At 38.7% G+C, this 129011-nt stretch overlaps 7 protein-coding genes, 2 long non-coding RNA genes and 5 pseudogenes across 21 annotated transcripts in view; 10 read left to right on the forward strand and 4 right to left on the reverse strand.

The window, feature by feature from the left end:
- Positions 1–2764, forward strand: part of LOC111344343 (uncharacterized) — a 22551-nt pseudogene extending 19787 nt beyond the window's left edge. The window contains exon 9 of the transcript XR_015993352.1: positions 1–2764. This exon is cut by the window's left edge and continues 1565 nt beyond it. The product of XR_015993352.1 is annotated as an uncharacterized LOC111344343 (transcript).
- Positions 2765–6015: 3251 nt separating this feature from the next.
- LOC111344347 (uncharacterized) lies at positions 6016–39942 on the forward strand. 3 transcript variants are annotated; one of them, XM_088739179.1, is made up of 5 exons: positions 6016–6369; positions 7282–7374; positions 7954–8069; positions 32731–38121; positions 38614–39942. In XM_088739179.1, exons 4-5 carry the CDS (start codon positions 32765–32767, stop codon positions 38669–38671), a joined length of 5415 nt encoding a protein of 1804 aa, XP_088595305.1. In that variant the 5' UTR covers positions 6016–6369; positions 7282–7374; positions 7954–8069; positions 32731–32764; the 3' UTR covers positions 38672–39942. The 3 variants fall into 3 exon arrangements, with proteins under 3 accessions (XP_088595305.1, XP_088595307.1, XP_088595306.1); XM_088739180.1 differs by lacking the exons at positions 6016–6369; positions 7282–7374; positions 7954–8069 and adding exons at positions 28730–28865; positions 30607–32005; XM_088739181.1 differs by lacking the exons at positions 6016–6369; positions 38614–39942 and having other exon boundaries at positions 7264–7374; positions 32731–38125.
- On the forward strand, positions 15509–20921 carry LOC148720141 (uncharacterized; annotated as a pseudogene).
- Positions 21923–23488, forward strand: LOC148720142 (uncharacterized; annotated as a pseudogene).
- LOC148720143 (uncharacterized) lies at positions 27196–30144 on the reverse strand. The gene is made up of 2 exons (XM_088737574.1): positions 29866–30144; positions 27196–28982 (listed from the first exon to the last, which is right to left on the reverse strand). Exons 1-2 carry the CDS (start codon positions 30142–30144, stop codon positions 27612–27614), a joined length of 1650 nt encoding a protein of 549 aa, XP_088593700.1. The 3' UTR covers positions 27196–27611.
- Positions 39943–45235: 5293 nt separating the features above from the next.
- Positions 45236–46903, forward strand: LOC111340438 (uncharacterized). The gene is made up of 2 exons (XM_022947286.2): positions 45236–45864; positions 45970–46903. The coding sequence occupies exons 1-2, from the start codon at positions 45236–45238 to the stop codon at positions 46901–46903; spliced, it is 1563 nt and encodes a 520-aa protein (XP_022803021.2).
- A 26-nt stretch (positions 46904–46929) lies between these two features.
- LOC111340437 (uncharacterized) lies at positions 46930–48195 on the forward strand. Its single transcript, XM_022947285.2, has 2 exons — positions 46930–47184; positions 47362–48195. The coding sequence occupies exons 1-2, from the start codon at positions 46930–46932 to the stop codon at positions 48193–48195; spliced, it is 1089 nt and encodes a 362-aa protein (XP_022803020.2).
- A 6658-nt stretch (positions 48196–54853) lies between these two features.
- Positions 54854–79461, reverse strand: LOC111340430 (dystrophin). 9 transcript variants are annotated; one of them, XR_015993350.1, is made up of 25 exons: positions 79306–79461; positions 79078–79138; positions 77836–77897; positions 77354–77428; positions 76396–76603; positions 75874–75959; positions 74266–74345; positions 73923–74000; positions 72024–72135; positions 70768–70822; positions 70175–70214; positions 69663–69734; positions 69102–69247; positions 68357–68431; positions 66543–66617; positions 66304–66345; positions 64734–64758; positions 64272–64363; positions 63499–63700; positions 58200–58680; positions 57806–57940; positions 57338–57483; positions 56619–56692; positions 55616–55677; positions 54854–55391 (listed from the first exon to the last, which is right to left on the reverse strand). XR_015993350.1 is itself a non-coding variant. In XM_088739185.1 (25 exons), exons 1-25 carry the CDS (start codon positions 79319–79321, stop codon positions 55373–55375), a joined length of 2463 nt encoding a protein of 820 aa, XP_088595311.1. In that variant the 5' UTR covers positions 79322–79461; the 3' UTR covers positions 54854–55372. The 9 variants fall into 9 exon arrangements, 8 of the variants coding, with proteins under 8 accessions (XP_088595311.1, XP_088595309.1, XP_088595310.1 ...); XM_088739185.1 differs by having other exon boundaries at positions 57388–57483; positions 66304–66342; positions 66543–66614; XM_088739183.1 differs by having other exon boundaries at positions 57388–57483; positions 66543–66614.
- A 39-nt stretch (positions 79462–79500) lies between these two features.
- Positions 79501–99164, forward strand: LOC111340432 (mitochondrial ribosome-associated GTPase 1). The gene is made up of 12 exons (XM_088739189.1): positions 79501–79657; positions 91328–91391; positions 92008–92113; positions 92868–92951; positions 93489–93551; positions 94681–94777; positions 95367–95428; positions 96571–96610; positions 96729–96785; positions 97434–97515; positions 98355–98446; positions 98659–99164. The coding sequence occupies exons 1-12, from the start codon at positions 79525–79527 to the stop codon at positions 98793–98795; spliced, it is 1017 nt and encodes a 338-aa protein (XP_088595315.1). The 5' UTR covers positions 79501–79524; the 3' UTR covers positions 98796–99164.
- On the reverse strand, positions 87539–89477 carry LOC148720144 (uncharacterized; annotated as a pseudogene).
- A 734-nt stretch (positions 99165–99898) lies between the features above and the next one.
- LOC111340433 (uncharacterized) lies at positions 99899–101567 on the reverse strand. The gene has a single exon (XM_022947280.2). It carries the CDS (start codon positions 101215–101217, stop codon positions 100642–100644), a length of 576 nt encoding a protein of 191 aa, XP_022803015.1. The 5' UTR covers positions 101218–101567; the 3' UTR covers positions 99899–100641.
- Positions 101568–101619: 52 nt separating this feature from the next.
- Positions 101620–103520, forward strand: LOC148720145 (uncharacterized). Its single transcript, XR_015993353.1, has 2 exons — positions 101620–102048; positions 102363–103520. It is a non-coding gene; the product is annotated as an uncharacterized LOC148720145 (long non-coding RNA).
- A 13002-nt stretch (positions 103521–116522) lies between these two features.
- LOC148720146 (uncharacterized) lies at positions 116523–118716 on the forward strand (annotated as a pseudogene).
- A 950-nt stretch (positions 118717–119666) lies between these two features.
- LOC111340442 (uncharacterized) lies at positions 119667–121221 on the forward strand. Of its 2 annotated transcripts, none has more exons than XR_015993420.1 (2): positions 119667–119870; positions 120511–121221. It is a non-coding gene; the product is annotated as an uncharacterized LOC111340442 (long non-coding RNA). The 2 variants fall into 2 exon arrangements; XR_002695756.2 differs by having other exon boundaries at positions 120833–121221.
- The last annotated feature ends 7790 nt before the right edge of the window (positions 121222–129011 follow it).

Here is a 129011-nt window from a genome sequence, read left to right on the forward strand (position 1 = left end):
ATGAAGACAAACTCTGTTCATATTAACAATATGTGAATAAAACAGCTTTGTAATCATAGGGTTTAGGATTTTACCACGGCTTTTCCGGGTGAGAAAACTGTTCGGGACCTTCGAGAAACGGGCCCGTGACCCGAGCCCCTACATGCTAGGAAGCCTAGTTTTTGTAAAAATCTACCCCGTGAACTACCATTTCTTTTCGTCGTCTAGCCGTGATCACACTAAAGGGAAGCTGGCTTTTTCCCCTGTAAGCAGTCAATTGACACCGTGGACTGACAGACAATTTCTAAAGACCCTTGCAGAGCCGTTGATTGGTCGATGATAAAGAACCGTTTTTGATTTCTCTATTAGAATTCGGTTGGGAGAAGACGTCTGCATATTGCTATTTTTTAGCCTAATATTCCTAATGAGCATTTCGCAACGGTGGGACAAAAATTAGCTAATCAATTAGCTCCAACTCCAAAATGTTTAACTGATTTCTTGGGGAAATGTAAATCGCCTGTCTCATCCTTATTTTTTTCAACCTATCACTCCGGCTGAAATTGGACTGGAAATATTATCTATGCCCAACAATAAGTCACACGGCCTCTACTCCTGCCCTAATCGGATATTAAAGTGTGCAAGTGACGTTCTACGTCATGTCGTAGCAGAAATCTTTAGTTTGTCTATATCACTTGCAACATATCCAGCCAAAATTGAGATGTCAAAAATCGCCCATATTTAAGGAAGATAATGAAACTGAACCAAACAATTACAGGCCAATATCTTTACTGCCTAATTTTAACAGAATGTTTGAAAAATTGATGTAGAAAAGGATGAAAGTTTTCATAAATGAAGAACTACTTTTTTATCGCTCTCAATAGGGATTCCGCGAAGAGCATTCAACCCAACATGCAATTATTGACATAGTCTTACCATTCAGAGCAATATAGACAAACGTCTATTTTCGAGTGGTCTCTTTATAGTAGATCATGTCATCTTACTTGACAACCTTAACCATTATGGTTTTCGCGGAATAATAAACAATTGATTTTCATCTTATTTGCAAGACCGGACACAAACAACACTACAGTGGAACCTCGATTTAACGAACCTCTGTATAACGAAGTCCTCGGTAGAACAAACGATACTTCTCAGCCCACCTAGAGTTATAGTAAAATGTATGAGACAGAACCTCGATATAACGAAATCCTCGTTATAGCGAACACAATCCAGAAGCCTGCACCTAGAGAAATACCTAAGTATAACGAACAAATGCCAACACGTGACAAAAGACACATGCAAACCGACCGAGAACAATCAAAATCCCTAATTCTGCAACAATGCAGCAACTTCACAGTTAACAGCTCGTTATGAAATCAATGCCGACACTGTCTGACACTATTGGCACATCTACAGATCTCCCTTATCCTCATTGATTCTCATTAGTTCTATTATTAACTTCTTTCTTTTTGACGACTTCGTGTGGTGAAAGGTGTAAGTGGCAGGAATTTCCGGTCCAGTGCCTTTGAAAACAAGTGAAACACACTTGAAAGTGTTGGTGGCACATGACCCACGACCGTTTGCTTCCCTTTCTGGCGCTGAACCCGTTTACGGCAATAGCACGAGTGTCGCCTGTGTTATCCGGCTCGTGCCGTGGAAATAGATTTAAAATAATTCGTTTTGATCCTAGGCAGAGTACTGTAAACACATCTTTAAAATCTAAGGTCTTACTCACTTCATAATCCATAACTTCACCAACAACTGCATCCCAGATATCCTGATACGCGTGGTAGCCTCAAATATAGCCTCTATGTTGTGCTCATTGCTCTCCAACACGATCCCTTTGCAGTAATCGACATTAATGCCGGACAAAAAGTGACATTAGTGGAAACCAGCCCCAGCCCCCCGGGGAGGGGAATTCCATATGAAACAGATGGGGATGCTCGTCATCTCGCTTAGAGGTGTAAAATTTAAATTTTGGTATCGCTAAAAGCTAATATTTTAAGCCGCCAAGGTCTCCCTTAGGGTTCCGCGGAGAAATACAGAAGTCAAATTTTGGTCCCATTTAGGCATCACAAAAAGCTTGAGCCACGCCCAGATGGTCTCCTTAAGAGGTTAAATTGGACATTTTCGACGAGCATCCCCGTCTGTTCCATATGGGAGTCCCCCCCTCCCAATCGGGAAACCAGCAGACCACAAGGCTTCAATCCATTGCAGTACCATACCATGTCGTTTAATGCTATACACAGTTTATGTTTATTAAGACATTTGACAAGTCATGTACAAAAGAAGGGAATTAACTTTAACCCTAACCTAACCAGATCATTTTCACATAAAAGTCTCAAGACTTGAAATACCGAAAAAAACGCCTTTTCAAGGATTAGTGCTAAACTATGGAATGAGAAACCTAGCTCTCCGATAGGGCTACCAAAGAAATCATTCAAACTCAGAATTAAAAAGAAAGTACTTGAAGATGAAGACTCTTTCATTGAGGTTCCCAGAATCATCTCTGAGCTAAATTAGAATTTCAGTAGCAGTAGAGGGGGGCAGCAAAGAGAGGGAAACAAACAAACAAACAAACAAAGAAAATCTTATCTATTAAATCACAACTTTTCCCACTTTTCTTTATATTTTATTAATAATAATAGTAATAAGCTATTTATGGACTGTAAGTATTGACGGACTAGCCCGCCTAGACTAGCATAGCTATATGCGTGCCTGTTCGACTTTAAAATGTATGTTTTTATTTAATAATGATAATAAAATGATGAAATGATGATGATGATTTTTTCACACCATACTTTACGGGGAAGGCCACCTTTTTTGCAGCAGTAGTTTACGGTGCAAACTCCCAAGTCAAGTGTCCGTGTTTAACCCGGAATTAGCTATCATCTGGAGTTATCTGGTTGGCTGTAATTAACCTTACTCGGAGCCTAGAGCATTTTGCTAAACTGTGCATTTTAGACCCAGACACGCCAAAATAGAGTGATTTCGCAGAATCTGGAAATTCTTCTCAATTTGGATTGTCTTGAGATATTGCGGAGTTCGGGATGAATGAATGGAGACTAAAGAAGCCAATAATGGGTTGATTTCACAGAATGTTGATTTGGGTATTCTTTAAACGGAGTGTGGAAAACCTTATCAATATCGGTTTTCTTAAGGCTACATATCATGGACTTAGAGATGTTTGAATCATGATAGAGACTAAAGAAGCCAAAAATGGGATGATTTCACAGAATTTTGAAATCCTTTTTGATGTGGGTTTTCTTTAGATGGCATGAATTCGCAGAATGTGGGAAACCTTATCAATCTGGGTTGTCTTAAGATATCACGGAAAAATGGAGATCAAAGAAGCCCAAAATAGGATGATTTCGCAGAATGTTGCAGTTTTTGTTATATGGCTTGCCTTTAGAGATGTTTTCCCAGAATTTAGAAAACACTCGGCTGCCGCTCGTGTTTTCTGCATTTTCCTAGTGTTTTCAAATGCCCGTCGTGTTGTATCACAGTGTATCAAAAGGCTTAGGCTTCTTTATTTGATAAATATAAGGCCACAGTTTTATATCGAAAATTGGCCATTGTCATCACACCAGACTAATGAATATATTCCTCGGTGCCGGGTTAGCCTATTTCAAGATTAGCGTGAATTTTGATGGACTTTCTTCGACTTTTCATTAAGGTTCTCAGCTTTTATTTTCATTTCTCCGTTTCTGCCTTCGGGTAATCTCAACTCATCAAAACATGACCAATTTAAACATTGCCATACATAAACACTTATCCGTTGATCACCTTTTTAAACGTGGGTTAAGGTTGATCGCCTTTCGAACAACCAGGTTAGGTAGGTGGCCTTTGTTTGTACACGATATTTATGCACGTAATGCCTTGTCTAGTTTTATCCAGAGACTTTTTGTTTAATAAAATAGAACAAAACATTTTAAACAATACGATAAATATTTCCAACCTTGGAAAATGTCCTTCTTCTAAACTAATGCTCGCATCTTGAACTAGCGAAAAGATAGAAAATATGTACTACTGCAGAAATAAAAAAAGAGTGAACAAAAAATAAATGAGTGAACAAAAAAGCCATAAAACCGAGGTCTTTTAGGGTTTGTGTGCTAGTTGGAATTCGTATTCCAAGGATGTAAACAATTACACAATACTCCACAATCTTGAAACGCTTACAAATTCAAGCTTTAGTGTTGGTCTTTACGGCTAACATTATTTTGAATTTTCATATTGGCGTAAAACCACTTTGTCGCCTGCAATATATTTTTAACATTTGAACGAGTTACCAATAGGCAAGGAAAAGTATATTCCTTTCTGAAGGCAGCTATTTTCCTCGGGATCTTCCAAAATTACGGGTGCAGGCACGAATTTGTTTTTAACGTACGTTACTAGGACACAGACGAATCCTCTCTCAATCTTGTGGCCACGAAGTACGGAACGGTTTACGTCTACAATCCCAACGGACAGAATCTCGTCATTCAGGACATAAGCCACTACATCTCTCTGCTTCTCCACTGCTGGCACACTCCCGCTGCTCCCGCGCCCTGCACCACCAACAACTGGCACCTGCCCACACCCTGCACCACCAACAACTGGCACCGGTCCACCCCCTGCACAACCAACAACTGACACCTGCCCCCGCCCTGCACCACCAACAAATGACACCTGCCCACACCCTGCACCACCAACTGACACCGGCCCACGGCCTACACAACTACCAACTGGCACCTGCCCCCGCCCTGCACAACCAACAACTGACATCTGCCCACGCCCTGCACCACCAACAACCGGCACCTACCCACGCTCTGCACAACCAACAAATGACACCTGCCCACGCCCTGCAACGCTACCAACTGGCACCTGTCCACTTGCCCCTGGCTTAGAGTCTTAGGACTGGAATCTGAAAGGTGGTATATTTAAATAAATACAATGGGTTAGGCTTTGTAAACTACAGTACTATTTGTGTATAAAAAAATTATGCAAAAGAGTTTACAAGAGCTCACAGTCTTAATGATAGAGCATTCAGTCATATAAAAACAAAAAAATAAATCAGGTAAAACTTTTGGAATGTGCATTTCAGACTGTATATCATCTCCTAGAAACAAATAACTAAACATGGTTTGCTGGGATGGATATATAGGAGTTTTGGTAAAGGGATTCAAGATACTTCCAGTAAATTCTTAAAATTGAGGTATTCATAAATTGGATTTCTGGCATTCTGAGGTCAAGTGTCAGCGTGTTATAATGTCACCCTTGATCTCCACCAAGGCTCTGTCATTAAATTAGAAATGATTGAATACGTCAACCAACAATATTGCTCGTTGAAAACAAATAAAGCAACTGATAACCAATGAACTTTATGAAATAATGATGAGGTGACAATGATAATGATGATGATGAGGAGGATGAGGATGCAAAAAGGAAAAGGAGAAGTTAAAGGAGAATCTTCAATATTATAACTTAATTGTATCACCTCTGGCAGATAATGTGAGACTAAATCACTTCTCGGCCAAATATTCATTTTTCGGACAATCTCTCAGCCGTGGACATTATCAGCCGACATACCAGTCGCCCGAAGGGGTTTATTTACTAAATATATTTCAACGCACGGGGAAAATGTTTACGATTAGAGTATACGCGGGCGGACTCATCTGCGAAGTCCTTGTAGTCAAGCGATGTTAAGAACAAGATTTTACCAGACATGTTAAGGGTTTGCAAACAATACCCACGCTGAAAATCCGGCGCTATCCTTGGTAATAACTTATGCGGGAAACACTCTCGCTATCTTGCGAGATGGCGTCTGCCAGCAAAGAGGGTCACTAAATTTCACTGAGGGTGTACGTTTGATGTTTCCTATCGATCAATAGGCGTTCATAAAGATGAAGCTTATTATATTCTTTAAAATATTGTAAACAGAGCATCATGGCTTGTACTGACATCATAATTGATTACCCCCCAGCGAGAATCTCTCTTGGTATAAAGTGGTTTGGTTCAAAATAATTCTAGACAGACATTTTCTTCCTCATTTAAAATACTAAATAACGTGACGCGCTCCCTCCATTCAGTAACGCAACCTCGTGGCTGTCTATTAGAACAAATTAATGATGTATTGTTAATATAAATAAGCTGAAGGCTTCAAGAAGCTGATTGTACACTCCAAACAGATTGAAGACCGAGTTCTCCCTCCAGGGCTTTCTGTCAGTTGAGTCAGGTAAAGGAACAGCGTAACTAGACCACGTTGTTAGAGGGGGGAACGCTCTACATCTGCGCCTCAGGGGTTGGCTTAGACTTACCACTAGTAATGTACCTTAATTAAACATATGCTGCTGACTCTATGTTGGTTGCTTCACTTTACAAAGCGACAAAGTGTTCAAAGTTGGAGTCGTGGTAAGTAATTTGATACACAAATAGTGCTGATGTTTAATATGAGATACCATCAAATTTGCGATACATATTTCAACGCCTTTATGAATAACGACCATTACTATATCGATTGATATACCGACACACCATGAATTGCGAAGAATGTAGGACATGTACTTGAAGATAAATTAAATTCTATGTTTTAAGATTTTTCAAAGGAGAAAACTTGAATCGCCTAACTTGAATCAAACGACATTGAGCTTGGTTCTTCTTTCGTGTTTGGTCAAATTCGCTTCATTCTGACATCCATGTAGCTTTAGGATAATAAAAACACTTGAGTCAATTGAAACCCGAGGACATTCCTAATCTGTGTTTTAAAACCGCCCTGAGAAGTTTAAAACTGTTAAATGTACACTCTGCGTTTTATGTGCGGAACCAGTTATCCTCGACAAAACAATGTTCAGATTTAGAAAGACGGAAACCGTTGTCTGCGTTTTCAATGCAAGAAATGGGTGAAATATGGCCATTCGAAATTGAAAATGTCATCCCAAGAAAATGTTCAGCACATGGGCAGCCATTCATTTCTCATGAAAGATCCATTTTGTCACGTCTAATGCTTTTGACTTGGCCGTTCTGCGTAGCTAAAGGCTTCTCAGTGTTGGCGGTAATATTGAAAGAAAGTATAGACCAATCGCACAGTATGGCTAAATTTCATATGAATTCAAGGCGGGCAAACCCGTTGGTTTGATTTATAGGGAAGATGGAGAGCGATCGACCCTGGCTATCCTCGACAGTTTCCTTATTTTCCATTTAAAAATCGGACTTAATATTCGTTCAGGGCATTCGTTGTTCCACTTTAGTTTGTTAATTTTTTGCACCCAACAAGTTGTCATTCTTTTCTAACAATAGCTATTTGCATTTACCTTTGTTTTGCAGAGACTGAGCTTTATTTCAGTTTCTTACTTTTGGTTTCCAAGTTAGTCCTACCACTAGAATACCGAACAAGCCTGACACGTTTACTTTTCAAAGGTAAGTAGTATATAAATAATTCAAGGATTAATCTTTTCCCGCTTCACAAAGCTTTAAATGTTTTGGACTAAACATTTAATGGCGGAGGATTTCAACTTCGAAATGATCTTAGATTTTTGCAGCGAAAACAGTCTGCAAAATAAACGAAAAACTCAAAAGCTAAAGTAGGACTTGGGTAGATCCAATGACTAGGTATCCTCTCTAATTGTGATAAATGGCATTGTAAATGTTTTTAGAGAATGAGGTTTTTTCATCGTAAAAATATATCATCGTCCATCGTCCACGTCTAAAACTAGTGGCTTCATAATCTATCAATACTGTAGGGAGAAGCTTCAAGCTAAACAACTCATGAGTGTCAGGGTCTGTTAATTAGTGAAAGTGTTAAAGTAGACACACGATGCGTGAACGGGGAATTCTGATATAAAAAGAACAAAGATGCAATGTTATTCTATATAAGATTGTAAAGCTTGAAAGCGACATAGCTCTGTTTTAGGTTTCCTGAACGATCTTTTGTTTGACTTATTCGTCTGTTACCTTTTCTCATAACACTAGTTATTTTCATTCATCTCTGTTTTTCAGGGAAAGCATTTTTTCAGTTTCTTACTTGTGGCTTCCCCAGTCATACCATCAGAATACTAAACAAGACAGACAAGACACGCTTCCTTTTCCAAGAGTCAGCAGAAATATAAAGAAAAGTAAGTAAGTTTATTTCCCTTTGAAAAAAAATTCCTCGCCTCCTCAAATTAAGCACAAAAGAAATCAAATTCAAGAACAGCAAATTTCGTTCTAAAACGGAAACTGCCCCAAAGTTTTTAAATGCACCGTATGGGCGAAACTGTAGAGTCATGAAGACCGACATCTCAGACATTTTAAATGATATTTTCAACCAATCAAACTTCACACTTTCTTCCGACACGAGCCGCTGAATACCGTGGATCGAATGTTTATTCGGCTACTGTTGGTCAGAGACTTTTATTTAATTGATGGCTCCTAAACGAGCTGTTTTGTTCAGTGATAACTTCAAGAATGAAGTGTTTATTCGTCGTCTTCTTACTGAGTTGTTGAGGGTTGATATGTACTGTACTCACTCAAGAGATCACAAACTGTTTGTTTTCTTGAATCACTCAAATAAAAGTCTGCATGCGGGCGGAAAGAGCGAGAGCAAGATGAGTAAGGAAGAAGAACCTCCTTTATAGACTCAACTTGTTCTGCGCTCCCACCCGCAATGTAAATGGAGACAGCTTACGCTTTCATCTACTCTCTTGAAAGAAACTACAGCAGTTACATTCCTCAGGAAAATAAGAATATTTCTGCATAGGTGAAACATACAAATAAAATATATGCAAGATATTCGAGTGGTCTTCGCAGTGGTGAACATTACTTAAGAAGTAGTGAAAATAAAGCCTGAAAAAATTCAGGCCTGTACAGGACTTGATCCCATGACCGCTTTCACCGGTAGGAAATTTCCCCCCAGTGTGCGCCAAAATTGGTGCAATACGAGAATTAAACATACGTTTTTTTAGTTATTTCGCTATGTATCTGACAACAAGTGTACTACTTTAGTAACAGACCCTCATCAGTTGAATTGCTTTTTACAATGCGCGGGCGTATTCATACAAGTACTATTACCATTAAACAAATAAATTCAAGAACCAAAGAGATAAAATAAGATGAATACTTAAACAGTCTCGCAAAGATTCAGGACTGTGCGATGTTTTATGCGGGAGATATTCGAAGAAAGGTCTCACTCAAATTTGTAAGGCTTTGTATGAATTAGTCGTCAACTGTTCTATTAACTTACAAAACTAAAATCTTATAAGGATTGATATTCCTAATTTTTTTATTTTGATGACATGACATGAAAACCAAGAATAGGGCGTACTGAATACTTCTTTCGAGCGTATGAGTAATCTGATACAGGACGTACTCAGGACGGTAGTGTTCACTAATGCGAAGATCACTTACATATTCATTTATCAATTCGAATTTTCATATACTCACAGTCCAAAATAAATTATGTTTGAGTACTTATTGATTTAGTGGGTGGGCCGAACGGGAAAATATTTGGCTCGAGATCATAACGTACGAACATTGCTGCGCTAGGTTCGGCACAGGCAGCCCAAGCTCACCACTAGAAAAGCGGACGTGACTCTTACCGTGTTGCGTAACGTTTTATATTTATAAAGGTTTGTATGGGATGTTATCGGTTTGCCTTAAAAGAGAGAAAAAAATTTCTTGTTTTGAAATAAAATGGGCTTACCTTATTGCCTTGTTGTTTTCTTCGTTGATTCAGTAGTATAGGACTTGGGGCTTACGGAGCAAAACGCCAAAAATGGTAAAAAATCAAGCTTTACCAAAGCAATTTATATCATTCTTCAACCGATTCGCAGCGATTCATTTTCGATAGGCTCAGGACGACTTCATTTTCACCCTCTATAAAACCAAAAATAGTGAAAAATGAAGCTCTATCAAACTGTTTTGTATTACCATCAACCCTCATTATTCACAAGTTTGGTAAAAATACACTTAAAGAAAATTCACGTTCACAAAATATGGAATGTAATAAAGAAATTCATGATGCTTTAATAAAAGTGGAAACATATTGCTGTCCTTTCTGTGATAAAGTTATCTGGAAAAATAACGAACCCATTGAAGAAAAATGTTGTGTGAATCAAAGTATTCGTTTAGATAATGGTTTCTTCGTTTGTATTAATTGTGGACAAGTTCATAGCCAATATTTCAAAGATCCTACCAAATTCATTGATTTCTATAAAAATTGGTTCAAATTTAGCAGAAAATCAGTCTATAACAGAAAATACTGTGTAGAAAATATCATTTATGATATTTGTGATAAAACCCGCATTCAAATAAATAAAAACCACATAGACAAAATTTTAAAAGTCTTTGATCTCATTGAACAAGTTCAACCACAAATAAACAGTTCAAGAAAAAGAATGATATCATTAAAGTTTATCATTGGTAAACTAATTCATATGATGAATTTAACATCAAATGAAATAAAAACTTTAAAATCAAAAAAGACTATTAAACAATGTGAACAGTATTGGGCTCAAATATTAAATCTCATCGGAGACGAAATCGTTTCAATCCTCAATCAACAAATTTTGAATCATAACTCAATAATAATTTATCTGCATCAGGGGCTAGATCAGTAACTACACCATCGATGTAGCTCATCATTTGTCGTAATGAAACGATGTCAAATTCACCACTTCTCAATGTATTTTTGATACTTATTAACAAATGTTGATAACTTTGGTAAGCATAGGTGCAATTCTGAATATTTAAATCTAGGTTTTTATGAGCCATAAATCCTTGGATAAGAACAGAGATTGTTGATATTGCAACTATTGAAATACCTCCTGTCGCTACAGCAGAAGCAATACTTCCTGTTGCAAATATGACAGATAGAGAGTTACCAATTAGTTTGATTTTCTTGAATCTTTTCATTAACTTTTTATAAGCCCAACATTTACGATGGTAAACCTTATAATAAGTTTTTAACTCTACAATTTGGTCTTCAGTCAGTTTGCTTGATATGTGATTCCAATTGAATATTTCCTTTTTCTTCACAGTCATATAAATATTAGATATATTAATCTTGTTTTGCTAACATGATGTAACTGTTGTTTGTTCCATCGAAAAGTGTATTACTATTATCAGCCTGTATTTTTAGTGATGTATTTGCTTGGAAATATAACATTACTGTGTTGGCTATTGTCAGCCAAGAACCTTTAGTGTTTTGGAGTTGAATATTAATGTCACCGCTAGTAGTCATGAATGGTTTATCTAGAATGAACTTGAGATGTGACAAATGTGCACTTTTCACACCATCGATGAATGTGACAAGATACAAACCAGCATTATTGACAATTAGTTTTGAGGTATCGCTTCAATTCACTGTGAAATCAGCATTACTGCTTTGAGACACGTTGGTGCTATGATCTGATGTTCCATTCACATAAAAATATACTCTCGAATTATTATCATGTGATAGTTTGCCTCTATACCAATTTTTTTTGTTGCATTTGCTAATGCTGTTTTACTTGCTTTAGTGTCAATGTTTGTTTGCAAAGATGTTTGAACATTGTCAACATATTTCTTGGTTGTTGGGTTCCTAGCCGTCGTTGGTTCTTTATTCAAAACTGGTTCTGGATAAATGTACAGTTTGCTATCAAACAACGCATACCACTTATCATAAACTTCAACTGGTATGTCGTTATGATATCCCTTCGAACCATAGATTACAACCCATATATCTAATTTTTGGTCATATGCCTGGCCTTGTTTAAATTTAACTACAATATCCCACATCAAATAATTTGGTGTTGTATTGCTCCATTTAGTCATATGAACAAGGCTTTTAATATGATTTGAAAATCGATTTGATCGTTGTCTTGTAATTGTCTCAACAGAACTTACAGCGGCCAGAGTTACTGAATTATATTCAATTTTACTGGATTCCCACCATATTTCACAAACAGCTGTGTATTCCGATTTTGCTGCACCGTACATATTGACTCCAAATCTGCTTGAATAATAACCTTTTGACGAATCGAGTTTTAGTTCAAATGGTTTTACCTTTTTATTGAAGTGATGAAAGTCTTTGTTAATCATTAATTTCCCAGTGATATCGTCTTCATCACTAAATTCATTGCTTATAATACCATTCATGATACAATCCAGATCATTTTTTAAATTGTTACTAATACTATGAGATAATTGGTTGTTCACAGATGTGTCTACATATGTTTTATTGCAAAGATCACTTCCAGTTGTTGGTGATGCTGAATTAATTGCTTTATTGTTTCCAAGGTTAAGATTACCAGTCATAGATTGAGAACCATTTCTTAACATAACAGCATTTGAATCTGGCTTTTTTACTATATTTGTGTTAAATGTTGTTGTATCAAGCTTTGCACTCAACCCATTCGTCACAACATCCACATCAGCCTTTTTATTGAGTTCGGTGTTGAGCTTATTTAAATTAATAACACTGGTTCCATTAGCTGGTTGATCTGAAATGCCTGTTATTTGTCTGTCGAAACCACTAACACTTGTGAAATTCAAAGCTTTTTCAATATTACCACCTTTGGTTTTATCAAGATAATTACTTAAATCAACGCTTCCAATATCATGTTTCTTGGCTAATTCAGTGTCAACATACGTTTCATTACATAAATCAGTTCCAGCTGTTGGTGCTGCTGAATTAATTACTTTTTTATTTCCAACATTAAGGTTACCAGTCATTGTTTGAGAACCATTTAATAGCATGACAGTAGACGAATCAGGTTTTTTCACTATCTCATTGTTGAATGTTGTAGTGTCTAACTTTTTATTAAGTTCAGATGTGACATAATATTGATTCACAGCTGATGAAGTTTGAGATGGTGTATTACTTAGACCATTTATTTGTCTGTCAGTACCACTAACACTTGTGAAATTTAAAGCCTTTTCAATATTACCACCTTTCGTTTTATCAAGATAATTACTTAAATCAACACTTCCAATATCATGTTTCTTGGCTAATTCAGTGTCAACATACGTTTTATTACATAAATCAGTTCCAGCTGTTGGTGCTGCTGAATTAATTACTTTTTTATTTCCAACATTAAGGTTACCAGTCATTGTTTGAGAACCATTTAATAGCATGACAGTAGACGAATCAGGTTTTTTCACTATCTCATTGTTGAATGTTGCAGTGTCTAACTTTTTATTAAGTTCAGATGTGACATAATATTGATTCACAGCTGATGAAGTTTGAGATGGTGTATTGCTTAGACCATTTATTTGCCTGTCAGTACCACTAACACTTGTGAAATTTAAAGCCTTTTCAATATTACCACCTTTCGTTTTATCAAGATAATTACTTAAATCAACACTTCCAATATCATGTTTCTTGGCTAATTCTGTGTCAACGTACAATTTATTACATAGATCAGTTCTACCTGTTGGTGCTGCTGAATTAATTACTTTTTTATTTCCAACGTTAAGGTTACCAGTCATTGCTTGAGAACCATCTAAAAGTAATACATCAGTTTTATTAGCTTTATTTACAACAACAGAATTGAGTTTTTGTAAATTGACTACATCTTTGTTATTTGTTGGATCAGCCACATTAATAATCTTGTTGTTTTGCATATCAAGATTACCTGACATGGGTCGTGTTCCATCAGTATGAAGATGATCGTCGGTATAAGCTTTTGTACAAGCATCTTGATTATCGGTTGGATTTTTCAAGTTCTTAAGTTGTTTGTTTTCCATGTCATAATCACCAGAAGCAGTCAATTTAAACCCTACACCTGGTAATCCTCGTTGACCTATTGAAGTACCACTACCAGATGATTTATAATTTAATAATCCATTTGAATAACTCATTATATATATTAATTACATTATACTTTTTCATCAAAGTTCTTTGAAGTAAATTTTCTTATCTTATCAAGATATACGAATGAATAAGGCTCTTGTGTTGCTTTTTGATAACTATCTTTTGGAATTCCAGTTTCTCTACATATCATATTTCTTTCATTTTTGCTTGGAAAATCATAAATACAAAAATGACTGCAGTTCAGTCTTATATCCTTTGGTGTCTTATAGAAACTCTGACTTAAGTAAATAACTGAACAGTTCTTATGTCTTCCTCTGATGAAATATTCAATCAGTGGATTTTGGTTCTTTTCACACACAAAGTCATCAAATATAACAATTTTCTGTGATTCATTATCCATTTCAGTGACAGGAATAATTTCATCATTGCTTACTTCAAGAATTGGGTAACCCACCTCTTCTGAAATAGGCTCAAATGTTTGCATCATATGTTGATATTTTGTTTGTTCAAGGTTTTTAGCATAAAGATATATTTTATCGAAATACAAAAGTCTATAGATCATATCAAGAAGCAAATTAGTTTTACCAGAACCGCTTGGACCACAAATAAGCATTCGAAAACATCTATCTGGCATTAATTTATGTGCCTGCTTGAAGTTAACATTATTGTTATCTTCAACATTGTAATTAGGTATTCTCATTATAATATATACTTATATTATATATGAGTCTTAAAAAATGGCAAAAGTTAGCGAAAAGTAAAACTAATCTTGGAAACCAAATCAATAGAGTTCATGATGCTATTAAGAAAACTAACATCAACCAACAAACAAACCAGACATTATTTAAACAAATGTTTGAACCAGTGACTGGTAAATTAGATGAAGTTATTCAAAGTAATTTGAATACACCTCCAATTAGAAAAAAATCAAAGAAAAAAGGTAAAACTCCACACATTGATTATTACCCAGAAGTGGATCCATTTGAAGGTATGGATGTAGAGGGTCTTTTAGATGATGATCGTGGATATGAACCATATGATGAAAAACAAATTCCAATATCACCACCACCTTATGCTTATAAGGAACCACCAGCAGTGGTGCGAAAAGTTAAGCCTTATGATGGTGATCAATCATTCGGTGAAATGTTGGATTCATTTGAAGAACCACCAGAGTATGACTATGAAGAAGACATTGATTATGGCCTACAAGATTCAGATGCCGCAAACATGATTTTAGATGATCTCAATGTAATTAATTATGATGATCTTGATAAAAGTTTATCAGAAATAACTAGTGAAAGAGGTAAAAGAACAAAATTAACCCGAATCATTAAATACGCTGAATCTCGAAGGAATCAATTAAAAGGATATAAAAGTGATGTTACCAAAAGATATAATAAAGGTGAAATAAATGATGCAGAAAAGCAATTAGAAAATAGAAAAATTGATATAAGACGCTCTGTGTTAAACAAATATATCTCAGATAATAAGAAAAAGTTAAAGACTATTCAAGGTTCAGGTGTTCATTTTTACAATGATCCCAAACAGCTTGTGAAACAACTCGAACTCATCATTGGTGAAATGATAGCCGGCAATAATAGTATTAAAATGAGAAACACAGGTCAAGCCATTCTTGATACTCTCTTGAAGACATCAATCATAAACAAGAAACAATACACAAAAATGTTCAATAATTATTTCAAAATATAATGTAACCATATCATATAATGGAAAGAGAAATTGTTTTGACAAGTTACGCCAGTACCGGTCAGCGGTATCTGGGTTGAGCATGCGCTTGGAAGGGCTTCTCCTCGTGGCGTCGGCCATATTGTTTGTTACTCGTTCGGAGTCTAGTTTTCCTGTTGTGATTAAAGCCTTTCACTATCTGGACGTGCCTTGGTTCATTGTGTTAACTCTCCTACTGGCGTGGTGGCAGTGTTCGGTTCTACCCAGGCCATATTTTCGCCGAAGAAGGCTATTTTTCGCCTCGTCCACGTGAGCCAAAACAGTGTATCCTTCGCCGTGTCAACACGTTCCAGAGCCCTAAACGTGAAATATGGCTGCAACACACCGTGCACCGAAGCAGTGGTGCCTCTCCAAAGTGGAATCTATCAATTCCTTTGAAAACTGGAAGCAAAACCTCATTTACACTCTTTCTTTGGACAGCAACTTCGCCCCCTTCCTCGCAGATGGATTCACATGGTTAAAAAAGACCAGGGGCCAGCCGCTTCGAGGTCTTCAAAACGATGGCGAATCAGTGCCATTAGCTCGTGATGTTAGGACAGATCGCCAACTATTGTCCAATTATCTCTCGAAATACTCTGGTGAAAAACTCTACATCCCTCGAGTTCATCTGGCAAACCATCAGGCAGCACTTTGGTTTCCAAGTCACCGGGGCTCAGTTCATTGACTTTTCCGAAATACACCTGGCTGCTGATGAGCGCCCCGAAGATCTGTACCAGCGCCTCACAGCATTCGTAGAAGATTCATTGCTACGTGCCAACGGCTTAACCCACAATGGCCAAGCAGTGCAGGAGGATGAGGAGTTAACTCCTACACTCGAAAACTTTGTGGTCCTCACGTGGTTACGCCTCATTCACCCCAGTCTCCCACGACTGGTTAAGCAGCGTTATGGTACAGAGTTGAGATCCCGTACTCTTGCCTCGATCAAACCTGAGATCTCGCAGGCCCTCAATTCCTTACTCGAGGAAATCCGCACGTCGGATGATGCCAGAATCCTGCGTGCTGCTGTTGCAGATGATTTTCGTCGCCCTCGTCAGAGTAACAGGGGTGTTCCTAGAGCCCGTCCCAGACAACCCCACCAAGACAAGGTCTGTCCTCTATGTAAACAGGCTGGCCGTTCTATGACAAACCACTTCCTCAGTCAGTGTACCTTCCTCCCCGACAGTGACAGGCGTTTCATGGTGAAAGCACGACAGATCGCCGGCATCCTTGACAATGACCAAGAAACTGAGACCAGTCCTGATTCTGATTCACCAGACCCTGACACAACATTGCCAGGCCCGGACATGGTGGCCTACCGTGTGCAGACCCGCCAGTCCCCTTACATGGATGTCTTTCATGATCATCGAGTCGTGCGCGTCACCCTCGACAGCGGTGCAACTGGAAATATGATACGCCATTCAACCGCGAAACACCTCGGCTGTCCGATAATCTCAAGTGCCCAGTCCGTCCAACAGGCTGATGGCTCGTCTCAGCTCCAGGTGATAGGAGAAATTCGTACCACCTTCACCCGGGACCACACAAACTTCGCGTTTGAAGGTCTCGTAGTTGAGAATCTTGATGTTGAGGTACTTGCCGGTACCCCCTTTATGGAGACGAATGACATCGCTGTCCGACCCGCTAAGAGAGAGGTACTACTAGGCAATGGCTCCGTCTACACGTATGGGTCCAAATCTCCACCCAGCCCTCATGCAACCGCACGTAGAGCATTTGTCCTACGTGCCCCTGCTCCATCCCAGACAGTGTGGCCTGGAGAGTTCATGGAAGTACGTCTACCAGACGATGCACCTTCTGACTCGGAGTACGCACTAGAGCCTCGCATCGACGCACCCAGTGCACACAATCTGAAGCCATCCCAGTTGTGGCCACAACCTGGTGTCGTTTCCAGCGTTGCCCGAGCCATACGGATTCCTAACCTATCAAGCGTACCCCGCACTCTCAAGCGGCACGAACACTTCTGCCAAGTCATCCCTGTTTTCGAGCCTCCCGAAGTCCCATCATCACCCCCACCTACTGCTCAGCGTCCGTTGCCGTCCTCCAGTACAAGTTACTCTGCACCCGTTCAGGTTGATCCAGACAACACCCTCCCCCAAACCGTTCGTGCAGACTTCCAATCACTACTTACAGAGTACGACACTGTATTTGACCCGCAATTCCCTGGGTACAATGGAGCCGCTGGCGCATACAAGGCCAAAGTCAACATGGGTCCTGTCGAACCTCCTCAGCGGAAGGGTCGCCTCCCCCAATACGCACGGGATAAGCTCATCGAGCTCCAGGAAAAGTTTGACGACCTAGAGAATCTTGGAGTCTTCCGCCGCCCCGAAGATGTGGGTATCACCATTGAATACCTCAATCCATCTTTCCTTGTAAAGAAGCCTAATGGTGGTTCCCGTCTCGTCACCGCCTTTTCTGATGTGGGCAGATACAGCAAACACAACCATCCCTGCTACCCGATGTTGACTCCACATTACAGCTCATCGCCCAATGGTCACACATAATTGTCACTGACCTTACAAGTGCTTTCTACCAGATCCCTTTAGCCAAAGAGTCCATGAAGTACTGCGGTGTCGCCACCCCCTTTAAAGGTGTACGGGTGTATGCCCGCTCCGCTATGGGAATGCCTGGCTCAGAGACTGCTCTAGAGGAGGTTATGTGCCGTGTTCTAGGCCCCTTACTTCAAGATGGAGCCGTGGCCAAGATCGCCGATGATTTATACTGCGGGGGCAACACCCCTCAAGAGTTACTCCACAACTGGAAGAGGGTCCTGCAAGCTCTTCACAAATGCAACCTGCGTTTGTCAGCCCACAAGACCATAATCAACCCCAAGTCAACCACTATCCTTGGTTGGATTTGGTCTGCCGGTACCCTGTCTGCCAGTGCCCACCGCCTCAACACCCTCGCCACGTACCCTGTGCCAAACACCGTTGGTCGTTTGAGATCGTTCATTGGTGCGTACAAAGTCCTGTCTCGTGTTATCCCACGGTGCTCTAGTTATCTAACCCCGCTGGATGCCGTCACGGCTGGACGTACTTCACAAGAATCCATCACCTGGTCTGATAGTCTCAGGGCTGCATTCCATAATGCTCAGAAGGCCCTATCCTCAGCCCTCTCTATCACCTTACCTAGACCTGAGGACCAACTATGGGTCGTCACTAATGGCGCAGTCAAGGACCCAGGAATAGGCGCCACCCTCTATGTGACGCGCAACAACAAGCTACACATCGCCGGTTTTTTCAGCGCTAAGCTGCGGGGCACTCAGACAACGTGGCTTCCATGCGAAGTAGAAGCCCTCTCCATCGCTGCGGCTACAAAGCACTTCAGTCCATACCTCATCCAGTCATCCAATAAAGCCTGTATCCTAACGGACAGTAAGCCATGCGTCCAGGCTTATGAGAAGCTATGCCGCGGCGAGTTCTCCGCAAGTCCTCGCGTATCTACTTTCCTGTCAGTTGTCAGCCGCTACCAAGCCTCAGTGCGACACGTCTCCGGCGCCTCTATCCTCCAGTCAGACTTCGCGAGTCGAAATGCTGCCCCTTGTGAGAATGAAACCTGTCAGATTTGCCTGTTTATCGCCTCAACCAGAGATTCTGTTGTCCGAGCCGCGACTGTCCAGGACATCCTCCAAGGCAATGCCCGCCTCCCTTTCACCAGCCGACCGGCCTGGTTGGCCATACAGTCTGAATGCCCAGACCTACGCCGCACGCACGCACACCTTGTCCAAGGCACAAGGCCTTCCAAGAAGCTCACAAACATCAAGGACGTCAAACGCTATTTACAGGTCGCCTCAATCGCAAGTGATGGCCTGCTCGTCGTCCAACGTCATGATCCCTTGTCACCGACCAGAGAGTGTATTATTGTCCCTCGCCAGGCCTTGGATGGCCTCTTGACAGCCCTTCACATTCAGCTCAGCCACCCTTCTTGTCACCAGTTAAAAATGGTTGCCAAACGTTATCTGTTTTCCCTCGACCTGGACAAGGCAGTCTCCCGTGTTTCTGATGGATGCCACTCCTGTGCAGCAATTCAGAGATCACCAACAGCACGAATTGACCAGTCCACTTCGCCTCCACCTGAAGCTATTGGGCAGTCCTTTGCGGCAGACGTCATAAAACGTTCTCGCCAACTTATCTTTGTACTCCGTGAAACAGTGACCTCTTACACGTCCAGTCTTTTCTTGAGAACGAACGCCACCAAACTTTGCGTGATGCCATTATAAAGCTTTGCGTGGAAATGCGCCCCATGGATGGTCCACCTGCTGTGATCCGCACCGACCCTGCACCCGGATTCAAAGCCCTTGTCAATGATTCACTCTTAAAGAAACACAGAATCACAATTGAGCTCGGCCATGCCAAAAATCCCAACAAGAACCCCGTTGCAGAGAGAGCAGTCCAGGAATTGGAGAATGAGCTGTTACGTCAGGAGCCTCTCGGTAGTTCTGTCTCTCCCCTCACCCTTGCCGTAGCCACTTCAGCCTTAAACTCACGTATCCGTTCAAGAGGGCTTTCCTCTCGAGAAATGTGGACCCAGCGGGATCAGTTCTCAAACAAGCAGTTACCCCTCGCAGATGACCACATAATTTCCCTCCAGCATGAGCAGCGTCTCTCCAACCATCCTCACAGTGAACGTTCCAAAGCTCCTGTGCAGTCAAGGCGTCCTACCCCCCTGATCGATATTGGTGATCTTGTGTACCTTCATTCTGACCTCAACAAGTCTCGTGCTCGTGACCGCTATCTCGTTGTAGCCATTGATCCTCCATTCTGCAACATCAAAAAGTTCATTGGATCCCAGTTGCGAAGTTCATCGTACCATGTCAAGCTATCTGAGTGCTTCAAGGTCCCATCTGACTTGGGTGATCCCTTCCGTGCCTCTCCGACCCTGCGCAAACACGACTCTGATTCTGACGACGAAGATGGTCCTACTACAACGACTCACCCTCCACCCTCTTTGCCTGCCATCCCTGAGGCCATCGCAGCTTCCACACACCCTCCAGTTGTCAACCCTCAGTCTTACAGTCCAGCCCCTGCCTCTCCCGTTGACCATACCATGGATGATTTCGCTACACAGTCGCCCTGCCCTGATCCTTCCCCAGTGGAGTATGCAGCCACCTCAGCGGTGCCTTCTCCGCCTGCCCTACGGAGATCATCGCGCACCCGCCGTCCTCCTTCTCGTTTTGCAGATTATGACACTGAACTTTGAACACCGAACTTTGAACACTGAACTTTGACTCGCCCGCGCGTGTCAATTTGTTAGTTAGTCTTAAGTGTATGTTAAATTGTTTTTAGTTCTTGTTTCTCCTTAAAAAAAAAAAAAAAAAGAAGTCACGCCAGTACCGGTCAGCGGTATCTGGGTTGAGCATGCGCTTGGAAGGGCTTCTCCTCGTGGCGTCGGCCATATTGTTTGTTACTCGTTCGGAGTCTAGTTTTCCTGTTGTGATTAAAGCCTTTCACTATCTGGACGTGCCTTGGTTCATTGTGTTAACTCTCCTACTGGCGTTATAACAATAAATCTGGAAAAAACAAACCATCAGATTTTACAACTCGTTTTGTTCAGCCTATAACTCTTGACAAAAATCGTCAGTATGTTATTGGTCTTAACAAAATTATAAACATGAGTTTCACATGGTTCAATGTCAACAATTTACTCAATAACCAGAAGCTTAAATATAGTAAAGATAACGGTACATCTTTCACTGAAATCGATCTACCAGCCGGTGTATGGAGTTATGAAGATTTCAACAATTACATTAAATCTCTAACAAAAGACAATAACACTTATCCCATAACATTAGAATTTGATAAAACAATTTTTAGAGTTGAAATAACACTGGCTAATAATTATCAACTTGATCTTCGAGAGAGTAACTTTAATGAGCTTATTGGATTCAATAAAGCATTACTTACATCTGGAACCCATGTTGGTGCAAAAGTTCCCAATATATCACAAGATACTGATCTTCTAAACATTCATTGTGATCTCATTAATGAAAGCATGGTTGATGGTCAAGAAACAGACATAATCTACAGCTTCAGTACAAGTGTAATCCAACCATCATATAGTTTCACTCTTGAACCACAGAGAGTCACTTTTAGTCCAGTAAACAAAAGCAGAATATCAACCATTCGTATTTATATCACTGATGGAAAACGAAGAATTATTGATTTGAATGGACAAGACACAGCTTTTTCACTATTGTTAAAACCACTCAATTAATATAACTAATTAATATAATGAGATTGATTGAGTACAAAAAAATTTATCATCCAAAATTGGGTCGTTTTGTCTATAAACACAAGGGTTCTGGTATCATTATTGATAATTTATTTAAACCAATAAAAGCCATATTCAAATCAGTTGTTAAACTCTTGATGCAGGTGTTTCACATGCTGGAGAACGTCTTGGAAAAGCTGTTTCTCAAAAATCTGGTGATTATATAATGAAAAAATTACATTCAATACGAAACACAAAACCAACAGAACCAAAACAAAAGAGTTCTGTTACAAAACCAAAACCAAAACAAGAAGAATCAACAGACATGATTCTAAATCGACTGATAAGTGGTGATGGAATAAGACGTAAAAAATAAAATAATCTAACATATAAATATAATGTTTAGAACAAGTGAATATTTACAACGAAACGAATTAACTCGAATACAACTCGATAATGTTATTAGCAGCCCAGCTAATAATAATGCGCAATCTAAAGCTGATTAAAAATTCACCGTCAACGATCGAAGTAGTTTTTTCGATTGGTATAATGCTTACTTTGAGGTCCAGTTTCAAGTTCAAAAGCTAGCTGATGGTGCTGCTTTCGGAGCAGATCGAGTGTCAGTAATCAACGGTGCTCATTCACTTATTCAACATATGACTATTAAAAGTGGAGGTAAAATCGTTTACGATACGGATAATCTTCATAAAGTAGTCAACTTGAAAAATTTGATTGAATACAGTGATGATTTCTCAAGAAGCATTGCCAAAAACAGTCTGTGGTACCTTGATACAGATTACAGAATTGCTAATGCAAATCAAAACAGCGGATTTGAAGCTCGACGATTGTTAACAACTGGAAACAATGAATGTGGCCTATGCAAGAGCCTACAACTCAGATCATCAGTCTCAGCTTCTATTACATGCATCTGCTATGATGGCTGAATCAAGGTACTGATTGGTAAATACAGTGTAAATTAAGTCATGGAATACAACAAGCTTTAGATACAATTACTGAAAAATTGTAAACGTAATCATTCCTCTCAACCGTTATTCATTTTTCGAAGAGCTTGAAGATCGTATGTTACCACCAATGCAATTACAATTTACTTTAACATTGTTAAGTGACGCAAATCTCGTCCAAAAACTGGCCGCTGTTGATGATGGTCGTGTGGTTATTGATCGATTTTATTTATGGGTTCCAAGATTGATTCCAAAAGATAGTCTTTATCAACAGTTTCTATCAAACTATATGAAAGTTAATAAGTGGACTTATAATCAAGAAATGTTCCAACAATCAGCTGGTACTAGATCATCAGGCTTTTTCCAAATCAGTCCGTCCTTCGATAATGTAAAACATGTATTTGTCTATTTACAGAGAGATAAAGACAATAATGATGAATTGAATCCATATGAATATGACACTTTCAACATTAACGCTGATCGTGGAAATGGTTCTTACCTTACAACTTGCCGTTTAGAATATGGCAATGGTGTATTTTATCCTGAAGTGGAATACGATAGCGAATCCAAAGTAAGAATATTCAATGATTTGATGAGTTATGCAATGCGTAAGAACGATTATAATTCAGGTACACAACTCAATCTAAGCAATTTCAATTCTCTTTTTGGAGTCATTTATTTCGATCTCACTTTTCAAACTGAAAAGGTTACAAGAGATCCCAAACAGCTTGTTTTCAGATACAAACTGAATGCACAAGCAGCTGCTGATAGTGTTTTTACAGTTAATGCTGTTGTACTCTATGAACAAGAAGTTATAATAAACAAAGTTGGAAATGAACTGTTGATTGTCTAAGACCACAATTGAATAGACAGACCCCCAGCTAAATGACCTGACACCATTAATTAAATATGTTTCATAATATGAATTGTATAACATATAATTATAATGGTACAGTTATTTGAAATCGATGTAAAACTATCACCAAATCAAAAAAAGAATTTAGGTAAAGCATATCATAACAAACATTCAATAACATTGAGATTATCCTCAAACTCATTAAGTGGAGATGATAAACTCTTAGTTCCAAAAACAGTTGTGAACAGATTACAAAAAAGTAAACAAATGAAAAAAGGTATGGATATAAAATTATCAAAAACAAACATTAGAAACCAAATTGGAGGCAGCCTTTTAACATCAATACTCGCTATGGGAAAAAGTCTTTTGCCAACTATTGGAAAAACATTAGGTCTTTCTGCTTTGGCTGGATTGGCTTCAGAAGGTGCTTCTCAAGTTGTTAAATCAATTTCTGGATCAGGTTTTCTCATACCACAGAATAAAATAGATCAACTCATTAAATACAAACATTTATTAAGTGAAAAACAGAAAAAGGACATTCTCGATGCTTTACAAAGTGGACAAGGTGTTTATATCATACCAACAGAGACTCAACATGGAGGAGCTATTGGGACTATCCTTGCTTCAATTGGTATTCCATTAGCTATTGACTTTGTTAAGAATTTATTTTCTGGTGGATCAGCTCCTAGATTAGGCCCACCACCTCCATTTATTGGTAATTGGCCAAATGGTAGAACTTATGGCAGAGGTGAAAAAAAAAAAAATTCCATACGATAATCCCTTTAACAAACTTTGATCTACTTGAATGGTGTAAATATCTGAAAATTCCAATCAACAATGTTCTAAGCAGAGATGAAAAGGTTCCTCACAATCACAAACAAGCACTTTTCATTTACAATCTCGAACCATCTTACATGTCAGGATCACATTGGGTAACAACTTTTGTTAAGGATAATGTCATCAATTACTTCGATTCATTTGGAATGCCACCGTTTCAAGAAATGGTTAATCATGCTAAAAAGAAGAATATCACTTTATCACATCAAAACAATCAAATTCAAAACATTAAAACATCAACTTGTGGATACTTTTGTTTGTATTTCTTAAATGAGATGAACAAAGGTAAATCATATTTCGATCTTCTACAAGTGTTTGATATACATGACACTATGAAAAATGAAAGATTCATTGCAAAGTATTTTAATTTAATATAAGTTATTTATATATGAAGTCTGATTGCGTAAAACAGAAAAAAGTTACTGGATGTGTCCCAGGAAGTGAGAGATATGAACCAACAAAAAATGGTAGAATCATGTTGAAATGTATTTGTTCAGACTGTGGTAAAACTAAAACAAAGTTTGTGGGTGGATCATTGTTTGATGTAGGAAACAGCCATTCAATAGGTGAAATGGCTTTCAAAGGATTGGCCAACAGTGGTGCTTATCTTGCTCGAAAAGGTGCTGCAAAAGCTATCAAATCAGATTATGCCAAGAGTAAAATCAAACAAACAGCCAACAAATATCTCGATCAAGCTCTTGACAGTTTCACTAATGATTTGAGTAAAAAGATAAGTGGAGGAAACATTGATTATTCACAATGGGTTCCAATGGAAATGTATTCACCTCAAGGTGTTCATGATCCAACTAATCCACTTTACAAAGGAGGCGCTGTTGATATTCATAAACTCATAGGTAAATTACCTAAACCAAAAAGTGGTTGGACTCTTCCAGGTCATAAATACACAGGACCTTATAACGATCTTAACAAACAAGTCAAATATAATCCCACAACCGGTGAAATATTAGAAATATATGATAAACCCACTGGAAAGACTGATACAATTGCTATGCAGCATGATGTTGATTATAGTGTTTGTAAAGGTGATAAAAAATGCAAAAATATAGCTGATCGTAAAATGGTTAAAGCATTAGACGCAGTACCATGAAATGAGCGTCAATGGGGTCATTGGCTAGCTAGAAATGTCATCAATACAAAACAGAAATTAGGTCTTGGTGTGAAACAAAAAAACGTGAAAAGCCGTCGAGTGAAATAAATTGGCAAGTCAAATTAGCAAATGAATTACACAAACCCATCAAACGTAAATTCACTCGGCGGCGTATAATTGTAAACCACATCGATGAAATATGGACAGCAGATTTGGTTGAAATGCAGAAATTCAGTAAATGGAACAAAGGGTATCGATATCTTCTCATGGTTATTGATGTATTCAGTAAATACGGTTGGATTGAACCTTTGAAAGACAAGAAGGGTGAATCAATCACTGAAGCGTTTAAAAGAATATTCAAAGAAAGAAGAAAGCCAAAGTTCCTATGGACTGACAAGGGCAAAGAATTTTATAATAAACATGTTGAAGAATTGTTGGATAAAAATAAAAACCGAAAATGAAGAGAAATCGTCTGTTGCCGAACGATGGAATAGAACGATTTAAAACAAGATGTGGAAACAGTTTACTATCCAAGGCAATACTCAATATCTCGACATTTTACCGAAAATTCTAAGTCAGTACAATAACACCAAACATAAATCAATAAAAATGACACCAACAGAAGCGTCTAATAAAAAGAACGAAGGAATAGTTTATTTTAATCTCTATGGTGATGACAATATCTTAACATCAAAACAACGTATACCGAAATATGAAATCGGTGATAAGGTTCGAATATCAAAGTATAAAAGACAAGTATTCGATAAAGGCTACACTCCAAATTGGACAGAAGAGATATTTATTATCGACAAGATACAGTACACGAATCCAATCACTTATCGATTGCGAGATTTGAACAACGAAGAAATCAAAGGAAGCTTCTATGAACCCGAATTATTGAAAGCCAAACAAGAAATATTTCGAATCGATAAAGTAATAAAGAGAGATTATAAAAATAAACGAGCTTTGGTTAAATGGAAGGGATATAATAATGATTTCAACAGTTGGGTTTCTTTCAAGGATTTACAAGCTATCTAGGTTGCGTGCAATTTTCAGACTATGTGGCACACATATCATGAATGACAATGAACCTGAAGACATGCGCAGACACTTTTTGTCATTCTGTCCCACATGGATGAGTCTACCATTACGGTTTCATATATATACTTAAACCAACTTTTATGGAAATAACCACGTTAAGACATCTATGGTCGTGGTCTGCACTTGCAGTAATAGTCCTTTTTACAGTTTTGTGCTTGGTTGCCAAGCCTTTGAACGGGAGAGAGGCTAGGGGTGACCTTGTTATGATACAAACCTCGCTGCCTTTCAAATGTAAATCACTTTGTTGTCATGCTAACTAGATACAGGTCTCTATCATAACAAGGTCACCTTCAGCCTCACTCCAAATCAAAGGCTTGGCAACTAAGTACACAACTGTAAAATGGCCTATTGTACGTAGGCCGGCACAGCTGTGCCGTGACGTCATATGTTGATTGGTTGAGTTAATTGTATACGTCACGGCACAGCTGTGCCGTAACGTCATATGTTGATTGGTTGAGTGAATTGTACATAGGCCGGCACAGCTGTGCCGTGACGTCATATGTTGATTGGTTGAGTGAATTGTATGTAGGCTGGCACAGCTGTGCCGCAAACGTCGCATGTTGATTGGTTGAGTGAATTATGAATTGTGTTACACAGCGTTGCCTTGGACACATGAAATAGACTTAAAGATTATTTAATATAACATATACACAGTGGAAATGATTTCTCGTACTTTTAATAAAACATTAGAGATCCATAGAAGAATCATACATCGGATTGAAATTTAAGATAATTATGTTTAATTATTTATTTAATTAGTTAAATTTAAGATAATTATGTATAATTATCATTGCTTACAATGTAATTATCTTTGTCCTCAACTCTCTTTCTGAATTGTACCTGTTCAGGTCTCATTTCAATCTTTTTACCCGGTCTCTTTAATTCACAATAAATGGCCTTTTCATTATGAATAATGATGATAAGATCAGTGATTCCTTTATGATACACCTTTTGCATCTTTTTATTACGACTTAGAAACTCCCCGAAAGTATGAACAATGAGAACATGTGGGTTATTCTCATAATGTTTAAAAACAGACATCATAAGATCGTATTCAGACATTATACTATATCATTATACTAAATTGTAATGCCCGTATGCGTAACTATTGATACCATCCTTGAGAATATATCGTTTATCATCAAAGCAACTTAATGATACTTTATTTAATTCATAACTACAGATTTCATGTTCGTTACTACGGATGGTTTTCATCTTGTGATGCATTTGTTTTGAATTGAATAAAACATCTTTGTAATTTTCATGTTTGATATCTTTTTTAATCACGTTCTTCTTAACACCTTTCGCTGTACGACTACCTTGATTATTATTCTTAATGTAACTATACATCTTCGATCTGAGACCAATAAATTCAACTACTGGAACTCCGGCAGCTTCATCTTTCATTTTACCAATCACTTTCTTGTTCTTTTTGTAAAAGTATGGAGAGTTTTCAGGATAATCACTGTTATCAAACATATGTCTATCCTTCTGGAAGTCTTTGTATACATCGTCCGCTTCAATTTCATAAGTCAGTGAATCAGTGTCTGTAAATAATAACTTTGCTTTATTTCCATATTTTTGTTTGATGTAAACATAATGGAAATTATACATCAAAGTCTTTGAAAGATCAAGAATACACATACCAATATAAGCTGGTCTGTTTAAAGTTAATGTTTCTTTGATTTTGTGTACAGCAACCAGATTCTCATTGAATATTTTACTTGACACAAATGTTGGTCTAGATGCTAATTTCAACAACTTATTCTTGTCAGTGATGAGTCTTACATCAACACGCTTTCTAAGATTTACCGTCGTCTTTCCAAATACAGAATTATTCATTAATTTGAAAAAGTCTTTCTCGAAAGCATTCTTAGCTTGAGTTCTCTTTTGTGTATTAAAGTCGATGTATTGTTTTAACCAGGGCGACTGATTAAATTCAAGTGCTCTATGGATAGTTTTTAATTTCATTCCAAGATCGAGATATAACTGAAGATTTCGGTAATGCAGAACGTATTTCTCTTTGTTTGACAATGTTGGAATCAATTTTGATACAAGACCTGTTGATATGTTAAATTTCTCAGCGATTTGTTTACTGTATGGTGACAACATGTCTGGCGTGACTTTAACCTTTTCTGGTGCTAATGGATAATCATTATGCAAATCATGTAACTCTTTTGGGTATTCAAGATCAACTTCTAGTATCAATCCCTTTTTACTATTTTCTTTATATGAATCAAGTTTGAGTTTATCAATCTTCTTCCATTTGAATCCACCAGTCGGAAGGTATTGTGACATAGCCCAACCGTACAGATTATTTGCGTCAAGGTACATAATATACTTTGATGGTTCATTTTCATTGTAATCGTTCATGTATTGGTTGTTTGCTTTTCCATATCGATTCGCAATATAACTTGTACCACCTCTCATTCCTTTTTCAATAAACTGAAACATATCAATATCAGTCATTAATTCAAGTTTTATATTAGTCATTTTCAACATAGCGTCCCAAGATAGTCCAGGGCTTGTGAAATAGTGACAAGGGTCGAGTTTATAATATTGTTGACAAGTTTGCCTGAAGTTTTCAAACACATCAGCCAACAACAATATGTCAGATTTGAGGTATAAATCGTGATAATCACCCATTGTTTTTAACTTGAATTTTTTCCATACATTTTGAGCGTGTATCATCATCTGAGATATGTTCATTATTCAGTATGCTGTAAAATTCATCTTTTATTGGTAATTCTGTCTCATCGAATTTATCAAAGCTATCCATGTAATCATAAGGGTAAACACCTTTTCTAGTCATGAGCTCGAATTTGTTTTTCTTAAATTGTTCTGAGGTATATTTGAAAGCTTCTTTAGGTAGATTGTTGACTAGTTTATCAAGACTAGAACTCATGAACTGAAAACTGTCGATGAAAGTGAGATTATTTCCAAGCATGAAAGCCATAAACTTTTCCATGTTATTTGGAATTACGTTAATGTTCATTTCACATTCTTCTCCTTTCTTGTTTGTATATCTGTTGTTCTTAACAATCTCTCCAATTTCTTGCATAATGAAATGTGAATCGTAACCTCTCAGATTATGAAATATCACAGGTATTTTATCACTGATCCGAAAATTCAAATTACAGTCTTGATGAGCTGAGCCTCTGAATTTTCCAGTGATGTGACAATGATCTCTCACTCTAATATCTTCATTGGTATACTTCTGTTCACAAATATGACATGTATCAGCGTTTTGAAATTGTTTTTCATCTTCTTCAGTCATTTTAAGCGGTTTGTTAAATTTGGATTTGATAATCTTTTTACAATATCTCACCTCTTCAAGCATGTGTTCCATGAATTTATAAACAGCTTTCTCACCACGATATATTTGAATAGGTTTCGTATACTTGTCATCGTAAGTGCAAACAACTTTGTAGCCATATCCACAGTCAGTATGTTTTTGATAAGCTTCAGTGAAAGATTTTACATCAGTTTGCTGACAACCTTGAACTTTTTCCGTTATTGCTTCAAAGTCAGCGTAGATTACAAATGGAAGTGGTAGTTGCTTATGATGATGATTGAATTTTAATATGTTGTGGTCTTTAGTCGGCATCTTAACAGCTTGAACTCCATTGATTAGGAGACAATTAGCTTTGTGGTCAGTTAAGACTCTTTCAGAACTAAAACACTGTAAACAATACATACAGAAGTGCTTTCTCTCTTTATGTTTAGTTTGGCTATACATAAACCTATTAAAATCTTTAATTAGTATGTAATGTGAATTATTATTTTCTTCTGTTATTAATAAAAGATTGATATGATTTTTATTCATTTCTTTACTGATGTATATTGGGTATTTTTCTTTATTCTCATAGCCAAATACGTTGACGTTGATTTTATTTTGTTTTTCAATCTTGTTGATTTGGTTAATAGTCACCGGAAATTCAATTCCTGTGTAATCTAATTTCTCAACAAAAGCTCTGTCAACTTTTTTGATCCTCTGAGGATACTTCTCTTGTGGATTTAAGTGCCTTATATGACACCAACGGAAACATTCATTATCTGTATTTTTCAGATTGATCAAACCTTTCATAGGATTTCTAAGTTCTGATGGAAGTTCAATGTAAGATGAACCTTTTGTTGGATTATATTTCACAATATTTATGTAGTGATTATCAACTGATTGAATACGCCAACCAGATCATTCAGAAATCCATTGTGCGATTTGTAATGTTATATGTTCTTCTGTTAATTTTAAAGAGTCTGCTATTTCTGTTCCATTTATTATTGTTTGAGGTTTGCTATTAAAGTATGCCGTTTTTGTTTGAACTTCATCACCAATATGTTTCTCAAAGGTAATTTTCATCGTTTCTGTGAATTTGAAACCTTTCATTTTGCCCAATAACTTTTTAAGATATTTACCAACAGCTAATCTTGTGCTTTGCATTTGAAGTAATGGATCTTTATCATTTTTTATGTTTATTTCATCTGATTTAGTATATCCTTTCAAAGCCTTATTTGTCTCATTGATTTTTGTTCTTGGTAGAGGAACAGGCTTTTTTGTTCTTGGTAGAGGAATAGGTGGTTTGATAATGTTTTCTTCATAATCTTGAGCCATCTGTTTCACATTTTTGAACTGTGGAGCGAATTTAAATTTACGCTTCAATGTTTTAGGTTGATATTTTGGAACAGGTCTTAAATTCATGACTATATCAACCAGTTGATCTTTTGTCAGATTCTGTAATTCGTTTCTATTCATGTCTATATATGGGTTAGATAATTTTTGTTTCATTTGATTTTGTGTATTCAATATTTCCAAAGTTTCCTTCATATTTTGTAAACGTGAATTTTCTTTAAGTGTATTTTGATTTTCTGTATTCAATATTTCCAAAGTTTCCTTCATATTTTGTGAACGTGAATTTTCTTTAAGTGTATTTTGATTTTCTATTTTGTTTAGAATTTCCATAATTTCCTTCATATTTTGTGAACGTGATTTTTCTTTAAGTGTTTTTTGATTTTCTATTTTGTTTAGAGTTTCCATAATTTCCTTCATATTTTGTGAACGTGAATTTTCTTTAAGTGTATTTTTACCAAACTTGTGAATAATGAGGGTTGATGGTAATACAAAACAGTTTGATAGAGCTTCATTTTTCACTATTTTTGGTTTTATAGAGGGTGAAAATGAAGTCGTCCTGAGCCTATCGAAAATGAATCGCTGCGAATCGGTTGAAGAATGATATAAATTGCTTTGGTAAAGCTTGATTTTTTACCATTTTTGGCGTTTTGCTCCGTAAGCCCCAAGTCCTATACTACTTGATTGCTAGTGTCTCAGGCCATTTTGAAGCGTTTTCGGCGAGTTAGCGCGCCATGTTGGTGTTCAACTGCTAAACACCAACATAGCGCTAACTCGCCGAAAACGCTTCAAAATGGCCTGAGACCTTAGGAATCAACGAAGAAAACAACAAGGCAATAAGGTAAGCCCATTTTATTTCAAAACAATAATTTTTTTCTCTCTTTTAAGGCAAACCGATAACCCATACAAACCTTTATAAATATAAAACGTTGCGCAACACGGTAAGAGTTACGTCCGCTTTTCTAGTGGTGAGCTTGGGCTCTAGTAGAGAGCTTGGGCTGCCTGTGGGTTCGGGCGTCATGAACGTCCAGCCTGACCTAACTCAGTAAATAAGAATTTTATCATATGACCTCTGAACAATCCCAAAGAGTTTGTTTCAACTCAAATAGGACACGATATAATTTCGATATATCAACAAAGTTGAAATGGTAAATTGGCCACCGTAACGATAGACTGGCGCGCGCGCGCGCGCGAAAAAATAAAAAAAACCAGATTTTACAATAAAAACTTTTTATTTCTTTTTTAGAGTCAAAACAAGAAATTTTCGATTCATAGCAAAACGTGACTCAATAAGTCTAATGCAAACAAAATTAACCGCTGATCTCTTGGCGATATTTCTTGATAGCGTTAAGTGAATCTGCTCAGAAACTGTTTGAATTCAACTTTGCTGATGCACTAGGGATTGGTTTGAATAAAATAATGATAAAGGAATGTCGCACTCAGACATTTGTGAAGAGGAAGAAAACGACGACCTCCCCCGAATCAGCTTGAGGACACAGAAATTTGTCAGCTTTCTGTTTTTACTTCATTTTAAGTTCCTTTTTGTTGATTCTTTTCCCACGTCAGGGGCAGTTCTTTTAAAAAAGAGGAGAAGGCTGCAATGAATGAAGCAGCAGAAATTTTAGGGACAGTCCAGACAGGTTTAGATATCGCCATATTTCTTCTCAAGACTGATCGTGGCATACAAGCGACTGTGTTATGTAATGAATGCGTAACTCTAGTCCAAAATCTTCATTCTGGTATCGACCTTGATATCTCGGATACAATATTCAATGCATACTACGCCATCTTTGGTTACACAAATGCAGCAAGATATGCCACTAAACTTCTTGACACGTTTCTTAACGCTGGAGTACTAACCATACAACTGGGAGACGAATATCGAGCACAAAGTCGGTTTGTGGAAGCAAAGCAACTTTATGAAAACACACTCACCATCATGCAAACGACTGGCAGCAAAAGAGAAGAAGCACTGGTTCATGGAAGACTTGGATTGGTATGTCATATCCTACGTGAAATGCAGATGGCTATGGAATACTTTGAGAAAGCACTTGCCATCACAATAGAAATTGGCGACAGAAAAGGGGAAGAAATAAGTTATAGAAACCTTGGAGCTTTGTTTCAAACCCTTGGCGAATATGAGAGGGCTAAAGAATATCACGAGAAAGCACTTCCCATTGCCACAGAACTTGGGGACAGAGAAGGAGAAGAAAGTAGTTACGGAAACCTAGGAACTTTGCTTCAAACCATAGGCGAGTTTCAAAAGGCTAAAGAATATCACGAGAAAGCACTTGCTATCGCGATCAAAATTGGCGACCGACAAGGAGAGGAAAGAAGTTACGGAAACCTCGGAGCTCTGTTTAAAAGCCTTGGCGATTATGAGAAAGCTAAAGAATATCAAGAAAAAGCACTTGTCATCGCGATACAAATGGGCGACAGACAAGGAGAAGGAAGAAGATACGGAAGCCTTGGAGTTCTGTTTCAAATCCTTGGCGAATATCAGAAAGCTAAAGAATTTCACAAGAATGCACTTGCCATCGAAATAGAAATTGGCGATAGAGAAGGAGAAGGAATAAGCTATGGAAACTTGGGAGTTGTGTTTCAAACCCTTGGAGAATTTCAGAAGGCTAAAGAATATCACGAGAAAGCACTTGCCATCGCTATCAAAATTGGAGACAGACATGGAGAAGAAAGAAGTTACGGAAACCTCGGGGCTCTGTTTCAAACCCTTGGCGAATATCAGAAAGCTAAAGAATATCACGAAGAAGCTCTTGCCATCGCGATCAAAACTGGCGAAAAACAAGAAGAAGGAAAAAGACACGGAATCCTCGGAGTTCTGTTTCAAACCCTTGGCGAATATCAGAAGGCTAAAGAATTTCACAAGAAAGCACTTGCCATCGGGATAGAAATAGGCGACGGAGAAGGAAAAGAAAGAAGTTACGGAAACCTCGGGACTCTGTTTTGCACCCTTGGCGAATATGAGAAGGCTAAAGAAAACTACGAGAAAGCACTTGCCATCGCGAAAGAAATTGGCGACAGAAGAGGAGAAGAGAGAATTTACGGAGACCTCGGAGCTCTGTTTCAAAACCTTGGCGAACATCAGAAGGCGAAAGAACATCACGAGAAAGCACTTGCCATCGCGTTAGAAATTGGTGACAGACGAGAAGAAGGAACAAGATACAGTAACCTCGGAACTTTGTTTTATTTCCTTGGAGAATATCCAAAGGCTAAAGAATATCACGACAAAGCACTTGCTATCGCGATCAAAATTGGCGACCGACAAGGAGAGGAAAGAGGTTATGGAAACCTCGGAGCTCTGTTTAAAAGCCTTGGCGATTATGAGAAAGCTAAAGAATATCAAGAAAAAGCACTTATCATCGCGATACAAATTGGCGACAGACAAGGAGAAGGAAGAAGATACGGAAGCCTCGGAGTTCTCTTTCAAACCCTTGGCGAATATCAGAAAGCTAAAGAATTTCACAAGAATGCACTTGCCATCGAAATAGAAATTGGCGACAGAGAAGGAGAAGAAATAAGCTATGGAAACTTGGGAGTTGTGTTTGAAACCCTTGGAGAATTTCAGAAGGCTAAAGAATATCACGAGAAAGCACTTGCCATCGCGATTAAAATTGGTGACAGACATGGAGAGGAAAGAAGTTACGGAAACCTCGGAACTCTGTTTCAAAGCCTTGGCGAATACGCGAAAGCTAAAGAGTATCACGAGAGAGCAATTGCTATCGCATTAGAAACTGGCGACAGACAAGGGGAAGGAAGAAGTTATGGAAACCTCGGAGCTCTCTTTCAAAGCCTTGGCGAATACGCGAAAGCTAAAGAGTGTCACGAGAGAGCACTTGCCATCGCATTAGAAACTGGCGAAAGACAAGGAGAAGGAAGAAGTTATGGAAATCTCGGAGCTCTGTTTCAAACCCTTGGCGAATATCAGAAAGCTAAAGAATATCACGAAGAAGCTCTTGCCATCGCGATCAAAACTGGCGAAAAACAAGAAGAAGGAAAAAGACACGGAATCCTCGGAGTTCTGTTTCAAACCCTTGGCGAATATCAGAAGGCTAAAGAATTTCACAAGAAAGCACTTGCCATCGGGATAGAAATAGGCGACAGAGAAGGAAAAGAAAGAAGTTACGGAAACCTCGGGACTCTGTTTTGCACCCTTGGCGAATATGAGAAGGCTAAAGAAAACTACGAGAAAGCACTTGCCATCGCGAAAGAAATTGGCGACAGAAGAGGAGAAGAGAGAATTCACGGAAACCTCGGAGCTCTGTTTCAAAACCTTGGCGAACATCAGAAGGCGAAAGAACATCACGAGAAAGCACTTGCCATCGCGTTAGAAATTGGTGACAGACGAGAAGAAGGAACAAGATACAGTAACCTCGGAACTTTGTTTTATTTCCTTGGAGAATATCCAAAGGCTAAAGAATATCACGACAAAGCACTTGCTATCGCGATCAAAATTGGCGACCGACAAGGAGAGGAAAGAGGTTATGGAAACCTCGGAGCTCTGTTTAAAAGCCTTGGCGATTATGAGAAAGCTAAAGAATATCAAGAAAAAGCACTTATCATCGCGATACAAATTGGCGACAGACAAGGAGAAGGAAGAAGATACGGAAGCCTCGGAGTTCTCTTTCAAACCCTTGGCGAATATCAGAAAGCTAAAGAATTTCACAAGAATGCACTTGCCATCGAAATAGAAATTGGCGACAGAGAAGGAGAAGAAATAAGCTATGGAAACTTGGGAGTTGTGTTTGAAACCCTTGGAGAATTTCAGAAGGCTAAAGAATATCACGAGAAAGCACTTGCCATCGCGATTAAAATTGGTGACAGACATGGAGAGGAAAGAAGTTACGGAAACCTCGGAACTCTGTTTCAAAGCCTTGGCGAATACGCGAAAGCTAAAGAGTGTCACGAGAGAGCACTTGCCATCGCATTAGAAACTGGCGAAAGACAAGGAGAAGGAAGAAGTTATGGAAACCTCGGAGCTCTGTTTCAAACCCTTGGCGAATATCAGAAGGCAAAAGAATATCACGAGAAAGCACTTGCTATCGCATTAGAAATTGGCGACAGAGAAACGGAAAGATCGGGATACTTAAGTCTTGGAAATATCTATTATCAGCTTCGAAAATATCGGCAAGCTAAAGGGTATTTCGAGAAAGCACACAGCGTCAGTGTTGCCACTGGTCACAGAGAAGCAGAAGCCCAGGCCTCCGCAAGTTTGGCAGCTGTCTTTGCTTCTGTGAATGACAATCAGAACGCAAAAGAACATTATGAAAAGGCGCTTGCCGCCGTCAAGGAGTGTGGAAATAGAGAAATCGAAGCACGAATGTACTTAAGCCTTGGAGGCCTATCTCGATCGCTCGGAGAATGCGACAAGGCAGAAGATTATTCAGCGAAAGCTCGCTCTATAAGCAACCAAGTTGGAGACAGAATGACTGAGTTTCAAAGCCTTCTCAATATCGCGCTGTTAAAGGTATCGCATTCAAACATCTTAGAAGCAAAGCAATATCTTCTTCAATGCATTGAAACATACGAACAATTGAGATACTCTCTGAAGGGAAACGAAGAATTGAACATTTCTCTGTTAGAGAAGCATGGTGGTTTTCCTTACAAGTTGCTTACAAGGTTGCTTTGCGTCAGTGGAAGTATTCGAGATGCTCTTTATGTCGAGGAGCTGGGACGAGCAAGAGTCCTCGCAGAATTCATGGCAGACAACTTCTCCGTCAAAAGCCACATCTCAGCTGATCCACAATCATGGTTCGGGATTGAAGACATCGTGAAAAAAGAAAGTAACAGTGCTTTATTGTACATTTCGTATTATGAGCGGCAAGTTCTTCTCTGGGTTTTGAAAGCAAATGGAGACATCATCTTTCGCGTAACAGGCGAAGTGAACCACAAGACTCCTATCGCCGAGGAAGTTTGCGAGGTGGAGAAAATTTTCAAGAAGAGCGCCACCCGATTCGGCGTTTTACCCACAGAGAATTGTGAAGGTCGATCTTTGGATGACAACGTGACGACACCTCTTCATGAAGAGAGCCGAGCAACTTTGAGTGGTAACGAAACCGAAGATACCGAGAGAATTAATCATTTGTGTTACAAGTGGATCATCGCTCCTGTGGCAGATTTTCTTACAGAGCCCGAAATCATCATTGTGCCGGATCGTTTCTCGTACCGAGTCCCATTTGCCGCCTTGCGTGATCAACCAGCTGGAAAGTATTTATCAGAGAAGTACAGAATACGCATCGCCCCTTCTCTAACGACTCTCGGGCTCATTCAGGAATGTCCGGCGCGCTACCACTATCAAACTGGTGCACTGGTAGTGGGTGACCCTACGGTTGGGAAAGTGCATTGCAATGGACGTCTCACTAACGTTACATCATCATTCTGGGCAAGTAAGGAAGCAGAGATGGTTGGTCAAGTGCTGAACGTTCAGCCTTTGTTAGGAGAGCGCGCAACAAAGCAGTCGGTACTTCAGCTCCTATCCTCAGTGAGTCTGATACATCTTGCCGCAGAAGGAAAAGCCGAAAGAGGAGAGGTTGCCCTCTCCCCTCAATGTACTACTAACAGTACTAGTATTCCACAAGAGGAAGACTACCTCCTGTCAGTGTCCGATATTTTAGGAGTGCAAGTGCGAGCTAAACTGGTAGTGCTTAGCTGTTCTCACAGTGGGCGTGGAACGATTAAAAAGGAAGGAGTTCTTGGAATTGCTCGAGCCTTCTTGGCATCCGGTGCACGTTCGGTGTTGGCAGCATCGTGGGCCCTCGAAGACGAAGCAACAGCGAAGTTCATGAAACATTTCTACAAACACCTCGTTCGTGGTGAAAGTGCCAGTGAATCTCTTGACCAGGCCATAAAATGGTTGAGGAGCAACGGATTTCCGAAACCTTCCCAATGGGCTCCATTCGTGCTAATGGGGGATAACGTGTCATTTGATTTTACAAAAATAGGGTAAGTCTAGTAGTTCAGATACGCGATTTTCTATAAGTGACATTAGTTACCTTAGCTTGTTCAGGTGATCAACTTGTGTTTTTGTTTGTTTGTTCGTTTGTTTTACGCTGTTTTTGTCTTTTTTTTTTTTTCATCCATAAATGTCAAGAACTAGAAGATGGTTTGTTTGGTGCACGGAGCCAGAAAATTTTGTGAATTTGTTTCTTAAAATAGCCTTGAATTAGATTTGCTTTTGTACGAAAGATATTCTGAAATTATTGCTCAAGTATTGATACGACGCTAGACGCTATGACATTGAAGACAATCTGAGAAACATAACCAAACTTTAAACAACTAAACTTGATTTGTAAAAAATTAATAACTAGCACACTTGTGACTGTTGTTAATTTGGAAAGTTTGGAGGTCACACATGATTATGTAAGTTGCTTCTTTTAGTAAATCTGATATGTGTGCTTTAAAGTCAAAAAGGTGACAAACGTACGTTTGTTTTAGGAAAGAAGAACTTGAAGAGGACAACAATGAAGCAGAGAAGAACAAGAGTCGTGACTGATCAAAGATTATCCTTTCTGCATCCTTCCTTAACTGAACACTAGTATAACTCTACGCAGACATTTTGTATAAGTTTGGTAATATTGCTTTGGCACGTTTTTGTGAACATGGCTGATTCGAAAGTGGGCGACACTGAAAGTTGCAATTCAACCGTTTTTTTTTTCTATCAGGTTTATCACTAGGAGACTAAAAGGAATAGGGATGGGGGAATTGAACACAGGAACTTAGCTGTATGTTTAATGTGAGAATATTGGAAAAGATTTGTTAGAAAAAAATGAGTCCTCAATTTAAATAGACTGCTTTGCAGCCATTTCTGGAGTCGTCACGCCAGGCGAGTAACTTCGCCTGGCGTGACGACTCCGGAAATGGCTGCAAAGCAGCCATGATCTAATCTTCAATTCTCCCTTAGGAAAATAATGGACAGATTGAAAAAATGTAACACTTAGAGAAAAACATTGCGAAAGATTCTAAAGCAGCAATCAATCAGAGAGACATTTAGGACGAACGATGCACGAGAGATAGGCGTAGTAAGGAAACAGAGAAGAGAAAAAAAAGGGCGTGCGATACCAAGGCAAAAATCAAAAAGATAATATAATAATAACAGTAACAGTAATAACAGTAATAGTAACAGATAATATAATAATTGTAAAGTAACTAACTAACTAACTAACTAACTACCTAACTAAGTAACTAACTAACTAACTAACTAATAATTGTAAAGTAACTAAGTAAGCTATCTGGATAAATAAGAATTACTGAAAAACAAGCTAGGGTTGCAAAATATATAGTCTTACAGAATAGTATTGCAATCAAATTTAATCCTAACAGAACCTATCGATTATTAGTACATTGATTAAAGGATACAGAATTTGCCATTTTTTGTAGAAGAATGGGCACTTCAACATAATCGTCCTCTGCTTCCATTATCGAGAGCAAAAAGTTATGAAGATTTTTCTTAAAAGCTCCTTTGGAGAGTTGACGAAATTCGTTAGGAATTGCGTTCCAAAGTTTAACTCCAAACCTGGAAAAAGAATCTTGATTTAGATTCAGTCTTGAAGTTTTAACATAATAATTTCGAGACGAAGAAAACCTCGTCTCACGCTTGTGCTTTGAATTAGTTTTAGTAAAGAAGTCACAGATGTTAGACGGAGCATTCATGCAGGACACGTCAAACATTATAGAAGATACTTTTTCAGCATATAACATTTGTAAAGGTAAAATTTTTGAGGAAATAAATAAAGGCACAGTATGGGCTCCAGGTTCAGAAAAGTATATCAAACGAAGAACTCGTTTTTGAAGCACGAGAATTTTTTGTAAATGGGTTTTGGCAGCTTGACCCAAAGCCGCCAAACCATATGTGAGATGAGGCAAGATCAATGATTGATAAATATTTAAAAGGGTTTTGCATGGGACGAAGTGCCTAAGAACCCAAATGACTTAGGGCTACAATCACGAGTTTAATTACGGGAAAATCCTCCTTGAACTTAACAATTTGATAGCGATTAGTTATAAAGAAAACAAACTTTATTCAAATTAAAGAGAAAGCTTTCGCCGAAACATTTTTATTTGTAAGGCTTCCGAACAAATTTTGAAACAGTTTTTTGAAAAGTAACTGTCACGATGTGACACCTGTCAATTGAAGAGTAAAAAGCATACGCTTTTGAAGAAACAGCAGTACTGGTGTGACAAACACACATGAGTTAATTGATCATGCGACGATTTTCTCGTAAAGAGAAAAACAGAGATCTTACGGAAAGTATTTTTTATTTCCAACGACGATTAATTTTCGAAGATTTACCTCTGTTCCGTTTTAAAATGTCACGGAAAGTCAAATTGTAAGTGAATGCGAATATGTGTTTTGGAGTTGTCAATCTGCTTGTTTGTTTTCTGTAATGGCGTGTATAAATCGGTTATTCTTCCACCGAAAAGCTGAAGCCAGTGAGACTCTTTCTACCTAGACACAAGGAGATCTAATGCGTCTTTTATTCATCGAATTCCTGCGTTTCTGCCGTGAAATTTACGATGAAAGTGTATTTTAGGATTTTGAACTGGTGCTGAATAAAATTCTTTCTTAGCCTAAATTTATAAACTCGTTTGTACCTGGTACATGTCAAACCCATGTGTAGCTTAAAGGTCAAACAGGGATTGTCACTCACTAAATTGGCTCGCCATTAAGTCTTGTGATCGCCTTCGTATGAAATTGTTTTTTGTTGTTGTTGTTGTTGTTGTTAAGTCTGCGTTTTACTAGTCCGCGTTTTACTAGTCCGCGTTTTACTAGTCCACGTTTACTAGTCCGCGTTTTACTAGTCCACATTTTACTAGTTCTCGTTTTACTAGTCAGCGTTTTACTAATCCGCGTTTTACTAGTCCGCGTTTTACTAGTCCGCGTTTGAATAGTCCACGTTTTACTAGTCCTCGTTTTACTAGTCCGTGTTTTACTAGTCCGCGTTTTACTAGTCCTCGTTTTACTAGTCCGCGCTTTACTAGTCCGCCCTTTACTAGTCCGCGTTTTACTAGTCCAGTCCAGTCCAGTCGACGAAATACCATATGCCTATCATTTTTACCAAGGTAGTAGGATTTCAGGTGGTGGTACATTAATTTTTCAAATATCCGATTGAAAATAGACAGTAATGATATTGGACGATAATTACTAGGGTCAGTCTCTTCATCATTTTTGTACACAGGAACAATTTTCGCTTTTTTCAGTTTGGATGGAAAGATGCCCTTTTGCACAGATATATTTATGATGATGGAGAAAGGGTTCGAGATAACGCTTGTTGCGTTAGTTAAAATTCGAATCGGACAAGAGTAGAGACCGTAAGTTTTATTTTTAGGGATCAGAAGTATCTCACGCTCAATTTCCTCTGGCGTAACTGGATCAAAGAAGAAAGAGCTTGGATTATAATTGGGAGACAAGTATTCGGTAAAATAAGGAGATGAACGAGGTACAGTTGAAGCTAGGTTTTTACCGATCGAAGAAAAGTAGTTATTGAAGATGTTAGAAATCTCAAGAGGATCATTAGTTAAGGTGTTATCCTCAGGACGTTTAAGAGAAGAAATGACTTGTTTTCTATTCTTTTTATCTTTTGTTTTCTATTCTTTTTATCTTTTGACGTAAAAGACGGGAAAAAATACAAATAGCGCGCGGATTACTAACTTTAAATCCAAGAAAAGAAAACAAACACTAGGGGAGAAGCAGATGCAAAAATCAAACAAAGAGAATAGATAGTTTTTGAGATGAAAAATTAAGAAAAACAAACGAACAAAAAAAGAATAGATACGAGACAATGAATACGAGGGATGCTGACGCATTTATCACCCGGAAAGATTTATCGGCGGAAGTTAACTTATTGTCAACTAGGCTTGAATCAGGACGGAGTTAGTGTTACTAAAGAATCAGAACGGAGTTAGTGTTACTAAAGAATCAGAACGGAGTTAGTGTTACTAAATCATAGTGTAGAGTGCGATACCTAGAAGAAATCTGCTCTTGTTCTTACTGGCCCCTTACTGATTCATCTTATCCATTGTCGTCATTGCCTCTAAACTTTACAATATTTTTTATTTCTGTATTACCGAGGCTGAATTATACACTGATTTTGATTGGTTCTTACAAATGATCTATTAGAAGACAGACAAATAGATGACGTCACGTTTTGCTACTTATCATAAAAAACAAAAACAAATAGATTCTTTGTCGCTGTGCGTCTGTTCATTATCAGATCACGGAAAATCTTAATATGTATTAAGAACATCATTGATGCGTCAAGCTGCACTTTGTGTGCGACTTATTTGTTCTTACTTCGTTTTGACGTCATCTGTGATTTCTTTACGGAATAGACGAACCCCAAAAGGGAATACGTAACGAGAGGTGTCAAATACAAACAACAAAACAAACTAGAAAATAAGGTAAAGTAGACAACGATACAAGAGAGCCTTCTCTGATGCTGTTATAATATTGACACATATTAACAAATCATGAATCAGAACCAATCAAAATGTAGTAAAGTTATGCCAAATTTATACAATAAATTAATTTGAACTATGCAAGGTTGGCGTTTTGAGGAATTTTGAACCCCCTTAATGATTTTTACATTACAAAAGTTCAATTCATTCAAATAAAACTTACTTGCTACTACAGAACTTCTCTCTCTCACCTCCCATAACCATACTTTGTTAACATATTAATTTGAATATATCAACAAAGTTTAAATGGTCAATTGGCCGCCGTTACGATTATAAAAGCTGACGTTTCAAGCGTTAGCCCTTCGTCGGAGCGAATAGAGGAATTGTGGGTTGTGTGTGCTTTTAAAGGCAGAAAATGGAGCTACGTTATTGGTGGGAACATGGCAACGAGAAAAATACGAATAAATTAGTGGAATGAAAAGCGTTCGTTGATACCTGTGGGATCTAGACTGCCGGTTTAAAAGATGAGCTTTTGTTCAAGAGTTTTACGGCTTTCCGTGCTACCTAAGTCTAAGGAAAGACCGCAGATTGCCGTATGTTGCTTAGAATAATTACATAAATTAAAATGTCTAGCGACTGGTTTCGATGTGTCATTGTCATTGCAGTACTCAATTGATAAAAAGGGGAAATGGTCTAATGAAACTTTTTCACTCAAAGTAATGGCAATCTACAAACTACTATATCAAAAAATTGACACAGGACACAATACTGTCACTGAAAAGTAGTTGGTAACTTTCCCTTAACTTTCATCAAAATGGGGTCATCTGTTAGATGTGACTTTGTCAGAGAGAGGAAATTTCAAGAAAGAAACCTCTAATAACCCTGAATAAGCCTTAGAATCTCCTATGGGTAAAAATAAACATTGATGTGCGTATACAAACATGCTGTTGAAACCATCAACTCTGTCCATGCGCAACTTCACTAACCCTTTTCACTTCCAAGAGTGACCAACGGGTAATTTCTGCATACAATATCAATACATTCTGACCAAGACAGGGGACTAGAAGATGGTAAATTATCATTAAGGGTATATTGTTTGATCCAGTACCAAATTCTGAGGATGTTAATTGCAGCAAAGGTATTGAAGACAGAGGAGAAATGATATTGAGATCTTAGGAGTGTTAAAGAATCTATCTACAGAAATAAATTCCATAAATAAGATTTAATTATTGTCCAAACTACAGATTCACCACGATAAAAAAATCAAAAGCTAGCTGCGAGATCCGATCTTTAAACTATTAGCTTCAGAATATTTTATCATCCATAAACATACTCCAATTATGAGTCTAATGTGACTGCAAAAAGAAAAAATTGAATGGAAAAAAAATACTTTTGCCAGTCCCTCTTGAAGCAAACCACTCTTCAAATTTTTATGATTCATTAATAGAGATAATCCCTTTAAAAAGAAAAGACAGAGTATGCAATTGTAAGAGCTGATGTACTATTCTACAAATAATATTTTGTAAAAAGACAAAGAGGCTAAGAGTAACCCATGCTCATGAAATTGTAACATTGATCATATTCTGTAACAGAAGAAAAGGATTGATGGACTAATTGATTCAATGAGACTTTTTCTGGAGGTAAGGAGACAACTACAACTTCATATGGTATTTACATTTCCTTTGGTACTGACAAGGAGACCACTTAACATTCAAAGATTCTCAAGCTGGTGATCATTTCCTTACTCTTGTGATGTTAATAAATGATTAAACATTATGACTGTAATGCTACGTGTTTATCAATTTGAGGCTTCAACAACCATTCTCCCCTCTCGCCAGACAACACCTTGGGCATTTGAACTTTGGAAGATGGGCTCATTCAAATCTCTCCCTTCCATGGCCTTAATTAAATTGAACTCTTTATCTTTAAGCACCTCCATATAAAGATGAATATATATCATTCACCAGCTAGGAGGTCCGTATTGGGAAAAACTGTGCCCGAGGTCTTAGTTAGCGTCAGAGGCTGTAGGCCAAGGGGCTACTCAAGACAGAGGGCACAACTTTTCCCAATATGTACCGACCTAGAATGGCCTGCCCTGGAAGGACACTCATCCACTCCTACCTGACAACTACGAGACAAGCTTCAGACGGTTAAAGAATCTGTTAAAACGGCATAAAGAAGATCCAAACGTGCTGCTTGATTATGATGCTGTTATCAAGAGCAGATTAAGAGCGGGATTGTAGAAGTCAGTAAGCCAGAATGTGGAGAAGTTGGAAGAGTACATTACCCACCACACCACGTTGTTATTAGGAGGGATAAAGAAACAACAAAGTTCAGAATTGTTTATGACGCATCCTGTAAGTCAAATGGCTGCTCCTTAAATGACTGTCTGTACACTGAGCCAGTACTCTCCTAGAAAATTATGGACATCATCCTCAGGTTCTGAACAACCAAAACAACAAACAGAAAGGCATTTATTGGGGATATCGAAAAGGCATTCCTTAATGTATCAGTTGCAGAAAATGATAGAGATGTTTTGAGATTTCTCTGGGTCGACGACGTCAAGAAGAAAAGACATGAAGTTGTTGTGTTGAGGTTCGCCAGAGTTATATTTGGTGTGTCATCCAGTCTCTTCCTGCTCGATGCAACGGTCAAACATCATATGGAGAGATATGAAGATGACGACCCGGAATTCGTCAAGACTTTCCTAACGTCAATCTATGTTGATGATTTGAGTATGGGAGGAGACGCAGATGAGGAAGCGTACCAGATGAACATCAAGTCCAAACTAAGACTAGCAGAGGGTGGGTTCAACTTGAGAAAATTTGTGACAAATTCGGCTGACTTAAGGAACCGCATAGAAGAAAATGAAAACAGATTACACTACGGTCATTCTACCCCGCCTATCAACAAGAGGAGCACAGCCGATGAAGAGAACCTCGAGGTAACTGCAGTTAATGACGACACTCGGAAGTTGGTTTTTGAGAATGAACAGTCCTACACCAAGGGTACACTTGGAGGCATACAAGATGATGATAAGTCTGTACAGAAGATTCTCGGAGTTCAGTGGAACTTTGTTGAAGACCAGTTGAAATTTGACATCAATTCTATTGCCAAGGAAGCCTTGGAGAGCATTCCCACTAAAAGGAACATTGCCTCAATTGCTGCAAAATTCTATGATCCCATTGGTTTTTTGTCCCCAGTTGTTGTACATTTGAAACTCTTGTTTCAAGAACTTTGTGAAAGCAAAACCGACTGGGATTACACATTGGAAGGGGAGCTGCTCACCAAGTGGAACAAACTAGTCTCAAACCTTCAAGATGTCCAACCATTCTGATTAGAGAGATGTTATTTTAAAGAGCCACGGGATACAGTTGTTCGTTGCGACCTTCATAGATTCTGTGATGCTTCGCTAAACGCATACAGTGCAGTTGCCTACCTTGAAATCAAAACAACCTCTCAAACCTACACTATATTTGTAGCTTCGAAGACAAGAGTAGCCCCACTGAGCAAGGAAACAATTCCCAGATTGGAACTTCTCGGAGCAGTCGTACTAGCTAGACTTATCTCTGCTGTTAAAGCAGCTCTAGAATGCGAAGCACTTATTAAGAAGATTACCTGTTGCAGTGACTCCGAGATTGTGCTCTGCTGGATCAAGAACACTGGTAAAGAATGGAAACAGTTCGTGCAACACCGCGTCGCCGAGATTAGAAGGCTTCTCCCTGTTGACTGCTGGAGACATTTTCCTACTGATAGCAACCCTGCGGACATCCCATCAAGAGGAATGAATCCTTCTCAGTTAGCTTCAAGCGCTCTTTGGCACAATGGTCCAGAGTGGTTAGGCTATTACAAGGACAATTCAATTGAGGGTAGCCATGCCGAACACATACCTGACGAGTGCTTAGCAGAAATGTCTGTGAAGAATCGAGAACAACTCAAAACCTCGACCTTCGTTATCAGTTCTGAAAGCCATAGCATCAGTAGTCTTATTGATCCAGACCGCTTCAACAATCTCCATCGCCTGTTACGTGTTACAGCTTATTTGTTGCGATTTGTTAAGAACCTTAAGGAAAGACTGGGAGGTGGTGAACAAGTGTCTGAATCAGACATAAGCGCTACTGACATGAAGGATGCAGAACAGTGTTGGATTTTAGATGTGCAGAAAACTCTGCGACTTAATAAGAAGTTCGAAAGCTGGAACCGCGAGTTCCATCTCTTTACTGATCCTGATGGCCTTCTAAGGTGCAGAGGAAGGCTGTCTCATGCTGAACTTCCATACAAACCAAGCATCCCATCCTACTTGATAGTGTCCACAGGTTTACCGCCCTAGTTATTAAGGATTGCCACAAGAGAGTAATGCACAATGGGGTTAAGGATACACTGACGGAGTTTCGCTCCAAGTTCTGGTTAGTGAAGGGGAGACAGACAGTAAACAAACTTCTGTGTGACTGTGTGACGTGTCGGAAATACGAGGGAAAGGCGTTCAAACCACCGCCACCACCCCCTTTGCCTGATTTTAGGGTGACAACAGCACCAGCCTTTACGTATATTGAATTGGATTACGCAGGTCCATTGTATGTCAAGGAAACTAAGGGGAAAACCGAGAAGAAGGTACGTCTGGATTTGTCTATACACATGTTGTGTGACAAGAGCGCTTCACCTTGAAAAGGTACCGGACTTGACCCCAGAAGCATTCCTTAGAAGTTTCTGAAGATTCTCTGCAAGACGAGGCTTACCTTCCAATATTGTTTCAGATAATGGGACGACCTTAAATCTGCATCCAAACAGATAACAGAGCTGATGAGAAATCCAGAAGTAAAGTGGTACCCTGCAGAGAAAAGAGTCAAATGGATCTTTAATCTTGAGAGAGCCCCTTGGTGGGGAGGCCTATTTGAGAGAATGGTAAGGTCCGTGAAACGGTGCCTGAAGAAAACGATTGGTGGTGCAAGGCTCGCATGTGAAGAATTGATGACCGTCATTGCTGAAGTGGAAATGATTCTCAATTCAAGACCACTTTCTTATGTATCTTCCTCCGAAGAAGATGAGCCATTTACACCATCGCACCTGCTTCACAGAAGACGGTTATTGAGCCTGCCTGATCACAGGTTCACTGCAGACTTGTCAGATCTTGATGTTGAACTTTCACCCACTGACCTAAGTAAGAGAGCGAACCATCTTAGCAATCTGATGAATCATTTCTGGCATAGGTGGAAGAATGAATACTTGATAGAGCTCTGTGATTCACATCGGCACCCTGGCAAGAGTTCTAATTCAACATCAATAGAAGTTGATGTTGTTGTTGTGCACGATGAAGAGCGACCTCGTGGATTCTGGAGACTGGCAAGAGTTGAAGGTCTGATAACTGGAGCAGATGGTTTTGTCAGAGGCGCAACTTACAAAACCCGCAGATCCTCTACCTTGAGACGTCCGATTCAATTGATGTATCCGCTGGAGATAAGAAACGAAGGTAAATCTGTTGCCTCGGACGATCAGGGAAGTCCTGCACTGAACCATTATAGTGAGGGCTTTCAACAACCACTTCAATCAAGGAGAAACCCCAGGAGAGCAGCCGCAGCAGAGGCAGAGAGAGGGAGAAGAACGTGGGTTGAAGAACTTGTTTGATTTGTTTGATCAAAGGAACACAGAACATTTTCTAGTTTATGTTTTCCATGTTGCTTGAGCTTTGCGTTTAGGGTTTGTGTTGACCAGTTTTGAGCTCAGGTTTAGTACTTCCTTCACTGGTCAACAGTGGGGGAGGATGTTAGGAATGTCATGATGCCTGTAAGCACGCGTAACGTGCCTGTCCTGTTCTCGGGAATCATGGGATTGTAAGACATGTGCTCGCAAGTATATAGTTTTTGGCTGGACAGATGTGGATTAAAGTATTTGTTGAGTTTTATCGAATTGTGATCCTTGTAGCGACCTAAACCATTCAACCTTTTCCCAACAATTTTCATATAAGCATCTGTCACAATCTGACGTCTCAATTAGTAAGCGCATAAGGAAAAAATGAAGCCCACTCACACTTTTGAAAAAGAGAAAGTACTTGTTTTAGCAAGTAAACTTGAGGTAAATGACTATGACTGTGACTTTTTCATCTTCACGGATTTTAAGGAAAGAATTGTTCTCTTCCAATGATGATTAATTTATGAATTACCCCTGTTCAGTTTTAAATGTCAAGGAAAGTCAGATTGTAAGTAAATTCATATGATTGTATGTTTTGAGGTTGTGAGAGTCTGCTTGCTGTAATAGCATCTGTAAAATTTGTCTTCCACCAAAAATTGAAGACAAATGACATTATTACTTTTTCTAGCTAGACACAAGGGGATGTAATGTAACTTTTAGTCATCGAATTTCTTGTTCCTGTTGTGAAATGTAAGGTAGAAATAGATAGATAGGTTATTAAAACTGCATCACAGCCAAAGGCTGAATTATGCAATTATTTACAAAAACTTTACAATACTTGAAAATTACAAATGAATCCTAGATAATAAATCGAAAACTGATTTTTAAGATAATATTAAAAATTATCTATAACGTATTCATATTTACATGTTAGAATATAAAGCATGAGTATAAGTGGGATAAAACTACAGCCCGGACTGTTTTAACATCGCATATATAAACGTATCACTTGTTCTGTTCGTGCAAAGCTTTGGCATATTAAAAAAGGCCCTGTCTTCTTAGGTTATAGCATTGACATGGTCTGGTGGAAGGAGCGCCTTCAATTTATGGTTTGGATCACTGACAATGTTATCAAAAAGCCTGCTACATAGTACGTAATAATGCTCCAAAATGTTAACCCCACCTCTATTGCCGAGTTGCACTTTTCTGAGGTTATTTTTGATATTGCTCTTTTCTCGAGCTGTACCACCTCTTTCTTTAAGTACTGGGGGAGACCGTTAAAAAAGACAGGTGCTGCATAATCAATAACAGATTTCACATGATACGTAGAACAGTGCTAGATCTTTTTTCGGAACTCCCGCTCTCTTAACTGAGTTAGGAAGTAGAGCCTCTTGCTCGCCTTTTTGGTTATCTCAGTTACATGGTCGTTCCATGTTAGATCGCTCGCTATTGTAAGGCTTAGTAGCTTTGTACTAGTGACTCACTCTACCTCCTTTCCTTCTATGATGACGGGATCAAAGACTCTTTGCTCTTTAGCAAAGGAGATCCTGAGTTCTTTGCACTTATGGGCGTTTGGTTGGACCCTGAAATTTCTGGAGCTTGCAAAGAATTACTTAAGTTTATCTATAGTAAATTTCTGGAGCTTGCACAGAATTACCAAAAGTTTATCTATAGTAAAACTCAAACATTCATTCAACATCTTACAGCCAACAAATTGTTTTGTAGAATTCTGATATCAAATGTATGAAAGTTGTGTCCATGAAACTAATTATTAACTGCAAATGCCTCTCATTTTAACTTTCTTAGTTACATTGTAAGAAGGATTATTGAATTATAAACGTTTTGTAGGCCGCATGTCAAAAAACACATTTGGTACCAAATCAGTTTTTTTTTCTTATTTGAGAGAGAAAGAGGAGAGAATTAATAAGTTATTTATTAGCTAAAGATGGTGACTAAAATCTCTGCTTACAATGCTGACCAGCAGGTAAAACTAAATATATTTATAAAGTTTGCAACAAAGCTAAAGATGTACTAGGAAACTCTACATGCAACGGATAGGATGCCGCCTGCTGTGAGTTGGCCAAATGGGAGAATACTGCACACTCCCAGAACCAATCAGATTGCATGATTTGTAGATTACTGCCCGCTCATGAACTAAGAAAAAATAAAACACTTGTATTCCACTGGAAAGGTTTGGCAGTTGTGGTTCAAATTCCACACCCCACCCAGGCAAGGTTAAAATTCTCCACCCCTGAGCTCAGATGACAGTCAATGACTAGACTGTGGGTTGCCTGTGGGAGGAGGGATCACTGCATGGAGAGAAATTAAATGCTGGTCACTCTTAGGGTTAAGAGGGGTTAATCTTCAGAGGCCTGTTTTAATTATTGTGGAAAGGGCATGTTAAATTACCAATTTGCATTTGAGGAGGATTAAGTAAATATTTTCCCCTCCATGGTTCACAATATTGTTGTACATAATAACATGACTTTGATTACTAATAAGTTTAAATTACAGCACTGTTGCTTCAACTCTTGTTTTACGGGAAGTGGGCCTGCATCCTTTTCTCATTGGTTTTAACCAACTGCATTTTCTCCTAAAGACTATCATCTCCTAAGAATATAAGCTTTCCAACAACAGCTGCCTATAAACAAGACCATTTGGTTACAATTCAATAAAACATCACAAACTCCTCAAACAACTGGCTGTAGGATTATTTGACAAAATAATTGAGAGTTGCAAAACCGATGTACACTTGTACATTTCCTTAACAGTTACTGATTCTAATGGGAAAAAAAGAAGCTTCTCAAAATCAAGAACCATAAGCCTTAAGTTTTTTCATTATTTTACTTGGTAAAAGGCTTAAACATGCACCTTCAAACCAAAGTAAAGAAATTATAACAAATGGGATATGAAATTAAAAAGGAGAAAAAAATAAGAAAAAGAAAAAAAAAGTACCAACAACAACAACAACAACAACAAAAACTAAACAAAACATTAAAAAAAGAATGTAGCAAAAGTAAATGAAAGGAAGAATAGAAAGATAAGAAAAGTTCGGGGACAAAGTTATACCTTATACCATTTTACGAAGCCCTCCATGCCATTTGGCTATCAAAGATTTGATATTTGGTAAAATTGAAGAACAGCTCCCCAAAATATCTGTCGGCCGACTGTCGGTGGGAAATAAAGTCATTAATCTAGTTCCAATGATGGAGCATAATGAGTTACTTGCCTTACTTCAAAGTTTTCATTCGATTTTTTCATTCTTCATAGATTTTGGCTTAATAGCAGCTGAGCGCACAAGTGACTGTGGTAATATGATGCTGTTGAAAGAAAGGCAAAATGTTTGTGATGGCTTAATCTTGGAATGTCCACTACATAGCTGTAGGAAGAGGCGATCCATAAGAGCTGGATCGTTCTTTTAAAATTCGAAGATTCGAAGAACGCAAAAGTCGAATAAAAACTTTGAAGTAAGGCAAGTAACTCATTATGCTCCATCATTGGAACTAGACTTTATTTCCCACCGACAGTCGGCCGACATATATTTTGGGGAGCTGTTCTTCAATTTTACCTTATATTTTTACCTCTTACTGACCAATTTGGAGGTCTGTACTGTTAGTTATGGAACATCATTTTTTGTGCTCACATTTAAGGTACATATGCGAAGTGCATGGGCCATAAACCTGAGTAGAAAGGTGAGGTTGTCTCACTTACAAAAAAGGACCTTGAACTTGAGTTTAGTAATGTAATGATCCCAAGAGCAATAAAGTATCCAAACAAACAGATTTAACTCAACTAGTTTCATTGCAAACGTAACATGGCCGCCGCTATCAAAAGCACATGGTATTCTCCTATCCCAGCATACTTAAAGGCCTAATACATTACAACTAAGATATTTCTTACATCTCTGGGTTAAGATAGAGGGCAAAGATTCTAATTCAAACAAACTCTTAAATTTAGCGAGCATTCTGTGAAATACAGCTTATTAATTGTCCAATCATAGCATGTGTACAAACTGAGTTATATGATGCAGACAAATATACCTAAACTAACTGACACAATAATATATCATGATAGAAGCATAATATTCTCCAGCAGTGCAGCATGCTAAAACTTTCTCATCATTGTATTTATCAATGACATGTAAGAGGTGCCTGTGTGAAGGTTTTTTTCCTTCTGAGTGGTCTTGGATCATTTTCTATAGATGTTTCGATAAGGGAAACAAACATTAGCTAAGCTGAATCAACTTGAGGCAATAAAATAGACATATTGGTTAATAATTTATGCATGCAACTTCTAAACCCATGAAAAACACAGAGCCAGTTTAACTCAGCCCACAGCTTTAGACAAATTATGAACATCAAGCATTTGACTGGTTTGTTTGAGGCCAACCAAATATTTCCATTTACAACTACAAGCCAACTAAAAAACAAATGTGTGGATAAAAATTTTGGTTAAATTGGATATGGGTTTGCATTTCTGTTTTGCTTGGCAATGATGTAACCTTCCATGAATTATTGAATTGCAACCAGTCAAGGTAAACCCTGACCCCCCCCCCCAACTCAGGATATGTGGGACTTCAACGGGGCTTTATTATCACCTTGTTGGCAGCTCTTTGAGTTCCTAGTACAAGGGGTATTTTCCCTTTTTGTCACCCTTATCATAAGGAATCTGGAGCATAAGTTGGGGATTCCTTCTAATCTAAGGTGGTGACTGTCATTGAGGACCTCTGGGTACATTTCGGTGTATAGGATCACTCATGCTGGCAGACAGAAGTGTTCACAGGTATTTGTGGAATCTGTTTTATTGTTATTCAAATCAGTACATCAATTCATTTAGAGCATGGATTTAAGAAGGAAAACAATTTAATATTGAAATGCCGATTGATTTTCGTTTTATTGCTTTGAAAAAAACAAGTAAATTCCCCTACTTAAAAATTTTTTGCAGTCCTTGTCAGTGGAAAGCCATCCTTGTCAAAAGACAACCTTTCTGAATGTTCTTTATGTAACTTATGGACTAAATTGTCCATAAAATAAACTAGCATGTTTAAAATCTAATTCTACAACCTTGTAAATCTTCAAGGACAAATTATTCAAGAACATCCTAAGTTGCCCTAGGGGGTTGGGTATTTTCTGCTATTTCCTGCAGAATGTTTCTCTGGATGGTGGGGCATGTCACTTTTTGCACCCGATTGAACCCAATTCCCACCTGTATCCCGAAGTTGATGTGGGGTGGGAGAGGGGATGGGGGGTCGGAATTTACTTTGACTAGTGCATATCCATCCTTAAGCTGTTTAAGCCTAACATCTGTGCAGACCATGTTCAATTATTATTCCGCTTCATCTGCCATACATTTCTTTCGGATGTAAAGTGTTACAGTAACAAGAGTACAATTGTTCAAGGTTCTGTTTATAATTATTGACAAAGTATTTTCATATCCTAACCACGACGGTTGGAGCAATTTGATCAGCATCAATATAGCTTCAGTAAATGAGAGAGTACTTACCGTAGCGTGTTTTCTTGGTAGTGCATTTTTTGTATCTTTTCTTGACCATATCATGTCTAATAATAACGGGGCTCCAACGCGCGCGAAGCGCGCCTGGGGCAGAACCTCATACCCATGGAATATGGTCAACCTCTTTTCGTTTGCTTGTCACGTGACTGACCGAGCGTACATTCGTACGCACGTGCACTCAGATTGCACGGGTAGGGTAGGGGAGACTATCAAAACGAAGGGGTGACTCAGGCGAGTCTTGGCAAATGTACATCTTTTATGTTATCATTAATATTACGAACTTGGGAGCTCCGCTTTTAGGCTCGGCTAAATCTATATTTTTTTTTACCTGTCAGTAAAATAGCAAGATAGGCTGGCGGTGGAGTAGATGCATATGCACTAAACTTCCATCGTGTGACTGGGAGTCAATGGACATAATTTCATGTAAGCAACACTGAAACGAACCACTAGCTTGACCGTTGACTCTTAAGTTCCGCACTCATCTTTAGCTGATAGCTCCGTCCCAACGTGCAAGTAACGTTCTATTACTGACAAGTAGATACCTCCTCGCAACTCCTACAGAAAAGTTCGGCCGATTTACATTTTGTGTACGAGGTGCAAAGTTTTCCGAGTTACACAAAACGGTCACAGAAATCCTTACAAATTTAAATTAAACATGAATTGTAAATTGTCACTCCTCCTCGTGGGTTCGGTTTTGAACAGGTGTTTGGGTTCCAGTTGACAGACACGGGGCGCATTGTTTCAGGTCGAACTGATCGTATCGACCCCCCGGAAGGTGTTGTACTGCGATGGGACAAAAGAAGCAACCCTCCTCTGAGAGATTATCTTTTATTTTATCAGACACTGTCGCCAAGCTATAGTTCAACATTTGAATCCCGTAGTATGAGGTTGATGGCAAAGCAAAAATTACGTCAGAGTGCATGAAGAGGGGCTGATGCGGTGGAATTTTGACACTATTGTTGTTCGAACGGGTAGGTGTTTGCTATTTGCTCCCTGGAATATATTACCCCTCGAGTGACGAAAGTTGGTGCTCGACACCGGTTCACCTGACCTGCCTTCCCAATTTTTCAGTACACAACATCTGGTACAAAGGAGGTACGGAGGCTTTACACGCTATATTCCTCGCGTCTATTACTATTGCAACTTTTTTAAAAGTTCTGTTTAATTTTTTAATGGCACACGCGGACGCTTAAAATAAAATCCAAATCTATCCCACAATTATAAAAGATTCAGAGAATATTTTCTTCAGTGAATTAGGAGGATTCCATATCAACGGACAAAGGGACAAACTTGGTTTGCGATTCCTCTCCAGGCTTTCGTGGTCTAGTTTATTGCTCAGATTAAAAACCGTTCTTTTTTCTGAATTACACACCCCCCTCCCCACAAGACAGGATGTATAGCAGTTAATTTGAATCTGATAAAAGATAGAGTTTTATAAATTATCTTTGACTTCTTTATCATAACCAAAGCTATTAACAGGGAGCAGTATTAACTGACACTAAAACTTGGACAGTAGACATTAATTTTCTATGAAACGAAAGTCTCAAACTAGTTTGAGTATTCAGTAAAGTGTTTATGTCCATCTCGTAGAATACAGGCTCGATTTCACCAGCAATCTCCCCTCTATAATTCCAGTCCAGGCCTCTTCGAATCAGAGGTATCCTTAATCAGATCCTGAGGCACTTTTAATAAAAAACAAACAGATAAAAATAGTTTTAATCAAGTCGAAGGTTACCTTCAGCTAATCTGGTTTTCCAGAGAAGCGATCGTGAGAACGACCACACTGAAGCAGAGAAGAACGAAGTTGAAACAAAACAAAGGAAACATCTTTTCCACCAACCCTTAATCGATCCTCACCTTTACCTCACTTACTCGACTAAGCAATAAAAGCAATAGTCACGCGTACCTATGCATTGAAAATCTTTTATAAGAGTCTCCTCCAGGACATCCTTCGCCAGGGAAAGTTTCCTGACAAAGACAAAAATTAAAGTGATTTGTTCGAAAGTGAAACAAGAGAAAATTACATGAAAAGGAGAAGAGATCTGTCGTTCTCTTCCAACATAACGTAAACGTTACTGTACACCACGAGAACTGTTTGGGGATGATTGATCCTTAACATTCCGAACTAGTTATTTAGTTCGGCTGGTGCAGAAACAAATAGTCCGATTTGGCCTGTCCGAACTCAAGCTTCTTGTAATCGAACGGATCAATTTGTACAGATAAAAAATCCACGTAAAATCAACACTAAATACTGCTAGTCAATCAAATATAACCATTTCACTAATGCTTGCCACTCAAATTCAGGAAAATAATTAATGCGTAGGTTGGCCAGGTTCAGCTTGTAAATCAAAATTGAATGATTCAATGATTTTCATTCTGATATTTTTCTCCATAGTTTGCAACAATTTTACTGAGTGCTATTGACATAGAAAGACTGGATACGAAAGGTATACTGTCGTCGAGAATGATACTACAAAAATTAAGCAGGTAAGCGAGCTCGCTAGGGCCAACGAAATTGGCCCAATTGGAATAGATCGTCAGATTACTCCCTTTATTCCGCTTCACTCAAACCTTTTACAATTATTTATCTGAGGTTTCAATAGAGGTTTTAGCTAAGGTATAATGTTCGAAAAACTGCGCGAATCAGAGCAGTTATTATCTGATGACGAAATATGGTTGAGATTACACACAAGTACCTCAGATAATGGTGACAATGTTGTAAACGAAATTTAAATTAACGAACAAATAATGATAACTGTGTCTTCTCCCAATCTGTCAATATGACTACAGACAAGGCTTCCAAGCCTTGTTTAATTTACTAATTCTGAAAGAAACAGTATAATTCGCAAAGCATTCGTCTCTTTTACTCAGTCCAAAATGTGCCCAGCCTCAAAGCTTTAGCCATTTACCTTCCCACCGCAGTCAGTCCCGCCATTCTCTCGAGTCAATATTCTGCCAGCTTCCAGTCCCGCTTTCTCAGATTCTTTACAGTGAGAAAAAGGGACAAATTATTTTGTAGTTTGATGGAAATTTAATCGACCTTAATCGATGAAATTTCGACCTTTAATCGATGAAATTTATTTTGTAGATTGATGGAGATTTAATCGACCTTAAAATAGTAGTAGTGCAAATTAACGCAATTGCAACAGTGTAATAAAACAGATTCATGGTTACCACCGTCATAGTTTTGTGAAATTCCATAATTTTCCATTACTTTATTGATAGTTGTAAAATTCCCTGGCCAGCTGTGGTAACAGTTTTACACAAAGTCCCTATGATAGCCTCCAACCTTCCCACAGGAATTGCCTCCAGCTTTCAGCAAGTCATATGCAACGAACATGACTTGATAAATACTCAACGTAACTCGGAAAAAAGATTGATTCTTTTGGGAACCCCACATCATCTTGTTGTTCAATTTCAATAAACGATAATCAACCAATTCAACTCGTCTCATGCTCGTTAAATGTACACAAGAATTCGAAATGCTAGAAACTAATGAAAACAGACGAAAAAGGAAAGTGTATGTTTTCATTCACAAACCAATTTTAACTTGTATTACAAGGGGAAATAACATGTATGATAGGAATCTGTCGGGTGTAAAGACTCTAAAACTAGAGAAAAATCTTACCCAACACCGGTCCTGCAAAATATCCGTCCAAATTGGGAGTCTTTGCTTACCCGTGTTCCGCGACATTTCAGTGACCATACACTGCATTGCTTCGCCAATAATACTTGCAGCAAGAAAAATATCGTTGTGTATATCAACTGGCAAGTCTACAAAAAATTATTCAGCAGTCAAAACATTGATATATTGCCAGTTTTAGGTATCTTGAATTAAAACCCATAGATCTTTCTTAATCTTAATATAGATAATTTCAAGATTTTATACTTCTTAGTACGCTGTAAAAATAAATAATAATAAACAGTTTTTAACGTGGAGAAACACTTAGCTAGAAGCTAGTTTACAGGTTTTCCACCAAACAACCGAAACAAATAATTCAAATTGAAAATAACATTATTAAGAATCTCAACTGGACGAAGGCAAACCAGTTGGCTATATTACAAGCATGGCCGAGGATTTGAAACTCGGGGCTACCGTGAAAGAAATCCAGGTAGTGGCCAGGGCGGGACTTGAACCCGGGAGCGGCGGATCGCAGCTCCGACACGCTGACCACTCGACCACTCGCTGTTTTTATTGTACTTCGGTTGAATTTTACTTTCTGCAGCGTACCTGAAAAGTGGTTGTTAAACTAATTGTACTGACCATTTTAAACATCTCTCTTGGTTCTCGGACGACTAGATAATTTTTTTTCTATGAGTTATTAGCAAATTCTGCGCTTTGCACCCGCCACGTGCCGGCCATAAGGGCATAAAGTGTCCAAAATCGCGCTTCAATAGTATCGACACATCCACAACTTTTTACACACTCTAACTGACAGTCATCGACAAAGGTTGTCTCTACATTTCCACAGAAGTGTAGAAACAATTACCTGAGTGAGCATCCAAAGGGAAAGTAGAAGTTATTCTATCGACAATATTACTGAGCTCAATCCCTTCGCGAGAAATGACGGATCGACCTGCCACGCCCAACTCAGCAGCTGTTTTAGGAAGAAAAGGATTACTTGCCAAGGATCTCTGGAACTCCCCGAACTGTGGTTTTTGGTAAGGATGCCCAAGTGACAAGGAGTACCGAGGAGAATTTAGCTGCATTGATGGACTTGATGTGAGAAATGTTGCTTGTGGAACAGACGAATGTTGGCTTGAGGAGTGAGTTGATAACATGCCTGGCACGGAAGGAGGTTGGTTAATGCCACCAGAAAAATTAACTTCCGATGAAATCATGGTATTGTTCCGTTCAGAACCCGTATAGGGAGAAGCAATGGTTGCGACTGAGGGTGACGCAGTTCTGTAAGGCTTAGAAGAAGGATGAACAGATGGTTTTTCTGGCGAAGAGAGCTGCATGGCTTCATCCTGTAATGAAGTATAAAACGACATATCGCATCTTTTTATCTTACATCTTATCTAACGCTTCTTTTTTTCATCAAAAGATTCTCATTAGCCTGAGAATAAGCTCAAACTGGTCGAGAGTTGCGACTCCAAGACATCCCGAGAGGGATTAGAGTTTTGCCTTTTCAAAACCCCACACTTGAACAAATGGCCACAATTTCGCGATATAGGAAAGCTATAAAAGCCAAGCGCTCGAGTAAAGAGGACTTGAACGTATTTCTCAATTATTAACCGAAGTGGAGGTAGATACTCACCATCAAGCCCACCAGCACTGAGATGATCTGTTATTTTAGTTTACACCAAACAATGCTGGGAAATGTCTCGATTCCCGGGAACGGCATATCAACGCTTACAAAACATTTGGAAGAACTTATTGACTTGATCCGGAGGCACTTAACTAGCTGATCCGTCCGAGGAACTTAGTTCATTCAGTTTAACATTATGCTGTGAGAAATTCGCCTCGTTGTTGAAACCATGCGGCACAACATGAGATGTTTTATTGTTTACGTAGCAAATATAGTGCTCCCTGGTTTTCGTAAACGAGGTACTGATATTTTGTCCTAAAATTTGAAATTAAAAAGATAAACCATCTTACCATTACAAACCATTACATACTTAGGAACCAAACTTTGTTCTCATTTTGTGTTTAGTTCTTGGGTAAGACCTCGCTTATTAATAAATTTCCCTCTGCAAATTACAGTGAAATGGGAAGCCATTTATATTTTTGCTTCTCGTCAGCTGTTCGGATGTGAGTAGTAGTTGGCTAATTACCATCAAGATGGCCAATCAACGCGCGCGAAAAGCACTTATTTGTGCGGTACATTCCATTAGAAATATATGTCGCCTCCATTGGTGTAAATGAGACCGTTCACAGCTTCATTTCAAAGCTTTTGTGAAAAGAGGTCGACAAAACACATGAAAGAAAAGTTATGAATGTTGTTAAGCCTTCGTTCTGTGTTCTCCCGTAAGTAAAAAAGAATGCTGGAGTCATTAATGATTCGTCTAACGCGCTCATTTGTAACAGATTTAATCACGATAGGCTTCCCTTACTACAGGTCGGCTAATCAGTTGCCTCTTGATTTAAAAAACATTTCTTGTTCGTTTTACCCTACGAAAAACTATCGCAACCATTACAATGGAGGTTAGAAGGTTTGAGTGACGTAACTTCGAACCCCGGCATGGAACGTAGAGCATTTGCATGTGGCTCGTAAAATTGATAAGTTCAGTGCAGTAAAGCCGATTCTTCACTTTTTTTTGTGATTTAGGAGTCAGACAGTGGATTTTCCTCAATCGTAATGCTGATTTATGAATAACGAATGGTATGCAGCAAAAAGAAAAAAAAAAACAAAAAAAAACAAAAAAAGAAAAAAACAGTTCATACTCTACGGATGCTAAACTACGCGTTCGTAAATATAATAGATTTATCATTTTGAAAGAAATACTCCTTCCCTGAAATATATGTACATTTGTGTGGAGACTAAACTCGATAGGAACGGAGCAAAATCAACACCTTTTGAGGCGCTTTAGTTCACAAGCTGTTTCTGTGTACAAGGATTATGTTTAAGAATGAGTGGTGTTTTCATATTATATTTACAGTATTGCAAAATGTAATATTTTTTTGTTCATTATTACTATTCATTTATTTGTTTTGAAATCTGTACTAAGGAGGTAATAGAGATTTAGATTTCTAATTCAATTAAAATGAACGTTAACACACTTAACGAAGCCTACAAAAAGATGAAAACAAACCAAAATTATCGATTTAGAAGTACATTTGAGATTTTCTGATAGAAAACAGGGGTACACTACCGTTTGGGGTTGGTGATTAGTATCTGAAGCTAACTAAGGCAAAAATAGAGGCCATTTTCTCCTCGTGTTCAAGAAGACCGGAAAATGTATTTTCCTCCTATGACAGATAGATAAAGCGACAACAATGGTTGAATTGAGCTTACTTTTAATTTTACAATTATTGCTGTTCATTACGCAACATACTGTAAATGTTAAGTTTATATCTAGAGATTTACTTAACAGGTGGGTATCAAAATCTTTGTTGAAGTTTATTCACATGCTGGTATGTATTTACATCTTCTCAAAAACGTTGAAATCGAAAGCTGACAGTAAAGTTGTAACTCGAGTTTCATGCAAGAAGCGATCATTACACTGCAGGTTTTTTTTCCCGCACGAGAAGAATTTGACGTTAAAGCTTAAAATTCCAACATTCAGTAACGGTTGGAGTTGCCCTTTCTATTGTTACATTGGTTTGAAGTCAACGCTTCATCACAAAACAAAACGCCTGAACAAACTGCGCACAATATTTTTGCTTATCGCCGCATGAGAGGGAACTCAAACAGACTTTAATGTTTGTCTCGGAAGTATTGTATCTCGTACCTTTAAACGTTTCTTTCATTTCAAAAGACTTTTATTTGTTAAAATATTCAGTTCCGGCTGGGTAAACTCCTTAACATTTGGTTTTAATTCAGCTCTGGACGCATAGCAATGCCAACGTCATTTGATTACTATGCACTGATAGCGGTCGGAAGTAGCACAGACTTCCTTTTGTTTTCCTTTCAAAAATTTTGAGAGGGAACGCAAATTGTAGACGTGCACAGCAATATCGAAATGAAGAGAAATTAATATCAAAATTATTCCAAGAGCACACGTTTGACATGATGTTGGCTATAGTCAACTCGGCGCGATAATTCCTTTCGTTTTTCCTCCAGAGAGGTGATGTGATGCATGAGGCATATGCACTTCACCTATTCTTAAACACGAAGGCGCCCTATAAAAAAAGCCTTAGGTCCCACTGGACCATTTGTCAATCAACCGTCGTGTGATGTACAACTCTTAGAGTCAAGTCAGTTTGAGCTACAGCTACTCCAAAGCAGTGAACAGCGGGCGCATTCCTCAAAATTGTTTTATGTCTTCATCACAATACAAGAATTTTTTAGATTTGTATTTCCTTTCTCCAATGGAAACTGTCTTTATTTCTGGCGATAAATTTGTGATCGAATTAGGTGGTTCGCACGTTACCTCATGCCACCATGCTGGTAGAAGTAAACAATAGATATCTCAGATACAATGAATATATGAAGTTCATATATTTTTGAACTGCGGTTGTAGATACGTATGATGCACGATCCTCGCAGTAGAGAACGCTATTTATGCAATAGCGAAAATCAGACCTTAAAAAAAAAAAAAAAAAAAAAAAAAATCAGGCCTGTACGGGATTCGAACCACTGACCTCTGCGATACTAGTGCAGCGCTCTACCAATAGAGCTAACAAGCCAACTGGGAGCAGGCCGTTAAGTTGATTCGTAATAAACCCGTGATGATAAATCAGATACAATGAATATATGAAGTTCATATATTTTGAACTGCGGTTGTAAATATTTATGCAATACCTTGTTAGCTCAATTGGTAGAGCGCTGCGCTAGTATCGCAGAGGTCAGTGGTTCGAATCTCGTACAGGCCTGATTTTTTTTTTTTTCAGGTCTGATTTTCGCCATTGCATAAATAGCGCTCTCTACTGCGAGGACCGTGCATCATACATATCTACAACCGCAGTTCAAAATATATGAATTTCATATATTCATTGTATCTGATTTATCATCACGGGTTTATTACGAATCAACTTAACGGCCTGCTCCCAGTTGGCTTGTTAGCTCAATTGGTAGAGCGCTGCACTAGTATCGCAGAGGTCAGTGGTTCGATTCCCGTACAGGCCTGATTTTTTTCAGGTCTGATTTTCGCTATTGCATAAATAGCGCTCTCTACTGCGAGGATCGTGCATCATACGTAAATAGATATCTCATTAGCTCCCTTTGTTCGTCTACCAGCATTTAAATTTGAACTGCACACGTCAACGGTGAGTGACAAATGAGCCTAGGTCTTCCCAGGGAAGACTTCCTTATATAGCGCGCCTTCGTGTTTAAGATGAACAATAAAAACATCACTTCAGCCTCTGAAAGGGGCAAAGTAATATTAAGTCGAGACAAAAAATTTAAAAACTTGGGCAGAAGCTACTGTTACGTTTGGTAACAAATTCCCTCTGAGTTTGATCAGTCAAAACCTTTCTGATGATAAAACAAAGGGCATACAATCATATATCAAGTTCATTTCGTACTGCTACGGTAAACATGATTACGGTGCTCAAGGTTTTGACGTCAAAATTAAAGTTACTTTCCCGTGTTAAATTTCATTTTAAATGCTACTGGGTTATGAAATCTTAAAATTGAGAAAAAAGTATTTTTCCGTTTAAAGTTGATGAAAAAATCTTAGGGATTACTTCTGAACGAATTTGTCCCCAGGAGTCCTACTTACACAGGTTTCTGCTGTTATATAACACATATAATGACTATAAAGGAACTTAGTTATTTTTGTGTACAAAGAAATACGAATCTCATCACTAACATAAAGTTAATAAACATTTTCCCAAATTCAAGACAGCTACATGTAAACAAATCACATCTGTCGGCATCACATACCACCCAAAATTGCAGCGCTTAAAAAGATGCGATCAAATCGCGACACGCATGTACCATTTAAGGCAAAACTGAAATTTCCCTTTAACCATTCCTAACAGACGGCCGCTGAATTTTGGTATCGCAGCTCTGAGAATTTGCTTATTCAAGACAGTTTCGTCTGTATGATTACATTCTTTTTACTCATCACAAGTTAGGCCGGTAATCTTTCAACATTGTAGGAAGTAGTTCATTAATTGCTCCTAGGTAATTTAAGCTAGATCCAATCCTGCGAGCGTTGTACCTCAACCTTTGCCTGTACCTGTTGAAGAAGGATCCTTAAACGATGAAGCTGAACTTGCAACTGATAGTTATGTTCCTCGAGAACTTCTTCACGTGCCTCCAAACGTTCCCTCTTGCGTCGTAAATTGGCCTCTCTGGAAGGGTCCTCAACAGGAACGATAGGTTCCCTTTGATGCTGACGTCGAAGTTGATATATACTATCGATTTCGCCTTGTAAGGCCCTGGACAGAAAGAAAAGATAGAACCACCCTTACTTCAAACAGCATTCCCCCTGAATCTGAGTTTTTTTTACCAAACTTCCAAGTTGAAGAAACGGAATGAAACTAAGACTTACACAAATGGTGCACGTTCGACGATAACTAGTGAAGCAAACTCAAACCATTTTTTAATTATGGAGTACTTAAGCAAATGACCCAAACTCTACAAGTGTTACAAGAGAAAACGCGAATGTTTTGATAAAGGTTACTTTCACAAATGGTGCACGTTCTATGAGAAAAACTAGGGGAAACTAACACCATTCTCATGAAGGATACTTAACCAATGGCGCATAATCCATGAGGACTGGTAAAGCAAATGCCAACAATTCTAATAAGGAATACCTTTACAAATGGCACATGCCTTAAGAGAAGAAGTAATGCAAATTCAAACCATTATAGTAAGGAATACTCTTACAAAAGGCGTACGCACCACAACAACGTATATGGTATTTCACTTTCACCTCAGCGTGCAGAATTTCTGGAGAAAGAATGCGTTAGGACGAGAGTGAGCAGACACCTGTGCATGCCAACACACCTGTTATCGTTTTCCAAACTTTTGATCAGATGCTCCAATTCTACCTTCTTTTGACTATCTCTGTCTCTTGCGACTTGAGCAGAACCGGGAGACTGAAAAGATGACACAATATACACTTTACGATTACAACCTCTCCGGTCTATGTGCAAACATTGTCCTAATCATATCCATGAACGCTATACAAGGTCGCACTTTAAAAATGTTTCAAAGCTCGAATAGCCATGGGCAATGTTAAATTAAAAAAGTTGGATTCGATCTTTCATCATCGCTTACGCATGCGACATCAAATAACGACCAGCTTCCTTTTAATTTCAGTCATTCTGGTTTAGTTTACGTGATTCCCAGCTGAGACCAGAACGAAAAACTTACTATATTTTGCTGAGGTGCGCCTAATTTCCGAAACTTCGAAAAAAATTACAATGGCATTCAGAAGTCAGTAGTCACCTCCTCTGAAACACCTACCATTGACTCTGGTTCGCCGGTCAAGCTAGGAAAAAAAGGAGTGAGAGAAGAAAACATCATTTAAAATTAGTGAAACAATAAAGACAAGTGCTAAGTTATCTTTATGACAGTTCATTTTGAGAAAACCACGCAACAATCAAACTAAAATGAATTTCTCTGGGACAAATGGGCTATTTTTCGACCTTGCACAAAGGCGTAGCTAGAAAGAGTCCTGTGAACCCACTCAGTTATAAGATGAACATTGAGCCAACCTCATCATTCATGACACAAAGAATGCGAATCAGAAGAATATAAATGGGAGGCATTACTCAATCCTCACCCAACAGGACAGCCAGGTAAGTACACAGGGCCCAGAAAGGTGGGGTACACCCTTGAAAAATCCTTTCGACGCCCCTGTTCTAGTGACCCAAGTCATCGAATACTTAGCCTGCGTGGCTGGCGATTTCCTACGCGTTTGAAGCAATGAGCAAGTGCGAGAAAACGAAAGCTAACAATTTCGACCGGTTGGTCCCAAATGGCTAAATGAAGCAGCTTTTGGCAGCTGCTTTTTCCTTTGGCACTGAGAACGCAGTCCTTAAGCTAGGAGAGGAATAATTCTGTGACGAGGACATCTCTCAGTTCTACGAAGCACTTTCCTCAACCTCATGTGATGACCGCCAAAGCTTGTGGGTGTCAAACAATGAATTTGCGTCCCCTCTTACCGTTGACAGAATTGTCCTGTCGGTCGCTTGCACGTAGAAAATAATAGAGTAATATTTTTCGGGAGAAAAAAAAATATCCTTTCCACTCGTACATGGGGCTACCTGTCCCGACCAGTTTTAAAAGAGCTATGGCTAATTGCGGGTCAGCTAATGTAATATTGATAACTGACCTGGAGATTGAATAAAAGTGCGTGCGAATCGTCAAAACCAGACAGAATTGGAATTTTCGAAAAAATCTATTTGGTTTGGAGATTCTCTTCAACCGCTTTAACCAACAAAATAACACAAATACATATGATGCACGATCCTCGCAGTAGATAGCGCTATTTAAGCAATAGCGAAAATCAGACCTGAAAAAAATCAGGCCTGTACGGGATTCGAACCACTGACCTCTGCGATACTAGTGCAGCGCTCTACCAATTGAGCTAACAAGCCAACTGGGAGCAGGCCGTTAAGTTGATTCGTAATAAACCCGTGAAAGTGATAAATGAGATACAATGAAATATATGAAGTTCATATATTTTGTACTGCGGTATTAGATACATATGATGCACGATCCTCGCAGTAGATAGCGCTATTTAAGCAATAGCGAAAATCAGACCTAAAAAAAAAAAAAATCAGGCCTGTACGGGATTCGAACCACTGACCTCTGCGATACTAGAGCGCTGCACTAGTATCGCAGAGGTCAGTGGTTCGAATCCCGTACAGGCCTGATTTTTTTCAGGTCTGATTTTCGTTATTGCTTAAATAGCGCTATCTACTGCAAGGATCGTGCATCATATGTATCTAATACCGCAGTACAAAATATATGAACTTCATATATGTCATTGTATCTCAAAATAACACAAAGTTAGTTATAGGTATAATACCTCTTTGCATAATGTTGTATCAGACCGTGTTCATCATCCCTGCTAGGAAACAAAGAAAAAACCAACCAATTTCAAAGGGAAGAAAGAAAAAAAAATCATAAAAATCCAAAACGATTTTATGTCAAATGAGGAATGATCTACGTTTGCCATTAGTAGCACTAAAGTAAAGTGCGGTATTGACAACGGATTGATACAAAACACACATGAAGGTGCTCAACCTTCCCTAGACTTCAACTCACACAATGGGCCGAGTCATTGAAGGCTTTTCCCTGATTGCGTTCCTTTCTTCTCTTGTTTCATGACTTTCTGGTCTGCTAAAGAAATTACTAGATGAAAACGACGCCAAAAAAGTGTAGGGAAAAAGAAGTGGGTGAAAGTACAAGGACGGCAGAGGAGAGAAAAGAGAGAAATAATGAAGGGAGTGGACAAAACTGCAAACAAGGACAACTCGAACAAACACAACAGTCCACCAATTGAGTACGGCATTGTATCGAGGGCGGCGTTTATTTGAGTAAAATACGGTATGGCCTAAAGTTCACACTCTGTTGTCTCATTATGCAACTCTCATAATATGTGATTCATCGGTTATCAAAATTAATGAAGAACTAGCTTTCGTGTTGACCATCACAGATAATTGGCCGGCAGTATGTTCAGCTTGCCCTCCCCCCGCTGAAACCGCATGTTTCTGCCAAGTTCAAGTACCTTTATTATGTTGCCACGCCTCCACGTACACTCCAACTTTGGCCAATTCAGGGCAATCACTCACAATGTGGCTAATTGTTCTTTTATCAGATAAAACATTCTGGGAACGACGTTCTTTCGGGACTTGTCGGTATTTGCTTTTATGTGATTTGTTCGTATTGCATGGTTTTGAACAGCAATGATGAGGGCCTCCGACATTGTCTCAAGCTCTCTTCCCTATGCACCCACTACAGAACTTTTAGCTAAAAAATTGGCCATACAGAGTTTTTTTTTTCCATTCTGCTATTCATTTCAACTCTATCCTTCTCCTCTTGTTGTTATTACTGCAGTGCAAAACTTCAGGACACCCAGATCCTAAGCAAGGTAGTTGGGCGGCGCGAGTCGTAGCCATTCGTGATAGAGATTAAGACCAATATCATTAAAAATATACGAAAACCCTACTTGTTAAAATATGTAGACCTGATATGATTCTTCAAAATGGGAAAAGTTCCTAGTTACTGAAGCACTTAAAATACCTTGTCTGTATATATGGATCTACCTTGTGAAACTAGAACAATCCTGTTTGCCTTGACCAGGGTGTTGTCTGCAAATAACAGAACGTCCCAAAACGCACCGACTCGCTCGTTCTCATAAATTGGCTTGGGCTTGACTTGGTGTACCATGGATGCTGTGTAGCTGTTATACAGTGATCTGATCACCTCGAAGAATAAGGTCTTCAGGGCGTTGTTGTGCCTTTCGATGTACTTGGTTTGCACCAATACGCCACAGCCTGCCAGGATATGAGCTACACTCTCCGGCCCTTTGCCACACACTTTCGTCTTCGCTCGGATCGGACCCTGTCTTCCTGTCAGTGTTAGTATACCTTCGTCAGTACAGCTGACGGTAGATCTCTTGAAGACCAGTGATTGTATGCGTCGGAGCATACTTCGAGAGGTGATGCCACGCAAAACGTAATAGAACATCAGTTGTAACTCTAAAATCCATCTGCCTTCAGTATTTATCTCGTCTTTCCACCAGAGAAGCACAGAGGAAACTCATGCTCGTACTTCCCAACGGCCTAAAACCTACTGACCACACCCTAGTGTGAAACACGCGCTTTTTCCACCCGTAGTTTAAAATGCCATCTGGACTAAGTGCATTCCAATTTGTCTTCTACAGATGACCTTTGCAACTTTATCCGCATCCAGCTTCAAACTACCTCTGGGTACCTCTGGATGCATCTGATCTCTTCAATCCATTCCGGTTATTATCGTTGTTACTATTGTTGTTGTTATTATTATTTATGCTACTATCATTATTATCTCAATATTTCCATTTAACATTAATATCACGCCTTCCTTTACGAACTAACCTAACCGCGTCGTCTCTTTCCTTGACGTTTGAACCTGGTAAAACTTCCCCCGGGGTACCAAAATCCACAGAATCCCTAAACATTGAAAATCGAACAATTTTTTAAAAATAAGCCATATTTTGTGGAATGTTCTGATGGTTCTCAATAAGACCTTTCGTTCGAAAAATTGATTAAGAACGAAGTTGTAAAGATTGATTCTTAATAGAGTTACAAATGGAAACGTTTCTGTCCATTTATTCTCTCTAACTGATAGCTGTTAATCATGAGAAGTAAATTGTTATCATCACACGTTTGTGTAGAGTCTTCCACGACGCGCCTCGAAAGTTTTCGCTGAAGTATTGTAAGTTTAAACTTGTTTTGTCCTGGAAGTAAAAACACCAAAGTTCAACTCCTTTTGCAAGTGCACAGAAGACAACATCGAGGAAAAGAGTGTCACATCCGACCAAAAACGAACTCGATCAGGGACCTCTACACTTTTGGATTTAAATTTGAACACCCTGAAAGTTTTGCCGTAAGTGAATACACCTTCGTGATCTACAATTCCTAAGCTTTCAGAAAAAATTACTCTTCCATGATAAAGTTGCATCAATTAATGACAATCATTTAAAATATACTGATACCACAAGGTCATTTGACACAGTCACAATAACACACTCAGAATTTGTCTCTGTTCTACATTATCAGCAACGGAATTGAAGGCTGTCTTTTTCATAACACAGAATAAAACATTTTAAAAATGACTTACTCATCTTCGCCATCAGAAGGGGCAGCATCTTTCATTTCAATTGGAATAAACCTTCCCTTGGACGGGTCTTTTTGCCTTTTCTTCTTCTTACTCACTTTATTTCGCATTACTTTGGCGAAGTCTTTCATGTCCTCCTTTTGTGTTGACTTTCGAGATTTCAAGAAAAGTAAAGTTATTGTTTTCATCCACGGACTCAGTCAAAGCAGGTAGGAGTGAATTTACGAATGCTACTAGGGAATACTCTTGACAGTTATGTTCTCCTTTAAAAATCATCGGTCGTTTAGTATGATTTTTTGGGTAATGGTGGCCATGAAAGTGAAAGTAGTTGGTGGAGCTTTATGTCAGTGGAACAAACTTATGAGCATTCTGAGACACTGTAACTTTTGAGTAACATAGACACGCCTGGGTGAAATTTAAGAAACAATCAAACTAATAAACTAACAAACGCGCACAAATTCCCACAGTTATATATTAAGATTAAAACAAGAATAGAGACAGAAGCTACTTTCTTACTTTCCGAAGTGATTTGTAGGCAACCAAGATAGTTATGTTAACACTTACCACCAGACAGTACTCCTGTGTGGGGTGACCGATTTTGTGTTGTTTACTCACTCTACCAGACCAGAAGCATCCCTTTATGAAACAAGACGGTGGAACATTTACTGTTCTGTCCCTTTTGCGTTGGTTGGAGGTATAGATCATTAGTGAATGAGACTCGAGACTTCGATAACGAGGTTTTCATGGAAGTTTTGTCAATTCGGGGGTCGTAAAATAATTGAGGTATTCTTGGTTATAAAGAGGGGATAAATGTGTAACACCGCATTATAACTGATAGCATTGGCAAAAATATCAAAACACTTTGAAAACCGTCTCTTGCCATATTCGTCAAAACTCACATCTATAGCAAATGCAAATGAAAACAAGATAAGATAAAATCGGACATAGGAAGCTTAGTCGTAGTACAAAGGATTCAAACAACAAATCAGCCATTATCCAGAATGTTCTTGACAGAAACAAACTAGTATACCACTTACTTGAGCACTTAACAGAACTAAATACCCTCAAATTCTCACCTGACACATGTCGAAGTTGAAACATTTTAAGCAGCGGTATCTAAGGAAGAGCAAAAACGTAGAATACAAACGTCATAAGGTCGATACAAGAAATCGCTGAAGATGGATCGACATCTGACGCTTGAGAGAGAGTTTTCACGGAGAATTTTAGAGCAAAAGAGTTTTCGGCGACGGGGAAGAAAATTGCCGTGGGTGTGAAACGTAAGTTGCTCAAGATGAAAGCTTTGAGTTTCAAACCATACATGTCTCTTCTTGAAGTTTGTGCGACTTTTGAAGTAATTTTAATTGACTTTCTTCGGTAAATTTCGATTTCTCCTCTCCTGCTTTTTTGGCTCTGTTATTAAAGGTCTAAATGCATCTGAGGACTGGACATAAGTAGGAAACTGTTGTTTTCCTTAGCTAGGTTTCACACACAGTAATGACTGTTCAAGACTAGCAGGAACAGGTTATCAAACCTTGGGAGCATGCTCTATGTTGAAGTGCATGGTTCGCAAGTTCTTTCTGTTTTTCTAAAAAGCATGTAAAGGCAAATCAAATACATCCAAGGCACTTTGACCAAGAAGTAAATGAAACAAATTCTTCATTGCACTCACCTGAAGCCGACTATAGGGTACATCTTACATACATTGCATTTGGACTCGTGTTTTACTTAAAAACAAAAGGTAGCAAGGATGATCACAATTAGCTCGCTTATTTCTTTTCCATGTTACAACCCAAAATCATGTGAACAATGACAACGTACATTGCGAGACTCTTAAGGAGAAAAGTAGACAATTGCGTTTAAAAGCATGAGTTGATCAACTACTTGTACAGGAGATTTGTGAATTGTGGAGTTTTAACAATAGTAACAACAATTTAAATAATAAAAATAATTAAAACAATTTGCAGAATAAGAACAGCAATCATAATAAGGATGAAAGTAACGACATGATAACATTGCTATGTGAAAATTAAAGATAAGAAACAGCCAAGCTGATAGCCCGTTACACGCGTTCAGTTAGTGCAACGTAGCGAAATGGTAATCGGCGCAATAGTAAATAAATCAAAGGGTAACCGAGAGGTCACACGCCAAGTTTTCCTATGAGCAATATCGTTGATTTTGTCGCTTTCAGTTTACTTGAGTCAGAGTTCTATCAAAAACGTCTAGGGCTGGGTCACGTAACGACCCATGCCCGCCGGTACCATAGCGTCGTTTGCTATCGCCTGAAACAAGCATGATAGAGTGTCAGAAAGTTTCATGCCAAATAATAAAGGAGAACAGATGTTTGTAAATTATTAGTTGAATGACTTGGATGATCAATCTCCTAAGTTAGTAGGCCTAACAAGTACTTTTGTCTAAATAGATTACGTTTGTGTGAACTTTCACTTGAGAATGATATCACGATGTCGAAACATTGAGTTATTTTAATCTACGCTATTCTCAAAATTTTAACCCCATGTAAACTAATAGTACATGTACTGGTGACAAATAATAACGATGATGATGATGTTGACGCATCTAAAATTCACATTTTCCCTGCAAAGATGCGCTTGATTAAAATTCATGGGTGTGACACTGGATGTAGGCCTGTTAAGGCACCAGGGGTAGCTGCTGATCACCCATAAGTGATCTCACTCTCTCTTGTCAATGAACAGACCCACTCACAGCAGGACGGTCTCATTCCAAGGATGATATACATTTAGTAGCGTCTCTTTAATTAAAATCCCGTTTAACTTAAAAGGCGGAAAACACAACAGGTATAGGAACGACACATATCTTCTTTCATAAGTCCTATGTCATGGATGTCCATAAAGAGCGACTCTAAGGGAGTGTTTCACTAACTTTTTTCAAGTCAACATATATACGTACCAGTCTCTGAGACAGCTAGTCTGTGAAGTGTGGGTAGCCAAACAATTGTTTGTGGTTCTGCAATCATCCATTCGATGAACTCTCCAGCTGACGCTCTATCAGGAATGGACACCTGGTTGACAAAATGGAACGGTGCAAGTGTGGCATTAAATACTAAAACCCTTTTTATTCAGTTTCCAAAAGTAGTAAAATGAAGATCTGTAAGAACATTACTGTAGCCATTGACATTCGGGTAGTTTGGAGTTCTTTAGCATACACAAGCTTATGTATCTAAGGGGCCTTTACTAAGATGCACTGATTCCACTTCTACACGTCACTGGCAGTTTCATAAAATCTAAAAAGGCGTCACCTTGGCCCTCAGAAAATAAACATCCTTCGGGTGGTAAAGGATGATGTTTGCAATTTAACGGGGAGTTCACGAATCAAGTAATGGATTTTCCTTAAATCGCAGAATTGACTAAAAATAAGGAAAAAGGAAATAGCAGTAGTGTTTTTAGTTTTTATCCGGAGCGCAACAGAGATGCGAAACATTGTCACTTAGCCTCGTTTTCGCCTCACAATTCCGCACTAAATACCTCGCTTCGTTAACCAATCAGAATGTGAGATTTTACTCGATTACGCGATTCTACGCAAATTAGATTCACTAGAAAGTGAAGAAAGATTCGTTAAATGGCAACGCATTGCAAATTGCGACTTTCAGCAACTTAAAATTGGCTGATCTACATCTCTTTATCTTTATTTACCGAAATTCAGTTCACTCTAAATCCAAAAAGCAGTTGATTTCAAACAGAAGTCGTATTCAGCAAAAACCGGAAAATGAAACAAGACGAATATAACGGCAAATCATGTAGAGCGAACTTCGACTAATTAAATCTTACGAGCAGGCTTGAAAAGTAACTTTCCCAAGTTATTTGAAGAAACCTTCTGAATATTATTCTTTGAGTTCTAATACTAACATGCCTTCGTTTAGGTGACGATTTTACGTCACCATAAATACTTTTTGCAATATTATTATACAGAAAGCGCGGTCAAGGCCATTCAACTGTGAATACCCGGTAGTTAAGGTTAATCTCGTCGTCCAGTTTCATTGTCACCCCTTTCTCCTTCGATTTTGTCCCAAAGGATAAAGTTTATTCCCATTCACCGACAATGGAAAAAGCTTTAACTTTAAAAATAATTTTTGATAGTTTCATGACGAATTGCACCAGCAGCAGAGGTTTTCTTTAAATAGGGGCCGGTAGAATAGGGCCTCACTGTCGGCCTAACTTCGCCGATTGACCTTGGGGAAAAAAAAAACACAGAGTTCTTGCTAAAGTTTTTCATAGGAGGTAAAAAATAAGAAATAGCAGGGACTTTGTTACCTTCCCCCATGCTGGGGTGTGCGGGCCGCATAGGCCCCCACCGGGGTCTAGGGGTAGGTTTTCCACGTGTGGACACCATGTTGCCAACCGTGACGTTTCTCAATAAATGCTGGGCCTTTTCGCTTGGCCGTAAGAATGACATGGAAAACATGGCAGAGGCCATTTCACGAGGTGACTGCGAGGAACGAATTTGGTCAAAAAAGCAGGATTTCTTTAGCATATTGTGTATTTTCCAACCGGTAACATGCGATAGATATCTTCACAACATTGATTGGAAGGAGAAAAGAGAAATTTTTCCAAAAAAATTAAAAAAATCGTTGAATAACTTTAGTAAATATTTCAGTCCCGGGTCTCAGTGAAATAGCTGGTAAAATTTACTTGAACAGCTGGTAAAAATAACCGGTTACCGTCTCTTAACAAGAACCCTGAAACAGGAGCTCTGCTTGGTCAAAATCCTTATACGCTAAATGTTTTCTAGCGTCACCTCAAATTTTGCACTGTCGGAATGAACAGAAAGTGCAAAACCATCACATCATACCCTTTCAAAGCAGTTTCTCACAGCTGGCTCCACACTTGACCCACTGAAGAATCCGCCCTCAAAAATGTTCTTGGGAATCTACACAAAATTAACTGGATTAATATATGCATCATGACTAACAACCTCCCCCCCGCCTCCAAAAAAAAAAATATTGAAGTAATTTCCTATTTCAATACTCTAGTAAAGGCTAAAGACAGAGGTACAGTATATAATTCTGTATAATTCAGTTAATTCTGCATTTTGTAAAACTGCATACAATGCATGTGTACATGTATGAAGTAGTGAGTCAAACTAATGCAAAGAGAAATGTTAGTCCTTAAACAAGAATGAAAACAAAAATTACCTGCAACATCTCTTGAAGGAACAAATCAAGCCTCTTTCTTTCCAAAAATCCCTGGTTATTACAAAGTTGCGAAAACAAATCTTGAAAAGAACAAAGAGAAAACAGGTTAGTTACATGGGAAAATCAAGAAACAATCCCAACAAGTGATAGAACGTAAAGCAATTATTACCATTTAAAATAATATTTGTTTGCCTACATTCTCATGACATCTGGTACATACATACATACATACATACATAAACTTTATTGAAGTGTCAAGGTATTTAGCTAAAAGCTATTTGTGGACACTATAAATGAATAACATGAGTATAATATAGGATTAAATAGAGTATACGTAAAAATATTAAGGATATATTCTCAAAATATCATTAATATATATAAAAAGCATCAATATATAAAATTGTTACAGACAATCATATAAGCAGCAATAGAATGTATATACAGAATTTAGAAAGTCAAAAGTCTAGAAAATTTAAATAAGACAAATTTAATAGAGGATAGGGGAGCAGACTCCCAATACACCTGGCAGCCGCACAGCAAAAGCCAATATGCATACCCACCTCTTTAAGATGAGCATGCACAGCAGCCACACATGCCATCAAGCAAGCCAAGCACATTGAGAGCACGCAACCCTCTCCTGAATGCCTGAAGACTGGTCTTACTGCGTAGTTCCTGGCTTATCTTGCCCCATATGTGTGGGCCTAAATATCTGATACTGTGCTTGCCATACTTAACAGTATTATATCTTGGAACGGAAAAATCACTTCCTAAGTTACAATCATGCTTATCTTGCTGAAAAAACATATTACATACATGCTCTGGAGCTAGTGAATTTTTAACCTTAGACATTAAAATTAGTATATCTTGTAACCGTCTGTTCTCAAGACTAGAGAGTCTTCCCTTTCTAGGAGTTCCTCATACGTAGCGTTTCTATCATTATATACAGCACGTAATGCCCATTCTTGTACCCTTTCTAATTTTCTTGCATCAGATGCTTTGCAAAAATGCCACACTATGTGACAATAATGTTAAGTTAGGTAGAATTGCTGATTTGTACAATCGTAACTTGGCTTCTCCGGGAATCATTTTTCTGAGACGTACTAGAACACCAACTTTCCTACTTGCCCTTTTACATAATATCACTTATATGAGTACTGAAACTAAGTTCATCATCTAGTGTTAGTCTCAGTCACTTGAAGTCACCAAAAAGTTTTCAAATGGCTATAATCTGAAAGTACTCTTATACAGGTTCTTTTTTTTTTTTTTTTCTTTAACTCTACACCAGATGCCAAGCTGGACTTGTTAGGACAGACTGATACCTACCATGCCCTGCACAAGTTCTATCAAGACCCTTCCGTGTGTGTTCCAAAGAAATATCAATTTTACTCTCATTTTTAAAACTCAAATTTGAAACTATGTTTTGCTTTTGATGGGCATATCCTGCTTTAAGACTTGTATTATTTTCATTGCGATTAAATTATTACTGTCTCAGCTTTCCAAATAATTGTATAGGTAAAAAAAAAAAATCATTAGGACTGACAAGTTATATCTCTTGCTGGAGGAATATCTTAAATACGGTTACAAAATAATAATAAAAAATAAACCTACATCTGTATTTTTCTTGAATCTTTTCAGAGCACATGATGGAAAGACAGACTTTCAAAGAAAGAATTGGCACATATCCCTTTCTCTCCCTACAATGACAGAAACAATAATGGAAGAAATCACAACATTGAGGGATTGGTGATGGTGCTAAATGTGTATAACTTAGAGATATACAAGTACAGACTAGTTGTACAGTGCTTTGAAGTGGTATACCAGAGAATATTCTAAGTCATTTGTAATTTCTTGGTAAACACATGGGCACTTAATCAAGTTTGTGTGCCATGAGATACAAGTGACAAGTGGGATATTCCATGTTACTATTCTATTACTACACCATATTACCTTATAAGGGCATTGGAAGCATTAAAGATGCCTTGCTACGACACTGTTGAAAAGGGAATGCAGGGTAGCAGAAAATTTCAATATTTGTTTATTTCTTTTAATCAAGTTTTAATCAATGCTTGACTTTTAAAGAAACAAAGTGTTAAGCACATCAGATTTTTTGTTAGTCATGTAATTACTCACGGATCATAGACATTGAGGATCCAGTTAAGAGTCAGTTCACTTGCTAAAGACACATCAATAAATTCATTCCGATCTCCATTCTGATTAACAAATACAGCAGTGATGATTTTGGATAGTTTTGCTACAGACAAGTTCCCTTCCACATATCCATTGTTAATTCCTTCATCACTGAGAGACAACCTGACTACATGCAGATCAACCATATACACTGCAATAAAAAGGGAAAAAAAAGTTAAATTTCATCTATCTATAGTTCTTTTGGACTCTGAACAAGAAAAGAATGGTGAGAGCTATAATGTCTACAATTTAACTGTAATGTTTGGGGTTAATTTCAAATTTGCAAACAAATAACTTTGCAACACAATAGGATGACTGTAAGTAGAAAATGTAACATGAAACCTTTGCCTTGATAAATAATCATTCTCTCACAATGATTTTGGTACACAATTGCCACCATGTTGCTTTTGGTGCATGTACTGTTTAAAGCACTTCCCCAAACTGTACATGACTAAATCAGCCCACTTGAGTGATTTCTTTGTTTGTACTGACAAAGTTTGCTACACATCTAACTGTTTAAATCTACAATTATTAAAGTTGTAATAACAATGATATATAATTCTTTGAACTATGTGTAAAAAGAAAGGCCAAACATCTACTTTCAGTTGATTCAGAGACTACTTGAGATAAATATGAAAGAATTATTTCCATCAAGTGTTACAAGTGGCTAGAAATTGAGCTAGTGTTACTTTATTTTTCTCATTGTGGGTGATTTGCAATGCAAGTACCCCATCAACTGCCAACCGGTGTATAAGGTCATTGAACTTTTAATAATTAACAACATTTGATATCCAGAGATGTTAAACTTTAGTCCAGTCAGGGAATGTGTTGTAGTAAGTTCTAGTTCTTTAAAAATAAATAATTGAAAAAAAGAACATTCAACTAACTAAATTTAAATTACATTGAGTTTTCTTCTGAATAGCCCTAAGCTTCATGGCTGTTCGGTACGCAGCGTACTTAATGTTACTGAAACTCTCTGCAACAGATAAACAAAATATCACAGTTATGAAAATTCATGTTATAAACCCCAGATTTTTTCCAATATCATAGGGGGAATTTAAATGTTTCGATTTTGATAAATTCTCACCAGATGTCTCTAACTGGATTAAGCAAATGATGACAGTTTAATAACAAGAAAATAAACATTAAAAATGTGAAACAAATTAAAGAGCCATTACTTAACTATATTAATATTATAAGAAATATCTAAATTAAACATTCTAAGGAAAGCATTAGGCTGAGCTGGTTTGGGCACAAAAAAAACCATACAAAATGTGAATAGTCTGCTCACTTAGCTGAATTACTGTGTTTCACCATTTTAGAAGCAAGGAATCAAGAATCAACTTCAATTTAACACACAACAATGATTATAATTTTTTTCACCTGTCTCCTCCAGTAGACTGACCATTTCTGGATGATCCCACTGGGTTTTTTCAGTTTCGTGACTGCCACAAGAGAAAAATGTATTGTATGTTACTTCAATTGTCTGTGTGTGCAAGTAAATATCAAAATGTTATTTGTCATGCTCTAGTGATGATTCTGTCAAATAAACATGTATAAATATGTTAACAACCAAGTCACAACAAAATTGGCAACTTTACAGCTGATGTTATTAACCTAGTGTTACTAAATAAAAAAAAATTAATCTAGAGAAATTCAAAAACCTTAATTATGGAATGTGAAACTTATGTGATAATTAACAAATAAATGAACAATAATTAAAATTAGCTTCTATTAACAGAGAGTAGAGCTCTCTTTTTCAAAATCAGTGTCCTTGTTAATGTTTTTCTGCGATCATTGCAATTTATCTTATTGTTGCACTCCCTAAATTCATCAGGTATCAAATTCTATGCAACTGAAACTCTAAGTCTAAAGGTTCTTGGACCCAATCCTTTAATGGTCTAGTTACCTTGAGTGATTTCCTTAAGTTATAATGAGAAGTACTCTCAAACACTAATCAATTCATTTCCTCTCCAACCAGGTTATGAAAATCCTTACGAGCAATAGTCAGCAAGTGAAAACAGCTGCATGTAAGGTACTTCACCAACATCATTTTATATCCATAAGTAACAAAGGTTACGTGTGGAAACATTTTGGAACACCAAAAAAATTCTAGAATGAACTGATAAGCTAAAAGTGGCCAATTCGCAACCTTTTAACTCACTAATTTAGCTTTACCATCCAAGACAGTCCTATTTAAAAGTACAAGTTTAATTTTATGAGCTAAAATTTTTTCAGTTAACGAATAAACCTTTTCTCTCTCAGAAGTACAATGCGTAATTTCTCCTAAAGGAAAGATTTCCACACAGTCCCATACTATTCTAAAACAAAGACGAAGCTCCAATGCCAATCTGTTGCTTAGACCATCGTTTTCTTTCTATCAACGAACTCTATGCATAATAAAGTATGGGGCTGTGCGGAAATCTTACCTCTTTCGTTACTTAAACACTTCTAGAGACCATTAGTTTGTTGTTGTGAATTTTAGCTTTCAAAGGAGAAATCAGTATTAACATATTCCAGTTTTCACCTCCACAATTACTTTTTCAGATGAAATCAAATTTCACAGTACATAATGCCGACTGAAACTTCCACAAAACAAAACATCCATGCAAATTATGAACTTACTTTACGTAGTATGGAATTCCGTTGGCTGTTTCAGAACGCTCCCAGCCATCTGGTAATTTACCTGGAAATTTGAAAGACAGGCTTTGCGTAAAATAGACCTTTACTCTTCTTCCCTAGACAACGCCAAAGAGAATTTTGTTTGATTGAGGACAACAACACGCCACAGCTAGATGTGTTTTACACCAATCTACATTACTTTAATGATGATATCTTTCCCCATGAACTTACTTGTGACCCCAGGCATTATGTTTTCACTTTGAAGGGTACAGACAAGGGGCTAAATGGCTACGACATTTCTAAGTTTTACACTTGGGAGTTAGTTGTCCTGTCAGTCACTGGACGACTGAACGACGAACGACTCACGCAACGCGTTGTTTATCCGTCTGCGGTCTTCTTGTTCCAGCGGCATTCGATGTAGTCCCAGCATGCTCTCTTCGGTTATCCAACATGGCAGTGAGCCTTTACGTGAACCGCACGGAGTTATGGCTTGCAAATGCAAGTTTCCGACCATCTTTTCGCCTTCCAGTACATTTTCATCCTAGCATATTTTTGAAATGGTTTCCAGGCCACATGGCAAAAGGTGAGAAGTGTTCCAAACCTCTATTTCTTCGAAAAAATTTGCATGAATGATTGCCACCAGATTGCCAAGAGGACAGTACTTTCACCCCCACTCCTCCCCTGTCTCTCTGACCACAATCCTTTGGGAGTTATGAGCCAAAACTATGGGGAAGTAAAAAAAGAAGAATCAAAGTGGGACAAAAATGATTGTTTTTATTCAATTAAATTTCTGGTACAAATAAATGTGCACTTAATGTATGGTTCTGAGGGAAACAGTTAGCTGTGTTTTCCAGAGAGTCCTGATGTTCCCCAAGACAAAGTCGAGGCAAACATCAGGACTCTTGGGAAAATAAAACTAACTAGTTTCCCAAGGGACCATACATTAAGTGCTTTGCTATATATTTAGACTGTAATGATGTCACCTGGATGGCCGTGCAACAAACCAGATTTAACTATAAAAAGAAACTACACTTTATTCAGCCGCCATGACACCCAGAAAGCATGGCCCACACAACTATCCTTGATCCTTTGCATGTTTACAATGTCTGAGAACTTCCGCAAACACAACTTCCAGTAAACAATACTATCAAAACATTACATCCCTTCCTTTCCTTAGGGACAAACAGATAACAGCAAAAAAAAATCTATCTGCATGAAAACTGTTCAATAAAATTTAGTAACATGAAACTGCATCTAACAGACGTCAACATAAGTCCAACGTGCCAACAGAGTTCAGTTCATAAAGTACATAGTCCTTGTACTTCTCCAGCATTCTGACAGTCTGCCTTGGTCTTGATGTTGCTATATTCTCCTATGGTGGAAGGGAAGCGTCTTGAGAAATGGCCTCTGTGGCTTCCGGTAATTCCCCTGGTGGGTTGTACCGCTTAACCAATGCACTGTTCCGCCTATGTTCCACACCCTCTTTGGACCTAACAGTCACCTCACTGCCTCCTTTAGTCTGCACTGTGTATGGCTCACTCTCAACATTTGCTTCTAGCTTGCCAGACGTTTTCATGTTCTTCACTAAATCCAGATCCCCAGGTGTTACAGGGCTTTCAGCGGCACCCCGCTTGTTGTCAGCATGTTCTTTGTGGACCAACTTGTGATTCCAATCACGATCTCTGGCCCCTTGTCCAACAGGTTACCAGTGCACCTTAACTCTGGAAGTTTTGTTTTCAACTCTCTACCAAACATGAGGAATGCAGGAGTAACACCAGTACTTGTTTGCGGTGTGGTTCTATAGGCTAACAGAAACTTCTGCAGTTCTTCGTGCCAGTTCTTTCCCTCGATGTGAGCATTTTTCAAAGACTTAAGCAGAGTTCTATTCTGTCTTTCGACATGTCCATTAGCCTGCGGCCAGAATGGTGGAGATGTCAAGTGTTTGATTCCGTGATCAGAGAGAAACTTCTCAAACTCCTCACACCAAAACTTAGGACTGTTGTCAGATTTGAGTGTAAATGGAAATCCATATCTGTAGAATATCTGTGTCAGCACATCCACCACTCTCTTAGCTGCTGTTGAGCGCATGATCACTACCTCGTAGAATCTACTGTAATAATAATAATAATAATAAAAATAAAAAGCATTTATATAGCGCTAAGCTCGACTAGTTCTCCATAGCGCTTTACAAAATTATAGACTAATTAACATAGCAATTACATTATAAAAAATCGTAAATTAAAAAGCGTCTTTGAACAAGTATGTTGTAAGGTTCTTCTTGAAAATTGCAACAGATTCAGATGTTTTCAAGGAATATGGTAAATCGTTCCAAAGCTTGGGACCGGTATAGTCTACGACTACGAGCAAACTTTCTCCAGTGGGAAGAGGACCCATCAAGTCTATGGCGATGTCTTGACAGGGTCCAGTAGGTGGCTTTACTCTTTTCATGGGCTCAGGAACTTGAAATTCACCTACGACTTGGCATCCATGACAAGACTTACACGTTCACTCTACATCTGAGTCAATCTTTGGCCACCAAACCTTTGTCCTTAAACGTGCCTTCATTTTTACGATGCACTGATGTCCCTCGTGGGCAAGACGCAAGACTTCTCCCCATAAAGCCTTCGGAACAACAATTCTTGTACCATGCAAAATGAGTTTGCCCAACACACGCAATTCATCCTTGACACACACATAAGCTGTCATCTTACATTGAGACCAGTCCCCACTTAAAATGTACTGTCTCAGGCTAGCAAGTTCTGGGTTAATATCAAAAGCCAGTTCAACTTGTTTCGCTGTCAGAGCAACAAGTAAACTTTCCTCAGCGACTGCCTTGACAAAATCAAATTTCACACTTGAGTCTTTAGGTTCACATTGATTGAGTCTTTCGAGAGAGTCTGCAATGTTTGCTTTGCCAGGCCAATAAACCACTCTGTAGTCATACCCCTGTAACCTCAGAACCCAACGTTTGATACGTGCTGAAGGTTTTGAAAGCCTGCCAAAAATACACTCGAGTGGCTTATGATCAGTTTCAAGTTCAAATTTCTGCCAGTACACATAAATATTGAACCTCTCACGAGCCCATACTAGGGCAAGGGCCTCTTTCTCGGTCTGACTGTATCTCCGTTCCACTTTAGTGAGGTTCCTGGACGTGTATGAGATTGCTTGCCACTCGCCATCCTAAAGTTGAGTCAGCACCACACCTAAACCTTGTGGATCTGCATCGGTAATAATACACGTGTTACAGTCTCCTCTGAAATATACAAGCGAAGTGGCCTGTGCAACGAGCTGTTTCAAGTTGTGGAAGGATCTTTCTTGTGCTTCACCCCAGATGAAAGGCTCATTCTTCCTCAAGAGGCTCCTGAGTGGTTCTGTTTTTTGTGCAAAGTTGGGAAGAAACTTTGCAGAATACTGTACAAGCTGAAAAGATGATCTGACCTGTGAAGCATCTTGTGGAGGGCTTGCCTTTAAGATGGCAGCTACTTTCTCTTCACTGGGTGCAACACCTTGCCTGCTCAGGTCATGACTGAAGAATGTCAGCTTGGGAAGACGAAAGTGGCATTTGTCCCCATTCAAAGTTAGTCCTTTCTCTTTCAATCGGGTCAGTACGGCATGTAAATTCCTGTCATGTTCCTTTATGCCACAACCATGCACAATCAAATCAAATCTGCCAAATTAGCCACTCCCTCCCAACCATGCAAAACATCTGCCACAATTTTCTGGTACTTTTCAGGTGCCGATGTTACCCCAAAGATCAAATACTTTTACCTGTACAAACCACGGTGTGTAACAAACATTGTGATCTCGTGCAGTCTTTCATCAAGTTCCACCTGGTGGAAGCTGCACTTGAGGTTGAGCTTTAAGAAAAGAGTTGAGCTATTAAGGTCGTACAAGACTTTCTCAATTATAGGGATAGGATGTCTTTCCCTCTCTATTGCTGAATTCGCCCTGTGCATGTCCACACAAATCCGAATGTCACCATCTGTCTTTGGGACAACAACCAATGGCGACCCACTCAGTTGGGTTGTGTGACACCTCCTCGATGATGTCTTTTGCTAACAGCTCATTCAACTTCTCGTCAACCCTGGCTCTTAACCCAAATGGCAGTCTCAGTATGGGTTGTGCAACAGGCTTGACATAGTCTTTTACATGTAACTTCAGCTGAAATCCTTCAGTTTCCCAACCCCTGTAAAACCTCTCTTTACTTCTCACAAATCTCGGCATCATTTCCTTCAGTAGTTAATGAACACACATCAGGGCCGACCCTTAATATGCCCAACTTCTCTGCAGTGTTCTTTGCGAGTAGAGGTCTTCCTTGACCTTTAACCACTGTGAATTCATCCACGCAACTGATACCACTGATTTCACATACAATCTCAGACACAAATGTCCTGATCACCTCAATAGGATCTTTCTACCCATAAGCAAACAACTTTCTGCTTGATTTCTTGAATTCACACTGGACACTCTTCTTCTTCAAAATTTCCCAGGTTGCTTGGTCGATCACATTGCATGACATGCCAGAGTCAATAAATACTGCGGGTAGCATCACTCCTCCAATCTTTAAATCTACTTTACTACCACGTGTAGGCTGACCAACTCCAACTGCAAATGCATAATGATCTTGTTGGCCAGTGGCTGAATCCTCTGATAGTTGGTAAGCTCTCCCCCATGTATGTTTCCTTCACTCGTGATCCCTTGCAAAGGGTTTTCACTCCTTTGTTTTGCAACAGACTGCAAAATGTCCAATCGTGCCACATGCATTTCATTTCGTGCTACGGGCAGGACAATTCTGGTCACATGCCATATGGTCAGTGTAATTACAGCGAAAACAGCCTCTCACTTTTGTCTCCTGAGAACCACTAGACTGTTTACTGGGCTTATTTCCTCTGCCTCTACCCTGTGCTGCCCTTTTTCCTTTTCCTTTGCTGTGAGGTCTGCCAGAAACAGTATTTACCTGACTGGATGACTGATCCATAGCCTTGACCTGCATGTTCACTGCTTCCTGCACACAAGCCAAATCTTGTAAATCCTTCAGAGTAGCATTTCCTTTCTCAAGAAACTTAGGGTGAAGGCTGGGATCCCTGCATTTCTCAATAAGCTGATCTCTTATTGCCTCATCGACATTTTGAAACTCGCAGGAGATCACTTTCTGCCTCAACCGACAAACAAACTGATCCATTGACTCTCCTGATGCTTGCTCCATTTGCCTAAACTGATGTCTTTTGAATGGAACATTCAACTGTGGTGCAAAATAGTTATCCAACAACTCCATACTCTCAGCAAATGGCTTGATATCTGCACCAGTCAATAATGTGTAATAAAGCTCCTGTAAATTCAACCCTTGAGTATGCAACAGCAATACAGTTTTCTGTTCATCCTGTGTAATACCTTTTGCCACCATACAGATTAAACAAGTGTTTCCACAACTTCCAGTGAACTGCAAGTGTGTTTGGATCTTCCTTTGGATTGAAGGGAGTAAGGCTGGCCACATCAAGAAGAGGAACAAACATCGCAGCTGGCGAAGCTTGTGAACTTGAAGTTGTACTCAAACTGGTTCTATTGTCCATCATCTTCTGAGAATATGCCTGGACTTTCCGTGCAAATGACTTTGAAAAACATCCACTACCTCACAAAACGAATTGAATCCTTGTCGCCAATTTAACGATGTCACTCGGATGGCTATTTAATAAACCAGATATAACTATAAAAAGAAACTACACTTTATTCAGCAGCCATGAAACCCAGAAAGCATGGCCCACACAACCATCCATGATCCTTTGCATGTTTACACTGTCCGAGAACTTCTGCAAACACAACTTCTGGTAAACAATACTATCAAAACATTACATAGACTTTCTCATAAACAATCATGTGACAAAAACAAGCTGTTGTATTCAGCATAAGGGCAATAACTGTGCAATTGTATCACGGTCAGGATACATTGTAATTTGATTAGGGGCAGTCATCCCTAAGAATCAAACAATCACAGGGCTTGTTGACCGTTACTTATCATGTTCAAAACTGCACTTTTAATGAGCTTGTCCACAGATATATACGGGTGGAGGTGCAGATATTGTAATTACATGTATTGTGGTTGGTGGGTGTGAATAACGAAGGTGCAAGTGTTGAGGTGCTAATTACAATAGTTGTGCAACACCCTCTCTCTCTTGGAAAGAGGACTGATAAATAAATGAATAAGTGTACTAATCAATTATAGTTCAGTTTATCTCGCTTGTGAGCCTACACGGCATAGTCTTTGAACCTTGACGGCTGTTTGCGAGTCCTTTGTGAACGGCAATGTCCACACTCATCTGTACTAGATGGCGCGCTTTCTGATTCCATATGTGGATGGCGAAGTCCGCCTTCTCCTCGAGGTAGTCTGTTCTCTAGCTCCATTTGCTCAAGGTCAGCTGGTTGTCTTTCCTGCTCCTGTTCAGAGTGTGTGGATGCGATTTCAAGCTGGTTCATCCCGGTGGTGTGTCTTTCAGCTGGCTCAGTTCTAGCCTCTCGGATTTGGGCATAGTTTCGTTGAATAGGTCCCATTGCCGTCTTGATCATGCAGGATCTCTATGTGGGTTGTTCGATCACCTCCCCATAGATCCATGGCTGAGACTTGTTTGTTGGTCGTGGCTTGAGAAATACCTCTTCTCCTGGGGCAAATGGTTTCAGCGGGCCTGATGCCCTCTTGTTGTAATGGGCTTTTGATCGGGCTCTCCTTTCTTCGATGTTTCTCACTATAACCTGTCCTGATGCAGCTTGTGGGAGTAGCTGGCTTGCTGCTGTTGGGATGATGTCATGAAGTTTCCGGGACTTGAGTCGCTGTGCTGGTGAGTACTGGTATCCCTGTTGTGGCGTGTTTCGATAGGCCAGAAGAGCCAGATATGGGTCCTCAAAGTGGAATTTTTTCAGAATATTTTTGGCAATCTTGACTTCAGATTCGGCTTTGCCATTTCCTCGACTATGGTAGGGAGATAATCTAATGCTGGTGAATCCGTATTCACGTGCAAAGCGTGCATATTCGTGGCTGACAAACTGTGGACCGTTATCTGTCACGCATTCGTCAGGAATGCTGTGACGTGCGAAGTTTCGCTTCAAGGCTCGTATGACTGCAACGGCTGATGTGTTTTTTAAAGGCCCAAGTTCAATATAGTCACTGTAGTGGTCCACAAGCACAAGGTAGTTACTGCCATTTAGTTGAAACAGATCTGGACTCACTCTTTCCCATGGCCGAGATGGTATGGCATGTGACTGCATGGGTTCATGGGGCCATTCACTTAAGTATTGAGAACACACACCTCATGAGGAGCATGTTTGCCTGATTGCTGCTTGCATTCCCGGCCAGTAAACGGATTCCTGGGCTATTCGTATACTACTGTTGGCACCTTAATTGGTGTGCTTTGTGTATCTTCTGTAAGAGCTCGGGTCTGAGTGATGTGGGAACAATGACTTGATGATATTTGAAAAGCACTCCATCATATACTGAAATCTCATCTCTGAGGTCCCAGTATGCTCTGATTTCCTCTGGTACTTCACTCTTTTGGTGGGGCCAGCCACCAAGTACCTTGTTGTTCAGTGTCATCAGTGATGGGTCTTTCTCAGTTTCCTTTCTGATCTGGTTCATTGTACCGGGTTTGACAAGGTATGTTGACAGGTCCATTTGTGTGAGATTCACATGAAACACATCGTAGTCTTGCGTCATTCTGGAGGGGGACTGGGTTCCACCATTGAGAGGTGCACGAGACAGAGTGTTGGCCACGAAGAGCTCTTTTCTTTTCTAGTACTGTACAGTGAATTGATAGTTCTGAAGTCTCAGCATCATTCTCTGAAGCCTCCGTAGAGCTCTGCTCAGAGGTTTTTTGAAAATTGTCTCGGGAGGCTGATGATCAGAGTGGACCATCATGTCTCACTTTCTATAAAGGTAATGATGCCATTTCACCATACAGGACACAATTGCCAAGCACTCTTTCTCAATATGAGCATAATTCTTTTCTGTAGCGCTGAGGGTGTGTGACGTGAAGCAGACAGGATGGCCCTCCTGAGGTAAGACCCCACCTATGGCACTGTCAGATGCGTCTACTTGAAGAGTCACAGGAAGGCTGACGTCATAATAGCGCAATACTGTTGTTGAGGCTACGAGAGTTTTGGCTGAGTTGAAGGCTGCCTCATGGCTCATGGACTTCTGACCAAAGGAATTCAGTGTCATCCCTAGTTAGTTTCCTCAATGGAAGGACTGTTTGGGACAGGTTTGGGCAGAACTTGGACAAGTACTGGCACATTCCTAGGAAACGTTGCAATGCGGCCTTATCTGCTGAGGTTGGTATTCCTGTGATCGCAGCTACTTTGCTTGGATCCGGCTGTACTCCATTTTTGGTAAGTCGGTGCTCCATAAATGAAACAGAGCTGGACTTAAATTGAATTTTTTTCATGGAGAGTCGAAGATCATGTTCATTACACTTCTCAACTAGATGGATAAGATTTCGGTCATGATCAATGTCAGCTTCTTAGTGTTGCCACAGCCATAAACACAGATGTCATCTGTGATGTTGATTACCCCATTCAATCCGTCCAGAAATTCATGTTGTCGCCGCTGATATTCTTCTGGTCCTGAGGCAATACCAAAGGGCATCCGATTGTGACAATAGCGACCATTTGGCCCCCGGAAAGTTGTTAGAAGGGAAGAGTCTTCATCCAGTTCAATAGTATGAAACGCCTCAGAAACATCAACGACGGTGAATACCTTGGCGTTTGTCAGAAGCGGTAGTCTCTCTTCGATTGTGGGTATGGTGTATTGGGGCCTTTTGATTGCCTTGTTTATGGTTTGGCTTAGATCGATGCAGATGCGAAGTTTGCCATTAGGTTTTTCCTTAACCAGCATATTGGACAGCCAATCGGTAGGTTGGGTTACCGGCCTTATAATTCCTTCTTCACAGAGCCTTTTCAGCTCTTCATTGACCCTGTTTAATTTTGCCACTGGAACACGGCGAGTAGGGGCATGAACAGGTGTGACTGATGGGTCCAAGTCAATGTGCATGGGGCTCCCAAGAGGCTTCCTGCGTCCTTGTTTAAAAACGTTGGGGTAGTGCTTTAGGATGTCCTCTGAAGTCAATTTGCCGAGTGCAGGCAGTTTCTGTGTGTTTCATGTGGTCTCCTCTTCGACTGCGTTTGTCTCGTCTGCATAGATGGTCAAATACTTTAAAGCCTGTGCGTCTCGTCCGCTAAGAAGTGGAGGCTTGTCATCTGGAACGTTCACCACTAGGAAGTCAATTGTGTGGAATTTGCCCTTCCTTTCACACACGAGGGTTACTTGACCTTCTGGTTTTGTTGTTTGGCTTCCGTAGGTGTTGATTCTGCTTTTTGTCTTTGAGATCTTCAAATTCGGGAATAGCTGGCTTAATACTGAACCTGGCATAGTGTTACAGGTCGACGCCGAGTCGATTTGAGCTTTAACAATTTTCGACTGCCTCCCATGGATGAGGTGCAGGTGAGTGAAGAATTTCTTTGCACCGACTGGCGCTGCCTGATCATTGATAACAAATGCCTCTTCATCAGGGTCATCATCAACAAAAATCGATCACTGCTGTCGTCTTCTACCAATTCTCGTTCCTCCTCTGCATGCACGAGCAAAATGGCCAATGATTCCACACTTGTTGCACCGTTTCGCAAACGCTGGACAATGCTGTTGACAAGGGCTGGGATGTTCACCGCAACACCAGAAGCAGGCCGCTGTTAAGGTATTGGAGCTGCGGTATTCGGGTTTTGTCTTCTTTGTGAAGTTTACCTGCTCCTGCTGGTTGCCTCAGGCATTTTTCATTAACTGGTTTGCAAATGTGGTTGTCTCATGGCTTTTGGCTATTTCAACAACTTCTCGTAGAGTGACTTTTGATTGAGCTGCATCTCGATGCCTGTGGCCTTTCCCAATCAGTTTTACGCGGAGAGATTTAGATGTTAATCCCGCGATGAACTGATTTCTCATCAATTCATCAGTGAAGTTTTCTTACTTGCACTGTGCAGCTTGATTGCGAATCCTTGTTTCCCAAGATGCGATGGATTCCTCTTCATTTTGTAGCAGGGAAAGGAATTTTTGCCTCTCGCCCTGAGACCCCGATGCTAGCGCCATAGTACTCTTTCAGAGCATTGATAACCGTGTGCGGTTTGCTCTGATCTTGTTCAGACAATCCTAAACTGTATTTGTAGATCGCTCTGGCTGTAGGGGATAACGATGCTCGAAGACATACCATCGCTTTCTCTGGTTTCGTCCACTTCGCTGCTTCTGTTTCCTTGGATGGATCAAACCAGTTTTGCATAATACAGTAGTTAACTAAGTCTTAGATGTAGACCTCCACATTGTGTTTATCATCCCCCGTTGTTTTGAATTACTAGAAGGGAGTGTTTGAGGCCATATCGCTCATCGGCTTGAATCTTCTTGACTGTGAAATTAAGAGACAAGCACCGCTGCCACCATGTTGACCGTTACTTATCGTGTTCAAAACTGCACTTTTAATGAGCTTGTCCACAGGTATATACGGGTGCAGGTGCAGATATGGTAATTACATGTATTGTGGTTGGTGGGTGTGAATAACAAAGGTGCCAGTGTTGAGGTGCTAATTACAATAGTTGTGCAACATGCTTATCTTGGTATATAACAATAATCAATCAATTATTGCTGAAGGATTAAAATCTAGCATATACATGTGTGGGGAAAAACTGTGCCAAAGGTCTTGGATACCATCTGAGGCCATAGGCCAACTTATGGTGGTGGATAACAAATTTTATTTTCTTCTGACACTTAACAAAGTGGTTGCCCAAAGAACCCAAATGATTTAGGACTTAGGCCATAAACTTAACAATTTTTTAGCAAGTGGATGATAAAGAAAACAGATGTTATTCAAATTAAAGAAAAAGCTTTCACCGAAACATAAAGGTAACAAAGGTAACAATGAATGAGAGTCACACTGATTAATGTAATTGTTATCTATAATTACCTCTTGTTTTAACTTTCTAAATTACTTTTTGTGAAGGATTATTAAATAACAAATTGTGTTTAGGCCAGGTTTCAATCTTTTTAAAAACAAATGTAGTACCACAAAATTTATTTCGAAATCAATTTTGCGGAAAAACCAAAGAGATTTGAGAGTGAGAGAGAAGAGGGAATTAATCTTGTTGATCGCCAAAGGTCGTTACCAAAGTCTTCACATAAAAATTCTGCCCAGCCAGATTGTAAACTGCTCAGCATATGTTCTACAGTTTTCATACTACTGTAGATAGTTACTGGCATGTTGTGTATTGTACATGTACCTTTCCTTATAAAAGGAAAAATATGAAGAAAAAAAATTGCTTAAATTATACTACATGGGGAAAATAACAACAAAGGGAATAAGCATGAGCCAGTCAAAAGAGAGTTAGACTTTTTCATTGGAAAATTGTTCACATGATTACATTGGTGGGAAAATGACCTGAAATCCCTTTCAGATGCATGTACTTAAAGGTATGTTTGATGTTTTGTGATGCAGTCTAACATGTAACCTACTTTCTGAAAGAGCTTAGGGCACCAGTGGTTGATAAGAATGAAATAACGGTAATTTTGGGAATTTGGGAGGAGATTATTATAATGATACAAATTTGTAGAACAAGCAACATGGAGACCATTAATGTTGATTGGAACAAATTAAGGTTATCACACTGCAAAACATTAGGACACCATGTGAGCACTATATTTAGCTCCACACGTTATTTTGACAAGTACATGTGTGTTTCTGCAAGAGGTTCAAATTAGAAGGTTATGTTGAGGACCATACAATATTACAAAAGTTGAATAGGGAAAAAAAGCCAGTTACTTTACCATAAATTTTTAGAATTTTTATGGGAAAGTTTTCGTTGTACAATTCCCTATAAGGTGGTACATGTACATACATGGTGCATCTCATTCTCAAAATAAATTGAAAGGAATCACACAACTTGCCAACAACATTTAAGCCCGAGATTTCAGGATAGTTTTAAAATTCAACATTTTATTGGATGGCAAAAACTTGTCATCCAGCAGCTTTCTCTTACAAGTTATGCCATTCTTTAAATATCACTGTCATGTGACAGACGTGCAGAGCTCTTTTCATTCCTGTAAAAATGGGTCATGAGTTAAAGGTTGAAGGCAAATTTCAGGCTGCAGGTTCTTGTGGGAATATTATATTGTGCCTTGAGTTGTGATGAAAGTTAAGCCTTAACATGCAAGAATGTTGTGTGGTTATCTTGTTAGGTTTTCGAAAGATGCAACTAAAGCTTCCAAAGTGTGACTGTGTTGTGGAAGTTCATGATGCAAGAATATCCTTTACTTTGATCTTGATTGACCACAGTGGGTCAAGGACGTTTCATTTATTTTGCACCTCAACATTCAACTTAATCATCAGTCTTTCTCTCCCACTTGTGCCTGTCTTTTTCATCACAAATATTCCTCCTACACACAGTGCATACCCATGCACCTGCAGACATACCCATGTCAATCAAGGTTGAGGTCAGCATTAAATTCTATACAGAACATTCTTTGGAAAATTTTAAAACCCAAGAAGATTGACAAAAATGTGAAATTTATTTCTTTACTCTAGGTACATTAAAAGCATGACAAGACTTTTTATCTCTTAGGCCCCTATATGTAGTCTGTGACTTTTTAACATAACTCCTCTTCAAGTTTATTGACTTTTCTAGGAATGTTGCTATGGCAAAGTGTACTGAATAACTTTAAGGGTTTCTCTAGGTTTTTTGATTGAAGTTCTCTGGAACATACTTTGATGCTCTAATGTTGATAAAATATTAAGACACCTAATATATGTTTACTAATGGTTGTCCTAGAATTCCATACAACTCCTTCTCAGTTTATTTTCAGTTTCTGAATATACTTCTCATCAAAGGTACATTTTTATATTCCTTGACTGAGGTATAAATTCCCTTTACTGGGAGAAATCCCAAATTTCAAAATAATTTATCAAGCAGGCCACATGTACTTGTGCTTAACAAGATGGATCTCATAGGAATGGCCAAGCAAAGGGTTTGATTATTGTTATTTTACTCCAAAGGTAGACAGCTGTATTAGTAGCCTTCTGCAGGGTGCAACAAAAGTGCTGTTGGATATCAGGGGGCTAGTGAAAATTCCCCGTCCAGCTATGATGTTTTTATCGCATATTAGAAAACCCATTGCTATTGGGTTGTTCTTGCTTAGTTGTTCTTTTATGGTTCACCTTGGCTGCTACAGATTGTATTTTCTTGTTTTATTTTCCCACTGGGCCATTGGCTTCAACAGTTTACATTTCTTTCTATTGGTTGCCTTTGTGCACACCAGTACAACAGTTTTGTCCAGCATGGCAACAGATGTAAGTTTAGCTTATGTCCCCTAGTTTCCATAGTTAATTTCTTTATTTTCTTCAAGTCGTTTTGTAACTTTAAAGTACCGGTAATTAATCAGTGAACATTGTAATATATTTACTGTACAAAATAATTAATATATTTTCAATTTTACCATTTCCTTTCTTTCTGTTTTTCTGTTCATCCTTGCTTATTCACTTCAGTCTTCATTACATTCCACCTTCTATGCTGTAATCTATTTAGTAAGTCATCAGTATTAAAGAATGCATTCAAATCTATTCGTGCTGTAGTCATGCCTATGATAGTTAAAAGACTAATGTACTGTTTTCAACTGGTGTTTGCAAGAAATGGCAAAGCTAGGGAAAATTGAAGACTGAACATGTAGATGCTAGCTTCTTAAACAGGGATTGATAACAACAATGATAGCCTTTAAATTGTAGGAGATCCTGAGGCAACTGGAAAGTGAGGGAACTAGAGCTGTGCTTACTGACAGTAAATCACAATATCATTACAGCATTAAAAGGGTAAACAAAAAAATATGGTCAAATACACCTGTTTGAGATTAAACATGTGATTTGTTTATGAGCATATTGCAGTTAGTTTACACTAATAATGACTTCATTTGATAACATCTCTTTTGCTATCATCTTGTTGTTTTTCATAGTGCAGGTAATACAAAATATAATCTATTTTTGTGTTGTGGCCTTGTAATTGGTTATACAGGTCCCCCATTCAAACCAGCTTCAAAGCTGGACTGGGCCATCCTGTCCAACATTGAAAATAACTAAATAGAAAACACAAATAAATTCATTGAATTAGACTCTTTTCATCAACCCTGACCAGGCAAGCTTCATTAATGATAGATATATTGGACAAAACATTAGTGAATTAATTTACTTGTAGTACAGAGGGGAAATTAGATTGCAACAGTAGAAATTGTGATATACATATCCAGCTTCCTAAAGTTCACTGAAGTCAATGGTGAACCTAAAATTGATTGTGTTTTAAAATATTACTGGTAATTCACAAGTTATTAATATCATTATTGACTTGCTTTACAGGTTATACCAGCTGTCCTTGAAGCAGTAAAGGATGCTGAATATGAAGGAACATATATTAGATCAGTCAGTAGATATCTTTGGTTATTGATATTTCAAAAATGTTTCTTTATAAAATTACTCTGCAAGTTAAGGAATGTGCAGTAATTTTTATATTAAAATGGGAATAAAGTAGCAATATAATCCCTTGAAATCACCCTGAAATTCTAGCCATAACATTTTTATTCCCCATTCCAAAGGTTCACTAAGAGCCTCCAGAAGACGTGTTATATTTAGATTGCAGTACCAAACCAGTGGAGCTTTTAAATTATTGTACAATTTACTTACATTTTGGGTTGGTGATGGCTGTAATTGCTCCTTATGACATTACACATACCCTTGTCTATAATTTCTAGTTGGACCAAACTTGGACATCAAGGGCATGAATAGTATCTTCCTCTTTTAACAAAATGGTTCGTATACCTGTAAAGGAAATTTCTAACAGATTGGGGTTTTTTGTTTTAATTCTTTTTCATATTTTTGCTTTTCATTAAAAATAAGAGGTTCCACAGGTTCCAGAATATCCGTGGTCTGCTAACCCACAATTTAGTAACACCCTGAAATGTGTGTCCTGGGTCTGAAATAGTCATGCAAAATTGCCTCAGGATCCTTAGTTTGTTAAAATATGTCAAAAGGGTTTGACCCACTCTCTATTTAATGTGAAAACAGGACTAATCTGAGTTGAAAGACTGTTCAGTTTACATTCATTCAATCACAAAATCAAATGAAAAAAATCTGTAATCAGTGGTGAAGTATGTTAACCATGTAATGAATTATTTCCCTTGCACCAATATAAATTATCAATAATATTTCTGAGGGTCACATATAATTATGTTAATTATTGTGAAGTATTATAACTTACTTTAACTAAAGAGAGAATCTTGTAATAATTGATTATCATAACTAAAACTCCCAAACATTGGAATAAGAATGACTTTTTTCATTAAATTAATTATTCTTCTGAAAGTATATTTAATAACTAGACCTGACCCATGACACCAACAGTAAATGAAAAAAATCAGAGTGAACACCAGCCTACAATGACGTTAGCAGTTCAACTTTCCTGTCTATAAATTGCAATCCAAGCAGCATAAATATCTCTCAGGAATATCAAATATTTTGAAAAAAGTGACTGTCTTTCAACTTTTGCATATAGAATCCAGACAAGCCTTACAATATTTTGATCTGTGGTTTGCCAAATACTGGAAAGTCGTCTTTGGTAAATGCACTCCGAAGAAAATACATGCGAAAAGGTATTTTTTTAATTTTTCATCAATCTTCAGCCTTCTCCCTGTACTAAGAAATTATTAAATGGAGCCTGATGAGATGCCGGTAATGCTAAAATAAAATTTAAACAGCAAAATTGAACTAAATTGAACCAGTTCAGCAGTAAGTTTCATGCACTTAGAAACACTTGGATTTTTTCTCCTCAACAATGAACTTCTTTAATTCTCCTAAGTTTCTTTTCTAGTGTGTCTTTTTATGTTGCATTTCTTCATCTTCATTTTAATTTAAAGGGTAATTACATTAAGTTAGTTGAGGGAAAAAATGACCTATGTGGATTAGCATTTGCTATCTGTGGGTGAAAGGAATGTCTTGTAAATTAATGTATATTAAATGCAGAGTTAGAAAAGTGCAAAAAAGGCAATGAAGAGTACCATGGTAATGGTTCTGAATGTTGCTCTCCCACAACACATGCACATTTGAGAGACAAAGTGTAGTTACTGTAATTTAATTTTCCTGCCTCCAGTGGCAAATACTTTGTGAATTTGTGGAACATTTGATTTAAACTGTTTATTATTAAAATATGGTTATCATATTGTTTTCTTGGTTTGTGTGAAGGCAAAGCAACCAGAGTGGGTGCTGTTCCAGGGATAACAAGATCCATACAAGAGAAAATTAAGGTGCTTACAAACTTTATCTACACACTGTATGTAAACATTTTTCCATGTGCATCAGCTCAAGAAATTGAAATTGCTTTCTTTGAAAGGTGAAAAGCATTAAAAAGGAACTTTGTAACCCTAAACAATCCTTATTTTCAATGGTCTTGACTTAACTAGTTTGAAAAGTTGCAATTTCAGAAACACGTGTAGTTTCTTTCTTTTTTTTTTTTTACCCTGGCTGTTTACTCATTGTTCTATAATGGTATAATTATTTTAATTAATGTGAACTATACAAAGTTTGTGAATATATCAAAATCATGTAATTATGTGAACTGTGGTAAAGAAATGAGTATGAGAGCGATCTTTGCAGTGATGAATGCTACCTAAGCAGTAGAGAAAATAATGCCCGAAAAAAATTCAGGCCTGGACAGGAATGGAACCCATGACCTCTGTGATACAGGTGCATTGCTCTACCGACTGAGCTAACAAGCCAAATGGGAACTGGTCATTATGTTAGTTTGTAATAAACCTGCGAGGTGATGAGTGGATGTTTATTGTTCATATAAATTATGTAGTTGACATTATACGATTTTCACATAGGCACTGGTATCGCGGAGGTGCATGGGTTCGAATCCTGTACAGTCCCGAAGTTTTTTTCAGGCCTTATTTTCATTACTGCTGAAGTAGTGTTCATCACTGTGAAGATTGCCTTCATACTTAAATGACCTATACACTTCAAATATGAAGTTTCAGGGCATCTGCTCTCCCCTTTTACATGTATGTGCCATGATGTCAATTTTTTTGTTAGTTCCATATTTCTGTTCCTTCATCTGATCATCATTATTGATTATATAGCCACTCATTCTCCAAAACAAGAATAAAATAAAATGATAATAATTTTGATATAGTAAGGCTCTGGGGTAAAACTGAACAGTTTATATTGTACAAGTTATTCCTTTTCTTTCTGTCTGTTTCCTAATCTTTTTCTTATGTAAAACCAAAACATGCAACTATCTGATGTAAATTAAAAATGCTAACGATAGGAACTCTGGCTCTTATGGATTCATTTCTACAACTGTATACACTACTGACCTTAGTTACACTCATTGCACAATAACTGATTTTTAGAAAGGCATTTTTGGTATTGAAATTATATCTTGCAGGTTTGTGATGAGCCAGTAACATACATGATTGACACTCCAGGTAACCCGTGTAGTTAAGTAATCTCAGTCAGTTAACTTACATGATTGGCTGATAATACAAAGTCATGTAGATCAGCAGAATGCTACTTTTTTACTTACAATGCTTCTCATTTTTTCAGGTGTGGTGGCTCCATATATACCAACTGCAGAAGTAGGAATGAAGCTAGCATTAATAGGTATGGCTTCATTTAAAGCATAATTATTAGAGCATTGCTGGGTTTCAGCCAGTCTATACTGTACAATTATTATTTTATGATCATACAGTGTTTGTTACCCAATGATAATGTACTGGTATATCAAAATGTGTTGATAACACACCTCATCATAAAGCTACCTTGAATTGTTTGGGTCAATTTTTCCACCAAAGTCAAGTAACTTACTGATAGTCGTTTTAACTGAAGTTAACAATCCATCAATTTCTCTGTATACCAAAATCCTTGAAAGTTATTCAGTAACAAGTTTCCCAGCTCATCAAATCAACTATGGCATCAACAAAATTAATGACTCTTGACTGATGATGACTTCTGCTCAGGTTGTCAAAGTGTCAGTGGCTCCCACCACCAAGTGTCATTGTCAGTCATTATGACCAATTGTTGTGGTTTAAACATTTACTGTTTGATAGATTGTGTAGTTTTAGAGATAATGGGTTCATCCCAATAATTACCAGTATGCCCCTCGATGATGACTGTTGAGTTTTGATTATTGCAATGACTTTCCCCATATAGTTATCATTACCCCTTACACGTAGCTTCCAGGGTACAAAACACTTTTAAAATGTCTTATAGTAATAGATAAATCAGTTCTAATACTCCATGTTATTGAAGGTTGCTTTAAAGATCATATTGTTGGTGAGGAATTGATTGCTGATTATCTGTTGTATACCTTGAACAAAGAAAAACGTTTTGAGTGAGTTCCATATGGTGTTACCTAAGATTTGTAGAGTACAGTTAGTGACTGTTTTGGTGTAGTGTATGAATAAGTATTATTACATGACTACTAACTAAAGTTTTCTCTGAATATCTAAAAATAAAAAAGGCATCAACCAGTAATATTGAAAAAGACATTACAACATGATATATCTTTTGGGTCTTTCTAAAAGTACAAGTAACAAACTCCCTATATGAAAATTAAACTTAGTTATGAGGAGCTTTGGGGTGAAAGAACCTTAGCAAAGGGTACACTTGTTAAAATACATACTACAGTTAGGATTACTTGCATTGAATTCCAAAACTGTTTTGCCCTATTTCCAACCACCACCTTTCCCGTTCCCACCCCTAACTCCATTGACAGTGTGGTTAATTGTTAACCAGAGATAAGAAACTAATGGGTGTCAAGGGTACAAAGGAGCAAGGAGAAGGAATTACAATTACAAGAAAGAATTCAAATGATTCAGGAAAACTGGATCAGGTGTACATGTTCATACCATGTTTAGTCTCACTGGTGAGAATAAACTGAAAAAGCCATTTAAGTTTTCTATCTACTGTAGGTCTGTTTTCTCTTCTGCTTTTGTGCCATCTTCTTTTACCTTCTTATGGGTTAAGGGTGTGTTCAGAGGTAGTTGGGTGCTCTTTGCCATAGGCAGCTGTCCAGAAGTTGAGATTTGACTTGACATGCACCCTTTTTTAGTTCATCTCCAAACATATGTAATTGTGATCTTTTTGCTTACAGCAAACATAAATTTGGTGATTAAAGTAGTGATGCTTATGACAAATTGTAACATTTTAGAAATGTTACTGTTCTCCTAGATATGTGGAAAGTTTTGGCCTCATGAACCCTAGTGATAATGTGAACTTTGTCATGAGACAGTGGGCTAACAAACTAGATGCTACAATATCGGGTATGTTGGAAACAATAGAAATATTTCAAAGACGTCTAGCATGTTATTGACATCATAAAAATTCACACACTTTCCAATCAACTTTTTTGTTCAATCTTCTATACTTACAGTTTCTTTCTTAAATTTGATTGCACAAGACTTGTTTTAATTGTTGTAATTGTGAATTATTTTGTTGTAGCTTTGTCAAATTTGTGACTGTTTTATTTTTTAAGGTGGAGTACCAGATTATCGCAGAGCTCATGTTGATTTCCTCAAAAGGTTTAGAAGAGGAATGTTGGGACATGTACTACTTGATCGTCAGTTACTCAAGGAAAAACAAAATTTTTTACCAACAAGTCTGGGACAGTAAACATGAAAAGGATTCGCACTGTTGTTCATCAGTGCCTTTCAAGCATAGCAGCAATTGCCCACATTTGGCAATAGGATGGAGAGCTTTCCACACTTTTAATGCCACACTGCCATGTTTGGCTGGGTTTACAGAATTCCTCTCTTCTGTGACTTGATACAGAAGGCAGGGCAGTCCCAGCAGGCAGCAATAGTATTTATGAACATGTAAAATAAAATTATTTGGTTTGATTGTTAGAGTTTTGAGACTTAAAGATTTCTTTCTTTTGTTTGTGTTTTCTAAATTTGTTGCATTCAATTAATATTTAATTTGACATAAACCTGTAAGATGATAAATCAAACACAATGAATAAATGAAATTCATGTATCTGAACTGCGGTTATAGAAATATTCACGATCACCGCACGTAAACCACCACGATCACCGCAGTAAAGAGCACTATTTAAGCAATAGTGAAAATCAGACCTGTAGAATTCAGGCCTGTTAACTTGATGACCTGCTCCCAGTTGGCCTTTTAGCTCAATTGGTAGAGTGCTGCACTAGTCTTGCAGAGGTCAGTGGTTCAAATCCCGTACTGGCCTGAATTTTTCAGGTCTGATTTTCACTATTACTCAAATAGTGCTCTTTACTGCAAGGATTGGGCACAAATACATATATTTGTTAAAAGTTGAATACACAGTTTACATCTACTTCACTTACAGTTTTAGTCCAGATGTCCCCCAAGACAAGCTTACAACATTCAAGCACATAGCTATACTCATCATTGATAAGTTTACCCGACAAGAATCAATAAAGCTTATATTTTTAACAAGAAATACGGTAGAGCCCCCTGATTAACCTTAAACCTCACCGAGTCAAACAAGATGCAATTTCCCATTTTTTCCAGTCATTTACTATCAGCTAACTTAAATTCAAATTACCTGCCAACTCAAAGTGATTCTACTTGCCCTTGGCTAATATTTATCCAGACAACTTGAACTTAAATAAAATCATAGGTCCATAACGGTCAAAGTGACAGAACATAGCTCATTAATGTGTCCCAATCTTCAGCTAAACTTCCCAAACTAAAGATTCTTAAAAAAAAAAAAAAAAAAAAAAAAAAACGCCTCAGAAAGCAAATTTATTTTACTAAACCGATGAATGATAAACATGATTACTTGTTAGCTCAAACCACCGACTGACATTTTTTGCAAGTTAGTGGGGTTCTACTGTATGTATTGTCACTTGTGACAAGAAAAGAGGAACAAACTTCCCATGCTCTGCCATTAAATCGTAAACAATTGGAATCTTGTTCAGTACTTCACAAACCATATAAAGAGCTAAAACAATTGAAAAATTCCCATAATTCAGAAGTGCCCAAATTTGCTTACATGTATATACATGTAATATAACATTCACGAAGAACTTGACACTTCTTAAATATAGAGATATAAAACACTTTCATGCCTCCGAATATTTCAAAACAATACCCTCGCGTCCAATACCCATGTATAATACAACGACGGCACAATTAAGTGCGTGTTTGTGCGTTATGATTGTTTACACAAGCTTTGCATAAGTAATTAGTTTCAGAGTGCACTTTGTGGCTAACCCCCAAAACGTAGCCGAGTTTGTCCAGCTTTACCTACTCAAGACTAACTGCTCAAAATCAAAATTACTATCACACTACTCTAAACAACAATTGAATATTTCTCCGAGAAGCTCAATCGGAATAATTCTTTTATCAACTATTCTGGAGGTGATAAATCAAGATGGTTAACCAACAAGCTAAATTTTCAACTGTTTATGCACGTTTTTCGAATAATGTTAGCATTGATTTTGTCTTAGAAGATAAAAATGCAACTGAACGTTTATCTTTCTCCAGCTATATCATCTTCCTGGCTTGCCAAAGAAATTTCCTTCCTTGGAGTATCATCATTTGTTGCTAACAAACAAGCGCGTTCCTCGTCCATCTTGCCTTCGCTCAATTCATCTTCTTCTGGTATCTCTGGCAACGCTTTCTTCTTTTGCCGAGCCATGTTCAGCAGTTGAACTCGCTGAGCGAACGAAAAAACGATTCGTGTTATGAGATGATCCACATGCTCCTCAAATTCATCGAAACTTTTTTGATTCTTCTTAGCCATCAACTTATTCATCCATTTTCCACGAGTTGAACTTTCCTTAACATGGTTTTCAATCTTGTGTAGGGTTTCTTTCAGATCGCTGTAGAATTCGGCGCGGCGTATGAATTTCACATCTGCCCCGTTCAAAACTTTGGTAATCTGCTTGAGTACAGGCACAAATCGAAGGACATAAGCTTTATTGTGCTTGGCGCTGGCGATCGCCCAGTGAATGTTGTCAACAATGGCAAAAATGGATCCGCGAGAAGCGAAGCAGCTCTCACTATTGGTGGCCATCAGTGAATTTGTAACCCCTTCCTCCTTCATTTGTTATCCAGACTTCGTTTCTGAGCTTCAAATACAAGTCAACAAGTATACTGCAATTCCTTTAATGCTTCCCCGAAACCAGTTGACAAACCCAAGAAAATTCAAGTCTTTGGGTAACATACACGCGTTAACTACCCTCGTCAAAAATTACTTGAAAGATTTCACGCAGCACCAGTAAACCTTTGAATCCCTTACTGCCATCCAGGTCTTCCTCGCGAACACCATAAAAAAATTCGCTCATCTAGGAAAGTAGGAATTGTCTTGATTGATCTAATAAGGAAGTTCACACGAACTGGTTAGTCCCTCTAACAAGACGTTCATGTACAGCTTGTGAAACACTCGAGTTGTTCTCGTGGTTTATCATACTTGATTAACCTGCTAAGACCTGATTTACATACTGTCCAGGGTAGTCTTGTACGTACAAAACAACAACAGTTAAAATAGGTATCTTCATAGTTAAGCAAACACAAAGTTTCACAAAGTTTTCTATTTGCTACATTTCTTTAATATGACGTATACAATATTCAATAATCATCGACAAGAATTGAAAAAAATACTCCGCACAAATGTCCTCCTTAACCTCTCCCTGAGCGTCGTAAAGTGGTTCGTATGACATTAAGTAGTTTCTGAACAATATTATTGGCCGACTCCGACATCGTTCTTTCGCAGGTGATGACGTGCTTAGTAACGACATGTATAATTTTAATTTATTGCACAATATTTTTAAGTTTTTGCATGCATAAATCCGTCTACCACAGCCTCAATCGCTGGGAAAAAAAGTAAGCCAAGAATAGCGGAAATCGATATTACTGAGGCAGGAAGGGGACAGTTGTAAGTAGACTACAACTTTAGGAATGGATTCTTTTCCTTGTATGGGCTGCTTGATAGCTTCTAAGAGAGCAATGAGCTGGTGGAGTAGCTTTAGGAGACAAAGCTACAGATATAGTGAAAGCGAGAGATCGCGTGGTATATTTGTATTTTCATGGTATATCAAGTGGTTGAGTAATCATTGTGGACAGGATGCTGTTACATGCGAGAATTTGCATGGCTTTGTAAGATTTTGCTTTCTGTGTAAATAGAAACTAGCGAGGGGAGCTTGATATTTTAACTGGATGATTTTTTCTTGCTCCTTCTTTGGGCTCTAGCCTAAATGACAATTGCATACCTGTGGGAATTCGCCTAAACATATCAAAGAGTACAGCAAACTCGAATCATTTTTGTAAGCCCCCCAACTTTGGAAACTCGACATCTCCCAGCCACGATGGCCAAGCCCACTCTTTATTTTGAGCTACGACAGGGCACGAAGCTTACCATGAATCAAGCGCCGGAGACAGTCCGAGAATTCTTCCTAACAGACACCTTTAGTGACTAATGTGAGCAAAACCTCCCCTCCTCAACCCTGAGCTTTACAAAACTAACTGACAACAACCCATCCTCCAGTGTGGCAATTTCTTGCCTGCTTGCTGTCCTATCATTTTAAGCGACCGGCTGGCTGGCTTGAAGGCGGACATCGAGGGAAAACTGACCTAGCCGGGACACAGCAGTCAAATGTCTTTACAAGTCAGTGCAAAAGTTGTGGGGTCGTGGCTAGGGGCTTTCAGGTTGTAAGAAGCAAATACCTGAGCTACATAGGTCACGATGTTTCAAAAGCATACAAAATTTTTGATAAAGCTCAAAACTGTGAAATGGTAAATCAATAGAATGCCCGTAGTCAAATAAGATATGTGCTAAATTCTTCCTTTTCCTTACTTTTGTTTCACTCTATGAACGTTTCTATGTGCACCCCTCTGAAGGGTCTTAGCGTGCGGAATGTTTTTTTTGTTTTTGTTTTTCTCATTCAATCAATCATTGGGGGGTCTCTTTGTGTTGTCGCTGTTTCTCGTCGTTCGTTAGTATTTTTTCGCTGGTTATTTAGCTTCTGTTGTTTCTATGCCACGTATTTTTGTTCCTTAGTTTCTTTCTTAATATTGGCGTTAAGTGCACTTTAAGTTAGCTAGTCGTTTTCGCATATAAAACTTAGTCTTTCTCAGTTCAGAGTTTTAGTCTTCCGTTGGCCATGCAGTAGTTCGCTTTGAGCAGTTACTCCAGTTTATCCTTATTTCGCCTTTGGGCAGTTTATATTTGTCCAGCAGTTTCGTAGAAATCGTAACAATGTACGTATTGTCATTTCGAGTTCGTTCAGTGCATTTCTTTCCTGTCACGTTTACTAGTAAATTGGTTTAATTTCGTATTCATTTATTGTTTTAAGTTTCAACCCACATACCGTCAACATCATTCGTACCGAATAAATCGTCTTTATGATTGTGGTGTTGTGAGGTTACGATTATTGCAGTTACACCCTCCATATTTTGCGCGACGTGGTTGTTTGTTATTTTTTCTTTAAAAATTTATTGTGGGAAACTGGCACATGGCCGTCGAGATTGATCTTCTTGCTAAACGTTTGATTGGCGTACTGCTAGCGAGCTGGAGTCGGCAGCGTCAACTCGGCTCCAGCCCCTTCCAAACCCACTTCTTAAGACACTTGACAGTCCTCGAGCAATGAAGTCCGAACCCACGGGCTGAGCTATCTGGGGGCATAAGCCTGACTGCCGGTCATGTAAAATATACTTTAAAAAACATAAGGGAACGAAGGTGATATTTTGCAAGAAGCCCCTATGACCTAAGAGCAGCGTCCAGTTGATTCAGGGTACAAAACCTACCCCACCCCACCTCTAAACTTTCGGCACATAGCTTTTAGCTCCCAGTCATAATCTGGTCCCTGGGCTGCGCGAAAATAGCCAGGCTGGCTAAATTGTTTCAGGTATAGTTCTTGTATCTGAAAATGTTGGTGTAACTGGAGTAGTTTGCGTAGTTAGTGTAATGGCGTATTTGGTCCAGTCTGGAGCAGCAGCAATATTTGGTGCAGTTTGTGCTACAGTGCAACGATATCCATAACCCAGGACCACATGCTAACCTAGATCCTGGACTTACTAGTAGTTTCCACGGCACCGGTGTCCTAGCGGATTTAGATCCCCCTAGATTTGGACCCCCGTTCCAAATCCGCTAACCCATGGACATTTATCAAATTTCTGAATAGCTGCCTCGATTAGTTCTTCGTTAAATGCTTTCCACTTTGTTTTAGTCCTCGGGGACTGGCAACTAGATGTCTACGCTGAAATCCATCCTCGTATCTTTTTCTCTGATGGTCGGTTCTCTGTTTGCGCTAGTTTTGCAAATAAGTCTTTTCATTCCTAAGGCTAGGAGAAAAAGGGCCCGAACGTCCTGTTAATGTGGAAGCCGTCACAGACGAGCAGTTCGTAATTAAAAATGCAGTGATGTCATCCTCAGAGGATTTGAAAGCAAAGTTCAAGTACTTTCTAACAATGACGTACGCAGCCCATTAATTACTTCCAGAAGCACTTCATATTTAAAGCTAACATATTATACAAAAACAAAATGATATGGAAATTTCCAACTAAAAATTTATTTTAGTTTTATTGGGACAAAAATTTGTGAGAAAATTTAAAAGACAACAAAAAGACTTTTAAAACACAGGACTTCACTGTAACATTTCTTTAATACATTGTAACGCCGCACAGTACAAATATATTAACGGTCTTTACCCATCGACAGGTGCAAAAAGAATTTTTAAGTTTTGAAACGAAGCTCAGGGCCTGTTCGCACTACGCAAAATTTCGTTTGTTTTGCAAAAGAAATCTGTCAAGCCGAGACCATTTTCACTGCTAACGAATTTTTTGACCGACCAAAATTTTTGAAAGTGCCACCAAACTTCACAGTTTTATTTTTCCTTGACAGATACCCTTCAACTGGCCATCATATCTCGAAATTGAACGTAGTGTTAATAAGTTGTCGAGTAACTCTCTCCTCATTGTCAAATGTCTACGGAAAAAGACTTCATGGAAGTTACAATTTCAAACCAGGATTCTACAGGTCGACGGCGGCGTCGACGTCTGTTGAGCAGTTGAGTTTAAGTCACCATGATCCATAAAAGCCGCCCAATCCTTCCAAACAAAACCAGAAGTAATTGTTGAAAAGCCACAATCAGGTTTTGCATGGCAAGCAAACAGCAATTAAAGAAAGGCGATTAAAACATTTCGCGGGGGCATTTCGCTTTGCGATCAGTCCTTGACTAGAAACGATATAAAAGGACTATCACAAATTCTCGGTACCCATTTCGATTACTTGAAATTTGTAGTTACACAAAATAGTGAAATGAAATTAAGCGTAACAATAGCCAGCCCCGATGGAATTGTTATATTTCTGAGGTACCAAAAAAGGCTAATAAGCGGATGTTCTTTTTCACATTGCTTAAGCGCGCCGAAGTTCCGGCTCGTGATATCATCAGTTTCTATCTTACTTATATTAGACCTATACTCGAATATTGTGCCCCTCTTTACCATCATGCACTGCCTGATTATTTAAGCAACGACGTGTTCAAAAACGTGCCATGTCTGTAATTTGACCAGGCCTATCATGATATCGCTACAACTTTTCATTGTTTAACCTGAACTCACTGAAGGATAGACGTATCGAGCTATGAAATAAAATTTTCGAACCAATAGTGTCCAATACCGAGCACACGCCTCGTCATTTTTTGCCACCGAAGAACCATATTACTTATAACCTTAGAAATCAAAGTCAGTTTTTCAACCCAATGATGTGCACCAAGCGTTTCTCCCAGACATATTTACCAGCCATGTGTAGGCAATGGGTTCTGTATTATCATTGTATTATTCTTGTAAATAATATGCTCTGTAAATATAATTGATAATCTTAGCCAGTATTGTATTGTAAATAATCATGCAATTCAGCCTTAGTGGGCTGCCATGTGATTTTCAATAGAGCTATCTATCTAGCACTTTGCGATCAATGTGTTGAATAATGAAACAGTTATCCCCCTCATATCCTGCGGATATCCTCTGAGTTTCGTCTGTCGACTTTAATCAGTCTTATTTGAAGCACTTGGCTGTCTCCCCGATGAAGGAGATGTGGCGGTCGGAGCACTTGATCTTGTTGTTCGGTTCGTCTCTGTTGATTGGAAAATGGCGTAGCGGAGTGATGGGTACATTTGCAAAAAACAAGTTAACCAATCTGAACAACCTAAGATTACCAAGCGAAAAATAAAAATTACCAATCACTACCAGCTTACACCACTTCATCTTACCACAAAACTGACCGATCAGCTCACGACAAACGCACTTTCAGCATTCGACTGATAACAACTTTACAGTTAACTCATAAGATGACTTCCGCTAAGATTGTAGAAACGTCACTTACCCGTACCGGCAACATCCAGCCATTGCTTTTACCTCCAGAATCACTAAAACCCCCAAGACTCAAAGGGAAAAGTACTAAAGCGTGGCGAAGTTGAATTTCTTTCCAGCTAGTTTAAGAATGCGACCGTTTATTCCCACTTAAACCCTTACATCCCGCCCATTGTGCGACATAACATATTTAGATATTTACAGGGCTTATTGTGTGAGCATGGGCTACCTGTGCTTTCAGTCGTTTAAGCTTCATGATGTTACGGTCTGGTAGTTTGGCTGTTGGTAGTTTGGCTGTTGGTAGTTTGGCTGTTTGTTTGGTCTGGTTAGTTTGGCTAAGCGCTCCACTAAAAGCGTCTGCATGTTTGGGGTCGAGTATTCTGACCGCTGATTCCACTGACTTTGGTGATGATGTTGGTATCAAGTCAACCTTAACTCCGGAAGATAGCGATCGTCACTTAAACACCGCACGAGTTCTACGAGTGGCATACGAGTGACAGACGAGCGCATACGAAAGCGTACAGATACTGGTACGAGAGTGAAATCCTCTATTTTTAAAATTACTTGCATCATGTACTCGCGGTGTTTTAGACACGATCGAAGATAGGTCACAGAGGATAGTAAGAAAATCGTGATCCACATCGGAGATGAATACAAAAAAGATAACGACTTCTCTCAGAAAATTTCTCCATTGCTTTTGATGTAAAGGTAGTAAGGTATAGATTCAAATGATGAAAAAATGATGATGTAACGTTTTAGGTCAAGCGGAGAAAACAGCAAAGAACCGACTTTGACGCGAGATTTCACTTCTCTTACGAAACGCAGTTTTACATTATTAAACTCTCTTAATGCAATTTTATTGAGCATTGTAACCCTAACCCTAACCACTATAAATCCACAATGAACTCTTATGCTACCAAAAATATATCATGAAATTTCATCCTTAGATGTATGACATAGCCCCGGATTTTTCTCCAAGGACTTCACCTTTATCCGAAGAAAGTAGCCCCCTATCTACTAGCATTTTACCAAGCCATACAACGATATCAGCTTAAAGACTTTTGGTTAGTGCATTCTGCCATTAAGGTATTTCTAGTATAAGTATTTATATAGTTAAGCTAAGTTAAGTTATAGTTATAGTTGAGTTATATATATTTATATAGTTAAGCTTTAAGGGGGGCTATGGAAACATCCTACGAGACAACATCCAGGCAATCATGATCATGAAGCCAGCAATCCGACGGGGCAGGACGGTGTTCATTGCATTTCTGGGCAATTTTTGTGTTTTCTCGGAAAAATATATCCCTGATGCTGTGAACTGCGCCCATCATGCTAAACGAAAGACCGCTACCGCAATGGATATGCTCTACGTTTTGAAACGCAAAAGCGTTTAACCTTCACGGCTCTGGTGGTTACAGAATTACAGAAACCTCGGAGAACTGATTAACGGCTTTTGAGGAGCCATCGCATTTAGAAAAAGTCGTGATAAGCAGCAACGATAATGAAACCTTCAAGTGTGATGGTGTTTATACATATAAAGAAAGTCAAGAACGGATTTAATTTTGTTTTAAAACAACACGCATTTGTACTGTTTTCAAGCTTAGTCCTAATCTTAAGCTTACTCCTAATGTTAGCGCTAACGCAAAATGTTCTGAGTCACCTGTCTCCAAATAAACTCAATCTGGAAACCAAACTAGCTTTTCGCTTTAAGGAATAAGGATGGCTAGGAACAGTAAAGATTAGAGCGGATTTAAGAATTGTTCTTATTGAGCAAACGTACTATTCAAAGTCAAATGCTTCTTAATACGTAGGAATGAAATATATGCAATTTGCGATTTTCACAATTAAAAAAAAAATAACAGCGAAACAATACAAGGCTGCAAAGGAGTCAGGGTTGTTTTAGTTTGTCAGAAACATCTGCAATCTCACAATATCCACCGTTGAACAAGGGAGACGCAAATAAAATTAACGGCAATTTTTGATAATCTGAAAATAAAATTAGCGCCAATGTTTTTGATCTCCTATAGGTGGTTTGCACGCTACGTCATTGCCGCTATGTTAGTGGACGTAAACAATAGATATCTCATTAGCTCCTTTTGTTCGCCCACCAGCATTTGTTCCTTTCAATATTGCTACCTGTGTCTCTAGAGATTGGTTGCAAACCACCTATAGGTTTCAATAAATTGCCCTGGAAAACAAGCAGATCCAGTCTATAATTAATTCTAATACAACATGCATTTGTACTGTTTTCAAACTTAGTCCTAACCTTAGCGCTAACGCAAAACCTTTTGAGTCACCTGTCTCAAAATGAGCTGTCTCTGGAAACCAAACTAGTTTCTCGCTCTAAGGAACAAGAATAGCTAGGAATAGTAGAGATTAGAGTGGATTCAAAAAAGTTTCTTATCAGCAAACGTACTATTCAAAGTCGAATGTAGGAGTGAAATATATGCAATTTGTAATTTTCACATTTAAAAAAGTGACAGCGAAACAATACAAGGCTACAAAGGTGTCGGTGTGCTTTTCTTTGTTAAAGACACAGGCAATCTCGCAATTTCCGCCGTCGAACAACGAAAAGCCAAGTAAAATTAACGACAATGTTTTATAATCCTGAAATAAAATTAGCGCCAAAGTTTTTGATTCCCTTGAAGTTTCAATAAATTGCCCTGGAAAAAAAAACTGATCCAAACTATAATTATTTCATTTCTTTCAAAGGACATACTTTCAATTTGTCTAGTTGGTCAGGAGCCTACATGCGCAATTAAAAGCCCAGGAAACCAAATCGATCCCAACTACATCTATTTTATTTGCTTGAATGGACTTGCTTTAAATTTGATTAATTAGTAAAGGGCCTTAAATGATGCGGGATGTAATCGATTGATGCAGATTACTTATAGTCATCTCGATGTACCGGGAGAAACTTTCCTAAGGATGATTTCTTACGAAACTACAGTAGTGTTAAAAGCTTTCCTATTTTGGTAAGCTGAACAACAAGAAGGAGTGAATGCTCAGGCTGTAAACTGTCACGAGGAAATATTTTACCCAATGTAAAAAACTTCGCGAGAGAGCCCAAGCCACACATGAATAAAGGCTGACAAGCCACACATGAGGGAATATTTCCAGTGCTGACCAGTTCTCTGTATTTGCAATATTATCCACATTCCAAAGCTCCATTGCAAAGTAAAAAGCAGCAACAACAACAATAGCAAGTGTTATGGAGAATGCGTTACGTTACGGAATTGCTGAAAATAGAACTGAAGAAGTTTCTAGAACGCTTAGTCATGCTGACTCATTGAGAACTTTTAATGGAACTTTCTAAAATCCTTAGTTAGCATATTTTGTTATGATGCAATAGTAATGTAATGATACTAAGAATAGTTTCATTACAGATCCCTAAAACATTCTAGAACATTTTGTAAAAGATATATAAGGAGTCGCGATCAGTTAAAGTTAGACCTTTTTAACTCGTGAATTGCGCGCATGCGCAAGAGCGAGTTGTAGGTATGACGTGATGAATGGCGCTCGCTCGCTCGCTCGATTGGTCGATTCCTGCAACCTTTTCCTAGTTTAGGCTTTTGAATGCATTTGATAGTTTTTGGCGAGTGATAAACAAACGAAATGGCGACTTTTGTCGCTAAGAATAGTGTTGGAGTGAAAAAGAAGCCAATGATAATCTTGAAAGAGTAAAAAAGTATACGTTTTTCAATTGTGAATATTAATTGCAATCTTGCCCAATCTCCGAATACACTTTTATCTCTTGCAGCGTATATTTCATTTATGGCATCAATACTTCTATTTTTAAATGTATGCATCCAGGAAAATGATTATTGTGTCCGAAAAAGAAAACAAAGAAGGAAGTTAGGCAAAACCCGTGATTTACTTGAGAACGGCGGATTTGAACCACCCACGTCGCCACCCTGAAAATCTCATGGATCACCTTGCGTTATACCGTAAGGCCACGGATACTCCCTCACACCTTAAGTTGAAACTTTATGTAAATATAAATTTTACATTTAAAACGCTGATCTTTTGGTAATTCAACCGCGGGCTCAAATGACTCGAGTCGCTTCTCGCCGATAGTCCGATATGGAAGTATCGCTCACGGCCAACTGCTCGTAAAGTGACTTGTTTGAGGCTTGTTTGGTATTCCTGGAGCTGTATCAACGTTGGAAAGTGGTTCACAACTGGGAACTGCATTGAAAGAAGCTCAAGCATAAGTTCAATCAATCGATATGCTGTTTCTTTAATGGTGTAACTCGCACTGTGTATGCGTATGTTATTAGTGCACTGTTAAGTTTGTATGTTTCCAGATACCTTGAATTAAGGATTTTTTTCTTAAAAATGCGGGATCAATTTTACTATAGTTAGTGTCAGCCGACATGTCGACCGACCTGGCGACCGACATGTCGGTCACCATGTCGACATGTCGGTCATGTCGGTCATGTTGACATGTCGGTCGACATGTCGGTCGCCATAGTGGTCGACAGTCGGTCAACAGTAGGTCGACAGTAGGTCGACAGTAGGTCGACAGTCGGTCGACAGTCGGTCGACAGTCGGTCGACAGTCGGCCGACAGTCGGTCGACAGTCGGTCGACAGTCGGTCGACAGTCGGTCGACAGTCGGTCGACAGTCGGTCGACAGTCGGTCGACAGTTGGTCGACAGTCGACCGACTGTCGGTGGACTGTCGATCGACTGTCGGCCGACTGTCGACCGACATGTTGGTCGATATGTCGGCTGATATACGTCGGCCGATAGTCGGTTGACATTTCGGTCGACAGTCGGTCGATATTTGACCGACACTTGGCCGACACTTGGCCGACACTTGGCCGACACTTGGCCGACACTCGGTCGACACTTGGCCGACACTCGGCTGACACTTTGCCAATGCCTCACCGATACTTCACTGACACTGAAGTGATGCTTCAATGGCATTTTACCTATTGTCGACCGTATGGACGTGTTTTAAGAAAATCTTAACAGGATAGAACTTCTGCTGTTCTTCGGGGGATAGACTAAAACTAGAAACAACGAAACGACTGAAACAACCGAAACGACCAAAACTGCCGAAACGAAACGACCGAAACGAAACGTCCAAAACAAAACCACCGAAACATGGGAAACGAAACCACCGACTGATAGCCAAAGCGACTGGAGCAACTGAAACGAAACCACCGAAACAATCGAAACGAAACCACGAAATCAAGCGAAACGAAGCCACCAGAATGAAGTATTATAATTTAGGCATGAATGCTCTTGAACTGCGCTGCTTTCCTAGCAGAGGTATGTAAAATCTAACATATCGCTCAGGCCGTGTTTACGTGGAGGTGGTGAAACCCTCCTAGGAGGATCAGTTCTCTACGAACAGCTTCAATGTATTTCGATAAACAATAACTTTAATGAAGCAATTCAGTATCCATGTTTAAAAAATTCATTAAAAATCATTAATCGTTATTATCACAAATCTAATATTATCTTACTCACGCAGCCGGGTAAGGCCACTGAAACATAATAACAACGAAAATGAAGTCAAGAAGCTGAGGCTCTGTCGAAATCCTGCAGTTACATGTCTGATCTACCGTTTGTGATAATTACCCACTGCATTTTGAAATAACCGATTGCTTTCTACAGAACGTCAAAGAAAATAATCCTACCTAAAAAACACTTCGCCAGAACCTCGCGAAAATTGTACCCCATTCTGAAAATGATTAGGAGTAAAATCCGTCATTTGGATAGAAAGGAAGGAGCTGCTTTTCCTCCTTCAATTCATTTACGCGAGTTTTGAGTTCTTTCAAAGTAACCCTGCAAAGACGTTCAATACTCTTGGCGGGTGTTTTCCCTGTCTTCTCACGCTCAGTCGCCAGAATTCTTTCATATCTCTTGGGGTCCACGCTCTTGAGTTCACACAAGCCGATGTAGTCTCTTAACGTGTTTCGTGCGATGCCAAAGCGTCGCATAGCTTCTGTTAAAGAACAGTGATGGTTTTGTAAAATTGTGAGGACGCCTTTATATCTTCGATGAATGCCTTCCAGATTTGATCCTGATATCGGTAATTCTGAAAAAAAGTGGAGTAGTTTAATTTCAGTCATCGGTGAATGTAACCTTTTTTGTTTGTGAAATAATATTTAAATGTTTATAATGTGATATGGTTATTCCCTGACATCACAATGGGTTTTGACTACGACATTATCTAAGGAAAATATCGATTCCCAGGGATAAGGTCATGTTTGGTCAACAGGTCTTATTGACGGCGCAATTGAGCGCGTGGGACGCGTGCGAAACGCGAGGGATATTCCCTCTCTCGCTCCCCTTTCTGTTTCGGTATGCATGCTAGACAGCAGGCTACGGATGATCCTAATCGTGCAAACCCGGGGGGAGGGACTCTCATGAAAATGACGGGGACGATCGTCGTCTTGCTTAGGGGTAAATCAGGGATTGTCGTCTCGCTTACGTTTTTCAGGAGTGAAATCTCACATTTCTGGCCGTCAAGCTATCTTTTGAGGCTGCTTGCGAATAAATTTCAATAAAGAAACCCGCTGTCATTCAGTTTTGGTTGTCTAAGTCGATGAAAAAGGAAATCAAGATACCTACAGCTAAAAATTGGTATCTTTTAGGGGTCCATAAACCTAGAGCCACGCCCAGATTGGTCTCCTTTAGGGGTAAATTTAAAATTTCCCACGAGCAACCCCGTCATTTGTATCAGAGAGTCTCCCCCTCCCCGGCCATGCAAATTAATGATCAAAACTTCAAAATTGATTTTAAGGTAATCCTTAGTCTGCAAAGTGTGGAAGATATTGTGGCCCCGAACACTGGAGATTTTGACCAGTTTATTTAAGAGCAAGTCAAATACCCGGGGGGAAGTGTCATTGGATTCGACTCGTATATAAATCAGCCACGATCCACTAATTGTTCAGTCATGCGCACGAACTAACCTTTAGTCTTTTTTTTTAGCACACTCTGCTCCTTCTTCATAGTCTTTTGTTTCCTTTTCCCAATTATCGTCCTCGATGAAATCGTCGTCCCCAATGTCAGTATCAGACGTTTGGTCTGTCCCATCGTCAGTGTCCCTTTCAGTTGCAGCTGATTTTTGTTCACTCTTGCCCGTGCTAACCAACTGTACAAAAAATATTGCATTTTCAGTTGCATGTACGGTTTGAGGATCGAATAAAATGGTTTCTTTAGCATTTGGCCAAACTATTAGACCACGATAGAATTTGCAATTGTCGATTAAAAATTCCTGATACGCTTAACTTTGCAATGTTTTTAAGGCGTATTTTTGTTTTCGAAAAGTGCGGTGCGTTTAGCTTGAGGGAAACTAAACGGCAGTGTTGAATCAAGAGCAGCATGCATCACAGAAAGACCCTGAAAGCATCAGGGGCGTAGCTAGCGATTTTGTAACTATACGCCGAAGGGTACTATTTTGAGTGGCAGAGGCTCCCCACTAGGGGGGGTCTGTAAATGTTCAAATTTTGGCGGAAATGCCATTTCCTGCATCTTCCGTGGGATATTACAAGAAATAAATACTTCAGTGAAACGCAGTAGTTAGTTGTTTATTTTAATTTATCTATCAGCCAACTGAAATAAAAAAGAAACAATATATGAAATAAATTCAAATCAGCCAATCTAAAGATAAGAACGCGTTCAGGCAATAGAAAATAATGTTGTTGTCAGATTGAAAAGAAATTCTCAGATTTCAGCCGTACACACATGCGGACGTGCGTATGTGGTATCTACGCCCCTGAGCATCTCTGTTCTACACCGCATCTTCGCATCGTTGACAACGAAGTTGCAGCGTGTTACATCTCTACTAAATACTCTGTCTTTTTAATTCGGATAACTGGCGCTCCATTTTGGTGTGCAACCATCCTGCGGTGAACAGAAAATGCAACATTTGAAGTTTTGAGGAGGGGGCATAAGAGTTTGCGGTGATGCGATTTTTGCGGTATTTTGGATGCGGTTTTGCGAACATTTTCGTTTTATATTGCGGTTTTGTAGTTTTACAAGACTATGCGGTTTGCGGTTTCCGTGCATTCTGATAAAACTCGATGCGGTATTACTGTTTTAACGTATTTATGCGGGGACCCCCTTTATGACCCCCTCTTTGAGCGATGTTGCAAGGTATGTCCACCCCAGAATTGTTGCAGGAAACATTGCGCGCAACTTTTCCAAAGTAGAAAGATAGATGTAATAAATTGAAAAGAGATATTTTCCTGTTAAAGAACGCCGAATTTCAAAATTTTTGATTTCCCAACAATGTTTACACTTTTTCCCCGCGTCCAATTCCTACTGTTCTCCCTTCCCTTTCTAGCACCTGTCAGCAGGCGAAAATATAGTCTAAGCATCGAAATAATAGTCTTACACACCAAATAGCGCCAAATCACGACAAACATGATCATGCATAATTCAGAGATACTCTCGGACAATAGGACCAATAGCGTTGACAAGAAACCGTGCACAAAATTCTACATACCTTTAAGTTCTTCGATGCGTCTTTCCAAGGCAGCGATCGTTTCCTGATAATCCTCCTCCTTCTTCCTATTGACTTCTTCCGATCTTTTCAATTGCTTCATAGCAGCCTGCAGGTCATTCTTGGCTTCTTTGAATTTCTTTTCCGGCACTGTTTTTTCTGGCCTCTTTTGTCCACTTTTATTGCTTGTCCCACACCTGTAAATGCAATAAGAAAGTACGAAAGTAAGAAATAAGGCCTATTCGTTAGGGAGTTAGTGGCTATCTATAATTTTGCTCCATTTATAGACTAGTTCGCCTGTTCATAATTCCACAAACTGATAAGGATAAATTTCGATTTTAATTCTTGCACGACGGCCATAGCTATCTATATTTTTCCTCCAATAATCCATATATTTTACTGCATATACTATTTGCAAACGAAATCTATAATTAGGGATAGTTTGCTTATAAGTCATCGGTACTTCCTTTACGTTTCTCACGGGCTGCTTGTGGCGGTGCTGGTGTTGATGTTGACGTTTCGGTCCTTATGCCCTCCTTTTCAGGGATCTCCAACGCCAAAACGCTGCTTACAATACTAGAATCATGGCACTCACAATTTTTCACCGATACGCCGCAAAACTCGCAGCGGTAAGGGCAGTCCATCAGAGTGTCATACATGTCTTTTGTCGTGCAGCCATAACGCTTTAATGTTCTCGAATACACCTAATGCAACTGCAACGAATCCTCTTCGCTGAGAGTTATATACATTTATCCCGTGTCGCTCTTGGGGTCGATATCATGGAGTGTGGGAAAGTGGCATGTCTCCAAGAAAATTTCTTCTGTCTGAAATTCTCACATTACAAAAGTGTAAAAGTTACATGGTTCAATTACTTGCGAACTCTTCAAAGGACTTATCTTCCGCGCTAATTACTTTTTTGCCGCAAACTTGGGTGTTGGATTTTGTGAACAAAGAACAGATGCAAAACTTATATCAATTTCAGTTTGCGTTTCCAGGCAATTTCAATTTTTCTTGTTAGTAGTTTTTCCTTTGGGCCTGCAATACTGGGCTTATTTCATTGTACCTGAATGATTATGAAAATACGTTCTGATCATTGGTCTCGGTCATGAAGTACAAGAGCAATGGGGGATTTTGCGACATGGTGCCTCTCGCTGTTCGTGGTTTATCAAAGTCCTGCACACGTACTTCAAGGGCTGTCATGCTGTTCCCGTCGGCCTCCAAGAGTGAGATGGGTACTGGGGTTGTTTGACACACAGTATGCTCCAGCCCGACCATACCTACAGCTCGTAAGGCGACGCAATGCGGCGACTCTTTGCGTATTATTCAACGGAAGGTTCAACCTGGCTCCAACCTTGGTAGCAAAACTACTATCAGAAATCAAACTCGCCAAAAAGGAGTTTCGTTGAAATTAAAAAAAGATGATTTATCTTTTGTAACACTACACCAGCAATCAGATCAGTATCAAACTTGAAAGAAGGTTTACACAGAAAATGGCATTTAATACAAAACTACCACTCATATCCTTTAAAAGAAGAAAATCCCTTAGACATGCTCGTGAGAGCAAAAGTCTGATTCAACAAAACTCTAAAAGGTTCTATACATGTTTTCACACAGGAAGAGAATCAGTGTGGCCTGTCAATCTTTGTCAATGAGGCGATAAAGGTGGGCGGCATTCAAAATACCCAAGTTCTCTGGCAGGCGGTATTTCTCGCGGCTTCGCCGCTCACTTCTGGGGGCTTCGCCGGCAAAACTTTATTTCGCGCGCGCTTACAATACCGCAAGCTACGCAGGCTAAAAGGGATTCGATTTACATTGTATATCAAAAGCCAAGCTTCCTAAAATGCCCCACTTTTTTCGAGAAGTTCTTTGTCGTAGTAGAGAAAAACTCCGCCTTCTAACTTGGTTGCAAAGGAACAGACTACTGAAAAGAAATGTCAACTGCGCGAATTGTAGGAATGCAATGCGTCTCATTCGCCATCTGCGCAATGGGGACGGATACATTTGGTAAGTAATTTCAATTCCAATTTTAATTAATCTAACTACAAATTTTCCCTGCCGACCTGAGCTAAAATTCGATAGCTTTCAACTATTTCAGACCAGTTGGGGTGGACCCGGGATTTGCGATAACAGTTTGTTAACGGTTTTCGTAAACTCTTGAGAAGGGCTTCAAATTAAAAAACAACACCCTATTTCAGACCGAGATGGTCAAAATCTATACTCTTGGAACGGGACGTACCTATATAGCTTAAACTTAACTTTTCAACCGGACATGTCACCGTTGTCGACGCTCTTCGTCAGTGAGAGTACATTCGTATTTCTCTGGAAGCAAAATTTCAATAGCACGGCAGTTGCAATTTCTCTGGAAATGGGCGCACAAGAGTTCGTTACGAATGATGGAAATTAAAGGAACGGCCTCATAGAAAGTTTTAGTCAAGTTCGCACGAAAGTGTCGGCAAGTTGCATGGGAAGCATTGTTGCGTCACCCGATCCCACATTTAGGCGGACCAGGTGTGATTGTGCAGATCGACGAATCAAAGTTTAATCACAAGTCAAAGGTAAGAAAATAGGAAGTACAGACCTTCGAGTAGTCATGAGTTAGGTGGGTTCGGACCCAAGAGGGTGTCCTTCGGCGAAAAATGGTGTCTGTATTTTTAAAGTAAACTCCAACAAATTATGTTGACATCACTTGTCAGTGAAGGGTAGGAACTAAAAAACGTACAGTGGAATACCGAATTTCGAACCATAAACGGACATTGCAATTTGTTCGAAAAATGGGGAGCTTCGAGAAAGCGGGAGTAAAATTACCGTGAAGTAAAGGCAAGGGAAACGAATTTTGGTTCCAAAAAAGGGGATTTTCGGAAAATTGAGTATTCGAGAAATCTGCATTCCACTGTACAACGGTCGTAGTTTCTAAGAGAACGCAAGCGTTGCGAGTACATACAGTACATGAACTCACGACTGGAACGTTTGTCAGAGTGTAGGAAAATGTGAAATGTACGCACTAGCTGACCTCAGCTGTTTCCAATCCTCTCATTACAGAACCAAACTAAGGCATTTAATCTGATGCTAAAGATACATATTCGTATCACCTCCGCCCCCTCCCATCTAAAGATGGGATGTACCGTATTTCCAATGATTCTTTTCATAATATTTTAATTCATGCAGCTGTAATTGTTATTCCTTTGCAGTTTCAAAGGGGGCGTCGGCCTCGAAGAGGGAGATAGGTACTGGGGTTGTTTGACACACAGTATGCTCCAGCCCGACCATACCTACAGCTCGTAAGGCGACGCAATGCGGCCACTCTTTTGCGTATTATTCAACGGAAGGTTCAACTTGGCTCCATAATGCACTCAGACCAGTGGGCGGCTTATCGGCAACTCCAGAGAAGACTCGGTTTACAACACGGGGCGGTGAATCATTCGCTACATTTTGTTGATCCAGTAACCGGAGTCCATACACAGAATGCTGAAAGTAACTGGTGTACGGCAAAGGAAAACTTTAAGAAAATGAAGGGAAACACAAACCCTGACTTTCTCCTTGAATACCTACAGGAATTCACGTGGCGAAGGTGGTACGGTGAGCCTCACCCAAATGGATGCTTTCGAAGGCTACTCGATGACATTGCTGAACAGTATCCCCTTTAAGGGAATCAGTCAAAACCATTGTATTCGTACGGGACCCAACACACAGCAAAAAAAGGTCGTCTCGTTCTGCTACCATCATCCCCCACCCTCAAAGTAGGCTTGGTTCCATACCCCCAAACCGGAGTAAATCTATCTGAGTGTGTTGTTTTACAAGCTTCTTGGACACAAAACAATTTAAATAATCTTTGTTGAGAAAATTTTTGTTGGTTATTTTACTTGTCAGAATAAAGTTTTATTGTTTTAATATTAACTGTCTCAGAATTTTTGCTATTTGAAGAGATGCAATTCAGCCAGTTCCGGCTGTAACATAGACATGTGTGAACTAAAAACTAAAAAGCATGTTACTCGGCTAGAGTTCATTCCCGTGAAGTGACGCCCCTGCGATTCGCATTAGTCATTAGTTATTGTAAAGCTCCCGTTAGCCGAGTAGGAAAAAGCTAAAGTCTCAAAAATAAAGGGAAAATATTCGAGAGAAAAGTACAGATTGAAACCATAAAGAGATTAGGTCTTCGGAAAGTTTTCTCATAGGTGCTAACTTTTTCTTAAAGTGGTACGATGACGCAAGGATTTGCGTTTATGAGGATTTTCACTTTCCCGTTATTGTTACTTGCTTAACGGACTTCAATTCGTGAGTGGCTCATGCTGTAGTAAATAAGTCACTCCCAAATTTTTTAAATTCACCACGCCACTCATAAGTCGTTTCTTATCTTAATCATATACCTGAAAGTTTATGCCTTGAAATCAAATTTTTCAATACCGACCCTGCAACAATATACAATCACACGAGCGACTTTCAAACTATATTTACCGATAAAGTTCCAGACACTTGGCCGATAGACTACCGACACTCGGCTGATAGACCACTGACACTTGACCAATATTCCACCGACACTTGACCGATATTCCACCGAGACGCGACACTCCATCTGTCGGTCGACAGTCGGTCGACATATCGACCGATATGTCGACCGACCACCTTCCGACTATCTTCCGACTATCGACCGACAATCGACCGACTATCGACCAACTATCGACTGACCTATCGACCGACTATCGACCGACTGTCGACCGACTCGGTCGCCATGTCAGTCGACATGTCGGCCGACACTACCTATAGTAAAATTGATCCAAAATGCGTCCTGGAGTGAGGAACAGGAAGTTCTAAAGATGAGGATTGATATCACTCAAAATGAGCGTAATTATCAGTTCTCAAGACAAGGAATATGCACTGACAGTGAGTGACAAATACTGCCTAAAACTGATAGCAGAGTCCTTACTTTAAGGTGACTGAAATTTCTCATAGTAAGACCTATTTTTTTTCAAGAGGAGTAAGTAAAGATCTCAAAAGAGAGCACTTACTCTTCAAAGATTGTTAAATAATACATCATCCCTATGTCCTTGAGACAAGGATCTTAACTCCTACCCTGCTGGCAGAGGCGTTTATTTGTTAACTTCCCCTACGGTCCACGTAAAAATAAAGTCATCTGCGCTCGGCCTGTTAAATGTTCTTCGAGCATGCGCGCCCTGTTGCTTTGAAACAAATTAGTTCCTGGTAGTACTCGGTCTTGCTATATAGCTAAATAGGATGCGTGCGCATAAAAACGTGTTTAAAACAGGTTCTGACCGTTTTTGCAAATCAGATTATCCACAAACTTGGATAATTCCCAGGTGCATGCTTGAAGAAGACTTAACAGGTCGAGCGCGGAGGACTTTATTTTTATGTGGACCGTAGGGGAAGTTAACAAATAATCGCCTCAGCCAGCACGGTACTTAACTCCAGGAAGTGGTTCTTTCTATCAATATTTTGTGCATGTAACACAGGTTAGCCAGCCCATACTACAAACTCAACAACCACTTTTAATCTGACATAATCACCCCAAATTGTGCTTTCTTTAAAATGTTTTACATTATTTTGAACTTAAGATACCTGCACAGCAGCAAGTTTTATTTTGAAGCAAGACTGAAGTTACACCTCACTTCATTTGATGTAGATCAAATGTACAGCAAAGTGACATGGCTTTATACCTAACACCAATTCTTCAAGAAATGGCACAGCTACATGTTAACTTAATATGCTGAGATTTTAACTATTTAATAAAACTCTTCGTGCAGATTTACCAATATTAAAATAAACAGTATAGGGCCTTCATGACAAACACAAATTCCTCAAGGAATACGTATAGTAGCCTTTCCTTTGAATCGTACTGAAGATTACTCTTTCTCTTTGTGAAAAATCTTGTTACAGATTTGCCTGTGCCTAAATGTTCGTCATAGAGGCTTTACACCTAGGACATGTTCTTCAAGAAATTGATACAGCAACTTTTCTTTTGAATCATATTGAAGATTAAAGCAATAATAAGTTGACAATGACAACAACAAGCCCTTTAATAGGATGAATATCCTTGCTGGTGTAGGACTATAATTCTGTCAACTAGTGGTTTATATTTAAATTGAGATTCTTTACTCTGGTTCAGTAATTTTTTGTATAATAATCACATGATTGTAAGTAAAAATTACAAATGGTAGCAGTTTACATTCCATGCTTATTCTTCTGGAAGTTATAAATTTATGATTTATTTTGAAAACCACTTTGATTGTCATTTGAAATTAAAAATTTCTGTGAATTACATGCAACTAGGATATTCCTAATGCTTTATATTTATGGTAAACTAGGAACAATCAAAACTGTGGTCTTGTTTCATGAATCACAGATTCAAATTATATTTATAGTTATATTTCCTTGGGAACTTGACAAGCATAATTCCACAGATATTTCTGATATTTTGGCAAGCATTTATCATAAATCTAGTTAGAAGAAGAGCCTTTCTACATAGAATGAATACTTGCTAAAAGCAAGGATTTGAGATATTTATTCAAGAGTGGAAATACTCTTAAAATGAGAATTTAAAGTCATAATTCTTAAAACAAGGAATGTAAATACTATTTTAATGGTGGTATTCTTAAACTGAGGAACTTTCATTGGAGAGTATTAATTCTTAAAAGCAGAAATCTTGATCCTTACATTTCAAGGAATTGACTCTCAAAATAAGGAAGATATCCTTGTTTTGAGTATCCACTGACTTACAATAAGAGTTCCGAAAAAGATAAACTTTAGAGTGGTGTGAACATCCTTGTACTTGTTTTCATCCTCGTGCCAATAATTATCTCAGAAGTGCGAGACAGGCTTCAAGCGCGGCACTTAGTTGCAACACAAGCATAGGCATAAACATTACAAGCTAATGCGCAGGTGCATGGGCACAGCTGCAACATAAACATGAGCACAGGTGCTCAGTCGATGTTATGTTAAATAGGGACATGGTTGGTATAAGCAGTATAGTGCTTGCTGATTGCCTGAAAGTCTCTCGCTTATGTTGATCGTTATGCTTATGCGAACCAAGTCTTAACTAGACAGTATAAGCATAAAAAAGGCAACGTTTAGATAATCATATGCATATATGCTTATCCTTATGTCCGTGCGTTCCATCCAGCGCATAAGCTTTTACAGGACTATCCCTATGCTGCATCGCAAGTAAATACTGAGCTCAATATTGGAAGAATTGTTTTATGATAAACAAAACAGCACCCTTTTGAACTTTCATTCCACAAACCTTTACAGTAAAATCTAGAACAGTGATTGTCTTGCACTAAATCCTAATCAGGCCATATTTTCTGTCTTTGAGGCCTAATCTAGTTTCACATCATATTCCTCATAATGCTCATCTACCAGTCTAACGATTCATACTCCAATAGGAAAATTAAACCCCCATTTCTATTGACTACACAAATTAGATTGGCTTATCCAATTCACGAGTTAGCTCACAGAGCTAATTCGTGAGTTAGTGCTGTTGCGAAGAGCCCAGAGGAGCTAGTGTTGTTACTGGAATCGTCAGCCGTATGGAAGGCTACGTTGAAGAAGGTTTAAGTGGACATCGATACATTACGAGGATCTCTGAAGAGAACTGTGAGTTGTGCAGTAGTGTATTGAGGTTATAGTTTTATAGAGGGCTCTAGGATAAGACGTTAGTAAGATTATTACGTCAGTTGATAAAGTAGTTGAGTTAGTACGAGTTGTATCTTTCTGTGGGTTGGGAAAATACCGTAACGCAAGAAAAGAAAATGTCTGAATCCGATAAACACAATATACAAAGATTTACCAAGCCAGGAATCCGATGGTGTAGGGCGGTGTTAACTGCATGCTGGGCATTTTTGCCAAAAAGATATGTGTGATGGGAAAAGGAGGCACCGAGCCTCATCAAAACACTCTAGGACACAATATACAGAGAATCACCAGGCCAGGAATCCGATAAGGCAGGGCGGTGTTAACTGCATATCTGGGCATTTTTGCGAAAAAGATATGTATGATGGTGTGGCCTACGCCCATCATACCATACGAAAGACCGCTACCCCAATAGAGGTGCTCTACGCCTCGAAACGCCAAAGCTGTACCCTTTATGGCTCTGGGGACTACAGAGTCATAGAAACCTTAAAGAATTGTTTATCGGCTCCCCTAGAAGCCACGTTGTAAGAAGCAACGCCGTAATAAGCAACAATCATAGTGAAACCTTCGATTCTAATGTTGTTTATACTTAGAAGAAAAGTCAAGCAGATATTTCATTTTGTCTTGAATTGACACGCATTTATAAAGTTTTAAACCTAGTCCCAATCTTTATGTTAGCCGTAACGCAACATGTTTTGAGTCGCCTGTCTCAAAATGAACTCTATCTCGAAACCAAACTAGTTTGGCGCTCCAAGGAACAAGGATGGCAAGGAATAGTGCAGATTGGAGCAGATTTTAAGTGCTCTTTCCAGCGAAATTGCTATTCAAATTTAAATGCTTCTTGTTACGTAAGAGTGAAATATATGCAATTGGCAATTTTCGCACTTAAAAAATGTGACAGCGAAACAATAAAAGGCTGCAAATGTGTCGGGTGCTTTTGTTTGTTAGAGACCTTTGCAATCTCACAATTTCCACCGTCAAACAAAGGAGAGGGAAATAAATTTCATGGCGATATTTCTGATATCCGCGTAGTTTTAATAAAATGGCCAGGAAACCAAGCCGATCCCAGCTATATTTATTTTATTTGTTTGAATGGAATTGCTTTTAAATTGTTTAATTGCTCGGGAGCCTAAATGCAGGATGTAATCTTCCGTCATGGAAACATTCTACGCGACAACATCTAGGGAATCACCGAGCCAGCAATCCAACGGAGCGGTGTTAATCGTATTTCTGACCCTTTTACGAAACGATCCGAAGAGTCCTTGAAGTTTTCTTGAAAAATGATATTTGTGATTCTGCGACCTAAGCCCACTGTGCTAAACGAAAGACCGCTACCGCACTGGATGTGCTGGCCTTGAAACACCAAGGCAGTACGTGTTCCAGCTTTGGCGGATACATGGATACAGTATGACAGGAACCTCAAAGAACTGATTTACGGCTCTTGTAGGGACCCTCGCATTTGGAAAGAGTCGTGATAAGCAGCAATGATAATGAAACCCCCAGGTCTACTAATGTTGAAGCGTGTAAAAGAACTCAAAAAGAAACTTTATTTTGTTTGAGACAACACGCATTTACACTGTTTTTAAGCTTAGTCCTAATCTTTGTGTCAGCACTAACAAAAAATGTTTTGAGCCGCCTGTGTTAAAGGAAACTCTATCTGGAACCTAACTAGTTTTTCGCCCTAGGGAAGAAGGATAGCTAAGAAAAGTAAAAGATTAGAGCGGATTTAAGAAAGGTTCTTATCAGCAAACATACTATTCAGACTATTCAAAGTCAAATGCGTCTTGCTACGTAGGAGTGAAATATATGCAATTTGCCATTTTCACGCCAAAAAATATGACAGCGAAACAATACACGGCTGCAAATGTGTCGGGATGCTTTTGTTTGTTTGAGACAGGCAATCTCACAATATCCACCGTGGAACAAAAAGAGGCAAATAGAATTAACGGCAATGTTTTGATATTATTGAAATAATTATTACCAATGTTTTTTTATATCCTTGAAGTTTCGATGAATTGCCCAGGAAAACAAGCAGATTCAAACTATATTTATTTCATTTGTTTCAATGGACTTGCTTGAAATTTGTTTAATTAGTCAGGAGCGTAAATGTGCGATGTAGTTTTGCGTCAGAGAAACTTTCTACGAGACAAAATCCAGGGAATTATCAAGCCTGGACTCCGACTGGACAGGGCGGCGTTAATTGCATTTCAGGCCATTTTTAGGACAACATCTGAGGAGTCTTTCTCTACGGCTCTACGCCTTCAAACGTTAACGCTTTTAACGTTTATTCGTTTGAATGGACTTGCTTTAAGTTTGATTAATTAGTTAAGGGCCTAAAGCATAGTCATCTCGAATGATTGATTAAAGATGGGTGATTTTTTACAAAACTACAGTAGTCTTAAATGCTTTCTTCTTTTTGTAAGCTGGACAACGAGAAGGAGTGAATGTTCAGGCTGTAAACTGTAATGTGAGGAAATACTTTATCCAATGTTATGCTTCCCGAGAGAGCTTTAGCACACATGACAGGATTTATCCAGTGCCGACAAGTCCTCTGTATCTGCTACATTATCCACATTTTCCATTCGCTCAGACGAAGGGCTAACGCTCGAAACGTCAGCTTTTGTAATCGTTACGGTGGCCAATTTACCATTTCAACTTTGTTGATATATCCAAATTATTTCGTTACTCCCACCGACGCAGCCCCAAACAGTTTCTTTCGAAACTATCAGCCTTTACACACTTTACAAAGCTCGATTGCAAAGTAAAAACCAATAAAACCAACAATAATAAGAAAATAAAATTATGTCTGGATGCGATAAATGAGATGAAAGTTGGGAAAAAGAGGCACCGAGCGTCATAAAAACATTCTACGAAACAACATACAGGGAATCACCAAGCCAGTAATCCAACGGATCAGGGCAACGTTAACTGCGTTTCTGGGTATTTCTACGAAAAGATCAGAGAACACCTTAAATTCTCTTGGAAATAAATATCCGTGATGGTGTTGCCTACATCCATCATGCCATACGAAAGACCACGACCCCAATAGCTGTGCTCAAGTAGTATAGAGAGTCTGTATTGAAGCAACCGAGAAGTCTGGGTCCGAGTGAAATGTGCTGAGTTAATTATTTATACCGTGTAGGTTCACGAGGGGTTTTCTAGGGTTAAGGGTGATGATGAATGATTCATATGGTGTAGGTACAGGAGGCTAGGGTTTAGGGTTAAATAAATATTCATACGGTGTAGGTTTTCGAGAGTATTTTTTGTATAAATTTTAAAATAATGACCATCCAAGATGGCGCCTAATCCTCCCAGAGGGAGTACCCAAGATCGCGACTAATCCTCCCTTTGGTAGAGTGATTTCAAGATAAACGAACATTTTCGAATAAAAGGAAAATGGTGTGGGAGTGCCGTTACCAGGATTCGAACCTGGATTATTGCGGCCACAACGCAATGTACTAACCATTATGATTATATGATCACAGCCTCTGTAATCTTTATTAGAAAATTAAATCCACGATCCCTAATGCAATATACTTTTTCATAAAACAACAATAACAACAACAAAAATAGAATGTCATTAAAAGCATTTATTAAAAGATACATGCACGGAGTGGTGAATTTTGACAGGAGACCAAATTGACCTCAAAGGATTCCCGCACAGTCTGGGTCCGAGCAAGAAAAACCATTAACATCCCTTGGGTTAGCGTTAGGGGAGTAAAAAATTAGTATTCACATTTTCACTGTTTTCTGTACTTGCGTACTGAGTTGTGTGTATTTCTTCTGTAATTCTTCTAATACGGATTTTAATTGTGATAGTTGTGATGATTTTTTCTGTAGTGGTAATGTACGCTTAATATGCTTTCTCTCGTCTTTCACGGACTGATATTGCTTCAGATCTTCAGCAAGTTGAGTCTCGATCTCTTGTATCGCTGGACATAACACCACGTTTCCCAACCCACAATCTCTTTTAGTCTCTTATATTTACTGGAGGGGGAAACTGTCTTCGCAGGTGTCGATTTCTGCAATTTTACTATAATTTACTTGAAATGATTGTTTATTTTCTAGGAATTATGAATTCAAATTAGAAATATAACTCCCACAAGATGTAACTACATAAGTTGTACATAGGTTTAGTCACACATGAACCTGAAAAAACTTGAAGTGATATCCCATATTTGTCTCTTCTCCTCCTCCTCCTCTCCCCTCCTCTCTCCTTTTCACTCCTCCTTTTCCCTCCTTTCCTCTTCACTCCTCCTTTTCCCTCCTCTCTTCTCTCAAAGGCGGATCAGGAAACGCAGCTCCGGCTGCGTCCATTTTTATTTCACCCTTCTAAAATGCAGTATGACGATTTATCTCACATTTTTTCTTCTAAATTGTGGATCCAATTCCATTAGAATTTGTGGATTATCTCCCGTTTTCTGTGGATTCAAACCCATTATAATTTGTGGATTCGATCCACATCATCTAACCCTAACCCTAACCCTAGCTCTAATTTTAACCCTCGTACTCCTACGTGAATTAGGGTTTATTCAACGCTTTTATTTTGTGTATCCTTCATACATTTCCTTATAATCTATCAGTTTTTTTTACAGTCGTAGTATATCTCTGGGTGTGTGTCCGTGTGCATAATTTGTTTTTGAGGATCCTCTTTAAATTTTGAGGACCTCGAATCCACATTTCCCATATATTTCCTTCTAATTTTTAAGTGTGGATTTTCTATTGTCCTTGAACCGGTATGTTATAACTGGGAGCCAAGATAACGTCAATTAATCAATGGTAACAATAAAACGTAAGATGATGAGTAATATTTCCACTGGGATAAGTGGTTTCAAGATTCGTAACGTGTAAAAACGGTGAATCGGGAATAAAAGAGAAAAGTATTTTTCCCGCCTAAATCCTATCTGCTTTTATCTATCATTGAGATTTGAATGATTTATCCTACTCGAATAAAATGAAAATAGGCTGATAGTTTCTAAAGAAACTGTTTGGAGCTGCGTTGGTGGGGGTAACGAAATAATTTCAATATATCAACAAAGTTGAAACGGTAAATTGGCCACTGTTACGATTGTAAAAGCTGACGTTTCGAGCGTTAGCCCTTCGTCGGAGCGAATAGAGGAATTGTGGGCTGTGTGTGCTTTTAAAGGCAGAAAATGGAGCTACGTGATTGGTGGGAACATGGCAACGAGAAAAACACGAATAAATTAGTGGAATGAAAAGCGTTCGTTGATACCCGTGGGATTTAGACTGTCGGTTTGAAAGATGAGCTTTTGTTTAAGAGTTTTACGGCTTTCCGTGCTACCTAAGTGTAAGGAAAGACCGCAGATTGCCATATGTTGCTTAGAATTATTAGGTAAATTAAAATGTCTCGCGACTGGTTTCGACGTGTCCTTGTCATTCCTCTCCACGTCGCGATCCATTAAGATCACCGATCACTTTACGTGCACCTCCGCCAATGTAATCTATTGCATAACTTGCACTTATTGCAAAAAGATTTACATCAGCGAAACAGGCAGAAGACTAGGTGACCGATTTCGAGAACACCTTCGCGACGTGGAGAGGAAGATAGATGTTGACTTTTATCACAGAGTTGTATATGATTATTAATGATATTAAATATTATTTAGGAGAAATTGAGAATTTAGTTAATTTAATTGATGAATTTAAAGAATGGATAAATGATCTCGAAGATACTTAAATTTGTTTTTATATATAGTTAATATATAGTTTATGTCGGATGTGTGACTATAATATTCACTTAGCATTGATTGATGATAAAAGAAGTTATTGTCCTTTCTGTGACGAAGTTATCAAAAAAAATTAACCAGTTGAAGAGAAATGCTGTAAGAATAGAAGTGTTAGTTTGGAAAATGGTTTGTTTGTTTGTATTAATTGTGGATTAGTCCATGGTTCAGATTTCGAACATTACTAGTTCATTGATTTTCATGAAAACCTGCATAAAGTCCGAGGAGAATCAGTCTATCAAAGAAAATACCATGTGGAAAAGATTATTTACAATATTAATGATGAAAAACGAATTCAAATATCAAGAAATCAGATTGAGAATATCATAAAAGTTTTTGATCTTATTAACAATATTGAACCAAAAATAAATGGTAGAAGAAAGAGAATGATATCAATAAAGTTTATCTATGGAAAGCTAATTCATATGATGAATCTATCACCAAATGAAATACAATCTTCAAAATCAAAAAGAACTATTAAACAATATGAGAAGTATTGGGCTCAAATAAAAAATCTAATTGGAGGTAAAATTGACTCAATCATTAATGAATGAATTTTAAATCATATTTTTTTAATATTTGTTTGCTGATGGACACATATCTGTTATTAAGTCGTCAATTACTTTAACATAGTTGAGAAATAAATGTTCATCGAGGTTTATGCCTTTCAAATTTGACCTCAA

This window comes from Stylophora pistillata, chromosome 11 (genome assembly GCF_964205215.1).
Source record: "Stylophora pistillata chromosome 11, jaStyPist1.2, whole genome shotgun sequence".
NCBI classification, from domain to species: domain Eukaryota; kingdom Metazoa; phylum Cnidaria; class Anthozoa; order Scleractinia; family Pocilloporidae; genus Stylophora; species Stylophora pistillata.

Excerpts from the sequence above, each read along its gene's own strand:
- LOC148720143 (XM_088737574.1), bottom strand. The coding sequence starts at position 30,144 with ATGCCGACTAAAGACCACAACATATTAAAATTCAATCATCATCATAAG. Across the intron at positions 28,983-29,865 it reads TGGAACACATGCTTGAAGAG|TTTATTGAAAAAGGAATGAG; the intron begins GTGAGATATTGT and ends GATATGTTTCAG.
- LOC111344347 (XM_088739179.1), top strand. The coding sequence starts at position 32,765 with ATGAATGAAGCAGCAGAAATTTTAGGGACAGTCCAGACAGGTTTAGAT. Across the intron at positions 38,122-38,613 it reads TTTGATTTTACAAAAATAGG|GAAAGAAGAACTTGAAGAGG; the intron begins GTAAGTCTAGTA and ends CGTTTGTTTTAG.
- LOC111340438 (XM_022947286.2), top strand. The coding sequence starts at position 45,236 with ATGGAGAGATATGAAGATGACGACCCGGAATTCGTCAAGACTTTCCTA. Across the intron at positions 45,865-45,969 it reads GAAGGGGAGCTGCTCACCAA|ATTCTGTGATGCTTCGCTAA; the intron begins GTGGAACAAACT and ends CGACCTTCATAG.
- LOC111340437 (XM_022947285.2), top strand. The coding sequence starts at position 46,930 with ATGCACAATGGGGTTAAGGATACACTGACGGAGTTTCGCTCCAAGTTC. Across the intron at positions 47,185-47,361 it reads AGGGGAAAACCGAGAAGAAG|ATAACAGAGCTGATGAGAAA; the intron begins GTACGTCTGGAT and ends GCATCCAAACAG.
- LOC111340430 (XM_088739182.1), bottom strand. Across the intron at positions 69,735-70,174 it reads TCAACTTCGACATGTGTCAG|GGATGCTTCTGGTCTGGTAG; the intron begins GTGAGAATTTGA and ends TGTTTCATAAAG. Across the intron at positions 56,693-57,387 it reads TGAAATGTCGCGGAACACGG|AATCTGAGAAAGCGGGACTG; the intron begins GTAAGCAAAGAC and ends CTCACTGTAAAG.
- LOC111340432 (XM_088739189.1), top strand. The coding sequence starts at position 79,525 with ATGGCAGTGAGCCTTTACGTGAACCGCACGGAGTTATGGCTTGCAAAT. Across the intron at positions 91,392-92,007 it reads GTGGAAGTTCATGATGCAAG|AATTCCCTTTACTGGGAGAA; the intron begins AATATCCTTTAC and ends GACTGAGGTATA. Across the intron at positions 92,114-92,867 it reads TAGGAATGGCCAAGCAAAGG|GAGATCCTGAGGCAACTGGA; the intron begins GTTTGATTATTG and ends TTTAAATTGTAG.
- LOC111340433 (XM_022947280.2), bottom strand. The coding sequence starts at position 101,217 with ATGAAGGAGGAAGGGGTTACAAATTCACTGATGGCCACCAATAGTGAG.